At 37.1% G+C, this 121,896-nt stretch overlaps 2 protein-coding genes across 4 annotated transcripts; one reads left to right on the top strand and one right to left on the bottom strand.

Annotated features, from left to right (window-relative positions):
* The first annotated feature begins 300 nt into the window (after nt 1–300).
* Nucleotides 301–21,858, top strand: col9a2 (procollagen, type IX, alpha 2). Its single transcript, XM_082185495.1, has 32 exons — nt 301–841; nt 2,148–2,222; nt 2,951–2,986; nt 3,735–3,797; nt 4,587–4,640; nt 4,920–4,955; nt 5,180–5,203; nt 6,628–6,681; nt 6,898–6,951; nt 7,288–7,338; nt 8,687–8,743; nt 9,415–9,468; nt 10,863–10,916; nt 11,068–11,121; nt 11,778–11,831; nt 11,918–11,971; nt 12,078–12,131; nt 12,221–12,274; nt 12,847–12,900; nt 13,379–13,423; nt 14,087–14,140; nt 14,230–14,283; nt 14,448–14,501; nt 14,988–15,059; nt 15,453–15,488; nt 15,618–15,662; nt 15,755–15,787; nt 16,779–16,925; nt 18,004–18,058; nt 20,552–20,740; nt 20,834–20,911; nt 20,992–21,858. Exons 1-32 carry the CDS (start codon nt 770–772, stop codon nt 21,195–21,197), a joined length of 2,076 nt encoding a protein of 691 aa, XP_082041621.1. The 5' UTR covers nt 301–769; the 3' UTR covers nt 21,198–21,858.
* Nucleotides 21,859–24,647: 2,789 nt separating this feature from the next.
* col16a1 (collagen, type XVI, alpha 1) lies at nt 24,648–95,176 on the bottom strand. 3 transcript variants are annotated; one of them, XM_082187014.1, is made up of 70 exons: nt 94,808–95,174; nt 90,143–90,236; nt 83,456–83,524; nt 82,250–82,367; nt 78,220–78,343; nt 76,889–77,170; nt 76,304–76,384; nt 71,960–72,034; nt 66,481–66,513; nt 64,329–64,364; nt 63,710–63,766; nt 62,631–62,666; nt 61,893–61,937; nt 61,710–61,748; nt 61,551–61,613; nt 60,815–60,859; nt 60,583–60,678; nt 58,892–58,930; nt 58,659–58,703; nt 58,340–58,375; nt 57,548–57,655; nt 56,772–56,807; nt 53,248–53,283; nt 53,018–53,128; nt 52,019–52,054; nt 51,856–51,909; nt 50,909–50,959; nt 50,701–50,820; nt 50,542–50,577; nt 50,338–50,445; nt 49,974–50,096; nt 49,540–49,593; nt 49,401–49,442; nt 49,224–49,259; nt 48,447–48,500; nt 48,281–48,349; nt 47,334–47,387; nt 46,809–46,835; nt 45,757–45,813; nt 45,589–45,630; nt 45,329–45,400; nt 44,328–44,381; nt 42,593–42,628; nt 41,229–41,345; nt 41,003–41,044; nt 39,989–40,066; nt 39,480–39,524; nt 38,312–38,356; nt 36,468–36,521; nt 36,308–36,361; nt 36,128–36,181; nt 34,768–34,812; nt 34,187–34,240; nt 33,821–33,856; nt 33,489–33,551; nt 33,145–33,216; nt 32,963–33,016; nt 32,802–32,846; nt 32,542–32,586; nt 32,038–32,091; nt 31,515–31,568; nt 30,859–30,909; nt 30,679–30,768; nt 30,547–30,582; nt 29,370–29,414; nt 27,652–27,855; nt 27,155–27,218; nt 26,858–27,034; nt 26,690–26,767; nt 24,648–26,595 (listed from the first exon to the last, which is right to left on the bottom strand). In XM_082187014.1, the coding sequence occupies exons 2-70, from the start codon at nt 90,216–90,218 to the stop codon at nt 26,396–26,398; spliced, it is 4,767 nt and encodes a 1,588-aa protein (XP_082043140.1). In that variant the 5' UTR covers nt 90,219–90,236; nt 94,808–95,174; the 3' UTR covers nt 24,648–26,395. The 3 variants fall into 3 exon arrangements, with proteins under 3 accessions (XP_082043140.1, XP_082043142.1, XP_082043141.1); XM_082187016.1 differs by lacking the exon at nt 44,328–44,381 and having other exon boundaries at nt 94,808–95,176; XM_082187015.1 differs by lacking the exon at nt 64,329–64,364 and having other exon boundaries at nt 94,808–95,173.
* Nucleotides 95,177–121,896: the final 26,720 nt, after the last annotated feature.

Here is a 121,896-nt window from a genome sequence, read left to right as displayed (position 1 = left end):
ATGTGTCCAAACTTTTGGCTGTACTGCACCCTGAGACCCTGTTTTTGGACACTTTCTGGTCACTTTAGACTTTGTGGAACATGTCCGTAGTTGATGAACTATACGGTTAATGGAGGCCTCTACACCAGTGTGAACTTTAGGAGACCTGCTTCACACATCCTTTAAAAATCATCTTGAGGCCATTTAGCTGGATGTCAATACAAAAATGCCCAAGAAAAGTTACTGGTGTTGTATATTTTGGGGTTACATACATTCCAAGCCTCCTATAATCCAGACATGAGTGTCTTGTGTATTATGCCTCAAAAACAAAAATTCCTGCGTCCAGAAGCTCCACAGACCGTCCACTAAATCAACATCAATGATGTCCAGCGTACATATTCAACAATCTACAGTATTGAGGTATTCAGTAATGGGGGGGGCGTGAGAAAGTTAGCTCTCTAGAGCTCTGTATGTTCAATCATCAGAAGTCTCCGCCTCCTGCGCGGGCGATGGCTTCTCAGGTCTGTCCGGTCCTCAGTGTGTTCTCTGGGTTCTCTGAGCTCCCTGAGTTCTCAGGGGCTGGCTGTAGGGCTGGGTTACACCTCTCTCTCAATCCTCCCCTCAGGTCCCTGCCACTGTGTTTTTCTTCCCTGTCCTGGGCAGCGCACACACTCACATACACACTTACACACACCTTTCTTTTCCCTGGATCCACCATCCTGGGCTGAGAAGCCAGGAGAGAGGGTGGCAAGGTTTAGAGGAACCGTTGGGACGATAGTGAATCTTCACCATGGCTAGATCCTTCATGATCTTCAGAAGCTTGGTCCTATTGCAGGCGCTCTGCTTGGCCTTATCGCAAGTGGTGAGTTTGGCTGCGCTTATACTTTTTCTTGATGCTGGATGATTTTGGTTTTGCTGTCAAGTATGAGATCATATATCGGAGAACATCTTAAGGATTGAGATATGATTTACTGTGGATGGGACTGGATATTTATTCATTTTAGATCAAATGCATACAATAGTTGACTAGTTTGGTAGGTGACCTGTTTACAGGAAACTTTTGATCCTCAAAGTTGCAAGATTTTAGACTTTTGAGTTGTTGGTTTTTTTTGGTGTAATCTTCTAAAAGTTTACCTAAGTGTCTTTATACAGCATGCAGGCCTGGTATTGAGCAATGTGTTATCTTTTGATTCTGAAAGCTTAAACAATTCAGTTTTAGTAACTGAAATGAGTAAATGGAGGCCTGCTGAATAAAATATGAAGCAGAAAGTAAACATCAGATGGATAAACAGAGAGAGGAGAAGGTAGAAACGGAGAGATTACAAAGAGCCCATTGAAAATACACTGAAGCTGCTATTCAAACAGACAGAGCCTGAAACTGCTTTCAGCAGAATAACACATACTTGTTACATTTAGATGAACCACCTCAGAGAAAAATGCATGCATGAAGCTCATATGCATAAAATGCAATGGACCCAATGAATGTGTACTTATTTTGTCCACCATCTTATAAACTCATGCATTGAAAAACAGATCTATCTTTGATGCTGAATGGGGGAGGGTCTGAGTAAACATTCCCAGCCTCTCTTTTCCCACCCCGGATGCCCTGATCATCTAGCCAAGGCCTTTAATTTGGTTTTCATCACAAACCTTGTTCTGTCTATCAAATTTAAGCAAGTAGACGCGTCTGAGGCAGTGTTAACTAAAACTAAAAGTCATTTTCAGTAAGCTGGACTAAAGCTGGAATAAAATAAGCTGTAAACATACACTTGAAAAACGTAATAAATTAAAGATTAATAGAACTATTAAACTAATAAAAGTGACAAAAGCACTTAACAAAATTGCTAAAACATTTGAAAACTGAAAAAATATTATATTATAGGCCTATAGCTTGTAAAAGCATATAAATAATGCTTGTCTGAGGTCACAATTACAGAACAATATAGGCTTTATTTGTTTGTTTATGATCCAAAATAAGGCTTGCATACAAGAGAGATTCGACTAATTAGGGGTTTCGTTTTTTAATTATCAACACAACATTTTATAATAAGTTGCTAGGTTTGTGGAAGTTAAATATAGAACCCTGTTTATATTTAAAGCGACTATCAGTGCACATCAATGTAAAGGCTTCAGTGTTGATGAAATTGAAACTTTGTGTTTAATTTTAGACCGGCCCACCTGGACCCCAGGGCCCTGCTGGTCCCCCTGGTCCCGCTGGAACGCCCGGTGCCGACGGCATTGATGTGAGTATTGGAGCCGCTTGGCTGCACCACAGGTCGAGCTGGTACAAAGACAGTCATTGTGCACCTTGTTTCATTGGCCCCGTGTTCTGCACTACCAAAATCTTGCCGATAGAGGGCGCACAAAATAAAAATAATCACACAAAAGGGTTCTGTTGGAGGATTGCCTCTTTCCCATATTGAGAGAGAGAGAGAGAGAGAGAGAGAGAGAGAGAGAGAGAGAGAGAGAGAGAGAGAGAGAGCTAGTAGATGTTGGTTATTTGATACGGTTGTGGCCTAGACGGGGTTCAGTATAAAGACATTCAGCAGGATATACAACGAGCCCGACTGATACATAGCATAGAAAAAACAGAAACAGGATCTCAGTGTTCTCCCATGAGCTTCTACAAATACTGTAGGATATTTAGACTTTATAGTCATAAATAGTGATATATGCATATAGGGAAATATACAGAACTCTGACTCCCAAAATACTGTAAATCTGACCTTAGTCAGGATGGAGGAGGAGTTTCACATACATTCATTGGTTTAATTATTTTTTTTTTAAATACATTTCATTGACATTTTTTATAGGCCTATGCTAACATGCAATTTTTGTTAGCTGTGAGAATTGAGGTTGAATATTTCAGATTAAGTTATGTTTAGTAAGTTGAAATATTGTAGTGTCCCATACTTTATATTGTCACAGTTTCCCAGTCCATCTTTGCTAATATTGCATTTCCCTTTTACAGGGTGAGAAGGGTCCTCCTGGACCTCCCGGACAAATAGTAAGTGACTATCACAGTTGATCATAAATGTCCATTTGATATATTTACATAATCATTTAAAGGTAAAATAAAAGCCTGTTTTATATTTTAATATATATTAAAATGTAGTTTATTCCTGTGATGCAAATCTGAATTTTCAGCATCACTACTCCAGTTTTCAGTGACACATGATCCTTCAGAAATCATTCTAATATGATGATTTGATGCTCAAGAAACATTTATTATAAATTTTTTTTCATGATTCTTTGATGAACAGAAAGTTCAAAAGAACAGCATTTGAAATAGAACAAAGTAAAAGTCATTTTTGATTAACTTGATGCATATTTGCTCAATAAAATAATAATTTTTAAAATATTATTTTTAATGAAAAATCTTACTGATCCCAAACTTTTGAACGGTAGTGTATATGAACAATATTTTATATATAATTAATTGGTAAAACCTTTTTTTTACAGTGTCATTGTTAAATATGTTACATGTATTTACTATAGTAATAACTATGAATTTTGCATAAGTACATGCAACTAACCCTAAACCAAACCAAACCCTAATCCTAACCCTATAGTAAGGACATGTAGTTATTTAATATTACTCTGTACTTAAATGTATAATTACAGTGTAACAGAGACACATTAAAATAAAGTGTAACCAATTTATCTAAAAAAAAAAAGCATTTATTTTGCACTAAAGTCAAAGAACTGAGTGTTTGATAGTATTTTAACATTTTCATGTGTGAATCACTTTACAGGGTCAGAAGGGAGAGGCAGGTGAACCTGGTCCTGATGGATCTCCAGGGGAGGATGGCATTGATGTGAGTGACACCTACAATTCAGGAATTACATATTTATACTGTAGCTCAGCCACACAAAAAAAAGGCTGTTAAGTTTGTAGTTTGGAGCTAAATCTTGTTTTCAATCAACATATTTGATCCATAATGAATAATGGCATTTGCAATCATGTTCTGGTGAAGGTTATTCACACCTACACTCTGAAAGGTTGGCATGAGACTGAGAAAAGAGATGTTGGTCCTAATGAGCAAGACTTTCTCAGTCACATGCTAAGAAGCAAACATTCCTTATTGGATTTACCACTTAATCTGTTCTGGAATGCCAGTCCCTGATTTTCCCCTCACTGGATTGTTTATAGTAAGATGTCTATGTACAAAAGTATTATCAATGAGAATATATACTGTACATGGATCTTCACAAATTAGATTGTTCTGTTTATGAATCAAGTCATCACCATTATTTATAGCTCTTTATACAATACAGATTGTTTCAAAGCATCTTTACAGCGATGGAAAATAATAATCGATGCAAACATAATTCTGCTGTAAAGCAGCTCTAAAAAAAAGAGCTATGTAAAGTTCATAAATTAATAAGTTTAATTTAGCTATAAAGCAGTGATGTCATCATCCAGCTCAGTTTAGTTCTCATCTGCTAGTGTCAGTGCATATTGCTGAATATTAAATGTCCCCAACTAAATCACCTGCTTAACACTTTGAATCATCTTAGAGGTGTTTACATGACTCTACATGATTCTAAATAATTACTGGCTGATTATTATTCTGAAGGCTTGTTTTCCTCTGTTATCTCTCCAGGGTTTGATTGGTGCTAAGGGTGAGAGGGGTCCTCGTGGTAATCCTGGACCAAAGGTGAGGAATTTATATTTTATTTTTCTTCATAGCATACACACAATCTACTCTATTCTAGTGGGCAATCAGCTGGCCAACCAACACACAACATATCTTTAAATGTCGAAAAGGTGATAATAGAGGACAACGACTGAAAAGAATATCATGAATAATGAATGTCATGTATGCATACTGAGGGTATTATAAATAACATATAATCTTTTCAGTCGTTGTTAGTCTAAAAGTGTATGAAGAATGGAACACGTCTAATTCCACATGATGTTTTATTGATTTTCACAGGGTCAGCCAGGGCCGGTTGGACCAACAGGGCGACCTGTAAGTATAAAACATATGTAAGGAATTTGTTGAACAAGAATAATGCTGCGTATCCACCACTTGCAGTTTCTCAAACTATTCAACAGGTGACACTGTACTCAAAACAGTAACATTTCCGACCTGATGTTTGAGTGTTTCTACAGACGCAATGTGCTGTATTCCAGTGCTAATGGACTACAGTCAAGCTCTGTTGCTAATCATTTTTTGTTTCTTTTTACCCTCAGGGACCCGGACTGCCTGGACTTGCTGTAAGTAAGCCAATTAATAAGCCATTTTACTTCCCTATCCTTATTATTTCAAGTGAAACTGGGTCAATCCCACGGTTTCACAAACAAGGTTTAAAAGACTAGTCCCAGACTAAATTACATGTTTGAGCTGTTTTGACTGAAAGCAACTTGCACTGACATATCTTAAAATATCAAGATGCACACCAGTAATGTTTTTTTTTTCTTCTTTTTTTTTCTATGGAACATTTATTAAAGCTATAATAATGTCCTAATTAAATTAAGGCCTAATCCTGGCTTAATCTAAATCCTATCTGTGGAACCAGGCCATAGTGAATAAAATGTAGCGTGGGAAGTTGGAAGTTGGAGGGGTTGAAACCAAAGTATTTGTGATGTCAGCCAAAAGAATCGAATGGAAGCTTGTTTCCGCCACTGAATAATAAATAAATAATAATAACTGCGACTTTTTATCTCACAATTCTGACTTTTTTTCTCAGAATTGCGAGATATCAAGTCAGAATTGTGAGAAATAAATTCGCAATTCTGAGAAATAAAGTCGCAATTGCGAGATATAAAGTCGCAATTCTGAGAAATAAAGTCTCAATTGCGAGATATAAAGTCGCAATTCTGAGAAATAAAGTCTCAATTGCGAGATATAAAGTCGCAATTGCGGGATATAAAGTCACAATTCTGAGAAATAAAGTCGCAATTGCGAGATATAAAGTCGCAATTCTGAGAAATAAAGTCGCAATTGGGAGATATAAAGTCAGAATTGCAAGATATAAAGTCGCAATTGCGTGTTATAAAGTCAGAATTGCGTGATATAAAGTCACAATTGCGAGAAAAAAAGTCCGAATTCTGACTTTTTATCTCACAATTGCGAGTTTATATCTCGCAATTCTGACTTTATAACACGCCGCAATTGCGACTTTATTTCACGCAATTCTGACTTTATATCTCGCAATTCTGAGAAATAAAGTCAGAATTGCGAGATGTAAACTCGCAATTGTGAGATAAAAAGTCGCAATTATTATTATTTATTTATTATTCAGTGGCGGAAACAAGCTTCCATAGAATCGCCATGAATGAGAAGATTACAAAAACATTTTTTAGGCTACTAGAATAACATGCACCAATGAATCATGCCCTATGAATATGCATATGCCAATTATACAGGAGCTTTGACTTTTAACCAGATGTACAAAGTGATTTGTTTTTGCAACATTGTCTCACATCCAATTTCAGTGAGAATGATTTGTGCACTTTTACTGTTTGGTTGAAAACTATTTTGCATGCTCCAAAGGCTTTTTGCAGTGCAAACCCTACAAAACCTTAAGGGATCTCAGCCCACAGAGGTTTCTTCTGTTCTTAGATTCGACAGCACACGCTTATTATGTATTAGAATAATAAACAAGTGTCTAATTTCACTGTTCATAATCTCATTACAGGGAGCACCAGGCCCCATTGGACTTCCTGGACAAATTGGACCTATTGGACCAAAGGTGGGTCTCATTGGAATACATCTTCCTAATAACATGATAGTACACAAATCTTTCCTGGTTAAGAATGCTGTTCATACTTAACCTTTGCTACTAGCTAAGACAACTGTTTTCGTTGTAGCATAAATAGTTTTAGTGGTAAAACATCACTCGGTAAACCCATTTAATTAAATGGATCACTGAACTGATGCCTGCTTGCACTCACATCTCTCATCACAGGGTGTCTTGGGAAGTCCTGGACCTCCAGGATTACCCGGACCTTCAGGCAAGCCTGTAAGTCACAGTAATTTTTCATTTACTTCACTTTGAAATGTAGTCTTCTCAAGTGAAACCACAGAATCTAATTCTGTGTATAAAGCTGTAGGGCTGATAATAAATCAGTGTCAGAACAGTGTAAAATGACATCTCGTCTCACACTGCATTTCTGGGCGTACGTTATATTTCATTTTCTACTCTATTTCATTTCATTTCTTGAAGGCATCCATTTGGGATCTGCTTCAGAACCTTTTCACTCCATGATAAATAAACTCTCCAAACATATTTATTTCTTTCAAGCCACCTGCATTTATATCCTCTTTCTCAATTTATTTATGTCATTGTCATTTTCAGGGTCCGCCAGGAAAGTTTTTGGGTTTAGAGGAAGGCAGCGCTGACTTTCAGGTAAGGTTGTGTCTGCAAACCATGATGTGCCACAACTTTTCAGTCTGAATTCCAAAGTATAATTTCATTCATTATTTCCATAGACATAAAAAAAAAACCCACAGTAATTAAAGAGCTTTAAGCCTCAAACAAAACCAGTCGACTCAATGCAAAAAAGTATTTGAAAAAATGGAGGTTCAAGTTTATAAGGGATTAAAAAAACAGGCAATCATATAATCACAAAAAGAAACAATGATACTGTACGATATATAAAAAATTGGCTGTACCGTGACAAAAAACTTCTTAATGCATTTTATTTAGTCTTTTTGACTTGTTTTTCCAGTAAAAATGTCTAAAAATCCTCAAAATCTTCTTGACTTGTTTTCTAGTAAAAATATCTAAAAGCCTTTAAATAGTCAAATTAATTAAAGATAAATTTACAGTATTTATGAAGATGATAGGATGATAATATTTTTATATATTCTTTTTAATATTTATAGATTTTTGTTTCTGGAAAATTAGACAAAAAACTTAAAGCATTTTATGCATAAACTAAAAATTACAAAAAATATAATAAGTTTGTTGAGAATGTGGTTGCAGAGTTGATTGATTTCATTTGTTGTCATTCGCAGTGCTTTATTTGGAGGTCCTTGGTTAAAAAAGCTTGTTAAACCCTTCCCTAGATTTATGGTACAGTGTAAAAGTAAAGCTTTTTTACGTATATATTTGTTTGAAATCTATAAACAACAATTTGAAACTCTTTTCACAATTCTGTCATCATGTCTTACATTGAAAGATCAATAAGTGCTGTATATAATCCTTCACAATTCAGTCCTAAGTCTTCCAAACTGCTCTTATTTGAAATTTCTTTTTGGCTTTCTTATTTTTGAATCTACCCTGCTCTGTATTTAGTTTCTCTCAGAGTTTGCCCTGTTATACGTTTCACACCCCTCATTGATCTCAGTGTTCATAGATTTTCCTAATGAGCTTCATTAAATGGGTGTCATCAAAGGCTTCTGCCCATTAGCACCTATCTGGATCCAGAATCCCAGTGAGTCCCAGGGCTGTGATCTGCAGCCAGCCTGCCAGGAGCACTGGGGCTTGTGGGATCACGTGGCAGACTGGTTGACTGCTTCTCCTCCGGCCTAGAGCCCAGCTGGTGCCCTGTACTGTCTGGATCAATCCTTATCATCCATTTACTGCAATTAGAGGGCTGGTGATCTGAGATCTAGAAAAAATCTCCGAGCCCTTGCTGCCCTTTTTCACTCAGCTGTGATGGCTTGAGTTAAACAGATCTGACAGTGATTGTTTAGCCTGAGTGATTTAGTGTTGTCCTTTTTTAATCCAATGTTGCCACTGTGTGTTCTAGTGTCCAACCAACTGTCCACCTGGGCCGAAGGGTCCTCAGGGCCTACATGGAGTGAAGGTTAGTAAGTTTGAATTTTACATTTTTCTAAGATTTCTATTTTGGGAATAAATACATGACTAAAGTGCATAGTTCACCCAAAAATGAAAATTCTGTCATCATTTACTCACCCTGAAGTTGCTCCAAACCTATATGAATTTCTTTCTTCTGCTAAACACAAAAGAAGATATTTTGAACAGTTGAAGGGCCCCAGTGACGTCCATAGAACTGTAAAAAATAAAATAAAAAATACTGTAGAAGTCAATGGGGCCCATTAACTGTTTGGTTACCGACATTCTTCAAAATATCTTTTGTGTTCAGCAGAAGAAATAAATTCAGGTAAATGCATCAGAAATGTCTATTTTGGGTGAAATATCCCTTTAAAGGCATTGCAAGGGTCAAGCTGCAACCCCCATGACTATATTCACAAAATAGCACAGCCTTGAGTGCTTTATTGCTTTTATATTTAGCAAAACTAAAACTAATTCAGATTAAAATGTTATGTACTACATAAGGAAATGAACTAAGTGCCATCCTTCTGCTAGGACTGCAAAGGTGTTTTGCATCATAGCTTTACTAAACTTGTGCATGGAATGATGTATTGACCCATCAGCATCTGGGACTGGAACTATTAGTTTACTAAGATATTTTACAAAGTGGTATGGCTGATCCTGAAATTATTTTCTTCACAGGGACATAAAGGTCGAGTTGGTGTACTGGGAGATCCAGGAAGCATTGGAAAACTGGTATGTTTTTCCTTCTGATGATAAGCTGACTCCTTGTTATAATATTAATATTATTAATAATAATAATAATAATAATATTTTTAATATATAGTAATATAATCAGTTACTTGTTTTAATATTTATATATTTAATAATTAAACTATTTCATTATATATAGTATTAGTCATTATATATATATATATATATATAATTTAAGTATTTAAATATTTAAATATATTTTTATAATTTTAAATCATCTTATGAACAACAAAAATAATAAAAAAAATGTTTGGGAAATATTATATAAATTATTTTATTTTTATTTTATTTATTTTAAATATAAAAATGTATTATTATTAATTATACAGATACAATTTATTCATTTAAATATTTTAAGAATTTTTAATTTTACAAATAGTATTATTATTAACAACAACAAAATATATGTATATAAATATATATCTTTCAAATAAAATAAATAAAATAAAATATTTTTTATCATTTAAAATGTAAATAAATTATGATTATTATGATTATTATTAACAACAATAATAATAATGGTAATAATAAAATATTTTAACATATTTATATAATAAAAAATTGCAGTTATTTTGAAAAAGTTATTTAAAGTTTGGTGATGTTGGTGACCTGACCTGTCTTCAGTAATAGGCTCACAGGGAGGTCAAATGGTGTGTACACTTTGCAACCACAAAGGGGCGCATGTGAGCACCCTCCTGATTCATAAAAAAGACAAATGGGACACAGCCCCTTCCAACTTTAAACTTCATAAACCTCATATCACACAATGTAGAACAACAAAAAATACTGATAGGTTGATAGAGTAAAATAAACAATGTTTCTTATTACGCATCCAGATCATGCTTTGAAGGGCCCCAGTCTCTCCCCCCAAACACATCATCCAGCATGCAGAGCAGGATTATGAGCTAATGAAGCCCCTCAAGGCGTATAACTGCCTCTAATCTGGGTGTGACTCGCAGACAGAACACATTGACCCAGATGAAAGGAAATAGGGGGCCGGCAGGTACTGAGAAGATACTTGCCTGTGAATTAATCAGACTTAATGAGCCCCACAAGGACGTTAGAATGGACTACAGGGACAGAGCGGATTTGCCCGTAATTCAGAGCACGACTGTCTTTGGAAAGTGTTGAATTTAAAGTCGGCATGAAATGAAAGTTGTGACAGTCTTTTCTTCCCTATTGTGACGTATATTAAAGTGAAATGGCTTCTGGAATGAGAATTTCCTATCAAGTTCAGGACACACATATCTGAAAATTAGTCATATATTTAAACAAATAACTTCAAAGCGACAAGCCACACAATATCCCCAAATAAAAGGCCATTTTTTTCTTTCAAATGTAAATATGTGTTTCATCCTTGTATTCTCCATCCTTAGGGTACAAAGGGTGATTTCGGCATCTCTGGTGAACAGGGAATACCAGGCCCTCCAGTAATGTATTTATTTCTGTTCGGGTTATTTTATAATTTAAGCCTATGTTGCTGTTACATCATTGCAAGTCATTTTAGCAGTACATTTTATGAAGGTCCTAAGATCACCTGTGAAATAAAATGTCTGCTTTTCTCTACCACAATCACTTTAGGGCCCTCAGGGTCTGAGAGGATATCCGGGAATGGTGGGGCCGAAAGGCGAGATGGTGAGTCACAGTTCCCGAAATATTACTCGTTATCTGTTTATGTCAACACTAAATATGATTTTTGACTGGTTTGAGGAGATACAGGCCTATTTTTTCATTAATCAAACTAAAGCTTATGGAAGCTTGTTGGGGGAAAAAAGCCCACAATTTTTTCTCTCAAAATTGTAAGATATAAACTGTGAGAAAATATCATAATTATGACATAAAAAGTTGCAATTACCTTTTTTTTATTATTCAGTGGTAGAACCAAGCTTCCATACAAGCTGGAATAAAATAAAATTGAATACAAATATTAGATGAAAGCTACAGTATATCTATAACTATCTAAGGATGGGTGTTTTTGGTCCATCAAATATGTGGTTAATTTCATTACACAGTCTTTGTGTGTGAGATGAGATGATAATTTTGCCAGGTGGTTTTAAATTTAGACATTATCAATAAGCAAGAACATATAACTTATTGTGAATTTTAGCTCCTCCACTGAATTGTACATCGGCTTGATTTGCATACATGGGTTTTATTATATTCTGAAAAAACCCAGTGGAACGTAAACAAACATTGCACAACTTCAGTTATATTTGTAGGGCAGCAAATCTCCACAGACTTTGTTTTACAATCTGTAAAAACTTTAAAGCGATTCACAACTTCTGTGACAGGGACCACGTGGTTACAAAGGCATTTCAGGACCGATCGGCATCCCTGGACGCCCTGTAAGTCTGAAAGTCTTGTGTGAATACATTTCATTCTCATAACTGACAAAAATACATTTAAATTATAAGCTTACTGTGCAATGCAGGGTGAAGAAGGACCCCAAGGACCACCTGGAGAGCCTGGTGACAAAGGTGACGTTGTAAGTATTAGTAATATTATTCACATCTATTCATCCAGGCATTAATTTATCATTCTACATGTTAAGTTATCAAACTTTTCATCCATATATCTATTCATTCTTGTAGGGAGAACGTGGTATTCGAGGGCCTCAGGGAGTGGTGGGAAAAAAGGGAGAGAATGTAAGTTAAAAGATGGCCAATTTAAATGCAATTTAAAACAGGTCCGCTAAACTTATGCTCTTAATCTTTTGATTAATGTTCCCTGTCAGGGTCTTCCAGGAATTGATGGAAAAGATGGTACTCCTGGCATCCCAGGAATAAAGGTATGGATGACTCTTTTTAAGCTCTTAAATCAATTCTCACAGCTGCCATCATTATTCAAGGAGACACATGGCATATGTAAAAGATAATGCATAATGCACAGTCGGAGTGAGCAAGTCTTGTTTCTTCCAGAAGGGGTTATTTTTGCAATATATAATATCCAATATAAATGCAATATATATGTGTATGTATATATATATATATATATATATATATATATATATATATACACACAAAATATAAAATAGTATATGAAGAGTTCAGATGCAAAAGCCTCTAAGTGCCATCGGAAATTTTCTTCTAGAATGATAATTTTTATCAAGCTCGTATATTTAAGTTCAATTATTTCACTTAAATGGCAATGCAAATTACCTATTAATTGTCATTTGAGTGAAATTACTTGACTTAAATATACAAGATTAAAATGATCAATCTAGGAGAACATTTTAGATGGCTCTTAGAGGCTTTTGCATCTGAACTCTTCATATATAGCTAAAATAAACCAAAAAATAAATAATTATATATATATATAATGAATTAATGAATGCTGCACTTTCCTATCCCTTTTTTTAAGGGTGCTTCAGGACAAAATGGAAGACCTGGAGCTCCTGGTCGACAGGGAGAGGCTGTAAGTGGAATTTCATACTTCATTATTCTTTCCATATCATATCCGCAGTAATTATCATCATTAAAGGTTCAAGGAAACTTTCCCCATCTACCTCACATCTGTCCATTGTATTCCCTTTGTTAAATGAGGTTCATTAGATATAAAAAGTAAAAGTTTTTCTGCCTACAGTCTCAGAGTGACATTCTTGCCCTCACTATTTTGGAGCTTAAACCACCTTGAAATTGCTCTTCCTATTAACTATTCATCATCATCAAACATGATTCTTCTGGTGACTTGGGGTAATGGAGCATGCTGGTTATGATACAAAACATCACAACGTACCTGTGCAAGCCATAATACAGGCGCCCTCGCTAACAGGATGAGTTATTGCAGCCTTGTTCTGATATCAGCACAAAGTAAAGGACAGACATGAAGCTCTCCACGGAGGCCTGCAGGGGTCACTACATTCATCCTGCATGCTATTTTTCATATTTTGTAGGGTTTGCCTGGTATGCCTGGAGCCAAGGGTGAATTGGGAGTTAAGGTGAGATCATGCAGTTATTTGATGAATTTCTACACGTTTTTTGTTGTTGTTTTTGAACTATAAACTAGTTTTTGGTGTTCAGGATGTCAGTTGATACAATACTATCCACAGTGCTGGGAAGTAACAGATTATATGTAATCTGGATTAAATGTCAAAAATTAATGTAAATATATTAGTTAAAAAAAAAAAAAATCAGATTAAAGTAACTTTTTGATTGATTACATGATTACATATTCAGTCAATTATTCATAAGTTATTGATTTTCCTAATTTTACATTTTTCATTTTTTTCATTGACATGCAGGTAAACAAATAAAATCAAATTTTTTTTTTTTTTATGACTTAATTATTAGCTTTTCATTAACTCACGAACCCCTCTCACTTCATTTTTGTAGAATGTTATATATTTTCTTTCTCTTTGTATTTTTTTATATCAATGTAATACAAAATAATCGAATTCAAATCTATGTGATACACAAGTTAGGTCAAAAGTAAAAATAGTAGTCTAAAATAGTAGATATATTACGTTACTAACTACAATTTCTATCATGAAATTTGTAATCCGTAACAGACTACAATTTGTAAGTAATCTACCCTGCACCGACTATCCACTAGTGCTTCATTCTACCCTTTCAACAATTTATTTGTTCTCTTTTGTGTTTAGGGTGAGACGGGCCCTCGCGGTTTGATGGGAACGCAAGGCCCTCCAGGACCTCAAGTATGTCATATCATTCAAGGACACTGGTTTACAAATAATCAAAAAAAAATAATGTTTTGGGCTTCTCATTATGTTTCTCTTTCTCTCAGGGAGAGCCTGGTCCTCCAGGTGAAGCTGGCATGGAGGGAGTCCCAGGGCCAAAGGTCAGTTTCCATCCTCATGGAATGAGGTTTTCATTCAGTTTATGAAATGAATGAAACATTTCCAAAATTTATGGAAACATTCAATTTATGTCAGTTTCCATAAATCATCCATTTAACATTGAACGAAACGCTCTTTTCTTACCTTTTTGATTCTCGTCCGACAGGGTGACAGGGGTGAAAGAGGACCAGTTGGGCCTTCTGGTATTGTTGGCCTGCCTGTAAGTTTCGTGGTCATTCATCAGACATTTATTTTCATTATTTTTCTGCTATAATCAGGGTTCCCAGGGTCATTGAAAACCTGGAAATATTTTGAAGGATTTGTTCAAATAAATGCTAACACTTCACTTGAGGCCTTTATATATAATACATTATAAAAGTATTCATATTACATTGTAATGCATTATATATTTTCATAAATGATTTTAGCCAAAGTTAAAATATAAAAAAAATTTGTGTAACAATGAATAAGTAAGTAATATGTAATGTTAAGTATTATAATGTTTTATAAATATTATGTTAAGTATAACTACTGTGAGATTATAAGGTGCATTACAAGGCATAATTAATGCATTACAAATACTTTTATAATGCATTATATATAAAAGTATCAAGTAATTTGTACCTAAAAAAAACTGCAACAATAATAAAAAAATATCGGGATTTTTTTTTGTCATTTTCACTTATCTTGTATGTTTTACTTGCAGGGAAGTAAGGGAGAGAGAGGGCCCATGGGCGTCCCAGGTGGTCAGGGTTTAACTGGAACTAAGGGTGACAAGGTTTGTGACCATATGAACACAATAATTAAGAGTCAATTAACTGAGGTTATTTAAACTGGTACAGTGATGAGGTCTGACCACTTGGGGGCAATCTTCACTCATGGTTTGACTTTCCTAGTAGAGGACATCTATGCTCTTAGATAATTCATGTCCATGTTTCCAAATAATACCCCTCAATTCAACATGAAATATCCTCTTATGGACACTTTAATGTTTGTTGTCCTTTAATCTACAATATCCTTGCCGTTTATACACTGAATGATGGCGGTAAAAGCCGGTTGATTTAGTGTGCTCGGAGAGTTTACGGTAAAATAAGATATTACCAACAATAAATTTGTATCCATTAGAGCTTACACTGAGAGATATCTGATGTACAATTGCATCTACTTACAGGGATTCCAAGGCAAAGTGGGATCAAAGGGAGACGTTGTGAGTACACCCTCAGAAAAATACATACACATATTTATGGAGTGAAATAGAAACCATACATCACAGTCCACATCACAAAAGATAACAACCTAAGGTGACATTGATGGATCTCACCCGCTTCTTTCACAGGGTAATCCTGGTGTAGAGGGATTGGCTGGGGAGAAAGGAGAGAAGGTAAATAAGTCTTGTAGTCTGATACATTTATTTAATAGATTGGTTCCAGAAGACTTCTGTTCATCTTAAAAATGCGTTTCTCCATTTAACAGGGACAATCTGGGGAGCCTGGCCCTAAGGGACAGGTAAGGACAGCATGAAGAACACAGATAATGCAAAGTGAAATGCGTAATTTAGGTAGATTCAGCTTTATTTGTTTGTTTTCCAATAGGGCAGGACATGAAAAACTATCTTGAAGGTGAATTGTGTCAGTTCTTTATTTTGAAATATGTCATGCCGCCCTAGTTTTGTCAGTACTTTTACGCAAGCCATTCTGACGTGTGTACTTTTGGCCCAAGCCGCCCAACCAATGGCGGGAGTTAGGGGCGGGACTACTCTTTTGTCCTATAATGGAAGGAGGTAAATCGGACATGTTTATGGCAGTAATTATGTAAAAAAAAAAATCAATATTAGATAGAAAACTTCAACTTAAAAAATACAACAAATTAAATTAGAAATGTTGTCTTGGAAACTAGACGAAATAAAATTAAGTTGCAAATTAAGTTGACAAAAAACCCCACAAACGAATGAAAATGTTAATTTCATAATCAAACTAGAATTAAAATACAAACTGAAAATATAAAATAAAAGCTAATTCTAAATATTAACCAATATTATAGTAGTATATAAATAATAATTGCCATGGTTTATGGGACATGTTCAGGAAACCTGTTTGGAAATGATCATTAATATGATATTGCTCAGACTTATTATTATTATTTTGCCCAAAACCACCAGACTAATGATTTTATCTTGGCAGACTGTAAAGCATGAAATAAATAAATCTGTTTTGTAATTGATATTTGCTTTGTAATTTATTAAGTTTTGCCAAATTAACCAATTCTTAATTTATACTATTATATTTTATAATCTGCCAATTTTCCACAAAAAAGGCAAGTACCACTTGAAAATGTCAAAATTATTTTTGCTTTCTTATTTTGTATCACTAGTGGTGCAGAAATGACACACTTTACCTTTAAGATACCACTTTATTTTACTTAAGCATTATCCTAGTACAATCAATAGTGAACATCCTAGTTTCTTTATTTTCTCAATGACGGCCTCCTCTATCAACAGCAAGGTGTGACTGGTGATCAAGGGCACAACGGCCCCACCGGAGATCCCGGGAAACCAGGAGACCAGGGTCCCGCAGGCTTACCTGGTCCACGTGGCCTGCCTGGAGAAAGAGGAGTTCCAGGGATGCCAGGAATACAAGGAACAACTGTGAGTGTTCAACAAAACCTCAAGAACAATTTCCATCACAGCTTTCCCAACCTACATTAACCAACAAACAATTATGTTTACCAGAGAACAGCACTTTATGCCTCAAAACTAAAGTATTGCTCTAGCCAGACAGGTTACAGTAGAAACACTTGCAGAGCATAATGAAAACTCTTCGTATGTACGATTTTTGGATTAAAAAATCCACTAGAACAATGTTATATGTTTTGTTGACTTGTGTACTTACATTATCCCAAATGTTTCCAACGTTTAAATCCAGAGAAATCCACAATTTTAAGCAGTGAAACGGCCCCGTGCCATTGCGTCGCTGACTCGCCTGTCAATGACGTCATATCCACGTTATCCTCGATTTCCGTAGAAACCATGGAAACACCAAAGATGCTTTAATATATGATGTGTTTTATTAGACAGGTGAGCCAATGTTTGGAGACCTTTATTGACAGAAAACTAATATCTCAACACGTTTAGTCTTATTGTTTGAACCTCGTTTTCTTGATTTACCGCGTTTGTACCATGCCTCAGAGACAACACTATTTTGTCAAGTGGCTAACATAGCAAAATCAGAAAGAGCTTTATTTGTAGTAACAGTAATACAGCATTTTCTCCACCATACAACATATTTTAAAATGACCTGCATTCCATTTAGCAACACAAGTCATCCAGCTTTTATTAAAATGATATTCTAATATCGATCTAGCTTACACCACAGTTTTCTGCTAATGTTAATAAAAGTTTAATACATTAGCTCATCCATGAACATGATTTCCCGTCGGATTGCACGCTCACCCAGAAATGAAATCATTTACTCACCATCCATCATGTTGTTCTGAATCCAAAAGGAGAGGTTTAGCCTGCTCTTTTCCCCCAAAAAATAGAGAGCTGTGGTCACTATTTACTTTAATTATATGGAAAAGAGCAGCTTGGACATTTCTAAATATCTCCTTTTGTGTTCCACAAAGTCAAACAGGTTTGGAATAAGAATAAAGGATGACAAAATGTTCATTTGTGGGTGTGCTATCCCTTAAAGTGTTTTTATCATTTTTATGACTTCTCTTTTCAGGGTCGTGATGCTACGGATCAACACATCATTGACGTGGTCTTCAAGATGCTTCAAGGTGAGAAACAATCATTGTTCTTTCCGTAAATGGCTGCAATCCAAATTGGCTGAAATCAGTGTGTCAGAAAGAGGGCAGCTGTAATCTATCGCTCTAAATCTACAGTACTCTTCATCCTTCAGAATGTATCAATCTGCAACTCATCACTCCTCAGGGACAGCTTTCCTGCCAAACACTATTTATCCGCTGCTCCAAATTGACTCCCACACAGTTCTGTTTTCTCTGGGATTGTCAGGCTATGCTCTCTGGCCTTCTATTCTGCAAGAGAGAGATGACCTGAAGTTGCCCGCGATAACCCACAGTTTCACAATGTAATCCCTCAGCCTTGCGATTGCAAACATACCTTCACTTGTACAGCCACACACTCACGTGAAGCGAGCGGAAAGATTTCTCTTTCGTTCCCCATTGGGAATCAGATTAGATGTGGAGATTTGGTCAGTGTGACACCTTGAGAACTGGTACAACAGATGAACGTCCAGCTCTGGGTGGTTATCTTAATGATATTTACCCAATGATGCACCCGGTGAGATGTGATTGTGTCCTAAGCGAAGGTTTAACACTATTTGCAGGGATACTTTTCAGGGTTGAGCGCCTGAGTCTCCACACAGAACACATTTTTGCATTCCACTGTGCTACTCCTCTATTGATTTTCGATGTAAATTTGGCTAGATGGATTTGACTGCTGCACATGAGACTGCGTTCTAAAACACAGTTCACTTTAAAGAAATGCATCTTTAGATCTTACGTTTTCCCTTTCACTGCCCTACATTTCACGTTTTTGCATTCCACTGATTTGCTTTTCCATTTGTTTTTTTATTTAAACATGCATTAGATCAGGGGTTCTCAACTCTGGCCCTCAAGATCCACTTTCCTGCAGAGTTTAGTTCTAACCCTATCAAACACACCTGAACAAGCTAATCAAGGTCTTCAGGATTTCTAGAAAGCTACTGGGAGGTGAGTTTGATCAGGAATGGAGCTGCACTCTACAGGAAAGTTGGACTGCGTCTGAAAACAGTGCAGCGTTTGTTCACTAAAGCACCTCATGAAAAATGTGTCAGTTTGTTAAAAATAAGTCTCTAGATGGATGTGTTTAAACACTGCACTTGCATCACGCTCTTTGGCTGTCTTGCGTCTTTCGCAGTGTCTCATGAATGATATGCTGTTTTTAAAACACAGCACTCAAGTTAAGTTTTTTTTTTTTTTTTTTTTTTTTACCTCTTGTACCATGTACCATCTCATAGTTTTTTTTTTTTTTTAAACATGCTCTAGATCAGTGTTTCCCAATCCTGGTTCTGGAGTACCTTCAACACTGCAGATTTTTTATGGCTCTTATGCCTGCTTGATCATTACAAATCACACTTTACAACATGGATCTAATAAACTTGGGTACGCCGCGTGTAGACTGTGCGATGATGACACCTATTGAATTGTAGGCTACAATACAAGTTAGTGTAGAAGAATAAAACGTCATGAGCATGCGCTAGTGGTAAACAAATTGAGCAAGATGAATCGCACTTTGGCAATTGTGGCGTTTATGTATGCTGAAAAAAAGAGGAGGAGGCGAAAGAGGAGAATTTGGACGCAGTCATGGCTAGGGAAAAGAGGCCAACTTGGCATGCCAGTTTTGCAAATGGAGCTTTGGGTAAGTGGTTTTAAGTTTTAGTGCCATGGAAAGTTGATCAATACACCATTTCATGTTGCATGTTTACTGGCTAGTCAGTAGACGTAGGTCGTAGCAGCAAACACACTGTGAGATGATCATGCTACATTTCTGACACTGTCAGAAAATTATCGCAGTCTATCTTTGGTCGCAAGACCGGGACAACGGCCATCTTTGAACCCCGTCACTGTATGACGTAGGACCACCGTTTAGGAGTCACGACCACAGAAATCGTCATGATGATTAAAGAGCTGATGAACCAGGTGTGTTTGATTAGGGAGACATCTGAAATGTATATCAAGTGTCAAACTCCACTCCTGCAGAGTATAGCTCCAACCAGCTCAAAAACACCTGCCTGGAGGTTTCTTGCAACCCTGAAGACCTTGGCTGAATCCGCCCCTATTACATGCCCCTGAATATGCCCCGGGCACTATTTGTGGGGACAGCCATTTGTAGTGGTGTCCGAAACCATAGTGGACTTTATCGAGTGCATTCATTGTATCCCAGATTGCACAGCTTGTACACTCGACTGTCAGAATTCGCTCACTCGTTTTCATTCACTCCTTCAAGTGAACAGTATTAGTGGACTAACGTAGGGAATAGTGATTGAGGGTTTAGGGGGTGATTTCGGATTCACCCCTTGATTAGCTGGTTCAGGTGTGTTTAATTAGGGTTGGAGCAAAACTCTGCAGAACAGTGGCCCTCCAGGAATTGAGTTTGACACCCCTGCTCTACACTTTTCTTCTTTTTTTTCATTCCACTACCGTGTCTCTTGTTCATAAATGCAAATATACATGCTGCCTGAACTCATTGTACTTCTATTCCTCTGACAGAAAAGTTAGCGGCGGTAGCAGTGAGCGCTAAGAGAGCGGTACTTGGCGGAGCAGGCGTGATGGGACCTCCAGGTCCTCCAGGACCACCAGGTTCTCCGGGACCTCAGGGTCCTCATGGACTGACAGGCGGACGTGGCATTCCTGGCATCATCGGGGGCCCAGGACAAATAGGAAACACTGGCCTTAAAGGTTAAAAAAACTTCTAAATGTAGATCTAGCTCGATGAAATTCTGCCAGTTAACCTAATAACTATATATCATCCTCATGTTTCTGTTTTTGCAGGGAAGAGGGGTGCAAAGGGAGAAAGAGGAGATCTTGGACGCCCACATCCTGGCCAAACGGGACCACCTGGAGTGCCAGGTAAGTTCAAACTACGCCCACCTTTAAAGTCCCTTGAAGGTGTGTTGGTTAATTAAGCAGCCCCTCCTGCTCTTTCTTAGGTCCTCCAGGTCTTGACGGTGTGGCACGTGATGGTAGGCCAGGCGAGCGAGGACCACAGGGTGCAGCGGGTGAGGGGGGCCGCCCTGGAAAAGCTGGTCCTTCTGGTCTTCCTGGATTTTGTGAAGCAGCTGCATGTTTGGCAGCATCAGCCTACACTTCTCCCAGACTACAAGAGGCGGGAACAGTGAAGGGCCCATCCACTTAAATCAAGCCCTCTACTGGGGCATAAGAACATCTGGAAGAGAGAGAGTTAGAAAGAAAGGGGAGAGAAGCATGGAAAGAGGAGCACACAGGCCTTCTCTTCATTGGACACATTGTGAGGGGGAGGGAACAGCCGTTGCCTGACATTGTGAATTATTTTTGTATGTGTTAGGATAGCATATGTACGAGATGACATCTACGGAAAGGAAGTTTTAAGGTGGCAATGTTAGCCAATGCTGCTCTGTCCCACCTCACAGTACAGAGCGAGGTGAGAACATTGCCAGTGACATCACCGATGACATCATCATCATCATCATGCACCATGGACTAGAAGAGCTGTGAGAATGACATTCAAACAAAGGTGCTGTTTTTGTTACTAATATTTTTTATGCATCTGATCCAAATGATGGCAAGATTTTTACAAGCCAGGAAATTCCCATTTAATTGAACCAATAAAAGAGTATTTAAAGCTACTTTATTAATAGATTCATTTACCTTATGCTTCAGTAAACCGCTTCCTCGGCTCGAGTTGATACACCATGGCTGAATCCGAAATCGCCCCCTATACCCTCAAATAGGGTGCTATTTGACGGGACATCCATTTGTAGTAGTGTCCAAAACGTAGTGGACGTTATTGAGTGCACTCATTCAATCCCACAATGCACCGACATTTTTTTTTTTTTTTTTTTTTAACCTTTATTTAACTAGGAAAGTCACATTGAGGTTAAAACCTCTTTTACAAGTGAGACCTAGTCAAGACAGGGTCAGATAGCAGGATTAAACAAATAACAAACCACAGACTTGGCACTTTAATTGTTTGTTTAATTGACATAACGAGTGTACAGCCGACGTACGTTCAACAGCTGTCCGAATTCGCTCAAGTGAACCGTATTAGTGGACTAACGTAGGGAATAGTGAATGAGGGTTCAGGGGGCGATTTCGGATTCAGCCCATGTCCCTGTTTGAGCCATGAAGCATCGCCTTTGATCTGTTCTTCTTCGTGAGATGGTGGCGTGCTCCCATTAACTTTATCCTTGATTCCATGCTGTAAATCTTTGTAAATGTGTTTTAATTTTGTATGGAAAGGGTGGGTTTAGAATATAAAACAGATCCAAAGTTAATGACTTTAATCAGCATTCAGGATAAAACTCCAAACATTGCTCAAACTGAATTACAAACCTGTATGCCACTTCCAAATTACTGTGTTATGTACTTCGAGAAGAACTGATTATCTTCATTAACAACTATTTATTGTTCTTTTTTTTTCTGGTTGTTCAGATTTTCCCCAATCAATAAAGAGGATCTTTTTGTAAAACTCAATGTTCTTCTGTATCGTGAACATCTGAGAGGAACAATGATTTTAACTTTCTTTAAACAATTTAAACGATTTAAACATTCTTTCTTCCGGATCTGACATCTTTTTTGTTGTAATAAAAGATATTCATTTTGATATCTAGCCTTGTTCATGATGAAAAGCAGCATGCATTCAATTCACATGAATGTTACGGTATCTATTCATCCAAAGCACTTGATTGTTGTTAATTTAAGCAAAGGAAATAATGATTTGATGTCATTTTTGGAAAAAAAAAACATTAAAATGTCTCCATCCTTCTTGCTCAAGGATACGACAGCAGAAAATCTGTATTACTCCTTTATATTTTTTTATTACACAGCTCTGTGGAATACTTGATTCTGATTGGTCTGATATGTCTTAATATTCTCCATCATCATGGTAATACTGTCTACCACTCATCTGGATAACTAAAAACATACTTAACACCAATTTATAGAATAAATAGTGTAATAGTGTTCACACTAAAAGTCACAATAGGAAAAATCCACTTCAAATACTTGGATAATACACTTATTTAACTGATAAAATGAAGTGTGGAATGGGAGGAGCTATCAGACTGATGCTGAATGACCTGGATAACGTTATAAAATTATTACACTAGACAATAGAGTAACTAGTGCATTTGTAGACACTCACTGGCCACTTTATTATGTACACCTCGCTAGTACCGGGTTGGACCCCTATTTTGCCTTCAGAACTGCCTTAATTCTTCATGGCATAGATTCAGCAAGGTTCTGGAAACATTCCTCTGAGATTTTGGTTCATATTGACAGATTTGCTGCAGATTTATGGGCTGCACATCCATGATGTGAATCTCCTGTTCCACCACATCCCAAAGCTGCTCTATTGGATTGAGATCTGGTGACTGTGGAGGCCATTTGAGTTTAGTGAACTCACTGTCATGTTCAAGAAACTAGTTTGAGATGATTTGAGCTTTGTGACATGGTGCGTTATCCTGCTGGAAGTAGCCATCAGAAGATGATACACGGTGGTCATAAAGTGATAGACATGGCCAGATAGGCTGTGGTGTTTAAATTATGCTCAATTGGTACTAAGGAGCCCAAAGTGTGCCAAGAAAATATGTGCCACACCAATACAGCACAAGCAGCAGCCTGGACCATTGATACAAGGCAGGATGGATCCATACTTTTATGTTGTTTACGCCAAATTCTGACCCTACCATCTGTTTGTTGCAGAAGAAATCGAGACTCATCAGATCAGGCAATGTTTTTTTCCAATCTTCTATTGTCCAATTGTGGTGAGTCGTGTGAATTGTAGCCTCAGTTTGCTGTTCTCAGCTGACCGGAGTGGCACAGGTGTGTCTTCTGCTGCTGTTGCCCATGTGCTTTAAGGTTTGACGTGTTGTGCGTTCAGAGATGCTCTTCTCCAGACCTCGGTTGTAACGAGTGGTTATTTGAGTTACTGTTGCCTTTCTATCAGCTCGAACAGGTCTGGTAATTCTCCTCTGATCTCTGGAATCAACAAGGCATTTTCACCCACAGAGCTTCCGCTCACTGGATGTTTTCTCTTTTCCGGACCATTCTCTGTAAATCCTAGAGATTGTGCATGAAAATCCCAGAAGATCAGCAGTTTCTGAAATACTCAGACCAGCCCGTCTGACAACAACAACCATGTCATGTTCAAAGTCACTTAAATCACCTTTCTTCCCCATTCTGATGCTCAGTTTGAACTTCAGCAGATCGTCTTGACCATGTCTACATGCCTAAATGCATTGAATTGCTGCCATGCAATTGGCTGATTAGATATTTGCGTTAACAAGCATGGTGTAAGAGCATAGTGTATATAGCGTAATTTGGGGGACACCTCATGTTTCTCGTCACATTCTTGAAATCCTCGCCTCTTTTTAGTATAAGCAATCTTATTTTTACTTCCAAATTCACGCCCTCACCATCATCATATATTATGTTATGTATAAAGTGTTAAAAACGAGTTACCCTTGGGCCAAAGTATTTCAAGACATTTCATTCATCCTTTATGAATCCAAAACTGTCGCTTTAGCTACAAACTGAAGATAGATTATATAAATAAGTTGTTTTGTGATTGACTAACCTGCGAATGAACGAGTTCATAGACTGTAACTGCTTTCAAAACTTTTATTGCTTCTCTTAAGTTTCTTTAAAAAAAATGTGCACACAAAACTTTACTTACAAATAGCACTATGATGAGTTGCATGATGAAGGGGGAGATTTTTCTTAAAGCTTGGGATAAATAAACGGTTGAAAGGCTGAATGCTCATTACATTCACTTCATGAAAACGGCGTAATTTAAAAATTGTCAATGGCTCTGCTAAAAACTTTTCAACTATCCTCTCATTATAGATACAGAATCTTTCTCGCTATCTTCACACACACTCACACACGCATACAGACCGAGGGAGTGATAAAGTGCAGTGTAAAAGCATCAGACTGGCTGACGCAGCAGAGAATCAGAGATGCCGTTTGCTTTAGAGATGACTGAACTGTGAAGGCTGGGGATCTGGCGTTTTTTAGGACGACTAGCAAAGCATATTTAAGTTTAGAGTGTTCTAGGAGCACATGATGGTTCAGCTGCAAGTGGTACAGTATATCAAAGTAAATTCAAGTTTAAGAGTCCAGAGTGGTGGTGGAGGAGATGTCATCACAGGGCTCACAGAGAGATAGGTGTCACTGAAATACTCTTATAAAAATAAAATCTCTCTCCGTCCGGTGCAACGTCACAAAATTGCTTTTTAACCCAAAATTGCATATAAAACCTACCTTTACAAAACATCCATTTGTTTAGAGCTTATACAATTATTCCAAAATATCTGAGACGACAATAAAAAGGGCTGCCATGCTGATGTCAATTTTTTTTTTTTTTTTTTGTACAAAAAAGCCATTACATATAAATATGAATATGTACAACACGAGCCCTTGGGGAAGTTCATTTTGAATAATTAACAGTCAATTAGGGCAATTGTATCTATGCCTCTAATGATAACATCAAACTATTTTATATTAAATGGCTCACACTATGGAACAAATTATTCACTGGAAACTGGATGGATATTTATGCCACATTGTCTTTGCCAAAGCAGTAATATAGCAAAATTAGCAGCTGCCAAAACGACCCCCTTACAAAAATATTATTAAAGGAAAATTCCAGATTCAACACAAGCCCTATTAACAGCATCTGTGGCATGAAGTCGATTTAAACAGAAAATCATTTGATACTGTAGCTCATTTTGTTACAAAAAAAGTTGAATGCTTGCCCTCTAAACTTCCATTATAAGTGCAAAACTCTCAATTTTTTTTCACAAACTGAGATACAAGTCTAAAAAAAATTCCTGCAGTAACATCATGCCATAGATGATTTTAACTTGTATTTAATTCAGAATATTGCTTAAAGATAACCAAGGGCCTTAAAGACTGATATGAAGTGTCAAAAGAAATCCTCTCGCCGGGGCTAGTAAAGAAATTAAAATGTTGAATGATGAATAAATCTGGGCACCAATAATGACTTTAAACACCTTGTATGTCCTGGGAACTAAAGATCTTCAATTTACTGTAATAATAAATCATAAAAAACTGTTTATGATGCAAGCGTGGCATTATGGGACAGTTTTCAGGAATTAAGGCACTCAATCTTGGGATGTCTTCACTGGTTCAACAGCAGACAATAACTTACAAATGTCCCCCATTCTTGGTGAACCAGTGTTTTGGCATTGCATCATGTGGAAAGGAAACGCACATTAATCCTTTGGTTCTCCATGGATCTTCTCAGAAGCCTTAGAAGGTACAGGTAGGTAATTGTGAGAATGTCAATCTTGGGGTACCATCCTCCATCTTTTACTTCTCTTAAACCCTCTTCTAGTACATGGGACCTTTGGGAGACATGGGACCCTTGGGATTGTACTCCACAGGCATACTCATACAGTCTGACGGGTGACAACGGCCATCCTTGCCCTTCTGTCCAGAGGGTCCTGGAGGTCCAGGAATCCCGGGGATGCCCTGCTGACCAGAAGAACCTGGTGGTCCCATCTTACCATAACCAGGAGGACCAGGGACACCTAAGAGGGATGGGAGGAATGAAAAAGAAATTACAGTATGACCGTGGAATACATTTGGCAAAATGAGCTCCATTTTTGAAAACTGGAGTCAGACCTGGAGCACCCGGAGGACCACTGTCTCCCATCTCTCCTATACCCTTATCTCCTTTCTCTCCCTTTACACCAGGGGCACCTGGGGACACACGAAAGCATCCATGTGGAAGACTGGGCAAATGGAACATTGGACCGCTGTATGAAACATTAGCACATTAGTTCATCTTACCAGGTGGACCCATGGGTCCCTGCCTTCCTTCACGGCCAATCTGCCCAGAGCGGCCCGGCATCCCCGGCGGCCCTTGGATGCCTGGATTTCCATCTTTCCCTGGGGGTCCTGGTCGGCCAGGGGACGCAACCATCTCCACAGGCATCTGCATCCGTGACATGTAGTAGCCCATGCGCTCTGCGGGAACAAATAAACGTTGAAAATCAACCTAAAACACTTTCTCTGTGAAATAAACTAGTGAAAGTCCCAGTGCATTTCTCATCATCTAGATATGTCTGGTCACAAAAGTTCTCTCACCGTCAAAGATCTTTATGACCTGCTGTCTGATGAAGGATCTTATGTCATCATAGTTTACAACAGCCTGGAAAAAATAGATACATTTCGAAGTTAAAATACTCATATACTGCATATATACTATTCTGCAAAACAAGATCTATTGTTTCTCAAAGTAGATATTGTTCTCTATGGTACTGCAGGATGGAAACTGTTTCTGTCAGTTAATAAACTATTCCAGCCAAGGTATTTTAAAAAATTTTCTGTGTACTAAGGCTGCAAAATTTGAAGAAACAATCAAATTGCGATTTAAAATGTGGAAAAAAAAATATATAAAAATACTAAATAAAAATAAGAAATGTATTCACTGTAAAATATTGAATATTTAAGAAAAATTATATAATAATTTTAACATTACAACAATAAAATGACAAAACTAATATTTATGGCTGTCTTAATTCACTTTCAAATGATAAACCAAGAAACTTTGGATGGGAACATAGCTTCTGAATAAGCCTCACATCATTCCCTGGGATTCCTGGTGATCCGGGGGTACCAGCTTGTCCAGGTGAACCGGGGCTTCCCCTTTCGCCACGGGGTCCGGCAGGTCCTATGATCCCTTCTGGTCCTTTGGAGCCAGAGCTAAAACCAAAGGCTCCTCCTGGTGGGCCGGGACGTCCGCGCTCTCCCGGGGCTCCCCTTTGCCCTGCAGTCCCTGCTTCACCCTGGACAGGGTTAAAGGAGTAGCTGTGATTTACCGCACAGGAGACTCTAGGACAATGACCACAGGCTACTCAATGATCCTTGTAATAGCACCGCATAATGGCCTTTATATAGAAACTCAGCACTATACAGTCCACAAAATAAAATGTTCAAGGTCCATCCCATCTACTTTTATGAAAAGGGTGGTGAAAAATACAGTGAACACTATAATTGTGGCCTATAATTTCATTCTGCTTTGCATTATTTTGTGTGAATTCAATTTTCTGCTTCTGAAAAACCCTTTGCTGGTTAAATACTTTTTTTATAACTATTTTTGTAAATTAGCTATTGATTAATCAATGTAGCTTAGTCTACAGATGAGTGAGGGATAGCTTTAATGGCTTGTATTGTAGTGTGCCTTTGCTTTGAAAACATTGAAAATATCTCTTTTTTTTTTTTTTTTAAGTGGACAAAAAACCATTTAAAGTGCTGAATGTGCTGTGCTGTACTTCTATCCCTTACAGCCTCGGCTTTGTTCACATCAAAATAAATATGCGCAGATTCATCAAAGAAATTCCATATTACTTATGTAAACAAATGTCAACTTATGCATACTGTACAATGTAAAATGTAGTGTGTACAGTGTTGTAAATTGGTGTCATCACCAATTTAAAGGAAATTGCATGTGGATTTATGAAGTGGATTGTAAAGAATATCACACAAATGATAATCAGTTTAATGGACTTTTTTTTTTGTGGATAATATACTTAATTGCTACTGTTCTTTGTTATGTTTTTAACTTGGTTATATAAATTCTTGTCTTGTCTAATGTCTGGTCTTGACACATTTTATTGACTATATTTCAATATATTTAATGTAAATAGTTCTACTTAAAAATATATTGGCACCTTAATAGCTTCAATGTAGTTGCCTACTTCTTGCTAACGGCTTGCATTGTAGTTTAGGGTAGGATAGTTTTAATATATTAATTTACAAGTAGCTTGTGAAGCTACAGTTTCAAGCAGCATTCCCAACACTGATGTAGTGCATGTAGCAGTCTATACAGAGCGAGTCACTTGTTTACACATTTAAGGGCTTCTGCTAATGGGTTGAGGGAAAAGCACTGCTCTCATCTCATTCAAGCCCAAACTTCAAAAACCTGACAATGCTGTCCTGTCACAGTGACAGATGCTCCTGTATGGCTTTATTACGGAGTATAATGGTGTCACTATGTAAGCTGAGAGTGGTGTTCAAACAGGCTACTGTGGCAGATGAGGTAAAAAAAATAAAAAATAAAGAGTGATGGCAAAGTCAGGTTAGATAACAGACTCTTGTGATTGCAGATGGAGCCACCTGACAACTTCATTGAACAAATGTAAGCACACAAACTAACTGGATGTTGTTGAGCACACATTGATTGGAGGGGAAAGCCACTCTCTTATGCCTGAATAAGATGTATCCAAATACATGTTAAAAGATGACAGTGTTCAATGGTGCAAAGACATTATAACAAAGATGTGAAAGCAATGCACATTACCTTCAGTCCCTGTGGACCAGGTTCTCCTGGCAGACCTGGGGATCCCTGCGGTTACAAATAATTAGAGGAGTGAAACTGGGACAAATAGTACAGAGTTTTGCAGTAATAACCATTGTGTCTATGTGCACAAGAACACTCCTAAATCAATCAGAATTTGGCCATATTTCGATTAGGAATGTGTAAATATACGGTAATTGCATTAACCTGATTTTAATAATCCAATTAAGCTTCTAGAAAGTTTAGAATTCTAAATAAGACATCTGAAATTTGTAATTCTAATCCAATTAAGCTTCGAGAAAGTTCCTAGAATTCCGAATAAGGAATTCCTAGAATTCTGTTTTCAACAAAAACTTTTATGCATTATGGCCGTTCATTTACACGACAACAGCGTTTTGAGGGCCTGAAAATGCAAACCTTTAAAAAACAGGTTTCAAAGATACCGTTATCGTCTCCATGTAAACTACAAAAACGTGAATTTGGGAAAACGGTGACGTCATGTGCATGCGTATTACGTGTTCAGTCCATAGGCGCATAGTTTTTCTTCACAAAGTGACATCGCCAACTACTGGCCTGCCATGAATAATACAGCATTTTTAATAGTTTTTGCGGATCCGTGTGAACGGGAATCGTTTTCACAATGTTGTCATCTGTACGAGAAAAACGTGAAGGGAAAAACTTTTCCGTTTTTAGAACATCGTTAAACATACCAAGAAAGCTGGCATTTGCCTGTGTTAAATGGAAGCAATAATAACCCAATAAGCTTCTAGAAAGTTTCTAGAATTCTGAACAAGACAGCTGGCATTTACCTGTGCTAATCAGAAGTAATAATAATCCAATTAAACTTCTATAAAGTTTATAAAATTCTAAGTTAGAAAGCTGGCATTTACCCGTGTTAATCTGAAATCTGTTCCATTTAAACACATTATTAAAAATTCAAAACTGACAATACATTTACATCTCTGCATGTCCAAATAAATGTAATTCTGGTTTCTATGAGGCAGAGGCAGTGGTAAAAAAAATTCCAACAGTCAAAGAAACATATTTTAATACAACTTGGAGACAGAATCTTTGGAATGACGGCTTAACAATGATGTGCATTTTGAGTAAATTGTGTTTACAAAGTTGTATATTGTATTTATAAGATCGTATTCTAATGCAAATCAAAGGAGATACTTACGTCTTTACCCGCCGCTCCATCACTTCCTGGTTCACCCTACAGAAAAAAAAGAGTTTGAAAGAATAATTTAATTAGAGTCTATAAAAACTTTTGATAAATATTATTGAAAAGAAACTAAGTTTAGGTACTGACCATCAGCCCGGTATGACCTGGGACCCCTGGGGGGCCAGGCAATCCAGCCTGTCCTCTCTCTCCCGCCTCACCTTTGTCTCCCTTAATGCCCTGGTTAAGAACAAAAAGACACAGTAAAGAATTCAACTCATTAAAAACATCACTGACACATTATCTGTTTCGGAAGACAATTTTGCTCACCAGTCCAGGTGGCCCAACTGGTCCTGGTGGCCCTGAAGATCCGGCAGAACCCTAGAAGTTTCCAGTTGCAAGCATTATACCATTACATTCTCAAGGTTTTTTATTTTCTTTTTTCTGTACACTACCGTTCAAAAGTTTGAGGTCAGTAAGATTAATTTTTTTAATACTTTAATTAAAGTAATATAGACATTAATAATATAGTGATAATATAGACACTTATAATGTTACCATTTTTTTTTACTTCAAATACATGCAGTTTTTTCTTGTTGCTCGTTCTATTCATCAAGTACTCCTGATAAAAAGTATCCTGGTTTCCACAAAAATATTAAAACTGTTTTCAACATTGATAATAATAAGAAGTGTTTCTTGAGCAAATCTGCATATTAGCATGATTTCTGAAGGATCATGTGACACTGAAGACTAGAGTAATGATACTTTGCCATCACAGGAATAAATTACATTTGAAAATATATTAAAATAGAAAACTTATTTTAATTTGTACAAATATTTAACAATATTATGCTTTTTTTACTGTATTAAATAAATACCACCTTGGTGAGTTCTTTCAAAAACATTTAAAAATCTTTAGATTTTTGAACAGTAGTGCATATGTACAAGCTAAAGAAAATAGATTATAAAACATTTTAAATACTTACCATATGTCCTGGAGCTCCAGGTGGTCCTTGAGGTCCAGGAGAACCAGGATCACCCTGAAATACAAGTAAACACATTTTTAATTATCCAGAGGTGTCAGATCGCAAATTCATAGCACAATGCAAGTAAGTGTTGCATTCTCATGTTTACCGCCACTATATAATATTATTTCATTATTTACATACATGTAAATTGTCTTCTAATTACTGCCATGATATAGCAAACGTTTAAAGAGAATATTCCTGAACAAATCAGTTTCTCCCTTGAGTACTGAGGTTTGTTACTTCCACAGTAACATGACAACACACATTAGGAATGTGCAATGGGATCACAAACTTGGAATACATTGGCCAAGCATTTGTATCTTTGTTTGCTTTCTTACATAGACTATGTTTCTGGTTTAAGGGTGCAGAAACCTATTTTCAGAGCATTCTTTCATTATCTGAAATCTATAGAGCATTTGTAGAGAAATCGATGGCGTATTTAAAGGTGCAATGGCAACATATCTAATAGAAAACAGCTAACCTCTAGACCAGCCCTTCCTGTTGCTCCAGCTGGTCCCTGAGGTCCTCTATCTCCCTACAGATAACAATGAAGAAAAGAGAGGGGTGATGCAGCATAAATGACAAAGCATAAATGACAGCATAATATACAGAAATAAAAGCAGCTTTATGTGCAATTAGAAGTGGCAAAAGGATTTGCAAAAATAATGATCGTTTCCAAGCAGTTTCCTTATAGTCCCACCCCAAATTTACGCCATAGGCTGAGCTGGAAGTTGACATGTTGGGCGATTTAAAACAAACAGAACAACATAAAAATTGGATTGGAATAATAACACTTTCATCTCATATATGGCTTACTTGTGGTTGCCTCTGCTCTTTAAGAGAAAGTATTATAACATCAAAAACATTACACACATCAGCTTTAAAGTCAGGATCAATGGAAACTTTCATCTTTTATTCATTTATGCACTAAACTTTTCTAATAGAAAGAAAGACAAGGCTACGAAACACAAGAAAAGGCTCGTACTTTCATTCCTGGGAGACCCGTGTGCCCTTTGATGCCCTTGAAACCCTGGAATGAAAAAACAGTTACACAGTGAGCCTCTTCCAATCAGAGAAAAGTCAAAACTAAAGCAAGTCGAGCTCCTCCTCGGAGACGCTTAATTAAAGTTGACTTTGTTCTTTGTTTCAGGCTTTGTTCCAACTGTTGATTTTTTGTATTCATGTGTCACTGCTTAAATCTATAAAGAACTTGGAAATGAAAACGAAGAAAGAAACGGTTAATACCGGTATTCCCCTGGATCCAGCAGGGCCAGCTGGTCCTGGTTCACCCTGTGTGATTGTAAGAATAAAACAGAGATGAAACAACTGTGACAAAAACAACACACACACACACACATACCTAATATTTATATATATATATATATATATATAATTTTTTTACTGACCCTTAAACCTGGTTTTCCATCTTTGCCATCAAGTCCTTCCATTCCAGGTGGTCCCTTTAAACAAACACAAAATGCAAAGCAAAACAAAATCCTTATTTAGTCAAAGTTTTGATGATCACAGAGACATGATAGGCTGAATGTCTGCTTTAACGGGAATCTATCCAGAGGATTCTGACACTCACAGGCATGCCTGGGCCCCCGGGTGATCCTGGAGGACCTGTGGGTCCCTGTGAGCCCTGAAGTCCAGCACTACCCTAGTGGAGTAGATACATTAAGGTGAGTGCTTGATAGAGAGGCATCTACATTCCACATGTCAAGCCATTTTACATCCAAAGTGCGGTGTGTCAGAGTGCTTGTTTGTGAAAGTGACCGTTAGAGATAATGCAGATGAATGTAAACGGTGAGTCGTCCATCAAATGTCATTGCTCTTATAAGGATTTATTTCCTACGTGAGCGAGGAATGTCACCCATGTGGTATAATTTCATTCATCAATGCTTGTTCAGGCATTATAGAACTGTCACTTGCTTTCTCAGCCTGTGGTCCTGGAGGGCCCGCAGGACCTGCTTTTCCCGGGAAACCTGGAGGACCCTGGAGACATGAAGGCAACAGTAAGAGATCTGGGATTGTGCCATTAGCATATACAAAGAGATGAAGCTTATTTCAGAATCTATTTCTATTCTATATTCGAATAAAACTGAATATTGAATGAAAAAATGTTGGGCGAAACTTGACTTAATCCATCAGGAATTGATTGGATTGTGAAAAGTGGGTGTCCCATACCAGAATGCGAGTGGACTCTATATGACAGGTAAGGGAAATAGTGACTAAATGATGAATGATAATGATTGAAATCCCACCTGTTGTCCTGGGAATCCTTGGGATCCTTGGAAGCCCTGAATACAAAAGATGTGAGAACTGTTACTGTGCGCACTGTAATTTGTAAACACAGCAACAAAATGAAGGGGATCCACCTGGGAATTTACTGACTGGATACACAAAGTTATAAATATTTATTTTCCAAGGAAAAACAGTATATGTTTAGAACATTTCTCAGATCTTGGGCTTGTAAATTTGAAAACGCAAACAGAACAGCTTGCTCTACATATTGTATTATGAATAAATAAGGTATCACGAGAATGTGATATCAAGGGATATGACATATATAGAAACATATTTTAAAGAAAGATTTTTGTTGCCAATACATCAGTGACATGCTTTCATACCTGATCTCCCTTTGGTCCCACGGGTCCCGATGTTCCAGCTTCCCCTTTAGGACCCTGCCAGTCAAAAAAAAAAAAAAACGTATGTTGTTCAACACTACAAATTGTCACAGTTTTTGAGAACAAAGTTGAATCTTTGTGAAAAGGAAAGAACAAAAATCAATGTTCTCCTAACAGTTTTTCAAGTTGAAGCTAGTTTGTTTGATCTGAGAGTTATTACTCACAAAGAGAATACAAAAGAGAATCTGGCTTCTAATATATATCGTGCATGATTATCAGCCATCCAAGATAGACATAAAGGTTGGTTTTGAAAAAGCCAATGAAAAAGCTTTTAAGCTTTCCTGTAGCTCAGTGGTAAGAGCATTGCGTTAACAACGCAAGGTTGTGGGTTCGATCCCAGGGGATTGCACATACCTATGTATAAATGTATAGGATAATGCAATGTAAGTCTCTTTGGATAAAAGCGTCTGCCAAATGCATAAATGTAAATGTAAAAGCCAAACCAATGAAGTGCAGTGCTATTGAGGGTCAGAGTATACGAGAAGTAGAAATAATAACAGCATTAAAACTGGATGTTTACTCACTGCTGGGCCAGCCGGTCCTTGATAACCTGGAGATCCCGGTGGGCCCTATATAAAACGAGTGCAAAGTTTCAAACACTGTTTATCAAGTCATTCAAATACTTCCTCAGTGTATGTTCCTGTGTGGCTTGAACCCCCCAAAGGAGAGTCAGAATAAAAGGAGAATAAAGGGTTGAGGTGTTCTGAAAAGTAGGCATTTTTTGTGGCATATGATGAATGTGGCAAAAGTTTAGGGTCAGTAAGATTTTGTAAATTTTTTAAGAAATGAACACTCGCATTCAACAAGGACATATTACGATTAAAATTAAATTAAATACTTTTACATTGTTACAAAAGATTTATATTTTAAATAAACGCTGTTCTTTCGAACGTTCTATTCATCAAAGAATCCTCGGTATCATCATGATATAAATCATCACGATATCATGGTTTCCACAAAAATATTAGGCAGCATAACTGTTTTTGTTTCAACATTGATAAGAATAAGAAATGTTTCTTGAGCAGCAAATCAGCATATTAAAATGATTTCTGAAGGATCAGTGTATTGATGCTGAAAATTCAGCTTTGCATCACACGAATAAAATACATTATAAATACATTTAAAAGTCCCACTGTGGCGAAAATCAAGCTTTTAATGTTGTTTATATGTCTGTGTTGTGTTTTTAATATGCTTTAAGACAAAGCATGTGTAAATTCATAAGTCAACACCATTGCTGATTATTTCCTCCTTAAAAGTGCAGTTAACCAAAGACAGTCTCAGGTTTGAAATCGCTGGTGTTTCTGACATCACAAACTACAGTGTAACCAATCAAGTCATCGTGTGATGGTCAACGAGTGGATCTCTGAGCTGGTGTGAGTGAGTGGAGGCGGGGCTAATTTGCATATTCATAGAACACTAAATGAGGCAAGGGTGTAGAGTTACAATCAAGCTATTTTAAGGTATGAAGAAATTTGATCAAGGAATAAAGTTGAAATACTGTATGTAATTTTGGTGATCAAAGATGAATTTAAGGGATGCAATTATTGACTACAGGGGGACTTTAAATAGAAAACAGTTTTTTTAAAATTGTAATAATATTTTAAAATATTACGTATTTACAAATATTATATTTTTAGTGTAGTTTTGATTAAAAAATTGCATCCTTGGTGAGGATAAAAAACTTCTTTCAAAAATCATAATAAATCTTACTGACCCAAAACTTTAAATATAGATGTATTTATACACATTTAAACAGGAGTTTAAAACATTTCATGACATTTGTGATGCGTGAAACTTATTGACATAAAAAAACAGATCCCATTGAAAGTCACTGAATAATCTGGACACTGTAAGTTTAACATTGTTCAAACAGAGCAGTCTTACTGATTCTCCTTTATGCCCCGCAGTGCCTGGACTGCCACGCTCTCCTTTAAGTCCCTGGAAAAAAGAATAACGATTTCAACCCGCCAATCAAACATTTAGCAGTTATATCACCTGTCACAAAACATTAAAATATGATGCCTCTGCATCTGGTCCATTGCATAAAATGTCTATTCCACTTACAGGGAGTCCAGGTGGTCCCATATTGCCAGGATAGCCAGGATTTCCTGGTGGACCCTTGATAAAACAACAAAACCACTCAATAAAACAGCAAACTGTGCATAGGTGCCTTTTTAGTCTATATTCCCGAATTACTCGAGACATACACTGGAAGATGACTCACCTGTTCACCTTTCTGTCCTGGAAGCCCATCTGTCCCTCTCTGACCTTGTTGACCCTATGATTAAAAAAAAGAAAAAAAGAAGCAAAGAGGCATTAGAGAAAGAGCTGGAAAAATATTAATATTATAAAATCACACAATAATCAAGCTCCTTTTTGGTCTTGTTGGAGAATTCTTATGGTTTCTCACCGCATTGCAGTTCAGATCATTTTGATCTTAATCACAATACAAAAAAAGTGTATACATCTGCCACCAGATTGGCATTTATTCCATAAGCAAGTGTTGAAAGTAAGGGGAATTAATTCATGTAATTTGTATTCCAGAAACACAGCCAAATGATGCAGAGTTTTTCTTTTTATTGTTTTTACCTTTATAGTCACGGAACAAAACATGCCTTTCAGCTATTGCAAGCATAATGCGGTGTAGACCTGAGCTGAATACCATATTGGATAATCATTTTACATCCAGTAAATGCTTCCTGCATATAGATATAACACTTAAAGTATGTTTTTTTTTTCTTTTTCTTAATCGATTTGACTAATTTCCCTAAACAAAGGTCAGTGCTCTTTGAACAATTAACAATGTTTCTAGACTGATTGTTCTTATTTATTAATATTTTTTTTTCTAAACGCATTGATCTTAGTTAAAGGAGTTCTTTATCTTAGTGCTGTTTACATTTTTGCTGCATTTTGTCTATATTGTTACTACACTATATGTATATATGTAGTATGTATATTAATTGAATATTATTTTATTTGTATTGAATTGTAATATACTAGTAATGTCCTTGTTACATATGTTACATGTACTTACCATAGTAATAACAGTAAATTATGCATAATTACATGCAACTAACCCTCAACCAAAACCTAATCCTACCCTAACCCTATAGTAAGTACATGTACTTGCTTAATATTACTCAGTACTTAAATATATAATTACACTGTAACAATGACACCTTAAAATAAAGTGTAACCTGTTTTGGAGCTAGCTACTCATAGAGTAAATCTTTGATTTCTTGGTCAATATGTCAAAACAAATGCTGTATTGTCTGTCTTTTAGTAACTCTCTGATTAAAAAGCATCAATAAAAAGAGCTAAGAGTTAAAAACTAAGTAAAGTTTCGCCCTCTGGAAAGAAAACATTTTTATAGGGTAATTTTATTCAGCTATAGGTCAAGACTCTTCAGGAACTAAATAACGGCTTATGGTTGTCTCTACTCATTAAACAGAAATATGAGGGGGAGTATTTGACTTCATCTTTAAATACAAGAGGAAATAAAGCCCCTCCATTGGCTGTGTCTGTTGGCAATGCATTTCTGTTATTCTCCTTAATCTTGCTGACTGCACAGTCTCCTCAGTGTTTCAGTTATATATCATTCTATTAGTGGATCAATTCCACAGAAAATTTCAATTTGGAAAACATCAGCCTACTGTAAATCTTTATTTACATTTTTTTGTGCTAATAGGAAAAGAAAAAAAATCCTGCAAAAAATCTACACCGCTGAGTTTGTTGTTTCAGATTCGATTGAAGCACATTAAAGAGAATCAGATAATGCTCACAAAGCATAAAGCTGGTCGACATTAAAATAAAATCCATTCTGACTCAGACTCGATTCATCAGCAAGCCCAAATCTCTGCTAAAACATGCTGTTCAAGACGTTGCAAAATAACCTGTCAGCACCACATGTTGGAGAGATAATCGAACAAGCACCACAACAGTACAGTCTTATTTCTATATCATGGAATTTATTAAGATGCATGAGAGAAGTTGAACTGGTAATGTAATTAAACATCTTCTGAATGTGTTTGTTTGGGGCGGATCGTGAGTTGGCGTGCTTTGACTTACACTCAGGCCAGGGGGTCCTTGAGCACCAGGAAAACCAATATTCCCCTATGAGAGAAAGATAATAAGAGAGCAACATTTAGAAACATCTTCCTTTATAATGGACAAAATCAATAAACAAACAAGCAATCCCGTTAGAAGTCCCTCGCACCCGCCTCTTCATTTCTCATTGTCATGCAGCCTGTTTCACTTCGTTTTAAACTGAATGTGATGTTAGTGCTAAAGTGTGATGAAACTCAACAGAATAAAACATACAGTAAAAACAGTAGTATTGTGAAATAGTATTACTATTCTAATTTTTATATATTTTAAAATGTCATGTATTCCTATGATGGCAAAATTTTCAGCATCATTACTCCTTCAGAAATCATTATAATATGCTGATTTGCTGATTTTCTTATCAATGTTGAAACCAGTTATGCAGCTTAACATCATTGTGGAAACCATGATACTTTTTTTTTAGAACAGCATTTATTTAAAAAATAGAAATATTTTGTAACAATCCAAACGTATGAAATGCATTCTATCTGAAAAGAATCATTACTTTGTTTTAAAACAACAACAACAAAGGTTGTGTGCATATATATATTGCACAGTGATAAAAAAAAAAAAAAAAAAAAAAAAAATGAAAGGCCCTTCATATCAAAAAGGGTTGCAGACTCCTGGTCTATAATAAGAATCCTCCCAAGCCATTGCACACAAGTTAAAACGGGCACAAGCTAAGTCTTAACTCTCATTTCCATCTTGAAATTAGGTTAGGCACAGGTTTGGGACTCTTTTGAAAAACCTTCTTCATTTCTGGGCCAAACCTGTAGGGGGCTCTCTAACCTCACAGCAAACAGTAGCTACTATGCTGCTTTCCCTTCTTGGTCCTTCCTAATTGAAAACACTGAACCTGAAAGAAAATAGATCGTGCAAACAAACACTGCATCATGGGACTAAATGCTAATGACTAAATTAAGTCATGCAGAACAGTTCGCCGTATGCTGCACTTCTGAAACAAGGTCTCAGCATTGAGATTTGTCTCTTATGACATGGGCAGCACTCTGAAAGCCATCTGGGGTCACTCAGTCTCAGTTACTAAGAAAAGAGGGCTAAAAAAAGGGAATCCTGCCAGAAATAGCCTTTTAGGGAGACTATCTAGAGCATAATGGATAAAGTGGAAACTTACCGGGATTCCAGCAGTACCAGGAGGTCCTCGCTCACCTCTAAGACCCTGAAGACACAGATAAGGATAATGTTTTATAGAAAACAGGAGATATAATGGAAGCAACCATTATAACTGAGTTGGGGGGGACACCTTTTTGGAAAATAATCATTACTGGCAATATAACATGATGACTAAGAGCAAACAGAAGCCTTGCATCAGCAGTGAACTGAATGAATGTGCATGGGTAAGTAATCCTACTATCCCAAACACCCACCTAACTGGCTTTCAGGAAATCCTTTAGGATGACTGGGCATATATTACATCATCTAATTAATATTCATGAGTCAAGATGATAAGGTTTATAAATGTGTCCCTCCGCCCACCTTTTCAGATCATTCCAAAGCCACTGATCACACAGATCTGGGACCGAATATGGGACAGAATTAATACAATGTGAGTGTCTTATTGGGCTCTTATATAATCTCTAATTTGGCACTGGTAGTAATGAAACGGTTATCGGAATCTCTTACCGGTTCTCCTCGGCCTCCTGGGCTCCCTGGGAATCCGGGCAGCCCTGGTGGACCAGTGCACTGACCACTGTTACCCGTCTTAAAACATTGAGCAGACATAAGGGGTTACATTCAAAAAATGCTTGAACAATTTGAAAACAAAAATAAGTAATGACTTTTATGTGATGTAAGGGAATTGCTTTGTGTCAGTACAATGGAATAAATGAACATTTTCAGTTGCGTGGCAGTACTTTCAGATCAGTATAGCTTTTTAAGTAATAAGTTACTTTTTGCAGAGAGTAGCAGTATCGTGTGATATAGCTTCCCTAAAGTGTTCTTTCTAGCATTCTGATTAATTTTGTGAACTGGTTTGTTTGGACATTCCTGCAAATGAACCGTTTCAAAAGAATGATCCACTGATTCAGTGAGACCATTTGTATAACTGCCTATGTGAACTATTTAGCAAAATGCTGCTGTTCATCATGGTCATTTATACAACAAAGTGTTTTTCCTAGTTAAAAGTGCCCCTATTATGCTTTTCAGATATTACATTTCATGTAGTGTGTTATAAAGCTGTTTGTGAATGGAAAAGGTCTGCAAAGGTTAAAAAATTAAAGTAAACGCCTCCGGAGTTGAAATTCAGATATGGTAATGGCCGATTTGTTTCCGACGCGCGGTGTAAACGGTAGACCAATCAAAACAGACTGGGCCATCTGACCAATCAGAGCAGAGTTGGCTTTTGGAAAGGAGAAAAACTTAATCCTTTATCAAACCGTTTCAGATGCTGTGAGAAAAGAGGAGATACTACAATATATATTATGAGAAAATACATGCAAACCTATTGTTTGGAAGCTTTAAAATATTATAATTAGGGCTATACAACAAATATGCCATAAGTAAAAAAACTAAAAATATATGATGAACAGAAACATTTAACTAAATATTTTAGTTTTTAATATTAACTTTAGTTTTTATATTAATATTAACTTTATAATATTATAACCTAATCTTATTTAATATTATCCACAAACTTACGGGCCCACTTGGTGTTTCCTCTCTCTGCAGCTTCTCAAAACACTGTAAAGGTGATCATAGAGATGGGTTCAGAAAACTGTGCGCATTCAAACAGTACTATATGTTGTAGCATGAGCAAAACCAATGGGTATTCTAGGAAGCGAAAAGGAATACCAAACAGAAAACACAAACCCACACCCTTGTCTGTTTAATACCAATCACTTCATCTATCATTCATCCATCTCACCCGTTCACATCCTTCTAAGGGCACAGCGCCAGGCTTGCCCTGATCTCCCTTCTCGCCCTTAGAGCCAACAATGCCGGGCACACCTGGTAGGCCCTTGGAGCAATCGCCACAGCCCTCCTACAGTGAAGCAAACACATGTGTTCTCACACTACAAAGAGCACATGAACAAAAAATACACAGCATCGACATGCAAATACTAGTGAATAGCGTCGCTGCGTTGAAGAGTAGTGAGGTTCAGACAGACTGAGGAGTATGCATGAAATATAAACACAGGATATTTTTGTTAACACTAAAGATCGTGCTCTCACATGCCAGTTTGATAGAGCAGGAATTAAAGAATCCAAACCTCAGCTCAAAGAACGCACAAGGTTTCAAAGCCAAAAACTAGGGTTTATGAAATAAATGAGTTTTAAATCGACTCTGATCAGAGATATTCTTCTGCCCAAACAGCACACATACGTCACTGAGACATGGGTGAAAAAGATTCTTAAAAAATAATAATTTTTTTATTTTACTTTATTTTTTGTTTTTTCCTTTTTTTACAAACATTTGATAAACATCTAAATAAAATCTTAAACACCTTAAATGCATCTGCTGAACGGCTTTCAAACATCAGCCAGGGATTTTTAAGCACATGAGAAAATGCTCAGAATGTGTATTTAAAGAAATGAATACTTTAATTTAGCAATGATGCATTAAATGCATTAAAAGTGACTGTAACATTGTTACAAATCTATTTCAAACAAGTTCTTTGAGCTTTCTATTCATCAAAGAATACTGAAAAATGAATCATGGTTTCCACAAAAATAGTAAGCAGCACAACTGTTTTCAACATTAATAATAATAATAAGAAATGTTTTTTGAGCACCAAATCAAGTATCATGTGAGACTGAAATTCAGCTGTGCCATCAGAGGAATAAATTACATTTTAAAATATATGAAATATAATATTTCACAATATTGATGTTGTAGTGTATTTTTTTATCAAATAAATGTAGATTCTGTGAGCAGAATGGTAGTTTGAATCAATACATTTTAATTACTTTGTCATGCAAGCATCCTAAAATATGTATTCATATGGTTGCATACTTGAAATGAAATATGTCTGGCTTTAATTGCAGCACTTGTTTTTGTGCAATGTGCATCAGGAGTTCCCTGCATCATATATCTATCCACCAAGGGGTGTTTGGCATAAAAAAGTTTAAAGCACTAAATGGCATCAATGTCTTGATGTCGTATGTGTAGTATTTGTATACACATTACTGGATAATACCAGTGTTTCATTGCACATGCATATTAATAATTCTATAGACAGATGGACACCTGCAGTTAATACAGAGATGCAGATTAAACTGTTTGTTTACCTTGCCTGGGGAATCCTGAGGCGGAAGACTAGGAAGCTGCAAGATGGAGGAGACAGTCAGGTATGGTGACGGCATCAAAAAACATTTTTCATTTCACAACAACTGAATGTGCAATTATCATCAGAAGTTCAGAAGAAAGTGACTATGATGAGACCAAGGCAATGCAGTTCACTAAGTTATTTTTGAAAGCATTGCTTTGAAGTCTACAATTAAGTTATGATCTCATTAGGTCATTAATAACAAAAATCTAATTTTAATAAGGGAATTATGTTGCATGAAATTATTCAGAAAAAAAAATATCTGAGAATAATTTAACATGATACATTATTTCACATTATGCTAAATTTATTAAACTGTCATTTTAAAACAGTTCACTGATTAATTGCATCTATAAACATGTAAATGAAAGTGCATTTAGTTATGGTTGAAAATATTATGCTAGTCGGTCATTTACAGCATGGATAAGAAGTTACTTCACATCTTACTTTTAAAGCATTAGTTTCAGAGCACAAAAGATATCCAGAAAAACGACAATTCCAAACATTCCTATGTGCAACACCCACAACAAGAACTCACGTGGAGTATGTAACGAACCCCCAGAGTACTTTAAAGTATTTGAAGGAATTAAACTCAAATTCCACGATGTATTTCATGCACTTGGCCCATTTTGGTATCGAGGACTGGAATATTACTCAAACCACAGTTACCTGAACTCAACCTGAGAGCTTGACCGAGGATGAGAGCGTCGCTCAGATGCTCTTGAAGGTGCTATGAGCATCCAGATACTGATGTGCTTCCAGTACATCATCTCCTCTCACCACTGGATGGTCTGGGCTCTCCACAGCTCAATAAAGTGGTTTCATTCCGGGACCACTCATACCTTATGCAATCCAATTACTTTTAATCCAAACTACTGTAATTACGAGTTTTTAAAAGAACCATTTGAATTCCTGATGTTATTCGTTACTCATTTAATTGATCTATTTAGTGTTTTTGACTGTACAATTTTGAATATTAATGAACTAGCTTTGGGATTAAGCTGTTTGTGGGGTCTGTTTTTTTAGCGAGTTAATATAACATGGTTTAGATCTGATTGTGCTCTGGAAGAACTCGGTGGTCGGATTCTGCTGATAGAAGTGGAGCAGAGCAGAGCAGACCAGGATAGAAGTCTGTCCAAATTTCCGCTGCAGGCTGGAAGCCCAGAGCTCTGATTCCAGGATGGGCCTCCGGCCAGCTGAGAAAATATGCGTGCGGAGAGACGGAGCCATTAATGCCGGAATCCTGCTTTCAACCAAAGATCTAATGGCTCTTTCTGTACGGCAAATAACTCACAGTAATGGCTGCCCTAACCGTAACTCAACACAATGGCAGTGTTTACCATTACACAAAGCCTCTGAGACTGTGAGTTAACACTGAAAGGGTAATGGGACCATTGGCGGCCATAAACGACACACTACAACAGAGATGTCCTCAAAGAATGCTGAGCTAAGATGCTTACAAATGCTTACTGGTTCTTTTTTGTATTATAAAAAAGCTGAGGGGTCATTGCTATTGTCCTCGTGAATCACCTCTAGTGAGCTCCGTCTCCCCGCACTGGTTCAAAGACGCCCAACCCGCTCCCCTTCTAACGCAGAAGTCAGCCAATCAGGCTCCTTGACCTGTGTTTTTTTTTGTTTTTTTTACTGTAATAAAGCTGTTGCACTCCACTAGCTCCTCCCCCTGTCTGGTTACTCACTGGTTGGCCGGTTGGACCCGGTTTCCCTGGTACGCCATCGTTGCCAGGGATACCCTGTAAGAAGGAACTGAGGTTGAATTGGTTTAGCCTGTGGCCACAATCTGGACACCTCCGTCTTCAGCGGGGCAGAGGGAAAGTAGCCAAAGCCCTGGACCCTCTCCTGGTTTGTGTTCCAGCTCGGAGTAGACATTTACATTTTGTTTGCCTTTCTCTGTCTATATTTTTTATTTATCTCAGCTCTTCTGAGGCTTGGGAAATCAACACAACACCAGGTTAAAGACCACTCAGTGCTCACGGTGAGATCATGCAGAAGTTAATTTGCCAGTTTATCAGGGTGATTTTAATGTCGATGATCTTAAATATTTCCTCATTCTGCATTTTAAACAAAACTGATTTATAATACACATGAACAATGGACACATGTTGAATACACCAACCTCACAGTGAGCTCTGCATGGTTTTTAAAAAGAAAAAGCAGCATGATCCCCAACTACTTATTTAATTCATTTATTAATTAAGATTACATTAATAAGTCGTTTTTTGCGCAATATTTTAACTATACATTAAGGCTTTAAATTGACAAGCTACATTAATACCTACATTTACTTTATAATAACTTTTAAAAAAGCACAGCCATTAACAAAGCACATCCCGGCACTAACCAAAAATCCCAGAAGCCCCTTTAAAGCGTGCAAATTTAACAGCAATGTTTTAACATAGCGCTCTTTTACAAACTACATTACAGTTGCATGACATTAAATTTACATTACATTACATTACATTACATTAATGGCAGCTTTAAGTATTAATCATTATTTGCTTAAGTAACATTTGTTTTTATATGAAAGCATTTATGGGTGCATTTAAATTTGCTTTAGCTGAAGCTCAGAGTTATCCATGCAGGCCTTCCCAATACAGAAGCCCCACAAAGACAGCAGGATGGAGAAGGAAAAGACAGAAAAAGCAGAGGTACACCATGATGCAATCTGTATAATACTCACCTGTGGGCCTGTGATTCCTATGAAGCCCTGGGGCCCTGGGGGACCTGGAGGGCCTGGTGGTCCAGGAGGACCCTAACACACATTAAGCACAATGAAATCATTAGAAGTAAGAAAACAGCCATACATTAATATTTAAAAGAGTCACATTTTTATTTCTGCAGAAGTCCAATAGTCTTTTTTTTTTTTTTTTTTTTTACAAACTCAAATGGCAGACATTTAAGCAGCAGAAGAGAAATAAAGAGTGAAGAAGGAAGTCAGACCTGAGGACCAGGCTGCCACCTGCTCTCACCACCTGGGACCCCCTGCAAGAAAAGAGCAACCAAGTTCAGATCTGCGAATGACATCGGGTCTCCTCATCTGTTAAAATGAGTGTGTATGTGTGCTAATGTCCTCCTGATTAACAGCAATTAAATAAATCATTAGCTCACAGGTCCGCCAGTTCCAGGGAACGTATTTTGCACACAGTTGCACTCTCCTGGTTCACCCTATGACACAGAAAAACAATTTGGTCACAATGATTTCTACATTATCCGAGTAATGATTTCTTCATTATCTGTATTGCTAACTACACCTGATACATTCAACCTACACAAAAAGCAAGCATCACAACTCAACAAAATGAATGTATCATGTTTTTTAATATTATACAGAATGTCTTGGTGTCTAATATAAACAATATCCATTTTATTGTTAAATTTTTGCTTTTTGACAATAACTAGGCTAAATGATCATTAGACTACAACAAAACTTGATAATATAATATGCATTATGTATATGTGTGAACATACTGTATATATATATAACATGCATGTGTCCTCCTAACATGCATGTACACACACACACACAGACGCACGCGCGCACACACACACACACACACACACACACACACACACACACACACACACACACACACACACACACACTTACAGTGTAATGACAACATGACATGATGTCGGAAATACGAAAGGTTTTCGCTGTAGAATTCTATCCTGGCACTCGACAGGAATGACAGAGCACTTCATCACACTTAGGAGTAATATGCATCATTTGATATCAGCTGCCACTTTCCTCTGTGTTTAGACAAATTAGTCTGGGAGACAGCAAAGGACATTAAAGAATGAAGCATTTCCAGGCCTTTGCTTTCGAGGTCTCTCTTTCTCATCTCCCTCACGCTCACTTCCTTTCTCTTTGATACTCTGTGATGTTGTCAGATTACAGATGACAGCTGTTATATTCACCAATTAATAGTCCTGTTTTAGCTCGAGGGCATTTTTAACTTTTTCAGCACTGTCAAACTCTTCTGTCAGACTTTTGCGTCTGTTTGTGTCTCCAGGGTGGACACATCATTGTGCATACAGACGGTCGCTCTAAACATTACTCCTCCTATCCCTCGTTCTCTCCACACACACACACACACACAATCTCACTGCTTCGGGGGAACTCGAAATCGCCTCCCCAGCTCACTGATCCAGACACTTACCTTGTCACCCTTAGGCCCAGTGAGTCCCTGAAAGACAAGAAGAAACACACACACAAAGGCTCAGTTAGACAGTGTTATTGTGTGTAACTCTCCAGGGCCAGCGAGATGAGTGTGGATCGGGGAGGAGCAGCGATAGGTGACGTGATGCAAGCAGACAATGTGTTGCTGTTAGGGATCCAGACAGAGTCGGATATGACCCAAGTCTGTTTCTGGATTCGCTCCTCAAGCTCCCTGCGACAAAGCCCCAGGTGATTAACATCTGATGCAAGAACAGACAGCGCTAACTTTGCTTTTTTTTAATTAGACGAGCTCTGGCAAGACAACAAAACCTCGTTGCTTTTGTCTTCGCAGTTTATGGAAGTTCGTTTGATGCCATCTCTATACGCCGGAGCAATGAACACTGGACAATATGGTTGCATGAATTTGTTAATGACAGAGCGTGTGCCACAATAAGGGAATAAGCTGAAGGAGATGATCAAAGGACTGCTGGAGAGGAATGAATGAATGAATAAATAAATAACTTACAGGACTCCCATCCTGCCCTGGTATTCCAGGCGATCCTGTCGTACCATTCCTACCCTGTGAAACACAATATATAAAAATAATTTACTGGCTGTGTCTTACTCCACTCCTAATTTCCCTTATTTTTACTGAATCAGTACATTGTGAACACACAAGTATTAACAGCATCAATCTGAAATATGCACTTATCTTCCATTATTATACAAAACAGATAAACAGCCAAAACATGACCAGTCACAAGTGAAGCAAATATTATTCATTATCTCCTACAAGGCCACATATTAAGGTCTGAGTAGATTAGATGGTAAGCATACAATCAGTTTTCTCATAATCAACATGTTGGATGCAGGAGAAATGGGCAGAAATAAAGATCTGAGTGGTTTTGACAAGGGCCAAACTGTAATGGCAAGGCGACTGTGTCAGAGTTTCAGCAAGGATTGTGGGTTGCTGTTGGTCAGCAGTGGGCAGAGGAGGGAAGTGTCCTCTTTAAGCAGGATAATGCACCCTGCCACACTGCACACATTGTTCAGGAATGGTTTGAGGAACATGATGAATGAAGAGTCGAAGGTGTTGCTCTGGCCTCCAAATTCCCCAGATCTCAATCTAATTGAGTATATGTGGGATGTGCTGGACTAACAAGTTCGATCCACAGCGGCTCCACCTCGCAAACTACAGGTCTTGAAGGTTCTTCTGCTAATGTCAGATACCACAGGACACCTTCAGAGGTCTTGAAGAGTCCATGCCTCAGCGGGTTTTGGCAGCAAATGGAAGACCAACAGCATATGGAAGACCAACAGCATATTTGGCAGGTGGTCATAATGTTTTGGCTCATTGCTGTACATACATAGTGGCATTTAAACATTAAATTGTTACAATTAAGAGAGGCAGAAAAAAAAAAATGTCTGCCTTCCTGGCTGGGGAAAATCGTTCTGTGCATGTCATGCTCTTACCGGAGGTCCGATTTGTCCTATTGCCATTGGCCCTTGTGGCCCTGGTGGTCCCATCTCTCCTTTTGAACCCTATTGATATCAAGCAACACATTAGGATAATAGTGAGGTCCGTGTCCAGTGTTTCTTTTGGCATGTAGAGTGCTGTGTCATTGCATTGGTGATCTACCCTTTGACCCGCTGGTCCCATCGGCCCTGAGGGTCCTTGACGTCCTTCTGGACCCTGTAGGACAAACATTACTGTTTTCACACTTGTTTTTTACATGTGGTGCATAATAAATAGGCCTGTTTTTATTTATTGCTGTGATTCATACACTACTGTTAAAAAATCTGGGGGTTAGTAAGATTTAGTTTTTCTTTTGTTAAGAAAATAATACTTTGATTCAGCAAGGATGGATTAAATTGATCAAAAATGACAGTAAAGACGTCTATAATGTTATAGGATTTCTTTTTAAAATAAATGCTGTTCTTTTGAACTTTCTATTTCTTTTCTATTCATTCTATTTCCATAAACATATTTTTCAACATTGATAATAATAAGAAATGTTTCTTGAGCATCAAATCAGCAAATTTGAATGATTTCTGAAGGATCATGTAACACTGAAGACTGGGGTAATGATGCTGAAAATTCAGCTTTGCCATCACAGAAATAAATGACATTTTAAAATATATATAAAATACAGTAATTTAAAATAGTAATACTATTTCACAATACTACTGTTTTTACTGTATTTTGGATCAAATCAATGCAGCCTTATAGAGCAAAAGATACTTTAAAAACATTTACCAACATCAAACTTTTGAACGGTAGCGTATGTATCAGATAACAGTAGACAAGAAAAAATACAGACAATTCAAAGAGAACAAAAATCTGCTAATTTGCACACTCAATGGGCCAAATCCATGTGTGAACACCAAAGAACAAGATACTTTTTTGTGCACTTACAGCAGCTCCGGGAAAACCTCTAGGTCCCTGCTCACCCTGAGTGAGAACATCAAAGCATCAGAAAGGGCTGGTGCATTCAAGGAATTATTTAAATACAACCAAGACATTTGTACATTTCACTAAACATAGTATAAATAGTATAGTTTTTCTGACTGATTACAATAGCTGTTCATTCACCTGCAGTCCTGGAAAGCCAATACCTGCAGGCCCAGCATCACCCTAATGTAATAAACATAAGCATCACTCCACAGTCACTCTTATAACTTTGGCACACAAATGTGACTGATGTATGCATTAGTCAGGTTTGTAACTTTACCTGACTTCCTTTGAGCCCCGGAGGTCCCTGGACACCAGGTGGGCCTAGTCGACCCTACAGAATGAAGATTATAAAGAAAGAGTCCAGATTTTGCTAGATGCTGATTTTTATAGATAGACGATTTTTTTTTTTTTTATGATATTATGATTTTATATGCCAAATCCAGTTACATTTGTATTAACTGCAACCAAAATATAACATGAATATTTCATTGAACTCTCAAATCAATGATGAAACAACTTAAAGTCAGTATTTTAAACATATTTTACATATGTTTAATGGCATCTACTAAGTACTATGAATATTAATCAAAGAGATATATTTTTCCTAGTTCAAATAAGTTACAGCACATCTCTCCTCAACAAGACGCATATTTGAAGTAAATATTTGGTTTTTATATTTGGAGTTTTGCATTTGTACAGAAAAACCTGCACCTGTTTCCCTTCTCGGCCCTCGCCTGGCAAACCCGGCTCTCCTCTCTCTCCCTTGGGTCCTGGAAAGCCAGCAACATTGCCATTTCCTTCAGGGAGTGATGGACAGCTGTCACACGCGTCTCCCTGGCGATGCAGACACAGATGCAATAAGAAAAGACAGAATGTTTTCAAATCGCAAAGGAGATCCCAGATGGTCAAGCGTTCTTATCTGGTGAGATATTTTTGCCTTATACATGAGTCGTATAACACCTTAATTCTAAAAGTGTAATCAATTATATCAACATGATTAATGATTATTCAAAAATCCTGTGATGGCGCATAATTTAAGGCAATGTAATTAATATGTGACCACATGATCAATGACCTTTTCTCCTTTTAGTCCATTAAGGCCGTTCCTGCCTGCCTCTCCTTGATATCCTGGGGCTCCAGGTGTCCCAGCCACACCTGGGTCTCCCTGTAAACCCTGATCACCCTACACACATACAAATGATATTTAATCCCTATAAAAATCCCCCATATTGTGAACACACTATTATTTGCACTGCTTTAAAAAAAAGAATTAACTTACTTTCTCTCCTTTGAAACCTTGAAGACCTGGTGGCCCCTGTTGAGACACCCATTTTGAAAGCAAAGTCAGTGGGTTTTAGCTCCTCAAATAAAAAAAATTAACAATAATACACTGAGAACCTCTTCCTATATAGAGCGAATATAAAATAGTCATGCTTACCTGTTTGCCCTCAACTCCTTCACCTGATGGGCCTGGAGGTCCTGGAGGGCCTGGTTCCCCGGTGACCTTTATCGTAGATGGGCCACTTCCCAGCTCACAGGCAGTGATTTGGCAGTCACCCTTTAATAGAAGACACATGTGTACCATGTAAGCACATCTATACACTTCTAATGAAGAAGAGAAAACCACAGTAAAAACATTTACTTACCTTTTCACCTTTTATACCAGGTGTTCCTAAACCAGGTAGGCCAGAATCCCCCTGTAAAAAATGAGGCCACTAGTGAAAATGCATCTATTTTGGACTCAATTTAATACATTTTTAATAACAAATTAAATTGCCAGTATAACAATTTGAGTGATAAGCTGATAAACATAAAAATAAACATGGGTTTTAGAATTTTATCCCCGGTTTCACAGACAAGGTTTAAGCCTAGTCCCAGACTAAAATGCATTTTTTAACTGAAAGCAACATGCTTTTTAACTTAAAATAAGTCAGTGCCATTGTTTTGTCTCAAGATGCACACCAGTGATGTTTTTTTTTTCAAAGGCATGTTTGTAAAAGCTTAAAGGTCCTAATTGAACTAAGGCCTAATCCTGCTTAATCTAAACCCCGTCTGTGAAACCAGGCCTTAGTTTTTTTATTTGGTGGAACTCGAGCTGAATTAACTCCAAAAGTTAATTTGAGATGATCACATTTTTAAATATAAATATATATATATATATTATATAAAATAAATATAATATAGAAAATCATTTATTATTTTTCTTTTTCAATATTTTTTAAACCCTACGACTTTCAAGGTTCGAACGAATGCAGATTTTAAATGCAGTCTCAGATACCGTTCACAATTTTGGGGTTGGTAGGTTTTTGAAAGAAGAAGTTTCTTATGCTTACTAAGGCTGCATTCATTTGATCACAAATACAGCAATATAGTGAAATATTATTAGTTTAAAATTGTATATGAAATATAAATTAGGTAGGTACACTAAACTCAGCTGCACAGTCTTTAAGCAATAATTCAGCAGTTTATTTTTTAATTGTATTTGATTCTTCCACTATTTTCACTGTTTCTGTGTTTCCTGGTTCTGTGAGGATCCAATCAAAACACTTTAAAATTAGTGCAGGATAACAAACTCTGAGTTGAGCTTTATCACCTGGGCTCCTTTATTTCCATCTTTCCCACTTGGCCCTCTTGGACCAGGTTTGCCCTAAAAAACATTAACATCTGCATATTAATCTAATGTTGAGGTCAGCCATAAATCACAGATGCAAGTAAAAAGAAAACACAAATAAAACAATAACAATATAGTTACTTACAGTTTTCCCCTCGTTTCCTTTGCTGCCTGGATTCCCCTGTAACCAAATTGGAAATTGGGCAAGTGGATAAACATATCAAACAAGAAAAAAAACTACTGTCCACACATTATTATTTCTAAAAAATTTTTCATTGCTCTTTTGTGCAATGAAAAGGTTCCATGGAAGTTAAAGTTTATATATGGAACCATTAGCCGCTTTTCCACCGTCGAACTGAAACCGTTCTCATTGCTTTGCTTAACCATTCCATTAACTTGTGGGTTAGCCAACTATGCTGAGAACGGGTTTTAATAAGATGCTGAACCAAGCTCAAGTGAAAATATAACTTACTGTTCTTAGAACGTTCGGCCCGATGGTGGAAAAGTTGACGCCAATAAACACTGTAGACATGCACAATGGCTACCAAAAGTATTTGGACACATAAGCTACACTTTTATTGGCATCAGAAAACAAATAACACTCAAAGTTTTCTCAAAGCTAAGTTTTTGCAATTACTTTTAACCATCTGGTCCCAAGGTCATTTTAAATGGATGTATGAAGTCAGTTTCTCTCCACCCAGGTGCCCTGGAGAGCAACCACAGGTGTAGTTCATCACATTAAGTATAGAGATGTTCCACTAAATCTGACAACCAACTTATTTTTGTGAAATGCTTTCTCCCTGTACATGAATATCAAGTAAAACAAAAGGAAAGAAAACGAATAGTGCATATTAACATACATGAAATGACAGGCACTGGTTGGTTTATTCCCCAATGTGTCATAAAAATTTTTTTTTTTAAAAAAAGCATTTGTGCCTGAAGCGTAATGCGCCAAATGCGTGGAGTAGCCTGCGATTATGCATCAGCCAATATATATATCCCTGCGCACACATACTGAAGTGGATATCAAAAACTGTTTGTGTTGTAATTTACTGCACTTCAGGACTTATGGGAGGAAGTGATGCAGAACTTTTTTAAATGATGTGTGCTAGCTGTCAATGAGAAACCACTCCACAACATTCACCTGCTCTCCTTTCTGCCCAACACCTGGATCTCCCTTCTGTCCCTTTTGATTCCCATTCAACAGGCCTGCTGGAATAACTCCAATGTTAGGGCAGCCGGAACATGGTTCACCCTAACAGAGCAAAGATGGCAAGACATTAAGAAATGTTGCAAAATTAAGTTGCAATGTCAAGTAATTCACAAATGGTGAACAGATTCTTCATCTCTCTCGACAACACCTGACAGACACACCTTTTCACCTCTGGCCCCATCGGCTCCTGGCTCCCCCTGAAAGATAATCAGTTTGTAAAAAATGTCAGTGATTCAGCACTCCAACAAATTTCTTCAACAGGAAGCAGCTTTTGATATCAAGGCATATTTCATTGTGTGTGTGTGTGTGTGTGTGTGTGTGTGTGTGTGTGTGTGGTCATATTGTGAATTTTGGATTGGTAAATCTAAGACTAAAATAAGCCAAATAAATTAACTAATAGTTAATTTTCAGTGCCTAGTCCTAAATAAGGAAAGAAATGCCCATTCAAATCCAAACAAAGTAAACTTCAGAGCTCAAAACTTTCTTCTAAGTCCAAAAAACAAAAACCGACACACATTGAAAACTAAGGGCAAGATTCACTAAACAGGGCAAATTAGCATGAGACCGCAATCCCATAAAAGAGCGATGGAAGTGGAAAGTTCTGTAGGGGATCTACTAACAACGGGCAAATAAAAGGACACAGACGCAGTCATTTCATTTCTATTATGACCAAGTCCACCAATCTACCAAGAGAAGTGTATATCAAAAATAACGTGGCTTTGCAAACGATATGTTCATTCTGTTGCATTTAAAATAAATGAGTGGAGTGGAGATAATTCTCTCTGTTCTCTGTGGTGTCTCCTCCTAGCTTAACTATTGCAGCCATGTCAAGCACAAAATGCTTTAAGTCCCCTTGAAGTCATTAATCATTGTATCCCTTAAGACGCATCTTTGATCACCAAAATAACATATTTAAGCGTTTTTTCCTTGAAAAATTTTTCTTCATGCCTTAAAATAGCTTGAACGTATATCTCAAGTCAAGTCAAGTCAAGTCTTTTATTGTCAGATGCACAGAACAACACAAGGTTAAACTGGCACTGTTTACACATATCTACACCCTTGCCTCATTTAGTGTACGCGGTTCTATGAATATGCAAATTAGCCCTGCCTCCCTTCACTCACACCAGCTCAGAGATCCACTTGATGACGATCATACGTTGACATGATTGGTTACAATGTAGTTTGAGACGTCAGAAACACCAGCGATTTCAAACAGAGTTTTTGAGACTGTCTTTGGTTGACTGCAGTTTTAAAGGGATACTCCACTTTTTTTGCTCATTTTACAACTCCCCCAGAGTTAAACAGTTGAGTTTTACCGTTTTCGAATCCATTCAGCCGATCTCCGGGTCTGGCGGTACCACTTTTAGCATAGCTTAGCATAGATTATTGAATTGGACAAGACCATTAGCATCTCTCTCAAAAAAATGACCAAAGAGTTTCAATATTTTTCCTATTTAAAACTTGACTCTTCTGTAGTTACATCGTGTACTAAGACTGATGGAAAATGAAAAGTTGCGATTTTCTAGGCTGATATGGCTAGGAACTATACTCTCATTCCTGCGTAATAATCAAGAAACTTTGCTGCCGTACCATGGCTCCAGCAGGCGTAATGATATGACGTAGTGCCTGAAAATAGTCCCCAGCTCGGTAGACTATGGGGTCGACTATTTTCAGGCGCTGCGTCATATCATTACATAGTTCATATCAGCCTAGAAAATCGCAACTTTTCATTTTCCGTCGGTCTTAGTACATGATGTAACTACAGAAGAGTCAAGTTTTAAATAGGAAAAATATCGAAACTCTTTGGTCATTTTTTTTGAGAGAGATGCTAATGGTCTTGTCCGATTCAATGATCTATGCTAAGCTATGCTAAAAGTGGTACCGCCAGACCCGGAGATCGACTGAATGGATTCGAAAATGGTAAAACTCTAAACTCTTAAAACTGTTTAACTCTGGGTGAGTTGTAAAATGTTTCCAAAAAAAGTGGAGTATCCCTTTAAGGAGAAAATACACAGCAATGGTGTTGACTTATGAATTTACACATGGTTTGTCTTAAAGGTGCACTGTGTTATTTTTAGTAGCTAATATATTCTAGTGGTGAGGTTGCGAATTGCAACCAACAGAAGTTACGGTAGCCGACAGGAAAAGATGTCGTCGTCTGAGACAGCAGAGAGTAGCCAGTTAAGCAATGAGGTTTCTTTACAAAGATAAATTAGGAAATTAGGTTTACTTGATTCAGTATTCAGAATGTTCAGTGTATCTCAGTGAATGTTCAGAATATTCAGTATTCAGAAATGATATGTTATTGCGAATATTATTGTTACTTGTTCATCGTGTCAGTGTTTTATTCACTGACTTTAGCTTGCTTCTTTGCACGAAGAACAACATAGTGACGAAACGCGTTTGTCCGGTTAGGACTACCGGTACTGTAGAATGTAAGGAAATGGCTCATTCTAAGGTAATAAAAACATAACGGTTCGTTTTGTAAGGTCTTTATACACCACTGAAACCATAGTTATGTATATGACATTGCATTTCTGTAAACAGATCCTCCTAAACATTACACAATGCACCTTTAAAGCATATTAAAAACACCACATAGACATATAAACAAAGTTAAAATCTTGATTTTGACCACAGTAAGACATGCTGTTTTTGGGTGTTAAACAATGGTGCAAATACCAGTAAACCTACTAATGCAAACCTTAGTCAATTACTTTGTATGATTAATTAAAATATTCTCCACCCATACATTTTGTGTCTGAAAGGGAAACTCCTATAAATGCAAATGCAATAAGGTCAGCCGCAAAAATAACTGTGTCCACGACTTCTCATCACTCATTTGTCACTGGGTGTCTTCAGTAAATCCTGACAGTAGCAGGCGCAAGCTGTTAAAAATGGCTCATTATAAAGAAGTTTGCGATGTAACAAGAATGAATACATTAACACATCATGGCGCATTTACACATCAACAACAGATATAAAGTGCCCTGGTCAGTAATTAAGTAATAAGAAGGAAGTTGGATACATACTAATAGTCAGAAGTGTTGTTTCTAATTTCCCATGCAAAGAGGGTATTTACACTAAAGCCTGAAATGTAAAGTAGCAAAAACAGCCCAATTAATTCTAAGGGTCAGAGAGAGGGTGGAAAATGGTAACATAAGCTAAATTATGACTAGTTTTAGTGCAAGAAATCTTGATTAACATTATAAGTGGACCTCATGGGAACAAAATAAGATGATTGAAAAAAGAACAGAGGAAAATGTGAGTGGAATTTGCCCATGGAAAAATAGCCTTCATGGTGTTAGAGTAGTTTATTTTTTCATCCAAAAGACTGGCTGGTGCTTTGTGAATGCCCAATTTTATTAGTCATTTTTATTTTTTTTATTCAAAAAGATTTGGCTGGTGTTAATTGTAAATGATACAATTTTAAGTCAAAAGTAATAGCAAATGATTTGAGGTACTTCTATACAACAAACGATGCAGGACACGTTACATGCTGAAGTTTAATACTGAAAGTTTAAGGGTTTGTTGGAATATCAAACAGTAAGTAGGAGCGATACTGTTAGTGATGCTTGCCTTAGCAAGCACATGAATTATGATATTCCCCCTCTATTCATGGATATATTCATGTGTTATACTGGGTTTCGATGCAGTCAGAAACAAGTAAGCAGTAAACACACACCTTCTCTCCTGATTTGCCATCCATTCCTGTAGGGCCCTATGAAAAGAGAGCCATATGAGTATGAGCATCATTCTCCTTAATCATGACACTAATATCATCCTAGCTGACCGCAGCTTCCCCACTGCCAATGTCCCGCGTTTGCACCCTGTCACTTTCTGCATCCCACGCTCTCACTCTCTGTCCTATAACTAGGTATGAGGAATAGATCGTGATGGTATTGGAAATCGTTACAGAGAAATACGAACAAGCGCTTTGTATGGTAAGCCGCATAGAATACTTTTCTGTCAGAAAAGAATGGAGAAATTTTAATGGGCTAAAAATGAAAGGGCCTTTACCATAGTCACTGAGTAAAATGGAATCTGACGTGGAAAGTGGTCTAAACTTTGAGGGTGGAAATGTTTCATGGATGAAAAGAGAGACCTGAAGGTCAATGAAGCTATAATGAACCATGATAGAATATCTGTTCACTCATCGAGAGGGTAGTAGAATGGCGACAGCATTTCTCATTCAACACAACAACAGCAGGCGAAAAATACCTCGCTGATTGTTGGCTTATTTCATCGAGCTTGGCAAACACAAATATGGCGGGCCCACTGAGGTGAACAGCATCTTTTTGCAATGATAAAGTGCCTTCCAGGCACAGATTTGAGTAATAGAATTAAAAAAAAAAGTTTCAGGATGCTACACAGAGACATTGAATCAAACATAATGAACTGCTTTTAGCTTTTTGTGATAATCACAAGCAGTTTCTCGAGTTGGTTTCGGAGTAAACTCACAGGTGGGCCTTGTTTTCCTTTGCCTGGGGCCCCTGGTTCTCCTTTAGGCCCCTGCATGGTGATGCCAGACTCCGAAGAGATCGCTGGACATGGTTCACACGATTCTCCCTAAGAAAAGAAAGAAGCATTTTCAAAAAATACTAATTCTGTCATCATTTACTCGCGTTTTTATTGTTCCTAACCTGAATGACTCAGGGTTATTATCGTTAATTACTGAAAACATTTTTGTTAATTGAAACAAAGCTAAATTAAAACATAATTAGATGAAAAACTTAAAAAATTGTCATTTGAAGCACAAAAAAAAAACCCTGAAAACTGAATATAAAACCTAAAATAGTAATATAAATAAAAATGACAAAAACAAATAATAAAATTATTTTAAAAAAGATTAATTAAAATGAAAAATGAAAATATAAAAAAAGCTGATTCAAAATATTTAAAAAAAGCTAAATTAAAATAGCTAAAATACAATAAATTTTTATCTTTTATTTAATTTCAGCTAACAATTATTTTATTTCAAGTAACAAAAGGGTTTTTCTATGAAGGAAAAAATAATAATCATATTGGACATTTGCGCCCCATGCAAGAAAGAACATAATATGGGTTTTGAACAACATGACATGAGTGAGTAAATAATGAGTAAATAATTATATGGTGAACTGTCCCTTTAAATAGAAAATAAAGCAATAACAAGCAGGAATATTCACTGTGATTTTCTGTGAATTCTGAGCAGAATCAACACACAGTAGCAATTTTCATGCAGAATCTGAAATTGAGACTGCTTTAGCTTACCTTCTCGCCTTTATGTCCCGAAGGACCTCTCGGACCCTGTCAGCAAACCAAAACACGTCATTGGGTGTGCATGGAGATTAGAACCGCAGAAGCTCATTCAGTTGCAAATGCAAATTATGTGCTGATAGCTCCAGTGGTAATAAAACTAATTATGGTGCTGATGATAGTAAACACATTTTGTCCCTTACAGTGACAGAACAATCAGGATAGTGATAGAAAATCAGGATAATTAGCTTCTTGCATATTAGCAATTCAGCACACACCATCATTTCACATTGACATCTCTCTATAGGTCAGAATGAGAAAAAAATGCACTTACAGGATCTCCAGGCTGTCCGTCTACACCAGGTATCCCAGAATCCCCCTAGACATGTACAGATTGTTTTGTTATTAGCACATATGAAACTGGATGAGACACATTGAGGAAGGAAATGGTACGTTTACATTAAAAATAAGTTAACATCTTCATCACTTTGGGGTCAAAGCAAGAAAACATCCCTGTAGTTCAGTCTCAATAATCAAAGATACTCTGGTATATAATGATAAACATACTTTCTCCCCTTTAGATTCTGCAGGTCCACCAGGGGGCCCCTGTGAGAAAAAGACAAATGCTTAAGGTACTGATTATTACACTATAGAGTGGTGCAGGGATTACATATTTTTGTAGGCCAAATCCCGGAAAAGAGTTAGCATAAGGCACTTCTGGTTCCATCGTCCTAAAGTCAATGTTTTTTTTTATAATTAATTTTTGGTTAAATGCTTGAAATAAGGTGAATACAAGCTCAAGATATTGTCACATTTTATTCTACGGTATAAAATACATCAGTATTACTCTCTTGTGATTTTTTTAAAGCTTTTACTTGTCTTGTAAATAGCGGTTGCTAACAAGTGGCTAAAAGGGACCACAGAGGTTGCCGGGGACATTAAACATCATCAGCCGAACAGGTAAACTCATCTACTCACTAGTCCGATTTCACAGCCTTGTTGCGTTCATAATCGCACTCTTGCAAACTATTATAACTCAAACTTTCAGGGAAAATGTTTTAAACGAAGACTAAAAGAGTTGTCAGAAGCTTAGTGATGGTGACGTTGAAGTCATGTGACCGTGGTGTAGTTCGATTTTTACTCCTGCTGATTTTGTTTACGCTTCAAATTCATAAAAGTTGTGATCATTTGTGAAAATTATCACAATGAACAAACTGTGTAAGAATCATAAGCTTTTGTTAACAAATTATGGTAACACTTTATTTTAGGGTCCAATTCTCACTATTAACTAGTTGCTTATTAGCATGCATATTACTAGGATATTGGCTGTTTATTAGTAAAGCACATATGAATGCCTTATTCTGCATGACCTTATTCTACATTCTTAATCCTATCCAATACCTAAACGTAACAACTAACTATTAATAAGCAGTAATTAGGAGTTTATTGAGGTAAAAGTCGTAGGTTAATAGTTTGGTAGTAGTGAGAATTGGACCCTAAACTAAAGTGTAACCCAAATTAGGTGTTAATTATTTAATTATATGTTAATTATTCAATTCTATACTACTGTTCAAAAGTTTGGGGTCACTTATATTTTTTAGTTTTTGAAAGTAGTCTCTTATGCTCACCAAAGCTGCATTTATTTGATCAGAAATGCAGTAAAAACAGTAATATTTTGAACTATTATCATACATTTAAAATGTAATTTATTTCTGTGATAGTAAAGTTGAATTTTCAGCATCATTACTCCAGTCTTCAGTGTCAGAAATCATTCTATTATTCTTCAGATCCTTCAGAAATCATTCTAATATGCAGGCTTAGTTATTAACGTTGAAAACATTTGTGCTGTATAATGTTCTTGTAAAATTGATTTTTTGATAAATAGAAACATTTGTATTATTTAATCTTACTGACCCCAAACTTGTGAACCGTAGTGTATATATAATGACCTAAAAAATACTTTTAATTCATTGATTTGTATTAGTTTTTTCCCCCAATTCTGGTGTAATTGGCAGTCTGATCAAATAAGTGACAAAATGTAATTTTCAAAGTCAGCTCAAGGTCAGCTCAGTGCATTTCGACAACAATCCCAAGTAGTTTTGCTGTATATTGAACTTTCTAGCAAATCTAGAATTTCTATCCAACAAACTCAAAAACAATACATCCAAAATGTTGTAACTTTAAAAAGGTAATAAAACCTCTATTTAGAATCTTAAAATTGTCTAGAAAGACTGTATTTAAGTGATGAATATTCCTACTGGTGGTCCTGGTTTCCCAACTCCGGGCAGTCCAGGAAGGCCTGGGCGTCCTGGTTCCCCTGCAAGCCCCTCCGGACCGACCACACCGGGAACGCCCTGTGAATTAATCAGAGCTGAGAAACACTGGCTGTGCATAACAAGCACTAAAAATAATGATACCACAAATCTAGTGTTCATTTATAGTATCCCAGAAAACCGTTAAATAAATCCCAAGAGGATCAGTCCGTTTTACCTTTTGTCCTTTGGGGCCCACCACACAAATAGGATTAGCTCGACCCTATGACAGGCAAGACCAATAAAAGATCATTAGCTTGAGTTCATCTCAAACATTGGCATTAGCAGTATCGCACTGCTTACATAACAACCCTCCAACAGGAATCAAACAAGTCAGTTCACCGAGGACTTGAGGCTTAGATAGATAAACAGTGCAAAGGAAAATTCCAAGTATGCATTAGCCGGCTCGGCCATATTCGCCATCCCCTTAGATATGCTTTGTATACGGAATAGAAAAGATTAAGCATAATACAACCCGACTATCCATTTAAAAGAATCAATAAGGCTGCATTGATTTGTGGCTCTTTGTTGGCTTATGTAATCTATGCAGCATTAAGAAGATTTAACACCCAAAGAGATAGCTAATCAAAAGAAAAGGCAGCAGAGAGTATATAAGAGTCCAATACATAATGCTTTTCGCAGCTGAGCGCTTTGAATATATGGAGCCACTTTAAACAATATAAAGGATTTTAAAATCCTTTTAAAATTCAAATATGTGCACAGAGACATAATGTGTATGTGATAGATTACACAATCGTTCATTATTTTTTTAATACACTCTTGCAGCGAGACACTGAAATATTCCAACATGTCTGAAGGAGGGGAACTAGAGGAATGTTGAATATACAATGTACTTAAAGTAGGGCATAAATAAAGAGCATGTTTGAGTTTCACATCAAATGCTAGTCACTTACATCTTTGCCTGGACTTCCGGCCAGACCTGGGGCTCCGATTTCTCCTTTCTGCCCTTTGTCCCCCTGAGTACGCATATGAGAGAGAGGAGACAGAGAAGTAAGTGGTAAGCTCTAATACACTCATACACATTATATCAACACGATGCCATCTTCCTTTACCTTCACTCCTATAGCTTCCCCCCAGTTGGCAGCCAGACCCTGAAACGTAAGAGAATGAGAAATGGGCGAATCAATAGCCAGAAATAGTATCAAGATATCCCCTCTGCTTCAGTGAAGCCTGTTGGACAAAAATTCGATCGCCCACCTCTCTCTCTAAAAGACAAGGTTGGCGCACACACTTACCGACTCGCCCTTCTCTCCTTTCTCCCCTTTAACACCTTCTAAGCACTAAAACACACAGATACAACATGTCATCCAAGTAATGCATTTACATTCAGAGGAGACCACAAAGAAAATCTGGGATTGATAATCTAATTTAAACTTGAAAACAATACTAAAATTAAACTAAGACTCATGCAAATTGCTATGCTGATAATCTAATTTAAAATATATTTTATTTTATATTCTTTAATATATAGGCCATTTAGGGCTGTTAAGAAAATACGATTTTTTAATGTAATTAATTACAAGAAGTGGCGATTAATTAATGTAATTAATTAATTAAGATTTCAATTCGTTCAAACGGCTGATTCATTCAGGAATTAAGTAAATGGCTCTCTTTATTAATGGCCAGATTGATTCGCTCAAAACACAGATTAATTCAGAAATTAAACACCTCTGCATGTTGCTTGAGACGCACAACAGTTCTTCTCTGACTTTATAGGTATTATTTTCATTGCTAAAATTGAGTGTTTAAATGCGTTATTAAATTTTAACATAACTAATTAATTAAATTAACGTGTTAAATCGACAGCCCTAATATACTATATATTAGGCCTGTTGAAAATGTTAAATATATATTAGGCCTGATATATATATATATATATATATATATATATCATTTTTTATGTTATATGTTATAAAATTGATGTTATTTTATGTCAGTGCCAGAATGCAAATGCAAAAACCATATTGACTCACTCGTCCAGGAACTCCAGCACCAGTACAGTCCAAACCCTGTGAGATCAAACATTTTATATGAACAATTTAAGGAACAATATCACACACATATACAGCAACAGTCTTGCTTTTGAAATGCCTCGTATCAGTCTCCATCTTGAAGACTCTAAGGGTTCTTCATTAAAGTAATTCATATTTTAAACCTCTGGAGCTTTTAAACACTTTTTTTTTTTTTACTTCATCGGAATGTAACGAAACTTGGTAAAGGTTTTGGCCGGACGCACAGATGCACGCACGCACGCACACATACACACGATTCAAAAAGGTTAAATGGTCCTGAAAAAAATAGTCACACTTGTGCTCCTCGGGGTCAAAAATGATGGCATTGGAAACATCGAATTTCATCAAGTGGAAGCATTTCATACTCGCCAAAACAAAATCTTAATGAAAGCAATTTTTTGGAGATATCAACCTTAAATTTGAAACACAGCTTGTTTAGATGTATGGCTTTGATTGTTTCACCGTTTTAGAGTAAAACGCGTTTTGGTAAATGCATATTTCATATAAAATGTTTTTTTTTTTTTTTTTTTTTTTTACAACAATAAATGTACAATTTTGACTTTTTTTTTTTTTTTTTTTTTTGCATTTTCACTTCAGCAATAATCTTCCAAGTGTAATTAAAGAGTTAATAAACTCAAGTCTGTGCTCCAAAGCATTAAAGATTTATTTATGACAGTTTAAGTTGGAATTTTCATAATCTCAAAAAGTTAATAAATGGATTATAACTACTGCATAAATATAACCTAGTACCATAAAATCCCCTGAAAATACAAAATATTAAATAAATAAAACATTATCGAATTAAAATATAGTATAATAAAAATCTGTCACTTTTTGACCTGAAGCGTGAATAGATGCCAGTAATAATGAAAGTTTTGAGTAGTTGGCCAAGCTGGATCACTTGCACAGAAGCTAGCTCCTAATGAGGCATTTGTTTAAAATGCCAAACTAAACAGCGCTGTAATCATTTATTCCCAGGCCTGGACAGAGAGTGGGATTTTGCGCACAAACATACTTGCTCAAAGATCGCCATTTCTTACCTGCTCTCCCTTTTCTCCTTTGAGGCCTGACTGACCCGCATAACCCTCCTGGATAACCTGCAATATTCAATAAAGAATGTATTGCATGTATAACACAATTTCATATGAACCCCCTCTAAAAAAAAAAAGACCAGCTTGGACTAAGCTGGCAAGGGCCAAAAGCAAAAAACATATACAGTGAATGTGTTTACTGTGCCAAGATTTGAATTGTGTACATGCAAATATGGAATAGAGCATGTGACGTGGTGGTAAAAGCCCTGATTAATCCTTGACACTGCAAAAAAATCTGGCACTGCACAAACAAAACTCAAATCTGCCATTTTTCTTCCAAGCAAAATGCATTAAGAACACTACACAGTGCATGTAGCTTTGCAAGTGCATTGGCTGCTTCTCATACAATTCCTCAAAGGTAGCAGAAAGTCTGGCCAAACTTTAAACATTCAAACTTTACAAGCATCCTAAATCTATGCCAGATTTTCAAAGATGTAAATGCATCTCTTTCCAAAGGCGTGCTAACACTGCACGCAGGACTCATGCACACTCATGCATGCAAATCCTGCTGCCTACCAACACAGCCATTATACATGCTGCACACTACAAACTGAATGTGAATACCCACACTCGATTCCTCATTGAGCAGTAAACAGCCTGCACACTGGAAAAAAGAGAAAACCCAGTTGTTCCTATCCATGACCACTAATTTTCTAAAGTATGATTTTTGGATTTAGTATTTTTTCGCTCCACTCTACTCTAATCCAGCTTTGCCTTTGACGTTGTAACATATGTTGGCCTGCGGGTGGCAGTGCAACATAATGTTAATCGGCATGGGATAATGCAGGACCACGACAGCGTGTCATTTCAGCTTGGCTTGGTTCTCTCATGGGAGACAAAGATCAATAAGAACAGAAGACTACTCACGGCAATGTTCACCAAAGCCAGCTGCACTGCTATAGGGGAGGGGGAGGCACCCAAAGTGAAATACTAATAAATAACTGTTCGTTTTTAGACGAGGAGGAGCACAATTAAAACTAAATCTACTAGGCTACCCATGGAGTTTTGCTCAGCCAACAGGCGGTTAACTCGCATTGATGTGGTGAGGTAAGAGAGAAGGTGCCCGTGCCGCAGCTTTGAGAACGGTTGGCTGACGCACTGGGCTGATTCATTCTTTCCAGAGGTGCACACAGAAGAAAGCAACGTGATGAAAATCAACTCCTTGAGATTTGCACGCACTCGCTCTGTTCGCATGAATCGATGGATTTATGTGCGAGCCTACTGTTAGAAACGATATCATTTTAAGAGAGTTTGTTTGTCAGACCGATTGTAAGCTCATTGCTATGCTAGAGGAATATTCAGGGTTGGTTCAATACAAGTTAAGCTTAAACAGGAGCATTCGTGGCATAATATTGATCATCACAAAATTTAATTTCAACTTGTCCTTTCTTTTCTGTAAAAAAAAGCTCAGATCTGAGTTACAGCGAAGGACTTACTATGGAGGTAAATGGGGCCAACCTATTAACGCTAAAATAGCTACTTAGCCACAAGATGTAAACAAAACGTGCGTTAATATTAATTTTGCGGGGGGAAAATCACATACTAACCTTTTCTGTGTAAAGTTACATCCAATTTATATTTTTTCGCAATGACATTTTGTCATTCTTAATTAAAAATATAGATTATCATAGGCCTATCCTTTTCTGATAATTCCAGGTTGCTAAGGCCACGCACGTAAGGTTGTTTATGTATTTAACTTGTGGCCACTACTTATCACGTTCGTTCCCAAGTTAATATGACATTCCCACAAATTAATATCTCGCGGAGTCACGGCCACGATATATTTTCACGTTCCCACGAGTTTATATGTTATGGCCATGACCAAACTAAGTGAACCTCCCGGTCACCATGTAATTTATCTAAGGCTTAATCCTGGCTTAATCTAAACCCTGTCTGTGAAACCAGGCCTGTAAGCTTCAGACATCTGCTTTTAAATACTCCAAAAAATGTGTTTACTTCCATTGTGCCTCATTGTAACCTCGATTTGTGCTTTAATAAGATAGATAAACAAAAATAAAAGGAGGGAAGAGTCTTGAGTTTTGTTTTTTTGACAGATTCATATTTATACTTTTAGTAATGTTTCAGTTAGTTGTCAAGGCATAGTTTCTAATTTTCATTTGTGGTTTTGTAAAGTTTTTTTATTTTTTTATTTTACAATAGCAATGATATAAAACAATTTGGGACAGGGCCATTGACCCATTGTTTAGCTCTGTGAATCAAACCAAAACCACAAATACCACTTGCTGCATCCCACTCAAATACTGGCATTTTCAGGCTTTGCATTTTATTTGAAAGCAGGCAATACCTTTTCTCTATGAGTCATAAACCATGAGTGTTGAGTGGGTGCAGAGAGGGGGAAAGGTGACAACCTAACAGGAGTTTTGTGTAAGAAACATGGGCGGTATTCTCGTATTGTGCCAGAGAAGCAAAACATTTATACCAGGCAAAAGTTTCTCTGGATCCAGTTTGGTGTATTATCACACAATATGATCTGTTATCAGTAGCAAATTATCTTATGTGTTTATCAGGGTCAGTGTCAATGTTCTTCCCACTGAAACTCAGCACGCAGCAAATTACTTACCAATTAAACTGAATTTCTAGCTATTGGGTGGAATCTGCAGGGGCCGCACTTCTTTATGTCAGGTTTGGAGCTTCATAATTGGGACGGTCTGTTGCTATTCATAAATCATTTTTCGGTAGACTTAATTCAAATAACTTACTTTTTCCGCCAGTTCCTTGGATCCGAGGATTGCCTGTAGAACATAAAAACAAAGAAACGGACAAAAAAGGTCAGATTTCTGAAACATGATGGCAGTCCGATTTGTTTTCTTTTCTTATAATATAAAAATGTTTCTGCAATTTATTTTATGCTTTTACTCCGCATGGAAAGATGGCATGTGCATCAATATGAGGCATCACATCAAGTGCCCGGTTTCACAGACAAGGCTTAAGCCTAGTCTCAGACTAAAATGCATGTTTAAGCTGTCTTAACTGAGAGCAACTTGCACTGACATATCTTAAAATATGTTTTGCCTATATATTTTGTTATCTCACTGCAGTATAAAGAGAGATCACACAATCACAATTTTTTAGGAGGGACTGAGATGAAAGATAGAAGAGCTGAAGCCCCCTAAATAGGGTCTATGTACGTAAAACACCTTCTCTTACTCCTTTCTTATCTTACAAAGTTCTGCTGACCTGATGTTGGCGCACTCAAGTGTTTGCTTAATACAAATCTGTTTGTATTGTCATATTACTTTTACGGTCAGTTTCGTCAGTATGATCAACAGTGAATGAGACTCTTTTGAAAGAGAGCAAAATGAGGAGGAGAACTGGCAGGAAAAGAGAGGGGGAAGTGCAGTGAGGAGGGACATGATTTGAAAGAGAACATAAGCGATAGACAGAAAAACAAAAGATGTGTTTGTAGAGCACATGTGAAAGTAAATCCTTGAGTCATGTCCGAGCAGAGAAAGCAAACATAGCATAGGGAAGGCTGATCAGACTGGATAGGCATGGAAAAGAAAAGAGAAATGATTTTTTTTTTAAAGAAAGTACGGAAGAAAAGTGCTCAGTACCTAATCTCCAGTCATACCCTGAGATCCAGATTAGAAATTGCTGATTGTGCATACATGCATGCAAACACTAAAAACAGGGTTCTGAAAAGAACTCGAAATGGACATGGTGTTCATATAGCTACAAGCTTGCACAGGATGGAAGAGAATTATGATGACCTGTTCCAAAAACCCTAGTGGAATGAGCGCATGAATAATGCAGGGAACTTTGTTTAGCTGCAACCGTGCACGTCTCAGCTCATGAATTTCTCCTTGACGGTGAGCTCAAAAGAAAGCAATGACTGAGGAATGCTGTGATTTTAAGGGACTTTAATGCGGGGTGGATTGAGGATCTGCGTAGGAGGAAGGGGTTAATGCAGAAGTAGGCTAATGCTAGCAGCGTCCAACACAGCCTGGAACTCATTACAGTCCGTCGTAAAACACAGACTGCTATGCTACAAGACAGTAACCTGGGTCAGAGGAAAACATGGGAGCATGTTTTATTTTTATTTTTATTTTTTTGGGAAAAAAAGGCTGGAAGTATGAGTGTGCTGAGCTTAAGCTCACAGCTGTGATGCTGTCTGGTTACAACTATGGAAAAATTCCTCAAATTAACACACACACACACACACACACACACACACACACACACACACACACACACACACCATCATTTGTGCATGATCTCATGCACACGTAGGCAAAACATGGCAGTTTTTTTTTAAGTAATGCAACTACAAATGTATTGAACTGTAACACTTTCTTTTAAGGTTCCATAATTATGTTAATGATTAACTGAACACAAAGGCATATTACCCATTATTTATGCAGAAATTAAGCTTTAACAAACCAGTAATCAATAAATAAAGGGATAGTTCACCCTAAAGTGAAAATTAAGCCATCATTCACTCACCCTGGCGTTGTTCTAATGCCGTACACCCTTAATCATATTAATTTTAAGGTGAACTATCCCTTTAACTGAACATATACATATTATTTACAACTTATTAAACATTTGAAGGATAAATAAGCAGAAATAAGCCAATAGTTAATGGTTAACTGAATGTACACTTTATTTATAGTCCACTTAAGACAGTCTAAAAACTACAAGTAACTTTGCAACTACATGTCAACTAACTCTCATTAGAGTATTAGTAGACTATTAGGTTTAAGGTTAGTAGAATAGGTTGACATAAACTTATAGTGCAAGATAGTAAGATATTATAATAACAAGACATTTTCTGACGTTTTAGTTTTTCTTATCCATTTTTTTTTTATATATAGCTTTTCTTACTAAATTTTTTAAGCTTAAACCTTATTAGATTTGTGCTTAAAACAAGAAAAATGTAATTTGTGTTACGCGGGTAAGAAAAATAAACTTCATTCAACATATATCTTATGTAATTGTGCTTCAAATCATTTTAAAGAAAAAAATACTAATTTAGAAAATGATTGAGCCATGCTGTCTAAATTCAGACAATTACTCAATTTCATACATTAATTTGTTAGCGCTGCTAACATTTTATCAGAGGGATGAAATGAGTAAATACTGAGACAGGAAGTGGCATGAAAGCACACGAATTGATACATCTAATGTGTACCAATGGAGCTAATTCCTCTGTCTCTACTATATGGCAGCAGAGATAAAGAGCATTTGCATAATTTCCACCTCAAATGTTCTACTGTACTTGTGACTCATTGTTTTACCTTGCAAAAGAAAAACTACATGTTGATGCACGTGTAAATGTGTGTGGATGTAACAAGTTGCTTTGAGTGTGTTTGGCTCTAATACAGAGCCCTCTGGATGTAATTATGTTGCATGTGTGAGTGTATATGAAACAATACACGTGGCAAGCGGAGAAGATATGTGACCAGTTGGAGACCAGCTGAAGTGAATTCACCAACCAGCTTTTTATTAGCCCTGCTAATGATCATGACTCACTGCTGCCAGGAGAAACAACAAGAGCAGCCCACGCCAACATCATTGAGAAACTGCTGATGAATTTCTTTTTTTTTTTAGGGGGAAATAGCATCCAAATCCCTGGTCTAAGAAGAAGTTATTGTTATCTGGAAGACTGAACTAAGGTTATTCCTGGAGAAGGTAGAGACGTAGAATGATGTGTTGGGGTCAGTGCAATTGCGTGTACTCATTGCAGCTGATGCAAACTTCAGCTCTATGTCATGCACCTTTGGTAGAGTTTTGTTTATAGAGTATGGTTGGCCAGCAGAAGGATAGTTCATCTAAAAAGTCTATCATTTACTCACCCCTATGTTCCTCCAAACCAACATAATTGTTCTTTTTCCATGGAACACATGAGGAGGTATTTAGCCGAATGCCAGAGTGTCTTCTTTATCAAATCAAAAGTCCATAGAAACAGTTTTTATAAATATATTTTTGAGAAAGAATGTCCTAATATTATGGCTGCCTCCTAATAGTCGACCAAACGTTAGTCGACAAGAAGAGGCGTTGGCCAAATTGTTTGACATGCAAAAATACCTAGATTAAAATGTATATATATATATATATATATTTAAATGGTATAGATATATAGATAACGAATGGACTGAATGTTAGCTTGCTTATTGTGCCCAAGATCATGACCTATTTAAGTCCACATGCTATGGTAACAAGAAACTATGCTACTAACCAGAGCTCGAAAGAAGTAGTTCCAACCACATAAGTTTGCGATGCTGCTTGCGAAACTTGTGAAGTTTCAGGAAACACCAAATCGCTGAACTTTGTTGGTAACGACTGAACTTGCAACCATAGTTGAATAGCAATGCTTTCAATTTATTAACAATTTATTAAGCATGCAAAATAACCCCTAAAAATAAGAAAGAGAGCGCAAGACGGACAACATGTAGGTGCAGGAATACACGTGCACATACCAGGACTGCAGGAACAAGAATAAAATAAAGAAAAGAGCAGTGGAAGCAGAGAATGTTTGATTTCAGCACTGCTACAGCCCACTGGGCATTGTTCATAAGAATTTACGTTCATTTCCAGTTTCTGCAGAAGAGCTCGTTCAACTGCCTGCTAGTGGGATGCTTAATGGCCACTAACTGTGTCATTTTTATGTCGAATATCAGGATGAGAAATATTTATCAGCCTGCATCACATCTTCATCTCATCTCTTCATCTATTTATGTGCTGTAATGCTGCTGGGTTGAACCATTCATGTGTTCTAACAGGGGAAATGTACGAAAAACTCAACTGGATGCTGCAAATGAGTATATTATTAGCATATTTGCCCAAAGGGTAAACCTGGTAAACCTATTATAGGAAGATCACCTCTCTGGGCTGTGTGGTGCATACACACAGGATTTGTTCTGTTTGCACCACTTTTAATTGTTGGTTAATATGCACAAATGCATTTGATGGATGTTTTTGGCCATTGTGAATCTGTGTTTCATTTCATTCAACAATTCAGTTTGTTTAAAGGGGTGGTATAATGCCCTTTTTACAATATGTAAAATAAGTCTCTGTTGTCCCCAGAGTGTGTTTGTGAAGTTTTAGCTCAAAATACCCCACAGATAATTGTGTACAGCATGTTCAAATTGTCCCTATTTGAGGGTCAGTAAAAACACGTTGTTTCGTGTGTGTCCCTTAAAATGCAAATGAGCTGCTGCTCTCGGCACAGAGGGCGGAGCTTCAAGAGCTTTTGTGTGTGTGTGTGTGTGTGTGTGTGTGTTGGCAGCTCCGATTACCTCACGCAGACAAGCACTAAAATGTCAGAAACTGTTCTGCCTTTTATGTTTAAATTGGAGTCGGACAATGATGGAGAGACTCGAGAAGAAGTGACAACATGTAGAATGCAACAGGACGTTTCTGAATGGTTAGTTGATTAATATATGTTGCTGATGTGGAGTTAACTATCTTCAAGTTATTGATTAGCATATTCTGTCATGATAATCTATAAATCGCTCTTGTGGGAACTGTTTGCCTACAGACCGACATTATATATTGCATTTGTGTTACGTACTGTATTGCATGTGAAAAGATGGATGCAACAGCTTGAGCAGAATCACAAATGTGCTCTACTACAACAACTCTTCCTCTTCTAAACTTGGACTGCGTGTTCCCGGGGGAGGGGTTTATGTACATTTTAGGTTTCGTGATGTCACTAACCCGGGAGGAATGTCGTGTAGTCCCTACCAGCCGTTTGTTGTAGTCCTTAAAAAACAATTTCTTTAAAAGCAAATATCTGCCTTTGCTTTGAACTTTGATATTCAGATGTTGTTTGTGCTCAAACAGCAACATTACACACTGACTAAAGTTAGAAAAGTGAAATCATAATCAACCACCCCTTTAAAAACACATCCCGAGGCCTCTTCAACATATTCCATTCCATTGTATTCTTGTTGCTTATGAATGCATCCTGTTTGCACGCCCCCTTAATAGCTCCCACTGAGAGCAAGTACATGTGTGTCTTCAAACACTTCAAACCATTTCAAGATCAAGATCCCACATTCAATAACTAACAACCCCTCTCTTAATTTCTGAAAGATCTATTCATTAGAGGCCCTTGCACACTTTCAGTGGCTCATGTTCAAGAGCAGCATCAAACAAATGAGTTTATGTGCTGCATCTCCATAATAACATCCATTTTTGGTTAAACAGATTTTTAACAATTTAACAATACTTTACCTGAGAGAAGGGATTGGGCACGAACTCCACTTGGTTCTCTGCAGCTCGTCGACTCTTGGGAGCATCTGGTGGGCACTATGGAAGCACAAAGGTCACAAGTCAAACCAATTTGATCCTTGTTGATGCTGTTAAAGTCACCTTATTATGCTTTTTCAGATATTACCTTTCATGTAGTGTTTAACACAGCTGTTTGTGAATGTAAAATGTCTGCAAAGTTGGTCAAAGTGCACGATTATTGTCTCTCCCCCCCAGTGGTGTAGTGGTAAAAAAAGAGGTGGGTAAACTATAAATTCTGGTGGACCACGACGTGGTCATCCGGTAAGGTGGGCCACTGCCTACCGGTGTATGTGCATCCTGATGACATCGCTATAGGCTATCATTTGATGGTACTACCAAGGTGTTGTAGTATAACCATCAGGACATCGGTGATGTGTAAACTGAATTTGGCAACAATACAGTGAATTACAGTTAAGTTATTGAATATTTTTCAAAATAAAAATCATCAAAAAGGTACATTTACAATTTTACATACAATTAAAAACTTTTTCTTTTTTTAAAAATAAGTGTTGTAGTATAACCATCAGAACAGCAGTGATGTGTAAACTGAATTTGGCAACAATAGAGTGAATTTCAGTGAAGTTATTGAATATTTTTCATAAATAATAATCATAAAAATTATGCAAAAAGATATTTATACAAAATAAGTGTTGTAGTATAACCATCAGGACAGCAGTGATGTGTGAACTTATTTTGATGACACTATGTGACAGTGAAGTTATTGACTGTTTTCGGGTTTTGCACTTTGCAGACGGTCCCTTCGGATCTGCCTCTCTGCCGCCTGCGCATAGAGATCAATGTATTTTGTCCACTGTGAGGGAAAGCTCGTTTTGAGAAAAAATTGGTTGTAGCTGCTTGTCTACATTACTACGATTAAAAAGAGGTGTTATTTGTGTAGTAACAACGTTTAGCTCACGAGTTATTGACCCGGGAAGTTCGAATCTGTGAATTTACTGCCAGCTTTACTCAACTCGGCGCGCTGCGCTCTCTGCTCCGTGTTTGCGCGCTGCACGTTCTGCTCTGTAGTTAACGGCCCAAATGCTCGAATCATGTGCCGGTCGGCGATCACGCACTGGAAAAGCAAAGTCCGCTCAAATAACGTGAAATTTAGAGGTGGATAAACGCACTTTGGAGGTGGGCAAACGCTATTTCCAAATTTTGGGAGGTGCGTAAACGCCGTTTACGTGCGTTTAGCCTCCACTACATCCCCCCCGCCAAAAAAAACAAGCAATTCTGAACTGAAACAAGTCATCAGTGTTTGCAGTCTTACTGGAACCCATCGCCATCATTACTTAATATCACGGTGTATACAAGTGCTGAGGAATCCTACAGAGCCGAAATTCAGGTATGGTAATAGCCGTTTCATTTCTGACACGCGCTGTAAGCGGTAGACCAAAGACAAGAGACTGGGCCATCTGACCAATCAGAGCACAGTAGACTTTCAGAAAGGAGGGGTTTAGAGAGACCGAAACCTTTATCAAACCATTTCAGACACTGTGAGAAAAGAAGCGATACTGCAATGTATATTATATAGAGAAAATTAAAGTGTTTTTATATTACCTTGGATACATGTAAACCTATTGTAGGAGACCTCCAAAACAAAATTAGGAACCTTTAAAATAGCATATTTGGTGCACTTTAAATAAAACTATTTCATCAACTGAAATAAAATATAAATATTAGCTGAAAAACGTCAGAAATTAGAAATGTTACTTAACTAAATACCTGAAATAAGTTTAGGTTGAAATTACGACACGACTAGAAAGCTAAATAGCTAATATTAAAAACACTAAAACTAATAAAAATGACAAAAGCACAAAACTAAATTTCATAAAACTTAAACTGGAAATATAAAAAATAAAAGCTACTTCAAACTATGAATACATACCATAATAGTACATAAATAATACAAAAATAACATTGGATTTCATGTACTGTAAATCAAAAATCCTTCTCATGTACTCTTCCTGGTATTGATACTTTCAACAAATATGGTCTTTGAAGAAATCTGCGACCTAAGACATCTTTTCCTCTGCGTCTCAAAGATGTAATCGCTAACTCCTCTGCTTTTAAAAAGCCATGTTAGAGCACATGCTTTTGGGGGAAATAGTTGCTCTTGTTTCCATTTTAAACACTGCTCGCAGGGAGCTTTGAGCATCCGCCTCAAAACAACAGAGCACAAAGAACTTTGTTAGCTTACATTCACAACAGAAACCTTCATGTTTTAGTCACATGAATGTTATTCGTATCTTACCTCACAAACTGGTAGGTAACATGTAAAGGGAATAATCACTGAATCATCTTTTCAGACTAAAAATGGTCCATCTGGCTCACAACTAATGATATCTAATAGTTCTTGGCTGTGAAATATCCTCTGATCCAAAATTGCAGCAAATTCAAAATACCAGCTCAGAGTTGGCTGTACCCATTCCCATGTGCACTTCCTTTGTCAAATAAGTTTCACAGGTGACATTTCCTGATCTCTACCTTCTTTACTATTCAGTCTGTGGGTGGCTGGATGCTTTTCATACAGGCTGAAGTTATCTGCAAATGTGACACATTCCTGTGAGCCGTTTTGATTCAGCAAGTCTTGCCAAAGCTCTGATCAATTCAGAAAGGAGAAACGCACCAAATTCCAAATCCTCAAATAAAGCAGCACTCCCACATCGATGACTCAGGCGCTGTTCCTCCACCACAGCTGTCCCGATGGAAGCTGAGCCGCTGCTGGAGCTTGATCCATCAAGTACAACTACAACAATGCTTTTTTGACAGAAAGAACGCATCCATTCCCTTAGCAAAACATGAGCTTTGCCTCCGCTGTGATCATTGAAAACATGTGCAAGTGTTTCATCAGCTTGGGTGAAATATTACTTTACAATGCTGGGAAAAACACCTTTTTTGATATATTTTTGATTATATTTATTTTACCTACATAGACTTGGTCTGTGGTAGGTTCAATCCCTTAGGGTAAACCATCCAATAGTTTATTGTATATGCATGAGACCATACATTGTTAAATGACTCTGTAGGAGTCAACTTTTACTTTGTTACTAAGTTACTTTGATGCAAACTGCTTCATATTCAGAGAAGCAGTTCACCGAAAAAAAGAAAAGAAAAAATTTCTCACTAACTTATTTTTCTCTTATTTTCACTATTACAGTTGGTATTACAGTATTCACTCTAGAGTTAGGTTTAGGATTAGATTTGGTTCAGGGTTAGTTGCATGTATTCAGGGCTTGAATAACTTTTTTTGCTCACCAGTTACTGTGGTTAGTGGTTTTATTAGACTGAAAGCACTGCAGGTCCATTCTGAAATGTTTTAGGGCTGTCACTAATTTTTATAATCAAGTAATCAGTCGATTATTGTGATGATTCAACAAGTAATCAGATCTTTTTATGTGGGAATAAAAATATACAATAGCCTTTAAAATGGCTCAAAATACATATTTGATAAAAAAATATAGTAAAAGCTGAATTTTCAGCAGCCAGCAAACTATTATAGCAATTATTAATATTTAGAATTAGCTTTTATTTTAAAATGTTCGTAATTAGTAAATAGTAAAATAGTAGTTATGTGCTTTTGACATTATTAGTTTTGTATTTTATTTATATTTAGGTTTTTTATTTTAGTAATTCTAGTACTTCCAACAAACTTACTTCAGTAACCTGCAAAGGCAATAATTTCTTTCTTTTTTAAGTTTAAGTATTTCATCTAATATTTATATTTCATTTTGTTTAAGCTTCATTTTAATTAACAAAAAATATTTTAATAGTTTTAGCAAACAATAACAACACTATTCCTTAAATTGTCTGATCAAACAACTTAATTTAATGGTTTTTCTTGTGTAGTTGCCCAAAAAATGCAGACAAACATTAATTGAGCCTTGACATATCCTTTATGCTACAAAATGAAATTATTGAGAGTGATTTATCAGACAAATTACATGTTGATGATATGAAAATGGCCAAGTCATTTCCTTTTGTTACAGTACAAAATCTACCAACAGCCTAGGATAACATATTCAATTTTTTTGTCCATTCAATAAACATTGTCCAGACAAGTGTTGTTTTTGTTGTGTACATCTCATTTTAAACTGGAATAGGTACATCTTTCCATTATATTGGCCGTAATGCACCCTGCTTTCTATATATCAGTATACAAAGCCATTTAAAAGCCCATAGCGGCCAACCACTAATAGAAATGACCTCACCACACCAAATGTATTTGATATTTTGCTTAATACCATGTATAAGAGCATTTTCTGAGGTTTAAACAGACATGATTACCCGAGCTCCAGGTATCTCACAGCAGGCCTCCTGGATAGCCAAAGAGGGGTCACAATACACCATCACTTGCTGAACATCAATCTGAAAAAAGAGAAAAAGAGAATGCATATTAAAAGCAGACCAAGAACAGAGAGAATAAGCTTTTTAAATGCTGGACCCCCCCTGTTTTACATATGACCATTTACATGATCATTTCGCTAAGCGGTTGGATTAACGAACTAATTAATTAGTAATGGATGAAGCTCGTTTAGGCTACCACGGGCTGTTCTTTTCATCTTTTTCGAGCTGAGTGAGCTCAGTAGTGTTAGCCCTGAAGAGAAGCGCCTGTAGTCTTCCTGTCTCTCATACATCCACAGACACACCCCAGCCACATTTCCCCTGCAGACAGGATGCCTAAGGCAAAACCTGCGGGAAGCCGGCTTATAGGAAACTTCTACTTCCGACTACTCTATTAGCATTGTAGCGCTTAATTAACAGAGGAGCTGGAAGCTTCTGCAGTCATTCATCTAATTGACATCCTTGTACTCTAAGCCTTGTAAAAAAAAAAAGGCTTACAACACTTGTAGGATCACCAGAGGTCCTCACCTCCACAGGGGCAGCATCAGTAGCCCTCATACCCAACAGCGTGTGTCCATTGATGGGCAATTGGCCACGGAGCTCCAGAGGCTTGTTCTCGATGGAGTTGCAGTCCACATGCAAGGAGGCCGAATTACTCTGCAGGCTCAGAGCCACCTTGTGCCAGCGCATGTCCATCAGGGATTCCACACCGTCACCTTCGAACACGCATCCCACCATAGTCCCTTCGGGGTCAGCCCCTCTCGCCCGCAGGGCCAGGTTGCCATCTGGACCATTCCAGTCCAGTGAGAACTAAATAAGTGTGATAAATAGGGAAAAAGAGCGTTTTATTTATAAAATGTGATTTGGTTGAAGCTGCAGTATACAGGGTCCAAATGTATATAGCTTTTTTCCCACACGCTTTTTGGTCATTAATATTTCTTTCAGTCATGTTTTCAGTTCAGTCAACTTTCAAAAGTTTGGGGTCAGTATGTCTCTGTTGGGGTCAGTAAGAATTCAGTTTAAAAAAAAAGGTTAATTTGAACTTTCTATTCATCACAAAATCCTGAAAAAACAATGCATCATGGTTTCCACAAAAATATTAAGCCGCACAACTATTTTTGACATTGATAATAAGAAATGTTTCTTGATCAGCAAATCAGCATATTAGAATGATTTCTGAAGGATCATGTGACACTGAAGACGTGAACAAAATTCAGCTTTCCCATTACAACACTAAATTACATTTTAAAATATAATCAAATAGAAAAAAATTATTTTACGCTATTACTTTTTTTACTCATGATACTCATTTTAAGACTAAGTTGCCTGTCTTAAAGGTATAGCGGAGGATGTTTTACTTCCTGGTGGGTAGTCTAAACTATTGGTCCTCCTAATTGTCAATCATTCTGGTGAATCAATCAAACTTTTCAAAAAGTGGAGAGGGCGGGTCTTATCTAAAATTTGGAAAGATCCTCCGCTATACCTTTAAGATGACTTTATCTTTATATAAAAAAAACGTTCTTGTACTTAACTTTAACTTCTTTTATTTATGTGCCAAAGCCGAATTTCTCACATAAAAAGACAATAACTCAAACACAGAGTTAGTTTTCAAAACATAGTGTTAGTTTCTTGCTGTAGCATAATAATCAAGCACTAGCTTGCTGTTAAAATATATTTGATCAAAAGCAGGATACAAGAATTCTATACATGTGTCACGGTTAATCGTGCTAACTTCTGCACCACTAACAATATCTAACAAATAATCAGCGATTAGAATTTTATGATTTAACATGCTGCCCTATAATTACCAGTTCCTGAAGACACAAATCTATGGACTTGAGGGGAAAGTGGACACACACCTGAGGATACCCGTGCTCATCGGATATCTGGAACAGGTAAATGTTGTCATTCAAAGATTTCTTCTTCAGCAACATGGTGAAGACCAGGGTGAACTCCTCTGGAAGTCCATGAGGAAATACTTGACTGAGGAGACAAGCATGTGGTTAGACTGCAGCACACAAACAAACAAATAAACGAGGAGCAGGTGGGTTGTAATAGTACAGAATCAGTCTGAATGGTAGCAGTAGTGGGAGCATATCTGTATTGATGGTGGTGTGGATACAGATAGAGAGATAATAACCCCTGACACTAATTTTGAAGAGAAATGCAGCTCAGCAATCCTCATCTTCATTCTCGACGATCTCTCTCTAGATAAACAGTTTGCCTGCCTCTTGGTGGGTCAAGGGCAGACAAACTCCAGGAATGTGTTTACCATCCCAAATACACACACACAGTGTGAGAGTGCTGAAAAGTAATAACAGTGAGGCTGGCCTCCTTAAGGAAAAAATGAAATCAGGCCTAAGAACTAGAAAGAGAGAGAGAGAGAGAGAGAGTTTGTACAGGATGAAACTTGTTATGACAGGGGGTGAGGTACACATTGTTTTCAAAGATTTCTTGCTGATATTACTGAACAAAACTACTCCACTGAAAGGGCCATCATAAATCAAAGATTAACGATTTTTTCATTTAATTATTAGAGATAGCAGATCTACGACACTTTATAGAATCGAGGTGCATGATATATTGGTGGCCAGTAACAAGGAAAGTTCAGTTATTATTAGTGAATGATTCACAAATCATATTGTGATTGGTATGGTTTTTCAACAAATCCTGTAATGGTTATTGTGAGCATTTTTCATAAATCAAAAACAGAACATTTCTAATTTGTTAGCTAATTAAAAATAATTTGTCATTTCGCCTATATTAATTGTAAAGAACGGTGCTTTTAAACAACACTTATTAGGTGTCCAGTGAGTAGTTTTAATTAATTAGCCAATTAGCTAGAAAACGCAAAATGCTTCATTATCAGGATCAGCCACAACAAGCTGCTGATTATCTGTTATTCTTATCGGCCCCCAAATTTACTTCTTCTCGAACACAAATTCAAAGACATGTGTAAACACACTCAATTTCTCTCCCAGGTGAGGTGAAATCCTAGATAAAGGAAAGCAAGAGGTAGACAGTTCTATTACAGGCCAAGTCTAAGCTAAGAGAATGACTAACACAGAGGTGGACGAACAATTTATACACCATCTGCAGCTATCACATATCAGAGACCAGCTGACAAGACTTTACATTACACTTTATCTTACAGAAAGAGAATATAGGAGAGCATTTATGTAGGAAGAATCTTGTCTCTCTCTCTCTCCCTCTCACTCTCTCTCTCTCTGCAGTAAGCTGGCCATGTCGAGTGAGTTTCAAGTGTAGGCTCTGCTCTCTTTCTCTGGCTGAGAAAGAGCTCAGGTTTCAAATGGGGAAAGCACCTGGGGCTCTAGAAAACCCATTCTTAGAGAGGAACTCCCTGATGATGGGGGGATTTGGGTATGCCTGTGTGTACGTGTATGTGTATCTTTCAGAAGGTCAAACCGTACAACTTTCCACCAAAAGACAACTATTAGTGCAGCTAAAAGAGATATGAAATGGAGAAAGAAAGCATTTTGGAAACTAACATATATGTGACCCTGGATCACTAAACCAGTCACAAGTCGTACGGTATATTTGTGGCAATAGCCAACAATACATTGTATGGGTCAAAATTATCGATTTTTCTTTCAGGCCACAAATCATTAGGATATTAAGTAAAGATCATGTTCCATTAAGATGTTTTGTAAATTTCCTACCATAAATATATAAAACAGATATTTTTGTGAGTGAATGAAGCACAATCGCGAACAAAAATGGACAACTTTAAAGGAGATTTTCTCAATGTTTTGATTTTTTTGCACCCTCAGATTCCAGATCTTCAAATAGTTGTATATCGGCCAAATATTGTCCTATCCTAACAAACCATATGGAAAGCTATTTATTGAACTTTCAGATGATATAAATCTCAATTTCAAAAAATTGACCCATGTGACTGGTTTTGTGGTCCAGGATCACATATTGGCAATTCTGACCACATTTTGTGAAATTGTTGAGATTTTATTCTGAAACTCCATAGGAGACACATCAGTCGTGTTTCAGATGATGCACAATATGCACTTATACTATGCACTATATACTCTTCTATTCTATTCTATTCTGATAGTCCCTCCATTTTGCTAGTCTGTACTGTAATGTCAATGTGTCATGCAAAGTAAAGGGATTAATTCAAACTATAGTCTTACATAGCCTGATCTGTAGACTTTAGTCTTACATATACTTTATAATAAAAAAAACTGTATTTTTGAATGAATGGTAAATTGCAGAACTGGTGCAAACATATCCACATCGCTGCGATCAGACGCTTTCTTAACCGCTGCTTTCTCACTGCTGTCATTTTGTTGTGTGTTTATTTTGTTATTGAGAGGAAAGTGCACAGCACATATCTACATATTCATTTAAGCGTCGCTCTCAGCAGTGTGGATGGCGTCTCAATGTTCATTAACAGTACATCGCTGCAAAGGTAAATGCACAAATTGGGACACATCTAATATAAGAGATGAGTTGATGGTCTCGCAAGACTTCCACCAAGCATCTGGATCCAAATTCCTAACCTTTAAGTAACATTTCTTGCAATGCACCATCAGCACAAAGATAAGCTGTGTCAAATCCTAATGTTCATTTGCATCTGCCAAGCAGCTTTCTCTAAAGAGAGCGGCAGAGAACAGTTATCATCTTATGACAGGGAGATAAACAGCTGCTCAATCACTATTAGAGAAAAAAAGATCACATGTCTAAACATCTGAATAATGGATAACTAATATTTTTGAGGATATATGTATCCAAGCATCCCATAGAATGTGATGAAACCAGTGTAGCTATTTGGATCTTATTTTAAAAACAAATTTAAATGATCAGAATATGTCCCACTTTGCCTGTAGTCACCATATCTTCCTTCAAAAAAATGTTAGAGGATTGTTAGAGGATTAACACTTATTCGATTAGCATGAGATATCAATCTGAAAGTTAGCCTGTACAACACAAAGTTATCTAACCTCCTCAGGGAAAAGAAGTTCTCCTGTCCAAAAAGGGCTTTTGAAGGACATCATTTTGTGTGTGTGTGTGTGTGTGTGTGTGTGTGTGTGTGTGTGTGTGTGTGTGTGTGTGTGTGTGTGTGTGTGTGTTCATGATATACTGTATGACGACAGAGCAAGTACAAAAAGAGTATAAAAACGCTCTACAGTCCAGCACAAAAGCTTCAGTCTTACTCTTCTAACCTATTTGGCTCAAACACTCAAGCTCTCATTTCTGTTAAGTCTACATGAGAAAAGGATAACAGGAAATTCTAAGGAAAGCTGATGTGTAGTCTAAACCAATGCGAACTGAACTTCTCATCCCAACATAAAGTACAAAGAACTCAGAGGAAACAGAACCCGTTAGCTTATATCAATGACATTTTTCATCTATGCGCGGCTCAATAAAAGCATTGTCATAAAACGGATTGTTACTGTGGCTTGAGGTCTCACCAAAAGCACTTAAAGTTATTGTTAATAAAAAATTTAACAGCGTTTCTGTGTAAACGCACAAAGCAGCATGTACTCTGCTGAAATGTTTATTTGGAGAGAGATGGACGTAACATAAGGACGAAGTCAAAATCTCTCTGGTGACATTATTGTGATTCTTTCATGATGCTACTGTAAATGTTAAACCAAATAACAGTCAACAGCCAGGAATTCAAGGCTTGTACAGACCTGCTAATACTTTGGTAGTTCTGCAATTATATTTTATTGAACTGTATTGCTTTTAGAGGATGAACAGACTCCATAGTCTGAGAGAGAGTGAAAATTTAGTTTTTTTTTCTATAGTAGACCCTAAAGGGTCACAGGAAAAGACAGAAATAACCATTCCCTCTGTCCAAAACTAGAAAATAGATAAGACAAATAAGAAGAGGAAAGGTAAAACATTTACTCTGTAGGTTGGATGAGTTGGACTTTCCCAAGGCGAAGGATGACAGGCCCTCTCAGATTTCGGATCTTCTTGACCTCGCTGTTCTTCAGCAGGGAGAAACGCCGCGCCAGATTGAAACCTGCGGATCGGACGATCAATCCATTTACCACCCCACAGGCTAATGAAGAGTGGGCTGCTATCTGACATGTCCTTCACTATGTATCATCTCTGCTGTGGCAGTTTTCAATTCATATAAGGCCAAAGGAGGAATCTTAATACTGTGAGTATCTATATCTTTCAGCACATAGACAGAGTCTATTCCTTAGACTGCTTTATGGGCAGTTGGACTTTTATTAAGTGTATTAAAAGGCTGGAATGATTACAGTGAACATCTTTCCCATTTTTGGATATGCAGTGTGCAGAAATAATGGAAGTAAGATGCAGCACAGCCGAAGGGAGTAGAAACCAGTGTTGATAATAATAAGGAAAGCTTCTTGAGCATCAACTCAGAATATTAGAATGATTTTTGAAGGATCATTTGACACTGAAGACTGGAGTAATGATGCTGAAAATTCAGCTTTGCCATCACAGGAATAAATGACATTTTCAAATATATTCAAATAGAAAATAGTTTTTTTTTTTTTTTATTGCAACAATATTTCACAATCTTACTGTATTTACTGTATTACGATCAAATAAATGTTGCCTTGTTGACCATAAGAGACTTCTATATAAATTATATATGTATATGTATATATATATATATATATATATATATATATATATATATATATATATACATACACACACAGTATATGCATGTATGTATATATATCATTAAATTGATTTTAAAAAGCATCACAGCAAGAACGAATCCAGTGTTTCTGCATTTACATAAACATAAAATCATGAGAATAGGGATAAGTTTGCTCAAAATGAAAAGTGTGTCAACTCACCATCATTTCGCTCAAACTTGAAATGCATTTTGAGTCATGATTTTTAGTGAATGATATTTTTAATACAAAGCTATGATGTTGCTTTATAATACTTGGAATACAGTGTACAAATCATATGGACTTTATAATCCTTTTTGGACAACCACCTAGCAGAGCAGGTTGGACATTCAACTAAACATCTTCTTTTGTGGCATGACTTGAGGGTGCGAGTACATGACAGAATTTTCATTTTTGGCTACTTTAATGAAGGTCCATATGCAGCAGTCTTTACCTGTAATGTTGTGTCTGGCAGCTTGAGGAAACTTCCAGTCTTCTACCTGTATGGACGGGCAGCTGACACCTGAAAAAAGAGAGAAGCAGTCAAGTTGCAGCAGATCTTGTCCTGCCAACTGTGAAAGGTTTTGCAAAAAAAAAAAACTTGTACAACCAATCATGAAGTGTCCTGTCAAAACTTAGTCCTGAACATGAGGTAAAAGAGTTGAGCCATTCAAAGATTGTGTGAAGGAGACAGACACCACCTCACATATAAATGGAGCTAAAAATAACTTGCTTTTCTCTGGGGGAATCACTCTCCCAATCTCACTGCATGGTGGCAAAGACAATGACAGGTGGTCTGAAACACACTCAACTGATGGGCAACATATGAAAAAGATCTAACAAAGTTAATACAATCCAATCAATTCCTAAAGGATGAAATCAAGTCCCACCCAATTTTTATTTAATTTTTTGTCATTCCAGAAGTCGTTTTAACTCAGAAATACATCACATAGGGAAGAAAAGACTATTGCAACTTCCGTTTTATGGTGACTTTAAGGGGGCATTATTGGCGGTCCTTGCTCTTTTGGTGCTCTAAATGAGAAAAGGCATGAACTAATGGGGGGAAAAAAAACTTTTTTAACTTTAAGCTTGAACTTGTTTAACATATAAAGAAAAACTGCAAGTGAACAACTGGACTTGAACACCAAGGATCACCATCCATTTTTATTTAATAAAGTGATAAACTTTTTTCACCTGTTGTGCAACTTGATGTAAATAACTTTTTAGGGAGGAAGTTACATTTAAAACATACTAAAAATTTTGATTGGGCATTATGACTCTGTATTAGAGATGTCCTAATACTTAAAGGGATACTCCACTTTTTTTGGAAATAGGCTCATTTTACAACTCCCCCAGAGTTAAACAGTTGAGTTTTACCGTTTTCGAATCCATTCAGTCGATCTCCGGGTCTGGCGGTACCACTTTTAGCATAGCTTAGCATAGATCATTGAATCGGACAAGACCATTAGCATCTCTCTCAAAAAATGACCAAAGAGTTTCGATATTTTTCCTATTTAAAACTTGACTCTTCTGTAGTTACATCGTGTACTAAGACCGATGGAAAATGAAAAGTTGCGATTTTCTAGGCTGATATGGCTAGGAACTATACTCTCATTCCTGCGTAATAATCAAGAATCTTTGCTGCCGTACCATGAGTCCAGCAGGCGTAATGATGGTCATTTTTTGAGAGAGATGCTAATGGTCTTGTCCGATTCAATGAACTATGCTAAGCTATGCTAAAAGTGCTACCGCCAGACCCGGAGTTCGGCTGAATGGATTCGAAAACGGTAAAACTCAACTGTTTAACTCTGGGGGAGTTGTAAAATGGGCCTATTTCCAAAAAAATTGGAGTATCCCTTTAATGTATCCGCCGATACGATAGCCGATTATTCAGAATGATATCTGCGATACTGATACTGATTTTGCCCTTCCGTAAAAAAAAAAAAAAATCTCTCACAAGTTAACTAATGCTGTAAACTACAGAGAACACTCTCATTTGGTATATTACTAGCTATATTAGAGGTATTTTTTTTTAAAGCCCAACTATTATAGTAAACTGCTTTGTATTATTAATTACACAAATAAAAACTGAAATGTTTGATTACAACGAACTCAGTTGCACATTAGGTAGTTTACATTTAAACACTTGTCTCCATGAAAAATGTATTAAAATATACACATATAATTAAGTAAATAAGCTCATATCTACAGTTTTTTTATGGATAACTAACAAACTGGGAATATTGGATAACTTTCCAGAGGTAAATGCAATGTTAAGTGACATATTGTTCTTAAGTTGTTTTACTGATGTCTTTCCACGGGTGAAACACTGATTGAGCGATGACATGGTACATTTTGGTAAGTTGTAGTGTATTTTTCAACATACCTTTTGATATCCCTGCATGTTTATTCATGCTATACTGTAACTGTAACTAGTGGAAGAAAAGACTCGCGCTCCTCCACGCTGCTACTTGAACTGAGGCGCTACAGCGATCTGTCACGGTACATTTAAGAGCGTCAAAATGCCATTTATTGCAAGCATTTTGTGATAAAATGGACAGAATTCGTAAGCTGAGACTTTTTTTCTTATCAGAAGTAATAAAGAACAACGCTCTTGGCAACTGTATTGGATGGAAGGCGTCCTTCAAATAATGTTTGGTGTAGGGAAAAAACCTGGACATGGCAACTTTTTCTTGAACTACGGGTGATTATTAATTAATAGGGTAAAATAGAGCTTGCAAGCAAACATTAAATTAAATTAATAAATTCAATTCAACATTGCTGTTTTTATATTATACTTTAACTGTTGCATTAACGTTAACAGCCCTAATTCAACAAGAGACGTTTTCTTCACGGTATGAGATGCAGTCTGATACGCTTTTCCACACCCTTTTGATTGACAGGATATAATGGACCTGATCATCAGCTGTTTTTAAAGAATAGTGAAAATAATTGCTTCTATTGAACGATACTGATTATTGGCGAAAAATTTATTTTTTTCATGATCTACAAACACTGAAAAGTTCTGTAAAAAAAATAAAAACTTTTTCTTTGTGAAGAAGCATGTCAGAGGTGTCTGAGACGAGAAGAGTTTTTAATCAGCATGGTTTGGTTCAAAGACACATACATCAATCAAAGTGCATTAGGAAGTTACTGCAGCGTAGGGAACTGTCACTTAGAAGATTCAGAGATCAGATGAGTATGAGAAACTCAAGCAATAAAAGAGAGAAGCAGCTCAGAGCCGTCTCGTTGAGCTTCTAGTGGCGGAGTAGAGCAGGTGATGGGTTTTCCAACTCGTATTCTTGCCCTGTCAAGTTACAAAGAGCTCTTTTTAAATCTACAACACCTGCATCTCTCCACAGCCAACTCAGCAGATACAGAGAGGGAGAAAATGTCTCCAACAAAAACTTATCTGTCAGATAAAGAATTAATTTTGAATTGTTCTCGCATTTCCACTTTTTGAAATCAGACAGACTCGGCTAAATCCCTTTTCTTCAAGGTACTACAAAGCCCCTCAGCTTTCACACGGCAAAAAGGCGGGATTAATATTCAGAGATGTCAGGGAGGAGATAGGAAAGCTGGAGGCGGCTCTCGCTCCCGAGGCAATGATGGAAAGTTGAACGCAGGGGGAGGAGAGGTGCATTTCAAATGCATGGAGAACAGACACGTCATCAAGCATTGCAGACAGGGCTATAGAGTTTGAAGTGGAGTGAACGTTTCTGGGGTTTAGGATTTCATATGTTCAGAGTCAGCATTCTTTTAATTTAGAGATACGTAGCTGTACAAGCTGCTTCACCGTTAGACTCTTTTGAGGTTCTTCCTCAAAGTCCTTCACTTTCCAAAAGAATGAAATATAAAAATACATCCATTTTAAAGAGGGTATAGAAGAAAAATTTGGGGAGAAAAATAAAAACATATCACCTTTCCTGGATTCAGTCGGTTATCTGGAAAGCTCATTATGTGAGATACTGTGTCTTACCCTTGTTCAGATTCCCTCGATTGGCCTCTGCTCTATTTGTCCCTGCTTGCATATTGTTTATTGTATATTTTTAGGTCCCAAAGTTGGCCTGGAGAAACTCATTAAGGAAAAAGTCAATTGGGGATTTGCACAGCTGGGGGTGAGCAAAGACATCCCAGAAATCTACTATCCAAGCCTAGGGTAATTGGATGTGGCTGAATGTAGGAAAAGTTTTTTTGAGAGTTAGTTTGTTAGTTAAAGCAATCGTGCATCACTTCTGAGCACAGATTTACATGGTGATGAAAGGGTAAATGGTGCAATCAGAACAAAAATGCACAAGGGAAAAAGTCATACAAAAGTCACATTAAAATGTGAATCATATAAATAGCAAGTTATTTTATTTTAGAGCATGCATGAAGTAAATAGCATCCGTTTTGATTTCATGATGACTTTAATAATGACCAAATATGGTTTGATTGAAGTTTCAATCAAATCTGGTTTTTGACTGCTAAATGTTTAAAAAGAGGTTTAGCCTTAAACATAGAAAGACATAATCATATTATCATCAATCGACACAATATTTTTGGCATAAGAAGCACTAATGGGGCCCTATCTTGCACCCAGTGCAATTGACTTCGTACACCGACGCATGTATCATTCCTATTTTGTACCCGACGCACAACAGACTTTTCCCTCGACAGACGCACGTCGGTAAACTAGGGAATGAACTTGCGCTTCCGGGGGCGATTCAGCGCAAAGAGGAGGCATGTTCCGGCGCAAATGTTCCCTGGTGCTATTTTGCAGTTCCAGAAAACAATTCCGCCACTGACCAGGAAAAACCTAGTCTAAAGTCAGTGGCGCGTTCAGATGCTATTTTAAGGGCACATGCTTGGCCATAATGTAGCGTGTGAACAACGTGCATACACTTTGCTTCTCTCATCTACACAGACGCAACAGTTGCCATTTTTGCAAACCATACATAATTACAAGGAAAAATATTCCACATGAGGGAAATCATTGAGGTGTCCATGAAGATGTGAAAAAATAGGCATAAATTTAGCTTACACATTTACCCAAATTATTATACGCCTGTTTAACCGAAGCTAATTTGGGTGGGTTTCTCCCATCCCCATACAATGTCACTTCTCTGTCTTTTACGGCCCTGACGAGATCGTCTGTCTCCTCGGCTGTGAACCGCTCCTGGCGTGCGCCTGGCAAATCCGCCGTTATAATAGCAATCCGCCATGGAACAAACGCGCCTGCTCTTAAAGGGAATGTGAGATGACGCCCTGATTGGTTTATTTCACGTTACGCCCAAACCACACCTATGAGTAATGTAGCTACTTCAGACCAACCCATTTTAGATTTGCGTCGGGCCGCGGGCGCAAGAGTAATTTATCCCGCCAATATAATAGCAACAGCGCCCGAGAACTGCCCACAAAGTTACTTAGATACTTGCGTTTGATACTTGCGTTTCAGATCGTTAAAATAGGGCCCACTAATATTTCAGTAGATGTTTGGCTACATTCAGCCAGACTTACATTATTATAATAATAAGATAAAGCAGCATTATTATATAATACAATAAAAAACTGGAGGTGTTGACATTTCTCACTCCTGCCTCAAACCCCACAGAGACCCAGCTTGAGAAGAGCCTAACAAGCAAAAGTGCAAAAACAACATGCACTAGTATAAAGTGATGAATGATAACAAGCAAGTCCTTACATCGTTTAAACTGGAGATTCTGCCTCAAAACAAACAGGGCTTCTCATGTTTCCTTACATTATTAGGGCACAAGCCAGTCTTGTATGAAACCACTAGCCAGTAGTTTCTGAAGGACTTCAAAACTTCTGAAACTTCTTAAAAATTTGCCTAATTACACTGAGGATATAAAGTGACATGCAGAAAAAAATTTCAAAATATCAATACTGAGGGTCCACCACTTACAACTCAATTCTGCTGTATGAAGGGTAATTTCCATAACCATATTTTTGAGACACAGCTCTGGCAGTCTGGAGAACAAGGCATGGAATCACCCTTAAAACGCTGAGCCATTTTCCACAGGTCCTTGTTCTTTCATGATTTTTCCCCCTCCTTTCTTTTTTTCATTTTAAGTAATACCAGACCTTATAAAAGTTTGAAAGGAAATTGTAAAATAAAGAACAATGAGTACTTTGGGTAAAACACAAGTTTGGCTAGTAGGCATACAGCACACAGCAGTATGCACAGAAGGCTTCACTAAAGAGTGCATTCAGTTAAACAATGAAATGTAGTCAGGCATTCAGATTAATTTGCAATATGACAGTTATACTTCCTCTTCAAGATCCATCAACTTAGATTTGTTTGCTCTCTTAGTTCACCAAAAAAATTAAGCTTCTGGCATCATTTACTCACCTTCATGTTGTTCAAAACGTATGACTTTCAGTCTTTTTTTTCAGTGAAACGCAAAAGGAGATACCTTACAGAATTGTGCTGGTCGCTCTTTTTCATGCAATTATGATGCTGACTGAGACTTCTAAGCTTTATCAAGCAAAAATACAACAAAGCATCATAAAAGTGGCCCAACAACTGTTCCAAGTCTACTGAAGCCATATGACAGAGGAAAATAATTAATATTGACATCTGCTTCAATTCTATTAGATGAGTTCTTGAGAGAAGCTGTGACACATGATTCATGAATGAATTTTCAGTGAATCCCTTAATCTGGCTACTTGCTTTGATTCTGAATGCTTTGTTCATGAATCAAAGTGGTTCTTGAGTTCAACTGATTAATTTATCCATTCTCAGTGGTTCGCTAGTTCAGTGGATAACCACTTTAATGTCTGTTTCAAGCACAAAACTATGGTATGATTTGTAAAGACTTGGAATACAGTAGTGCACAAACACTTTTATTGTGCGTTTGAAGCACATCATGCTTTCTGAAGCTTGAAAGTGTCAATCTCCACGGGTACTAACAATGTCGACCAGCAGGCTGCACTTCTTAAAATGTCTCCTTTTATGTTCCATCAAATCCTATGTGTTTAGACTGACATGCAGGTTAGCAAATGATAGCAGGATTTTAACTATTCCTTTAAATATTCATAATGTTATGTTGGAAGAAGTATGAATTAAACATACAGAATCTTAGCTGTTTGAACCAGCCTTTGACAAAGTCATCCTTTGATTTGGAGACCAGACTCTTACCTTCAGCGGATGCCAGTCGACCCCCGTGACCCAAGCAGATGGTGAGAAGCACCAGAGAGGAGCAGATGACCCTCATGACTCCCTCCTTCAGCTCCTAACCATGATAAAAAAGAATAAGTGAACAGGTGAGAGGGAAACCAAGACCAATGTAAATCATCAGAACACAGATGAGTTATGAAATGCTGTAATGAGCTCATTCTTAAGGTGTGTGCTTTATGACACAGCACCATTTTTTTCTTTTACATTTAATACCATACGTCTGCAATAAAAGAGCTTCTAAATAATTGCTAGAAAGTGTAAGAAAGCATGCGGGAGCAGTCATAATCAATATAATGGTTAAAGGCCAGATTAATAATGGTGCCTATAAGGTTGGATGGGTGCTTTTAGAGTAGAAAATGTGCTAATGATCCGAAGCATTTCCAATAAAGCTTTGTAACCCATGACGTTTGATGATTATCATTACAGTGCCCATCTGTCCCTTTCAGTAACATTATCATCTCTCACATACACAGAAACACAAAGCTTCTCCACAATTAATGCTGAATAATGCACATTATACTGCCTACCTAGGCTACTATTAAAATTAAAATAATAATAATAATAATAATAATAATATGTGAAACAGAAGCCATTATTCCACTCTAAATGTTTCAAACTCTGCATGAACTCATCACGTTTCATGTTTAATTCTTAAAGAGGTGTCCAGATTAACTTGGAAATAAAAAGGTTAAAAACTAATTAAGTCATAAAAAACATTAAACATGCAGCTTATTTTACTTCTGGTTCATCCATCACACTGGAAATTAAAAAGTAGAGCATATTGCATTTTGGGTTTTCTATGGAAGCTTGTTTCCGCCACAGAATAAAACATTTTAATAGATAATTGCGACTTTTTATCTCAGAATTGCGAGATATAAAGTCAGAATTGCGTGATATAAAGTCATGATATAAAGTTATAAAGATCTAAAGTTATATATGCGTGATATAAAGTTATAAAATCCAATTCTAAGGAAAAAAAAACTTTTTTTCTCAGAATTGCAAGTTTATATCTCGCAATTCTGTCTTTATAACACGCAATTGGGAGATATAAAGTCAGAATTGCATGATATAAAGTTGCAATTGCGTGTTATAAAGTCAGAAATGTGAGATATAAACTTGCAATTCTGAGAAAAAAAGTCAGTCTTTTTTTTTGTTTAAAAAAAGTTTAGTTTAAAAAAATGAAAACTTTTTTTAGTTTTCAAAAAGTCCAATTTTCACGTTTATTTCTAGCAATTGCGAGTTTATATCTCACAATTCTGACTTTATAACTTGCAATTGCGACTTTATATCAGGCAATTTTCCGTAGTTTTCTATTTGAATATTTTAAAATGTAATTTTCAGCAACATTACTCCAGTCTTCACTCTCACATGATCCTTCAGAAATCATTCTAATATGCTTATTTGGTGCTCAAGAAACATTTATTGTCATCATCATCATCGTTGAAAACCGTTTTTTCATATATTTCTTCAGGATTCTTTGATGAATAGAAAGTTCAAAAGAACAGCATTCCATATTCCCTTGCCATAAAATATAAGAAACTATTTTATGTGTACTAATTATTTATGTGTATTATCTTCCAGTGCATATGGAGGGATTCAGCACCTTTAACTGCTTGCAACATACAAATGGAACTAAACAGAATATGAAGTATATCTAAAATGTGTTTGCATGTTTTCACAGAACCAACATCACCTCACTTCCCTGTTTACAGACATGCTGCTCACTCAAAGTGACCCTCACCGGCGTGTCTGGACATGAACCTGTCAGAGTGATGTATTAGTCAGAACGCCCGAGGGACAAGGCCCTCTCCTCTGCCTTTAATGGCTTTCTTGTAAATTTCAGCCTGTCGGTGAAGTTTCTGCAGGCAACACCTAATCTGCATCCTCCAACTGAGGTCACACCACCTGTAGAGCTGTACCAGTTGAGACACCGAAAGTGAAGGTGTCATGCGAAATAACACCATCCCAGAGTATACACTATCACCTGAAGATGAGAAATGCTATACCTTCCTTCACTGGCTGCCCGCACGTCTGTTTGTATCATTCCGATTCAGTTATTTACAAAGCTCTACCTCACTTCTCACCACAAAATCAACAGTGTTCTAGTAAACAAGACAACATCCATTTCAGGTGAGCGAGGCGGAGATACTCCATTACTTATATTCAATGCCTCAGGGCAATTTCTCATTACCATTCGCTTCCACGCACAGAAAAAGGAATGGAAATTAAAGCTTGTGCTTGTTTTGTTCCCATTTCACTTTGTTTGCCGTGCAGCGAACAGCTGGACCGCGCAGATAAAGGAAAGAGTCTCTCTCGCATTCTGTCTTGGCTCAGTGCCCGGCAATCTGAAGTGAATGTCTATAGTCGGAATGACTAAAGCACTAGTTAGGGAATCAAGAACGTGGGCTACAAACGACAATTCATAGTGTTTCAATGAAAGACTGATAGTTACAATCAATCTATGCATGCGAAAACAATAATTCGGGACCATTTAAGAGAAAGGCTAAAAGTGACAATGTGCATTTTTAATAAACAAGGGCTTTAATGAGCTATTGTAAGAAAGTCTACAGTCATTTTGTTTTGCAGACTGCTGACAGGAAGTAGGCTGTCAAGAAGCCGCGTAGTGTGTTGTTTTCATGTCAGAGCCTGAGAGCTCAGGGAAAGAGGGAGTGTTAAACTCTCTCTCTCTCTTCAGAAGAGTGCAAACAAGTGACAAACAGTATTCCTATTTTATATGGACCTATAGTGCTGTCAGCTAATCGCTGACTTATAAACACATCTAAGAATCACTATTTTGGGAACGCAAGGTGCTAAAATTGTAACATGAAAACCTAATGATATGTAAGAACCAGTATAAGAGCTGTATGTGTAAACCTCACTCCCCTCACTGAAGAGGCACGTAAGCGGCTGTGGTCTTTAGGGTCCTTGTTGGTGCGCCCGCCTCCCATGCAGGTTTGAGTCCCGCTCAGAGCGGGTCGAGTAGGACCGGTTACCTTTGGTGCCGTGACCTGGATGGGAGTTTGTGCGTGTAAACCTCACTCCCCTGGCCTCAAGACACACACTAGCTTCTACGATTTTTGCCGTCCTTGTTAGCGTGCGCGCCTCCCACGCCGGTTTGAGTCCCACTCGGAGCGGGTCGAGTAGGACAGGTTACACAGATACCCACATTTCCAGCACAGAGCATTTGGTTAAAGGAACATGGGAGCTAGAGAGACACTTCAAACACATGCAGAGAGCAATCCTGAGAGATTTATAATCGGATCTGTGGCATTTGTAATCATGTCTGCGGCACTGTTTAACCTTCAATTACATCTGTTTTGCAATCTTTCTTTTCCAAAGGAGCATTTAGCTTTTTTATTTTTTTTCTGGTGCAGCGTCTTTCTGCTTCTCACTCAAGGATACTGGAACTGGTTTTCTTGAAGCCTGGTTTATCAAACTAAATCATTTTTTTTTATGGAAATGTGTGCCAAATTCACCAAAGAGGAATAATCTGTGTCCACAAGTTATGTTGCAAACGTATCTTCACCTTGTCTCTCCCTGCAATTGAGCAGATGGTTTTACCATCAGATATAGAGCATGCATTTTTTCCACTCCCACAGGCTGATTTTGAAAAAAAATCCCTGTGTGGTACAGAAAGTGAGCTGAGAAGGTTTAGAAAGAGATCATGAATGAACTATGGTCTGTATCAAATTTAAAAGCACCTTGCCAGAGGGTTGTATGAAATAACTGTCCTTCAGATTACACTTTGAAAGCTGCATCATGACAAGCAGTATTTGCAATGCCCATATTCGGAAGTTATCAGAGAGAAGTGTGAGATTGCACAGCTGCACAATACAGATGCCTCCAAACCTTCCCTTCTCCTCATACAAAACAGAATCACAGGATCATGTTATGACGCAGCTGTCCAGATGTCCGTGTGGAAAGAGCAGCGCTCATTCTGTCCAATGCACTTTTTTTTCATTTGATATGACTTTAAACAATACTGCTGTGATTTGTATTAATGTGAATATACAAATGATACAAATATACAAATTAACATTTATCTTCGTATTGTTTGTGTTAAAATAATCATAATAAAAATATACGCAGCAAATAAATATCGCATCTGAATACCTGAGCGCGCGTATAATCTCGCTCTACCGCTGGGGGGCCACGATTAGGGCAACAAGTCAAAAAGTTTTTACTTTTCAAACGAAAGTGGTAAAAAGTGCAAGGGAAAAAATAGTAACTGCGTGTGGATTATGTGCCTCATTAAATTAAAACTGCAGTAAAAAAAAAAAAAAAAAAAAAAAAAAAACGGTGTGGACATCACATTTGAATAATAAAGGAAACAGCCTAAATTAAAACGGCTATCTCATATAGAACGAACAATTCCTATCATGTGCATCCCCACAATGCATGCATACAGTATATTGATTAATAAACTACGTGAAATGTATTTGAAATAGTACATAAAAATTCAGTAAATAGGCAATAACTAATAAAAATAAATAAATAAATAAAAATCGACATCTCCCTGAAGCCTATAAAAAGCCTATATCTCCCTAAACTATTTCTCCCTGGGGAGTTTGCAAGGATCCTCGCCGCCGTAAAGATTCCCCATATGACAAAAATACATTATTTTACCTTCTGCGATCGTTAATCCAATGAATTATGGCCACATTAATCCACAGAAAACTGTTCTTTGTGTAATCCAGTTTGCTTAAAGAGCTTCCAAGAGTCCTCTCCTGCGTGGATAAAGTTTTTGCCTGGGAGTTCTCCTGCTCCAACTCTTTTCTCCCCTCCCCTCACAGTTGTTTTATTAAACTTTCCCCTCGCTGTCGTTCCTCGATGGGACTTGGGAGAATCTCCAGAATACGCGTGATGACATCATCATCTTCTCCGGTTGAGTGTGGAAACGCGCCTCGGGCTTTTCTTTCCTCTACCGCCTTCCACAAGTCCTGCTTTGTTAGATTCCTCTTTTTCAACTATGATTCCACGGCCGAGGAACTTATCTGAGGTCATGGTAATGGAGACAGCGCTGCGGGTTAGACAGGTCATCGGTGACTGAAAACCAAAGGCAAAATATTACAAACTGCTGCCACCGTTTTGTCGGTAACAATAGGCTGAACGGCAAAACGTCGTCTGGTCCTTGCTTTGTTGTTTCAGCTTTGGCGGTAAACCATGTGGATCGAATTATAATTGTTCCTGTAACCATAGGCTGTGTTTTTAATCGAAATAATTTGCTGACCCTTATAAAAGTTAACTATGGTAATTCATAACTTCCTCCAAAAACATTCCCAGTGTCCAAATATGTATATTTAATTATGTTTGTATGTATGTATGTAGCAGTATGTCAAACTGATATCTGAATACACAATATTGATGAAACAGTAGTTTAACAATACGACATTCTGCATTCACTTTGAAGTGTCCAACCACTAGACATTTTGCTTTCCCATGAGGCCATTGGAGCTGAAGAGCTGTCAGATTCAGTAAAGTCAACAATAATCAAAAGTTGAAAATTAAAAATGGCATGTTTTGCTTTGGCTGTTTGATAGTTTACAGTGAAATCCACTTGCTGAAGGGTTTAGAAGAGCAAACAGAACATATTTTTAAATATAGGAACTGAATTTTCACAAATGAGGTCTATTTTTTACAGTCCTGTTCCCCATACTATACATATTTTTAATTGCAATAACTTGGTAGGTACTAACCCGAACTTAAACCTAACCTTAACCCATGTAGTTACCTTATAGTACCCAGTACTTTCTTAGGTAAGTACACTGTAAGTACACATAAGTGCCTGTACTGTGAAATAAAGTGCAATCATTCATATATAGCCTACATATTGTTCTTTTTTCCTTAATCAATGGCTGTATGCATCTTTGTGCAGAGATCACAAAAGACTATATATGATGCTCAAGGAATTAACCCTCCCCAACTTCACTCCCCAAATTACAATTGCATGTTGAATTACTGTGTTGTAATTTAGTCCGTTTTTTCAATGAAAATATGTTGCAGATCCAAGAACAGAATCCACCAGTTGCAGTCTATTCAAAAATTAAGAACACGTATATTTGAACGTTGTCATCATTGTATACCAATAGGCTGTGGGTATACATAAATTATATTTAATTCTTAATTTTATCTGATCTTAGACCTCATAGCCACATTAAAGATCCTAAATTTGGGATTGGGAAACCTGGTTTGAATTATTTGGTTGTTTTGCAGCATGATAATGGGCTGAGCTCTGGATGTCATTCATGTCTAACACTTCTGACTTGCACAGGCACTGCAGATTAGTCATGGCTTGATAAAGTCAGCTTTAAACCCAGAACAAGTAAAATTTTGAGCAGCAGAGGTCTGCTAAACTACTTTTTGTCATTTTCTTCAATCTTCTTTGCACAAAGGGCATAACCTTTGACTTAACCCGCTCACAATGACTTGGTTCTCTTAGAACTTTAAAAAACAGGATGTACGTGGTTGCAGCAATGACGAGAACATCTGGAAAAAGGGTGCTTGACTATCCTCATGTGCCTCAAGTCTTCTAGACTAGTCTAAACATAAGATACACAGTCCAAAATCTAGAATTCAGGATGTAACAGAGCGATGAATTGGAGATGTCCATCAGGATCAATCCCAGAGAGTGAGAAGGGCCAGATTTGAAATGCTAATGCTGCAGCATTGTGTTCCTGCAGTTAGCCTCACCATATGAAGTCCAACGTTTCCCTCTGTGATTATGCTGTGCTGTTTGGAACGATGATGGACAGTATTGATGTCATATCATAAAATATAGATGAGATGATGTAAACTATGTTGTGAAAGCATACCCTGGAGGATACAAATAAGCAGCAGTGGTGTTGGAGCACAGCCAAAACATGTTTCATCTGCAGTTTGACCATTAAATAATATGACTGAGAAGACTTGCATTCTTATTCCGTCTGGGTTCTACAGTACATATCAAAATTTTTTATGATCCGCTGTCTGGCTTTGGCAGCGATTTCATGTTCTTTAAAGCAGGAGAAGGGTGGATAAGAATAGCTTTCTTGTTGTCTCTTATATGTTTTATATGTTTATATGTGTTGTAGTTGATTATTTTTACTTTAATGTTTGTCCTTCATATGTTTTAGTATTTTGATGTGAATCTGCCCTTGTCCTATCTCCTTCACTGTAAAAAAAAAAAATATATATATATTGTTGGTTTAACTTGATTAGTTTGAATTAATACAGTGGATATTGGTTTAATAAATAGAAACTCAAAATATTATGTTATCACTTATTTTATGATCTATATTTGTACTGTGGTTGTATTGTTGTTAGTTTTTTATGATTTGTTAGTAATACTGTAAAGCACATTGGACAATGTAAATTGTATTTAATTGTGCTGTACAAATAAATTGCCATTGCCATCTGAACCACATTAATTATCTAAGCTGATTTGACAAGAAAAAAAAGTTGCAATAATAAATCATGAACATATTTTTTACAGTATATGTTTGATGCATGTGTTTTTATTGAATGTGATGTTGCGGTTGGTATTTGACTATTTCATTTTTATGTAAAACACTTTGAACTGCATTTTATGCCTGAAAAGTGCAACATAAATAAAGTTTATTATTATTATTTTTATTTCTTCACAGAAATATTCATATGCAGGGAAGCATTAAAAAAACATCCAAATATTGTCTTAAAATACCTGTAGAATATAGTTGTGGGTAGAATGTCTTAAAAATGGATGCTTGCATTATGTTGAATGAATATAATAATTGAAAATGGATTATTGATTCTCATGTAAAGCCGAAAGTGAAAGAAATGAATATGTTTTTTCAGCAAGGACGCATTAAATTGATTGTTACATTGTTACAAAATTATATCATCAAAGAATAACATGACATAATATAATAATTGATAATAAAAAAATTATCATGTAAGATTATTTAAGAATAAGATCATGTGACACTGAAGAATGGAGTAATGGCTGCTGAAAAATCAGCTTTGCCATCACAGGAATAAATTACATTTTAAAATATATTAAAACAAAATATTGTTATTTTAAACTGCAATAATATTTCAAAACAAATATTACTGTTTTTACAGTAATTTTTATTTAAATAGATGCAGCTTTGGTGAAAATAATAATAATAAAAAAAACTTCAAACTTTGAATGGTAGTATATATGTTTTATTTATTTTTTAACTGGCACTTCAATCTAATGCAACATTACAGCACACTTTCAGCTTTGCATGATAATCAATAAGAAAGTTTAACTTGCACTGTGATTTTTGTATACATGCTCAGCAAAGTAAACAGTTTTTTTTTGTTTTTTTTTCATACTATCACCTAAAATGATAATATACCCTGCCAAATGTGAAACTCTAGTCAGAAACTTTTAAACTGATCATTCAAATGGATCCATGAAATTTTAATGGAATGAGAAAATTAATTGGATAAGGAAAAAAGGTCAGGCACAAATTATGCCAGTATTCCAGCTTGATATGCGTGACATTATTTGTAACATTTCTCAAAGTTTCTGAGAACATTTGTAACAGGTCTGTTGTTCAGAATAGAGTTTGAAGCACATAGTGAAGAGAAACAGCTTTCTATGAGAAATGTCCTATTCTGTTTGCCTATAAAGCCTAAGGCACACTGCAAGACTGAAGATAGTCCCCATTCATACTGGTTGTAAAAAAAATTTATAACTGATACAGTTATACAATTTATTAAAAGAGTAAAAAGATGATACATAGATAAACTTCTCATCTGGCAAAACACTGGTGTATCATATTTTTCACAATTCCCAGTTTTACTCTGAGATTTTCCCATGGTGATTAGATTACACTGTCTGTGGTGTTCTTTTGGAACCTGAAATCTATTAGACGTCTCCGATGGACCTGATTTTCCCCTAAAATCGGACAGGAGGAGCTCTAGGACTGACTCACGGGGAACCTCAGGGGGGATCATTGCCCCATCAGTCCGCATCCCATAAACCCATTTGTTTGGAAGCTCTGTATGAATTTCTTTCTTCTGCTGAACACAAAATAAGATATTTTGAAGAATATCAGTAACCAAACAGTTTATGGACCCCAAATTAGTCTGAGTTGTAGTTGAGTAAATTCCTTTTATTGCGAAAAAATTCACACTCTAGGGGCCCTATTTTAACGATCTAAGCGCATGGTCTAAAGTGCACAGGGCAAGTTCACTTAGGGCGAGTCCGAATCCACTTTTGCTAGTTTAACGACGGGAAAAATGGTCGGTGCTCCCGGCGCATGGACTAAAAGGGTTGTCCATATTCTCTTAATGAGTAATGGGTGTGTTTTGGGCGTAACGTGCAATAAACCAATCAGAGTCTCATCTCCCATTCCCTTTAAAATTGCGCTCGCGTCATGGCGGATTCGCTATTTACATGACGGAATTTGATAGTGGAAAAAACGAATGCGTCTCCAGGGCGTAAATGGAACTGCTCATGCGCGAGGTTAAAGTGCACGAGCAGACCATAAGGACAAGCCGGATTCTACCTTATATTTTTGGACACAATAATAATCTTTGACATTGAAATCCTTTTATTTTTAATATCTGGCATGTTTGTGTGGCATAAGCAGAGTGTACGCGCGTTGTGGACCCGCCTATAGGCGCACATTACTAACGCGTTCTTTAAATACAAAAACAATATTGCGCCATTGACTTTAGACCAGGTTTCAGTTGGTCAATGGCGCAGTCTATTTCAGTTGCCTCAAAATAGCAACGCACCAACAATGCGCCTGAACACACCTCGTTTTCAGATCAGCAGCCCATGGGCGCACAAATGGGTGCAAATGCATTTGTTATTTAAACAACATGGCGCAGGATGTGAAAATGATAACTGCGTCAGGCTGAAACTAGTAGTAAAAAACATTGCATCACACCTGGCGCTGCATTGCACCGGTTGTATGATAGGGCCCAAGTAGGAGCACATTTCAAAAGCAAGCACACTAAAAGAGGATTGTGATAGGGACTTCTTTAACGCAGACTAGTCACCAACTTAATACGTCAGAGGTGATAAGATCAAGTCTCGCAGTGCTTGCTTTACACTTCTGCAAAAAGTTTAGAATATAAAAAAAAAAAAAAATCTGTTTTGAAGGATTAAAGTGTTTTTTTTTTTTTTTTTGGATCTCCTGCTGCTGCCCCATCTGTCTCGTTTCAACGCCTCAAATTCCTTTTCCCATCTCAAGCTTGTGTTTCTTCACTCTTGAGCAAAGTCCATTTAAAGAAATATGGCCTGGCAGTCCTTTTTTTTTTTTTTTTGGCCTTTAACTTCCATTTCATACAGTTTTGCACTCTTAAGAGGATGAGGAATGGAGGAGAAAAAAAATCATGTGTTTTTTTCTCACCAAATGCTCTTGGTGGATGATTCTCAAAAAGCATCACACAGAGAAGTCAATGCTCAAGGACTGGGCACACCTATCCAAGCACACAATTGGATTTGATTTCAAGGTTCAGCAGAGAGTGACAGATATGAATCATCTAATCTATGAGCCTTAATCAGACCCTTAGACACGTATGAGAGTCTCATGGAAAGAGGCCACAGTTTACTTTTGCAGCCTTATTCGATGTTTAAAAATGAAAACACATATTTACAGATACATTTAATTGTATATTCACACAGTTATTAAAGGGGTGGTATAATGCCCTTTTCACAAGATGTAAATTAAGTTGTTGATGTCCCCAGAGTGTTTATGTGAAGTTTTAGCTCAAAATACCCCACTATATATTTTTATATAGCATGTCACTTTTTGAGGGTGAGCAAAAACGCACCGTTTTGTGTCTGTTCCTTTAAATGCAAATGAGCTGCTGCTCCTGGCACAGGGAGAGCTTGTGTCCTTTTACCTCACACAGACATGCACTGAAAATTTCAAAAACTTTTAGCCTTTTATGTTCAAAACAGAGTCAGACAAGGATGGAGAGACTCAAGAAGAAGTGACAACATGTAGAATACAACAGGACATTTCTGAATGGTTAGTTGATGAATTTATGTAGCTTATGTGTCTATCTTCTAGTCATTGATTAGCATATTCTGTCTTGATAATCTATAAATCGTGTTCCGGGTGCGGGTTTATGTAAATTCTAGGGTTGGTGATGACACTTACCCGGGAGGAATGTTGTGTAGTCCCTACCAGCCGTTTGTTGTAGTCCTTAAAAAACGATTTCTTTGAAAGAAAATATCTCCCTTTGCTTTGAACTTTGAGCGTCGTGACTTTGCAGATGTTGTTTATGCTCAAACAGCAACATTACACAATAACTAAAGTTAGAAAAGTGAAATCATAATCAACCACCCCTTTAATTCCAATCCTATCCCATTGTAACCCATATAGCAATATATATGGTAAATATATGTTGTAAACAGCTTCTTAAGAATTATTATTTTTATTTTTTTTGTTAAATGAAAATATAGTTTCAAAATGCCAAAATATACCACAATGCAAATATTTTGTAGATTCTTGCAAACATTTCTATAATTTTTTTAGAGTCTGGTCATTTTGTGTGTCACTGTTAAAGGGATACTCCACTTTTTTTGGAAATAGGCTCATTTTACAACTCCGCCAGAGTTAAACAGTTGAGTTTTACCGTTTTCGAATCCATTCAGCCGATCTCCGTGTCTGGTGGTAGCACTTTTAGCATAGCTTAGCATAGATCATTGAATCGGACAAGACCATTAGCATCTCTCTCAAAAAAATGACCAAAGAGTTTCGATATTTTTCCTATTTAAAACTTGACTCTTCTGTAGTTACATCGTGTACTAAGACCGACGGAAAATGAAAAGTTGCGATTTTCTAGTCTGATATGGCTAGGAACTATACTCTCATTCCTGCGTAATAATCAAGAAACTTTGCTGCCGTACCATGGGTGCAGCAGGCGTAATGATATGACGCAGCGCCTGAAAATAGGTGTAATAGGTTAGACAAACTTAGACCCGGTCACGTTGGAAGTTACCGAGCTGGGGACTATTTTCAGGCGCTGCGTCATATCATTACGCCTGCTGGAGTCATGGTACGGCAGCAAAGTTTCTTGATTATTACGCAGGAATGAGAGTATAGTTCCTAGCCAAATCAGACTAGAAAATACCAACTTTTCGTTTTCCGTCGGTCTTAGTACACGATGTAACTACAGAAGAGTCAAGTTTTAAATAGGAAAAATATCAAAACTCTTTGGTCATTTTTTTTGAGAGAGAAGCTAATGGTCCTGTCCCATTCAATGATCTATGCTAAGCTATGCTAAAAGTGGTACCGCCATACCTATTGAGCCAAAATGAGCCTATTTCCAAAAAAAGTGGAGTATCCCTTTAAAGCAAATGAGTAATAAAAGGACCGGCTGTCAAAATGTATTATTATTTTATTTTATTTTTTACAATTAGTTAATTGCGGCATACATTATCATGGTCTAAATTAATTGTGCAGCCCATTAGAAAGCCAAAGACTGGTTTGCATAATTAAGGCAATGTAGTCCCTATACACACATTTCCAGAACAGAAAAGGAAGTTCTGGGCTCCACACCAGCCCCTATAATCTGCTGAACCAGTAACTGCACCAAAATAAGTTTTCAGAACAGCAACTTGACAAAAACTGACACAAAACAAAACTAAATCACTCCCATAATCTCTATCCTAATTAATAGACAGCTGTTGGAGAATGTAGAGGAGAGAGTGAACGATGCAAGATAAGTGGACAGATTGGTGGAGCATGTGAACGTTTGTCTTCACAGTGTTAGAGACATTATGGCAGAAACTTCTGCCACGTCCAGTGCCAAAGGAAAATACAGCCCTCATGGCCAACTGACACATATTCAGAGACTTCCATTTTCAGTCCCATTTAGGCAGTGAGATGGAAAAAACTAGGGGATGGAACTTGCTGAGACAGAAGAATATAGTCATGACCACAACTGCCAATGGAGTTTGGAGCACTTACAAATTTGTCTCTATTGCATAAAGTTGGAAACTCAAACAATGTCCACAACTGAACCATAGATATATGACATTTGAAGATTTTAGGCTGAGTTGGATCTGATTTTCTTCTAAAACTATTGATTTGAACTTGATTGTGGATCATTTGATTGGATTTAAGAATAATATTGGAAATTCTATTCTATTCTATTCTATTCTATTCTATTCTATTCTATTCTATTCTATTCTATTCTATTCTATTCTATCAGATGCAGATCAAACAATAGACCCTGCAGTAACCTGGGGTAGATGGATGGGATAGACAGCCTCTCTGGGAATTCCTTGCACACTCACAATCCCCAATTTTTCCAGACATCCTTCCAAACATGCACCGCAAAGCTTATCCTAACATGAATCCTTACTCATTTTGCCAGATGTATTTTCCAGTCAAGATGTAAAACAGCCTTCATTCTTCACAGTCTGTTTTTCACTTCTCTTCCAACTTTCATTTTTGACTTAAGCCCCGCAATTTAGCTTCACAACCAACTTCAAACTTTCAAAGACACTTGCTACACGGATTTTGTAGTTCTTTTGTAATTTCTAGTTAAGCCGATCTTTTTACGTTTGGAGAATGTTGTCCTATTGTCGAATCTCTCTTCCTGAGCACAAAGACGATGATGGCAGAATTTGAAGACGATATATCCACTCTCCAATTCAAAAGTACAGAGATAAACAGAGTTAGAGACTATAAATGGCAACAGCAAAGGGGAATTGAGTCTCAAATGTGAAAGTGACTTCTTTGTGAGCTGTGCTTCATATATCTCTAAGCGGTTGACATTCATCTTTTTTTGCTTGTGATTGTTTCGCAGGTATTTCGCTAATGTGACCACGCTTTTACGGTGCAATGTTTGAGTTTCAAAATGGCTACAATTAATTACAACCTTCCTGATTCACACCGAAAGCACATTTGTATGTATGATATTGCTTTTATACATAAAAAAAGTTAATATTGAGTAACAGGACAGTATGTGCTTTTGCTCTGAAATGGTCCAAATGAAATAGTTCCAATCAAAGCCAAAGCAGTTCTGTCTCGCATCTCAGAGCAATACACCACAGTGAATGGAGTTGCTGAATTAAGTATTTTTGAATCTGTTGAGTGAATAGGTGTGTTCGTTATGGGTATTCTCTAGCTGTTGAGTGTACATCGGTTGCACACTCATGATTGTGGGATTGAATGAGTGTGCTCGATAACGTCCACTTTGGTTTCAGACACCACTACAAATGGCGATTTCGGACACAGCCAGTGTTTCTGAATGAATTGGTTAAGTGAATGACTCATTAAAGGTGGTATCAGTGATTTCAGGCCCAAAAATATTTTTATCACATTCATCTAATCTTTCCTAACGATCCGCTAGCTGCCCGCCCCATAAGCATGCCGTCTAAAAACCGCGTCTCTGTAGGCAGCCTAGGCTCTGAGATCTGCACACAAAAACAAATGGTTTAGCCAAACACTCAAAACAAATAGTGTTCCAACCAATCACTGACAGGGGGAGGGTGTTGTGAGGTTTTGAGCCAGCTTTTTCTTCAGCTCTGACTTCGCGTGCAGCCGTGCATGAGCACAAAACCTCACAACACCCTCCCCCTGTCGGTGATTGGTTGGAACACTATTTGTTTTGGTTTTGAGTGTTTGGCTAAACCATTTGTTTTTGTGTGCAGATCTCAGAGCCTAGGCTGCCTACAGAGATGCAGTTTTTTGACGGCATGCTTATGGGGCGGGCAGCTAGGGGATCATTAGGAAAGATTAGATGAATGTGATACAAATATTTTTGGGCCTGAAATCACTGATACCACCTTTAATGACTCATAATACACTCACTTGTCTCCACCTACTGGTGTAATGATGTAACCTGCTGAATAGATCACACATTCCAAGCACTAATGTTGCCATCAGGACAATTATTTAAAACCATTTTTGACTTTCTTTACAAAATTTTACTCTGGCATGGCATTTGCAGAAACAATGAATTAGTTAAATAAAACCTTGTTAGAAAGTAAACAAATGACATTAAAAAAACTTTAGCGGTTTCCAGCACAAGTACAGTAGGTACAGCCTGGACTAGAAATGATACCATTTTATAACAGATTAGCATTCATTTGATGTTATTAGCTATCTGTGCTGTTTTTGAAGCGTCTCTCTTACCACACACCAATGCTTTCCAGCTGAATATTAAAACTTGGCTGAAGTGGACTATTGATGTGGCTTTTTAATTAGCTTGAGGTAGCTTGAGCACTAAATTATCTTTTAAATTAACAAATAGTGTTCCAACCAATCACCGACAGGGGGAGGGTGTTGTGAGGTTTTGAAAAAAGCAAAACCGCACTTGAAAAAATTGCTTTGATGCACCTAGTACATACTGATGCTTTTGGCTGCCCATGTAATCGAGTTTGTAGGGCTGAAGTCATTTGAATGCAATATATACAGTACAAACATGCCAAGGGCTATGCGGTATAAGCGTGCACTTGTTGGTAGTTCATAAACAAATACCTGCATGCATACACACACATGCTGACAGTCCAATTGAACAGTGCAGTTCATACATATATATATATATATATATATATATATATAGGAAATAAAAAAGACTGCATTTTCTTCTCACTAGAGTAATAAATCCCTGTTCACTGGTCTATATAAAACATGCAGTTACTGTCAAGCCAAATCAATAAGAGCATGCCTTGGTGAGTCCAGCATAAATATGCCTCCCTTATGCCTTCGCCCCTGTTTGTTATGCTCTTATCCCATTACAGTGGCCTGGGCCTGGCGGTGGTGAACCTTGTGAGAGGATGGTTATGATAAACACTCAGAATGGAAGACCAGATGAAAGGTGACTTTTCCCAGACCAGTGGGATTTGGGCATGAGGGACACAATTTCAGATAAATATTTAAATCTAAACAAACAGCAGAAATACTCTTTGCTTTTATCATTTTGTCAGGGAGAGGTTCTCGTGCTCTGTTTTAGCTTTGGGTTCGGGGTCTCTCTGGAATAACAGTGGTAGACCTGAAGTGCTTTAGCTTAGGTCACCAATAAATCAAGTGACGTGAAAGCACTGAAGCGCTCAAGGCTCTCTGTGCCAAAGACTGGACCCAGGCAAGCCCATGCTTGATAAAGGAATTGTTCATCTAAAAATGACAATTATGTCATCATTATATGTCCTCATGTAGTTCCAGAAAGATATGATTCTCTTCTTCTGGGGAACACGAAAAGAGAAATCCTGAAGGATGTGATAATCACTTTTCCTAAGAAATTAAGGTGTATGGGAATGGGAAATTACTGAAACATTTAAGTTTCAAAAATAACTCAAAGCACAAAATGTATAAACAAAGTGGATCATATGATTAAAGCAGTATAGTAAAATCTTCTGAAGTCATAAGCGTTGTACTGTATGACAAACAGACCGTAATTTAAGTTGTTATTCAAAGAAAATATTTTAAACATATTTTTAGTGAATCGTTGACCCAATTTACATGTGGTTACATGTGGTCATGTGGTTCTCAAATTCAACTCAAGGATTTATCCATTGCAGTAAATAATGACTTTATTCATTTCCCCCCACATAAAGCTATTGTATGATAAACGAAGACATTAAATACTGCATGAGTCATATTGACTACTTTTATGATACTATGTTGCTTTTGAGTCTTTTTTAAAATTTTGAAAGCTCCAGTCCCCATAATTGCATGAAACTGCAAGTTTATTCTATGCTTTCCTATTCCTTATTTCACTCACTGTTCTAGCTTGTACTTTTCTGGACAATGTTTGCAACTCTGTATTGATAACACTTATTGATAACACACCTTAACCCTTAAATGCATACGTGACCCGGGATGTCATTCACTGCCCTCATCCTCATTCATTTTTTAAATCAATCTTAGTATTCCTCAATCAATACATTATAAACTATATTATAACAAAAACAAAAAAACAAAAAAAAGAATGGCTGTTTTCCCATTCCTTTTTTGTAAAAAACAACAACACCAAACTGTATATGGTCGCTAATGACACAAGGTGTTAATATATTTCCTGCACAACAATAATTTAATCTTTAATGACTGAATAAGTTCAATTCACCTTTATTCCACAAGGTGGCAATGTCTGATACACAATGAGAAGTGACGTTTCACTCATAGGTACCACAGGCAGAAAACAAAAGAATAGGAAGTATCATCAGGAAAACTTAAAATGGTTTAGTGATTTGCAGAGCAAGTAATGAACGCAATCAAATATTAGTGTCACTGTCACTTGATGGTGGATCTGGTGAAGAAGCTGTTAGCGATCAAAATATTGATTTTGAAGATGTCAAAAATGATCATTTTGAGAATATGTTTGAGATCGCGAATATGAACCAGATGCTGAATGTACTGGGAAATGAGCTGATGAGGACAGTGATGATGGTATAAAACATCTGCTCAAACTTAACCTTTCCAAGCTCCAAAAGGTAATAACATATGCTTTATTTTATTCTTCTGTAATTGTTACTCTAATATCAGGAGAGTTTTATATTATTGTGATAGGTAGAGATCCATCCGTGTTAGATATAGCCTAGATCCGGGTCTCTAAAGAGCCTCCCTCGGGTCATTTTGACCCAGAATTTCTTTTTAATTTTTTTTTTTTAAATTGAGTGTTCATCAGAGGGATACAAGACCCCAGGACTGTGAAGAAAAACTGACTTTAGGACCCAGCGGAACAGCTCATTTGCTCCAAATAGTGCTATAAGGCCATCTAGTGGCTAGAGTCATGAAAATCTTGTTATATAATTTTTTTTCCACAAGAAAGACACCCAATGTAAGATTGTTTGAGCCGAATTAAAAGGTTTATGCATGAAATTGTGAATTTAAGTTGAAAGAATGTGAGGAATGTGCTTTAATTACTAAATTACTATTTATTTATTATTTATTGATGAAATCTAGTAATTTAAAGGTAAATAAAAAAAAATAAAAAAAAATTGCATAAAAAAAATAAATTCAAAATGAAATAAAATAAGCTTTCTGGACAAAAACAAAACAAAAAAAACATTATGTATAATTTTAGGGCTTCGGGTCATTTTGACCCGCGGGGGAACGATTTGTTACAGGATGCGAGGGAAGGATAAGGGTTAAATAAAATATTTGGTCAATAAAGAAACCATGATTAGATTACATTTATAGACTAAACAATGATTTTAGATTTTAGCAAATTAAAAATCCCAGAATGGTTAGACAAAGCCTAGAAAATATACTTTTGTAAAAAGGAAGTAAAACTTTACAGCTGGAGGGAAAGCAACAGAGAGAAAGCGAGAGGAAGAGACAGTCAGTGAGAGAAAGAAAGAGAAGCCTTGGGCGATGAGGGCTGATGGGGCAACATGATTGCTCACATCCTCTCCGCATTAGTGTCTGCAGTGGGACTGCGCCAACAGCAGATGTGGAAAGATCAGCGTGCTGGGAAATTATGCAAATGCAAAGGTGAAGGCTATAACTCACGGATTGATTTAATGCTAAATTATGTATAGGGATACATGAATGGACTTTGATAAAGCATGACGCATTCAAAAGTTTTAGTTGAGCGTGTCTTTCTCTGAATTCTTCAAATCCATTGAGCTTACGTCATCCCTCACATCAATGAACCCCCCTTTCTTTTGTTTCACTGTGTGCATTAGTCGACTTCTAAATGATTGCTGCAGTGTAAGGGACAATGTAACACTTAACATTAATGATGTTGCATACTAGATTAATGCTAGTCGTTGTATTTTATTGCATAAACAATAGAACATCTGAAGGAAGTCTGATTGCAGGTAGATCTGGGACGCTGGGACCTGTGTGCAATGATGCCCTAGTTCCAAAACAGAGACAACAGACACACCTGTCAGCTATTGATCAAAGCTCGATATAATCACTTTGACAAAAGCATACTCTATAGTCGCATAGCCAAAAATAGGCTGTCAGGTTCTACACCTTGAAGAAAAAAAAGAAAAAGAAAAGGCTAGCCCCTGCTGGTAACTATACATAACAACACAATTCTGATGCCATTTTTCTTCATTGATTGCCATTTGATTCTGATTTTTTTTTTTTTTTTTTTGATAGCTAGATTATGAATCACTAAAGTATGGAATATCTATCTATCTATCTATCTATCTATCTATCTATCTATCTATCTATCTATCTATCTATCTATCTATCTCATTTATAAAACAAATAGAAAATAAATTAAAATAGATATGAAGTCATAATTATGAGATATTAAGTCAATGTGATATAGTGAGAAATAAGATGTAGTAACAATAGTGGGACAAATTCACAATTACAATTTCAAAAAAGTGACATGTTGTGAAATACAGTAACAATTCTGACAAGAAAATGCAATAATGAGATATTGCAATTGTGAGATAGGGTACGCTTACACGTCAATGATGTACTAATAACGGAAAAAGGTTTTTTTTGTCTGTTTTTGAAAAGTTTCGCATATAGACGACAACATTGTCAAAACAATTCCTTTTTCACACGGATCCACATAAACAACTAAAATCGCTGTATTATCCTGCCAGGCCAGTAGTTGGCGGTTACTTTGTAAAGAAATAAAATCCGCCTAGAGACTGAACAGATACCACACATGCACATGACGTCATTGTTTTCAAAAATTCCACATTTTTGTAGTTTACACAGAGACGATAACGGTATCGCTAGCAAGAACTTGAAGTTTGCATTTGAGGCCCACAAGACTCATTTGTCATGTTAATCCAAAACACGTAAAAAGTTTTCTCTTTTTAGTTGAAGGTATCGCATAAACGGCCCCATAGTCATAATTATGAGATATTAAATCACACAGCAGCACTACACAGCACTGTTTTCAACTAAAAACGTAAAACATTTTTTGTGTGTTTTGTGGACCTGAAAACGCAAACTTTTGAAAACTGGATTCAAAGTGCACGTTTTTGAAAACGATACCGTTTTTGTCTCAGTGCAAACTACAAAAACACAAGTTTGTGAAAACAGTGACATGCGCTGAGTCCCAATTCGCATACTATCCGTCCTAAATAGTATGCGAAACTAGAATTAGTACGTCCCAAATCGTAGTATGTTGAAATGAGTATTCCAAAAATACCCGGATGGTCTACTATTTCCGGTTAGAATTCGAAGTGCAGATCAATGCACACTCTAACGGCTAATATTGCCCACAACCCATTGCGTGCGGGAGGGAGGAGCTTTGTGGTGATGGTGGTGATGTAAACAAGGCAGCCGGATGCAGCAGCGGAGATGCGCCCTCAGTTTTTAAGTGTAAGAATTCAAATGTTTAACACTAATTAAAGTTATATTGAACCACACTGACTTATTTGTAGTAATACTGTGGCTGTACAAATGTTAACTTTATCAGTCCAACCAAATAAACATGGTTACTACACTTTTACTATAGTAAAAGCATGGTTCATTTTCATCGGGGTATTTTTGAGTATTATGTATAAAATTAAGTATAAAATACGTTAAACAATAGTTATACTCAGAAAATAAGTAGCTTTCGTTACACACATTGCACATGAACGTCAGAACCAGCCGCCTCACAAACGACCTGTGTTTGGTTGATCTACGACGACGCCCTGCTTCACTCCTCAGTTTGGTAGAACACATTGTAAATGTATTGTGGAAAAAACGATGAGGAAAAAAAGATGGGAATAGTAAATAAAATTATATTGGACATATAAGAATGAATGAAATGTAAAATGTTTTGATAACAGTCGCGGTATGCGTAACTAGGCAACCATGTTCTCGTTCACGTTGCATGACGTCATCGAAGTATGTCCCAGACCGTGCATACTCTTTTGCTTCACACTCAAAAGTATGTACCTTTTCCTCACAAAAAAAGTACATACTTTTAGGTCGTAGTATAAGTAGGTGAATTGGGATTCAGCCATAATCATGTGTATTGTGTGTTCAGTCTACAGGCGGGTAAGTATTTCTTTAAAAAGTGACATCGCCAACTACTGGCCTGGAATGCACAATACAGCATTTTTTGTCGTTTTCGCGGATCCATGTGAACAGGGATCGTTTTGATAATGTTGTCGTCTATATGCCAAAAAAGCGAAGGAAAAACTTTTTAGTACAATTTTGTCGTGTAAACATACCCTAGGTGAGATATAAAGTTGCAATCATGAAATATAATGGCATAATTGTGAAATAGTTATAATTGTTAGATATAGTTACAACTGTGATATATAAATTCACAATGTAATTGTATATATATATATATACTCTGATGCAGAAACAAGCTTCCATATTAGGCTAATATTATGATTATTTTCCAGTATTAGTACTAGTTTTTAGACCCTCTTGGAACAGCGCAGTAAGAGAAAGAATCAAAAACAGGAAGAGAGTGCACATGTGTTCAGTGTTCCACATGCTATTATTGTAAATCAGCTGATCATTTTTATCACAAGAAGAATTTAACCACAAGACGTTGTCTGCTTCATGACGGTCTGCCGACCCCAGACTCCCGTGAAAATACGTTCAGTCCGTTAGACCGAACCCTTTGATTTATGAGGCTGTTGTTCTGCTCATTTTTACGACGCACCATCAGTTCCAACGCGAGCGGATTTATGCACTTTATCTCTAGATAGAATCCGGCTGCGCACAGGATCAAGGTGTTATTGATTGTCTCCCAGCCATTGATCCTATTGAGTGGATAGTTAAGCAGTCGTCCCCTGTGTGGCTTTCGAGATGAGAGAGAGTAGGCTAGCTTTATTGGGGAGAGTGGGTGGTCTGCTGTCAAGGGCACAGTCTGAGACTTGCACATTGTAGGAGGTTTAGAAACAATTGTCTTCTTTGAAAAAGAAGGCTTTCTTTAGCACTCACTGTGAATTCAAGGACCTATAATGCAACTTCCAACGCAACAAACATGCCTGTATCCCATCCTTGACCGGACAGACGCATTTTGCTCATTTGTAGCCCTACAGCTCAGTGGAGGCTTGATCACATTTGACTTTGTGTTGTTGTATGTGCTCAGCGGGGGGACCTTATTATCTCTGTAACACATTGCTCTATTTTTGTGATCCTGCCTTAACACCCTCCCTCTTTCTTTATCCCTCACTCTCTCTCTCTCTTGTATCGGAGGGGGTGTGGGTACAGGAATAGGACTGCAAGCGCTCTGAGGGCCTCTGAAGACTTTATGTCCTCTGATCTCAGTGTGTATTCCAAACAAGCTAAAGAAGCATAGAGAAAGCAAGTGTGTGGGTTTAGACGAGGGGAGGGAGGATATGGCAAGCATGAGTGTGTAAACAAACATACGCTTTAACCCTCAGCCAATTGCGCAGACTTAGAAATGAGAGATCCATAAGGCGACAAGATGATTCTCAAGAGGTTGAGTGCATATGTGGACTTCCATCTGAGTGATTCGAGCTTCAGTGTTAAGTGAAAGTGTATTTCTGTGCCAATACTAAAGTGAAAGTAATGGACTGTTAAAATGAAAGTTTGGGAAAGCTAAGAAGATCATCTGTTATTGCTTAACAAATGTCTAGTCTTAAACTCAACACTATGCAGGCTGAAACAGATGGTCGATTATTAAATTTTTTTTGAGTATTTTCTTTTCTTTCTAGCAACCAAACAGACACTGAACGGCTTTCCTAAGGTCGGGTGACATCTATGGATAAAAACACTGATTTGGGGTATTGCATGAAATTATACATTTCAGTACATTATACTGTCTTTCAACATTGAAAGATGTTCATTCATATTTTAGTCAGGAAGAGATTATCGGTTAACATGCGTTTCGCACTGACTTTTGAACTGAAGCGCATGCCAGAGTCAAAATTATGTTTATTTATTTATTAAAATTTTGTGATAAAATGGACATAATTGGAAAGAGACTACGTTTTATACAATATATAACATATATAAACACTAAATCGAATTCAAGTTTTTTTTTTAGAAATTAGCGTTGCATGCATCCCTCCACTTCCTTACAATGTCCAACTTTTGAACCAGTAACCTTAGGATTACCTATCCAGATCTTTAATCGCAGTGCTACAAAGTACATTTACAATAAACAGATGCTTTGTCATTATAGGTACTAAACTCAATATACAAAACACACACACACACACACACACACACACACACACACACACACACACACACACACACACACACACACACACACACACACACGCACACACTCACGCACACACGCACACGCACGCACACGCACACGCACACGTATATGTATATATATATATATTATTTATTATATATATATATATTTTATATAATGAAAGATTGTGAGCCCTTAATGAGCCCTCAGGAGTAGTGAACAAAACAAAATTTGACAATAGCCTTTCTAGTCTAAAAATTTGTAATCATTAGACTCAATGGACCATGTCAACCCTTATAAATAGCTAATGTGACCAAACTCTCTTAAGAAGGCTTGATTGTTACTGTGTGTCAGCAGGGAATTTACTATATACACTTATTCTTAAAAAAATATTTATTTGAACTTTTAGTCCTAGTCCATTTTCCTGGCTTACTGGGATTGCTTAATAACTCCAAAGGCCTAGTGGCTAATAAATAATGTTCATTTTAACAGCCTTTAAGTTTTTAATAAGTTTAAAATGTGTTGTTTATTAAATTGTCACATGAAAGACCAAATTTGGGTAATCCTAATTCATTTCTCACTGTTAATTTTCAAGGAGCCATTGGGGATGTGCACATTTTATGATTTGTGCGCTATGCAATTAATTTATGATTCTCACGTCACCTATAGCTAACACTGCACTTAAAATGAGGCAATTATCTGAGACTCAAGAAGATCTAAAGCAGGTTAGAGTCACAATCTTCTGCGTACAGTGTCTTGTCTACTGTAGCACTGGAACAGAGGCTTGGGGACCTTTGAAACCGAGTCTCAGTGCAGCTGTCTGCAGCCTAGAGCTGCCTCTCTGGATTAGCAAGGCAGCTGAGATGCCTCCTTTCAATTTTTCATGATGTTTACACAGCTCCGTGTTCTTCAGGGAAAGATCAAGGCGATGCTTCCTGTCGTAGGATAGAAATATTTATCACCTCATTTTTTTTCTCCCTTATGGTGTAGTATTGCGCGAGGAACGAGCGAAAAAGAGGACAACTCCAAGATATACATCACTTTTAAAAGCTCTACTTAGATATAGCTGATTCAGCTGTTAAGTTAACTTGAGTCAGTTACCTAAGTTACCTTGTTAGTGTGCTTCTATAAAGAGAATATCACTTTATTCAGTGCTCTGCATAATTTAGAGCGAGTATGCATAGTTTTAAAGCTGAAGTGTGTAATTCTTTTTTTTTTCATGCTAAAATACTTCCTCTTATCCCAGCTGGATATTCAGTGAGTATAGAGGGAGACTGGAGATGCTTGTAATATACAGTATCAGTTTAACCACTTAGAAATTAGCTATTAGGATGATATCACTCTCAGGAGGCATGAGCATTGTAGTTATAAGTAAAAAATGAAAAGGAGATGTACAGGGCAAAACAATTTTAAGAAAAAAAAAAAAAGATGTATGTATGATCAGATGATGTAGTTACACTTTAATACATGTACTTACTAAAGTAATAACTATAACTATAAATTATACATAATTACAAGTAACTAACCCTAAACCAAACCATAACTCTAACCGTAATTCTATTGTACATACATGTACTTAATTATTATTACTCAGTACTTATTTGTGTAAATACAATGTAACTATGTCACCTTAAAATAGTGTAACCAAAACAATTTACAATTAGATTTTTGATATTAACTGACAGATCAGATATCATCTGAATCAGAAGATTCTCTTGTTTAATTTGAGATATAGCATATATACTTTCACCAAAAAAAAAAAAGAAAGAAAAAAAGATATTCAGTTGTGAGAGTACCTGTCATGCATACTTTTAACTAATTGCCAATGTTTTATATATTTATGTTGCTGTTTTAGAGTCAAATGTTTCCTTTTATTATATTTTGAACTAAAATGCTTAAAATGAAATGGGGTGGAGTTGGGGGAAGTGGTTGCTGGGGATTTAGTATAAAAATACTTCAAAACAAAATAAATAAAATAAATGCATGTACAAAATTGCAATCAAATTGCTCATTCTCACATCAACAACAGCTCAATTTGTACTTTAAACAACTTTAATTTGTGGCAAATAAATGTCTGAAAATGTATTAAAGTTTGAGATAAATAGTGTAAAACAAACTATAAATCAGTAATTTAATTTCCATGAAAAATCCTGACCAGCCACACACAGTGACACCGTCACAACCAATCGTGTGCATTTAGGGCGGGGCTACCTGTTTGTCTAACCAATGAAAGATAGGGTCAGAGAGTCATTACATTCTGTTAGGTGCTGCCTGTGTTACAGAATTTTTTACTGAAATCACTTTAGCTTTAACTTACAAAGTTAACAACAGTTCAATCCTCCGAGGTCTCTTTAAGCTTCATTACATATTCTGATACAATATCAGAAATCTTCTTAGCTTCTGGTTCATGTCTCAGTAAAATCCCAACATAAAAGGCTTAGCTGCAGTAGCATGTCTGGACTTTGAATGGCCTCTCTTCTCAGTTCTGTAGTGAATAATGATTTATCTATTGCAAATGGGGTTAAAATGCCCCACCATTAGCAGACTTGTCTTTTGTCGGATAATGCTGAACTCCGGGAGTTGGACTTCTGCATTAGCATTCACCAGACCGACTGCTTTCCCCTATAGCATATGATTTTCTCTCTGCTGCCCTCTTTTTCCCCTTCCTCTGCACTTCCTCCTTATCAGCCAGTGTTTAAGATGATAATTGACATTCTTTGACAAGATCAGCAGCGGAAGAAGGCCATTTAGACTGCAGTCTATTCAAAAAACGCCTGTTGTTCCTCCAGTAATTACACTGCGGTTGAAAAGATCACCATTGCTCATTGAATTCATATCAGATTAAATTGAAGTGGTAGCCGAAATGTCCGTGCTGTTCATCTTCAGTGAAATTCTCCTAATTTAGTTAGTTATTCTCTCAGTCAAGCTTGCTTTCATTCTCTTTATGCCCTTATCTTTGACCTTTTACACACTCCCTCAGCTTTTATCGTTTTTTTCTGACTTTATATCCCCCATTCTGTCTTTCAGTCATAGATGCTTTTGCTGGTCCAACTTTGGTGCATCATATTCATAATTTAACAGTTTTTCTGTCTTCCTTTCCTCTCAATTTATTTGTGGCACATATAGTTCTTAATGTGCTCGGACTGCATGATTGTGTTGTTCCATAGCAAACCATCCAACAAAGAGGGATCTGTAATGAGATCCGAGTGTTTCGTCAGTCTGCAGTTCTCCCTTACACCACTTGGAGGCAACGTTTACATGGTGGAGAACGCGTGAACGGCCACAGAACGACTGGAGCTTTTTTTTTGGGGCTGGCCACACCACGCAGTCAGCCACCCCTAAATCAGGCCAGATGAAAACAGATGCTGGATGGAAATGTCACAAGTGTATCTCAAACTGCCAGCGCATTAACCTCCTTAGCCAGAGTGCCCTGCTCCTCTGGGACCTTTACCGAACTCCATTGATTAAGAACACTAGCAGGTTACGAGACATAAGGGAGAGAGAGAGAAAAACAGTCAGAGTAAGCAAATGAGATCTCCTTAACTCACCGTGCTGTCAGAGGAAAGGAGGGGGGGGCACATTTCTGAAAAAAAAAAAAAGAAAAAAGAAAAGATGAGGGTGAAACAAAATCCTTACTTTGTTTATTCTGTTACCAGGCTTTGGTGCTAAAACTGAGTGGCATGAGCCCTAAGTTAATATATATATTTTGATGATCCTCGATAAAAACAACAGTTGCAGTGTGTATAGGGAAAGAAATGAAGAGAAGAAAATAAAAAAATAAGGAGGACCAAAATAACCTGATTTTCATTATCCTACGCTGAGATTTGTGATGGAATATTTGAGAACGCACGTGATTTAACAGGAAGCCTGGTTGTCTGAAACCATCATAAATCTCAATGTGTTTTCTTCTGCCGTCAAGTTCTTCCATACACCCACTCGCACCAAGTAGCAGCTCTGATCTTCAGACCTCTGGCTTTTCTAGTAATTGAAGCTTCTCCTAAGCGAAACGCATAGAAAGATGTTTTGATATGCACTCCTTTATAATGACTCTCTTGAAACTGTAATGCAAAATAAATGTTTCTGCAAGGCGGTGGTGAAGGTTTCATTTGAAACATTGAACACACTAAAGAGCAAAGATCTCAGTCACAGGAGGCACTGAATTTTTACGCAGATGAAAAAAAGTATTTTAGGGACTGACTACAGTCTTTACAATTGTATTTACTGTATACAGGTACTAGATTATGTCTGATAGCTGAACAATTGATGTGTTAAACCAGGGGTTCCCAAACTTTTTCGTTCTAGGACCCACCTAGACAAGTATAATCAATCTCAAGACCCACTTGCACTGGTGCTACCAACTTTATCAGTTGGTCGCACCAGCATGATTTGGTCGCACATTTTTTTTCTACATGCAATGGGATTAATCAATGCATGCTTGATGGTCTTAATCTACATTCCCTAGTTTTGCACTGATGTAAAAAGACTGACAGTGACAAGCCTTCATGTTAGCAAAATATTTTAAACTTTTAACTCTTAAAAAAACTTTTAAAAACATGTATGTTCTTTAATGTTTGATTATAATTTTACCGTCTTCACATAGGGATGGGAAATGATAAGATTTTATCAATAATAATAATGCCACTGACGATTCTGATTATCGATCCGATTCTTTAACGATTCTCTTATCGATTCTTGATAGCACTGTGTGGAAAAATGTAGTCATATGGTTTTCAAAAAAAAACAAGGGGTTTTATTTATTTTAAAGCTTGAGTAAGCAAACTGTACTTTTTATGTAATTTATGTAATAAATAGAACTTTATTGTAAAGTGTTACTGATTCAAACGTCTCCTAGACGAGAGAGAGCAGGACAGTGCTTAGTTTGGAGTCTTTTTTACACTTCCGCCTGGCTCCGAAGAGAGAGAGTGCGCGCGCGCGACCGAGTACTCTCTCTGCTCGTTCTTTCAGTTAAACATGCACTGTGACTTTGTCACAAGCGCAGCAGTTCATCTACATTACTCAGCGATCAAATAACACTTTGGCGGGCGCTAAAACTCATAGTCGTTTGGTCATTAATCGGACTGGTTTTGTTTCACTCATCGTAACGTAAATTTAGCTGCAGCTAAGTGCCTTTGTGCGACCCACCTTTTCTCACTGTGTGACCCACAAGTGGGTCGCGACCCACAGTTTGAAAACCACTGTGTTAAACAACAGTAAAAATCTTCTGAACACACTGCACTTTTATCCTAGCCTGACTACGTCAGACTTCGTACTTCCGCTCAATTTCATTTCGCTTCTGTACTCAGTCTGAGACAGCGTCATAGCTTTCCGTTTTCCACCGGCCTGAAAACAGCCGGGCCAATCAATGAACAGAGGGCGGACTGAGAGCCGTGACATAGACGCTGATTGTACCGTGGATGCATAGATTTACTTCACATAATCTGCAAAAGTCGTTCACAGCCATGTTCACTCCGGTGTTTCGCTCGATGGTTTTTGTTTTCGCATTATACGTGTGTTTACAGTGGAAGTTAGATGCGGCTGAGCATGCGCATAACACACGCCATAACCAAACGTTATGTGATTGGCTTACGGGTAACCAATGATTTTAAACTTCAGACAAGCGCCCCCCCGCACAAGAGAAAACACTTCTCTATTATGCCATTCCAGACTCTGTCTACGAAGCAAAGCGAAGTAGCAGAGTTTGGTATTACCAGGCTACTTTTATCCCTCACAGCCTCACAAATATGGCTCATTCCTTTTAAATATTTCCAATAAATGTTGTCGGATAAACTATGTTTATAACACATTTATAATATTTCATTCTAATACTGAATCATGCCATTCAGTTTTTAGACATTTAAGTAATATCACATGAATATATTCAGACAAACAGCACATTTTTATACAACAGTAAAAAAGCATACATTGAATATTGAGTAACTTACATTTTAGACACAATATTGTCAGTTACCTTATCTGTTTTGCGCCAACAAAAACATTTCCAAACAAAACTACAGCAGAACTGTTCTGTGTCTCAGAGCAGAACGCAGAAGTGGGTTCATAAACGAATCAGCGTTTTTTAATCGCATTGGTTGAATGAATGATTCAATGATTCACTTGATGCTTTGTCGGCACCTACTGGGATAAATGTGCAATCCAGTGAGCGAAATCCAGTCATTTCAATAATCGTGACATCATAAAAGTCCCCACATAGATTTTGTTCATGTTCAAGTTGGTCACGCAAGCAAACAAAAAGCTCAAAGGGACAGTTCCCGTAAGACTTTCGTTCATCAGAAAATAAATGAAGATCTTTTTGATGAAATCTGAGTGATTTCTGTCCCTCCGTTGACAGCTACGCAACTACCACTTTGACGCTTCAAAAAGTTCATAAAGACATCGCAAAACGTATCCATTTTGAGCGGTTTAGTCCACATTTTCTGAAAAGGCTTGACCGCTTTATATGATGAACAGATTTAATTTATTCATATATAAACAATTATTCACACATCAGTTGTGGTAAACGGAAGCTCAAGCATGTGAGAACCAATGAGGTTCATTCTTGTGTTACGCAGCACGTTTGAGCTTCAGCAAGAACCAATGAGGTTTACTCTTGCACATCAGGCAGGTTCAGTTTAACTTCAGTTTATGTTCGCTGATATTTAATGTTTAAATGTGAATAACATTTATTATTCACATTGAGAAAACACATTGAGATTTATGATGGTTTCAGACAACCAGGCTTCCTGTTAAATATTTTTGAAACTTCAAAGTGGTGGTTGCGTAGCTGCCAATGGAGAGTAGAGAAAGCTCTAAGATTTCATCCAAAAGATCTTCATTTGTGTTCTGAAGATGAATGAAAGTCTTACAGGTTTGGAACAACATGAGGGTGAGTAATTAATGACAGAGTTTTCATTTTTGGGTAAACTTTCGCTTTCAAAGGTGACTTCTGTGTGAGCAGTACATGCATCACTACACTATTGACAATGAACAATGAACAGTATACCGCTGCAACGGAATTTCAAACTTATTTTTACCCTTAAAAGAAAATAATGAAAAAGAACTTCGCAATGAGTCTATCAAGGCCTTAATGCACAAAACGAGTCTTAATTTCGGAATAGCATGCTGAACTTACTATTTCTGCCAAATCTTGATATGTTTTGGGTTCTAGGTATCATAATAGCTGTGTTGTTGCTTTTCCATTGTGAGTAGCTATCATGTCATGAAAGTGCACTGATAAACATTTAACCCTGTTCTGGAGATAAAGAGATGACTAGAGCTGTCAGCGTTGTCCTCTCTGACTCTGTGACAGGGCATCATGGTGAGCTGCTGCTGGTACAGCTGACTTTAGCACTAGCACAGCAGGGCCCTGCGGGCAAAGCTAGTTGTGAATGGACAGGAAAGAATACAGCCCTAGGGAGGGTGTCTGCTGATGGGTGTTCTTCACTGTCTGAGCACGACTCTGTCACTGGGTTATGGTCAGAGTGTGCGGCATTATGGAGTTACCGTATGCTGGTACTGCAGTGCAGCTGAGTGCCTATTTACTTCAATTGTCTCCTTACTGAATAAGATTTTTTCCTTTTTCCTGAATGTAAACAACTTTAAAAGATGCTTTATATAATAATCTCCCTTTACGAGAATGCTGACTAAGGACAGAAAATGGTGTGGAAAATGAGGAACCTAACAGAAAGTGGCAGTACCATAGGACATTCGAGGTAATATATGTCAATTAATGGGTGGTTGATACTTTAATGTGTCATGCTACACTGCATGAATTATTTCCTTACTTAGTATTTTTTGTCTTTGTTTCCAATACAAATATCTAAACATTCTTAAATCAATATACATTAGAAGCAAAATGACATAAGATTTTAAGCTATTCAAAAATAGCAACAATGTAGCCCATTAATAGGTCCATAAAACAAAACAAATGACCTCATGACACTGAATACTTGAACCACAAAACCAGTGCAAATAATTCTGAACTGGGCACAAATAATCTTAGATGACAGTTCTTGGCATTGCATTGTTTTTTTCCTTGCTCCTTTTCGCTATTTTCTGCTTTTCTTTCTCATCTAATCTCTCATCTTCATCAGCTGTCATACATTGTCATATGCTATTCTTCACTATTCTCTTGTTTCCAGGTCTCTCTCTTTTCCCCATCAACATTATTGGATTGCTGGCTTTCAGCCACAGTATTAAGACATAAAGCCCTCCATCCCCGGGATAAACGGATTGTATGCACAACCAGCCGCGGCTCGTCTGTAAGGGAAGGTGGGGCAGTGTCCCAACAAAATATTCATTCAAAATATAGACCTCTATATAAATTTTATCAATAATAAATAGTAAATGTGTTCAGTATCTGCAACAAATATTCTTTGGATTTTCTAGATTATTTTAAGTCGTAAAGAGAGCGGGATATATTCAAATTTAACGGCTTCGGCATGCATGTCTCATGATACTAATCGGGTCATCGGTTGCCCCACAGTTTTCCAATGTAAATCTGTGGCGAAAAATGGATCTGCAGCGCACTTTAATTCAAAGCCATTGGGGCAGATTTTAGACTGCCTGTCAAGACTTTCATGTAACCTTATGTAAACCTCGCTCTTAACCAATACGATATGAATCCGCTTCAACTATGTGTATATTAGTCTGAATCAGGTCAGTAAATAGTAGCCATTTCTTCCTGTGGAGTCTGTTCTTCCTGTGGAGAA

This window comes from Leuciscus leuciscus (genome assembly GCF_965113295.1).
Source record: "Leuciscus leuciscus genome assembly, chromosome: 12".
NCBI lineage: Eukaryota > Metazoa > Chordata > Actinopteri > Cypriniformes > Leuciscidae > Leuciscus > Leuciscus leuciscus.
This window is presented reverse-complemented; position numbering and strand designations above follow the sequence as displayed.

Bases quoted from the DNA above. Each gene is read 5' to 3' on its own strand.
- col9a2 (XM_082185495.1), top strand. From the start codon at position 770: ATGGCTAGATCCTTCATGATCTTCAGAAGCTTGGTCCTATTGCAGGCG. The intron at 6,682-6,897 runs GTGGGTCTCATT...CTCTCATCACAG, and splicing joins TTGGACCTATTGGACCAAAG to GGTGTCTTGGGAAGTCCTGG. The intron at 16,926-18,003 runs GTGAGTGTTCAA...TTCTCTTTTCAG, and splicing joins CAGGAATACAAGGAACAACT to GGTCGTGATGCTACGGATCA.
- col16a1 (XM_082187014.1), bottom strand. From the start codon at position 90,218: ATGAGGGTCATCTGCTCCTCTCTGGTGCTTCTCACCATCTGCTTGGGT. The intron at 58,704-58,891 runs GTATGTTTATCA...GTACATGTCTAG, and splicing joins CAGAATCTAAAGGGGAGAAA to GGGGATTCTGGGATACCTGG. The intron at 49,260-49,400 runs GTGAATGAACAG...GTTCTCACTCAG, and splicing joins TTGGCTTTCCAGGACTGCAG to GGTGAGCAGGGACCTAGAGG.